Here is a 144,179-nt window from a genome sequence, read left to right on the forward strand (position 1 = left end):
TTTCAAATTTGTATTTTTTTCCAAGTACAGAACAAAGAAATGCAATAATTCTCATCAGGCGGCTGGCGTTACGTTCGTTCTCTTCGTCAGAGGCGCTGGATATGTGTTGAGCAGATGGTGTGCAGAAAGAATCGACAGATTACTTTCTCATTAAGTATCAATCAGTTCCATCTTTGTGAGGATAAAAATAATGAACACGAAAACTACAGAACAAAATACAAAAAAAAAAAAAAAGAAAAACAAAAAAAAAAACCATTAAAATTTTAAACATTCTTCAGAATTCACATTTTTCTTAATAATTAAAAAATACAGTAGTAAGGTGTTTTTTGTTGCAATTTTTTACAAAAAAACAGTAGGTAAGGAAGTGTTTTGTGTTTTCTTTTTTGCAATTTTTTACAAACAAAAAAAAATCTGCAAAAAAAATGTGGCATGCTACCATAATGTATTTTAACTTTTACAAAAATGCAAATAAATAATAATAATAATAATGATAATAACAGTACTAACATAGGCTTAGTTTTTTCCCATTTTGTCACTTGCACAAAGTAAATTGTAATTATTGTGATTTTTTTTAAAATTACAAATTAAATTTTAATTATTTTGAACATTGTAAATATTGAAATTTATATTAAAATTATTTTTAAAATTGCAATTGCATTTTTTTTTTTTTTTTTTTGTTTTTTTTTTTTACATTTTGAGTGAATTAAGCACATCCAAATTTACACATTCTGAATACAAAGCTTTTTCATGAATACATTTCCAGTTACATTTTTAAATCCACTATGCTTGGTTGTCATGAAAAAATACAATAATTTCTACCTTAATGTTATTTTTCCTATAAATGCTTGGTTGTCATGAAAATGTTACAATGCAAAAAATAATAATAATATTAATAATAATTATTATAACAGTACTAAAATATACTTTTTTTTAAATGAAGAATATAAAAATTAACCTTTAACTAAATTATAAAATCAAAAAATAAAATACACTACAAGAAACATGTTCATGAAAGATTTCATTAGATTTTAAATGAGCCTTTAACAACTTTAAAAAGTCAACAAATCAAAACCACAACATTATACATCAATCCACAAAGATCCACAAGCATCAGCGGAAGGATTCAGAAACACAGACCGGCCCCACATGGACTCTGGAAGCAGTCTGAATGAATAGCAGGGGACTGGAACACATTTTCCCATCATCCTGGTTTCTTTCTCTCTCTTCGGTGTCTGTGATCTGTTCGGATGTGTTGAATGAAACAGCTTGCTGTTTGATTCCCTCTGTTCAGAGCCTATGCAAAAAACGAAAGCCGTGTAGCTCTATATTTCCTCTTTGTGTGTGTGATTATGTATGTGTGTGTTTCTGTGCACATTTTTGCGTGTTTTAACGCAGTCAGCAGACTTTGGGAGATCATCACTGGATTTAAACCATTTAAACCTTGAACTCAAGACTGTGGATGTAGATGCAGAGATACATGTTCATATGAGGGTGAATCGCATGAAACCGCTAAAGAAAAGGTCATATTTCACCTCAAAATCAAAAGGAAAAGTAAGATATATTTTTCATAAAGAAAATGAAGATTGAGATTTTTCTTTTCCATGATGACATTGATTTCTTAACAATTTAAGATCATTCTCCTCCAAAAGAATTCTGGGAAAAATGGCACTCAATTAAATTTAAAATCTCATTTATTTTCATTAATCTAATGTGAAAACAAAGATTTAAACATTATGTAAATTGCTAAATGTTTATGCATCATGGTAGTATTTGTCATACATTCTCTAATTTGATGATTTTAATTGTAAAGAATTAGTATTACAGTATTTGTAACCATAATACCGTAAAAAAAAAAAAGTTGATATACAAACAAACTCATGAAATATGATCCACACATGATTTCATGAGAAACTGCATACTGCCACATATATTATATATATATATATATATTATTTATATATATATAATATATAATGCTGTTTTAAATATGAATATTTATTCATGCTGTATGTTAGTAGAGTGATCCACACATGATTTCATGAGAAACTGCATACTGCCACATTTACAAAAAAACATGCTGTTTTAAATATGAATATTTATTCATGCTGTATGTTAGTAGAGGACGTATACTGTGCAAATGCTCAGTGCCGTGGAGCAGAATGAAGTATACGGCGGTCAGAATCAGAGTATGGTCAGCTTTGTTGTTGTTTTGCCTGGTTTGCCCCTCCGTCTGAAATCTGACGCAGGACCACATCTCACTCAAACAACATCAGAAACAAAAAACCCTTTCTACCTCATCTATGAGGAATAAAAGGGTCTCTGTTAATGAGCTGCTCATTGGACCCACATTTTATTCTTTCTACATCAGTGTCTACAAACCACTTCCATACACCTCTTTACTAATCATGTCTTGATTTCCTTTTTTGTGCATCAGGTTACGAAGTATTGACTATTAACTAATAAATCTGCCAAGTCCCTGTGAGGGAGAATCTCACCAAACCTAACTAAATAATATCTGCTCAGAGTCCCCCCTGTGTGAGGGAGAAATCTCACCACAAACCTGTCCAGAAACATTATTTGATGTTTTAGAATTGTAATTTCACCTCAAATACAATGAAACATTAGTATGGTTTGGTTTTGGTTTGTATGGTTTTGTTTTGTTGATTTTTTGCATTTTTTTTTTCACGTACACTGCACCTCGAATTATGATAATTATACATTTTATATAAATCCTACATTTTATAAATATCATGCATATGCATAAAGATTGATCCATCTATCCATCTATCTATCTGATAGATCAGTCTATCTTTATTTACATGCAAATACACATATGAAGGCTTATTTTTTAACATGCATATGAATAATAAATTATATATACATTACATATACAAAAGACATTGAAGAACCGAACAAAGAAATTGGAAACAAATATATTATATATTTATATAGAATATCCTAAATAAAATAAAATGTTATATAATCTATATATATATATATTTATATATAATTGGCTTCTTAATAATTTATTTACTTTAAAACATTCAAAAAGCATATCATAAAAAGCCTTCATACATATATATATTATATAATATAATATAGATAATTTATATAGTATATATAGATCTGTTAAAAAACTCGTATATGATTTATATTGATATGATTGGGACAGGTCTTTGTGAGATTTCACCCATGAAGCAAGATGAAATCTGGGAATTGTTGGAAAATATTGACCCCAATTGTAACATCTTTAAAGTTAATTTATCATGAGTGTACAGTATGTGAAATTGCAATTCCTGAAGTTAATTGTTTTTGTAAACTGCCATTTTTTATCTGCACTGCCACGTGAACAGCCGCTCGCCATCCCACGATGCACTGCTTATTCATTCTCAGTTTCCATAGATGGATATTCCTGTGAAACTAAACTCAGAGGTGGAAACGTTTCTGTAAGAGCTCATTGCCAACTGTGAAGAGTAGAAAGACGAGGCCTGTGTGCAGATGTTTGTGAATGAACCTGAGACTACATGAGCGACGTCTCCACATCATTATTATCTTACTACCCCCCTCTCGTCGTCCTCCACACACTCTAGAACATGTAGACACCACAGAAAAATATAAATAAATAAATCTGATTTCTGTTCTGATGACTTTCTGCCAAGCCGATCTGCCACCTCAGTATGAGTTTGTCCCTGTCTGCGCAAACCCCTCGTTTTTGTACGCTAACCTCTGTTAATAAAATGTTTATAAAATTTATTTTCGCCAAAGATATGCACCGCCCAATCACTTCAGTAGTCAGAGGCCACCATATGGTATTATTGAATAAAAGATGTTGGTTTACTTAAGATGGTTTTGTCCAGATGTGTATCTGAAACTTGATTTTGAGTAACATTTTAAAACTTTATCATCACTTCAGTAGTGAGAGGCCACCTGAAGATTAAGTGTGTCTATATATATATATATATATATATATATAATATTATATAATATATATACTGTATTATATATATACAAAATTTTGTAAACCACACATTTCACAAAGAAAGCAGTTTTATATGTAAATATAATTTATTCAAAATCTCCATAATAATTTTATCGCAAAAATAATATATAAATCTAAAATAAATATATGTTATAAAATTTACATTTAATATATTTTAATTATTGTATTATTTATATAATTTGAGAAAAGGGGGTTCTAAAGTTAGAAATAAATCCAATAATAAAATTATAAAAAATAGTCTCTAAAAAATAAAAATAAATCAAAAAAATCAATACTCAAGTAATCCAATTTGTTCAAAATAGTCTTGCCCAAATTAATAGTATTTAAATTATTTATTTTGTAACCTATGTATGTGATTTACTTTGTATACCTATTCTAATTGATTTATTATTTTATCTTAATATAGGTAAAGTTTAATCATTCTTCATAAAGACATTATATGACTAATAATATATCACGCGCTGGCAGCAAGTATACTCTCTAATTAGAATGTCGTGTAACTAGGGTTAATTTATTTCAGTAATTCAACTCAAATGTGTGAAACTTCGTGTATTAAACGTAAATTCAGTGCACAACAGACTGAAGTAGTTTAGTCTTTGGTTCTTTAAATCGTCTGTGATGATTTTGGCTCACTTTAACAAAACCCACCAATTCAACTATCAGAATCACACAAAATAGAAATACTTCATAAGACCAAACAAAAAAAAAAAAAACATTTTAGTTGAATTGTTGACCTTCAGAAAAGTATGTTCATTTACTGTACATGTACTCATATACTTGGTAGGGGGCTCCTTTTGCGTTGCGTGTATTCGGACTGACTGTTGAATTCGGCTTTGCTTCAGTCCCCCCGGCGTGGCACTGGCAGGGTGATCAGTTTGTTCAAGGCACTGCTGAGGTGGTGTGAAGCCCAGGTTTCCTTGACAGTGGCCTTCAGCTCATCGGGGGGGCTGCATTGTTGGTCTCAGTTGTTTCCATTTTTTCCTCTTGACTATACCTCATAGATTCTCTCTGGGCTTCAAGGTCCTGGTGAGTTTTGCTGGCCAGTCACAAGCACACCAACACCATCGTCATTTAACCAAACTTTTTTGGTGCTTTTTGGCAGTGTGGGCAGGTGCCAAATCCTGCTGGAAAATGAAATCAGCATCTTCAAAAAGGCTGGTCAGCAGAAGGAAGCATGAAGTGCTCCAAATCTTGGTAAACTGTGCAGTGAATTTGGTTTTCAAAAAACACAATGGACCAACACCAGCAGATGCCATTGAACCCCAAAATCATCACACACAGACTGTAGAAACTTAACACTGGACTTCAAGCAGCTTGGGCTATGAGCTTCTCCACCGCTTCCTCCAGACTCTAGGACTTTTGGTTTCCAAATGAAATACAAAACTTGCTCTCATCTGAAAAGAGGACTTTTGGATCACTGGGCAACAGTCCAGTTCTTCTTCTCCCACAGCCCAGGTAAGACGCCTCAGGATTGGCTTAACAAGAGGAATATGACAACTGTAGCCAAATTCCTCGACACGTCTGTGTGTGGTGGCTCTTGATGCCTTGACCCCAGCCTCAGTCCATTCCTTGTGAAGTTCACTCAAATTCTTGAAATCGATTTCGCTTGACAATCATCATAAGGCTAGCGGTTTCTCTCGGTTGGTGTGTGTATCTTTTTCTTCTTTCACACTTTTTCCTTCCTCTCAACTCTCTGTTAACATGCTTGGATACAGCACACTGTGAACAGCCAGCTTCTTTGGCAGTGATGTCTGTGTCTCCCCTACCTCCTTGTGAAGGGTGTCCAGTGAGCGTCTTCTGGACAACTGTCAGATCAGCAGTCTTCCCCATGATTGTGTAGCCTAGTGAACCAAACTGAGAGACCCATTTTGAAGGCTCAGGAAACCTTTGCAGGTGTTTTGAGTTGATTAGCTGATCGGCACATCACCACATTCTATTTTGTTGAGATTGTGAATTGGTGGGTTTTTGTTAAATGTGAGCCAAAATCATCACAATTAAAAGAACCAAAGACTTAAACTTCTTCATTCTGTGTGCACTGAATTTATTTAATACACCAGTTTCACAATTTGAGTTGAATTACTGAAATAAATGAACTTTTCCACGACATTCTAATTTAGATGCACCTGTAATACAAAGTAAATATTTTTCAGATAGTGACAGTTTATTTTGCTTTTAGCACATTGACAGATAAATTCCAGCAATTAATTTTGTTGTCTTTTTACTGTATACAGACATTTTACAAATAAATATTACAGATAAATGCCTGAATCCAAAACTACATCGAGAATTTAATAATAATAATCAGTACAAACTTCCCAAACTTCACTTTACTAAATAAACACACTCTTACAGAATTTATTTAGTAAATAAAACTAATCAAGCTTTCATTACTGGTGATTATAAAAACACTCTCTTACAGACTGTATTTAGTGTGTAAATCTAATGAAGCTTGTGTTCATTACTGGTGCTTAGTAAATCTGGCGAGTGTCGTTTGGTTTTGTGAATCCTGAGTCTCAGAATAGCCTCCATTGATAATAAACACAGTGTCTCATTCACTTCAACTCAACCAGAAATTACAGCCTCCCAACCCGCTTCCCTAGCAACCGCACTACGCCAACAGTTGCCTAGCAACCAGACAGAACTGAAGCCTCCAGGCATGAACTATTGTGTGAGAAATACAGAAATGTTTGAGATGATGATGAGAAACCGGTTTAGTTCATCACCTTTATGTCTTTCCATCTACAAAATGGGAAATATTTTAGTTTTGCCTTCACATCAGAATGTGATAACAAACAAATACATTTACAAAATAAAACCAAAAGCTTATTCTGATTGAACGAATTGTTCAATGGAAATCTGTAGGAAAAAAATGACTAGTGAAGAGAAGAATATACCAAATATATGATATGATTGTCATAATTGTAATATTTACGTATATTGCCTACTACCACTGTTTTACCACATTTCTATAGTGATATTTGTAGAAAAATGACTAGTGTACAGAAATATTTTATTTTAATCTAATGTGTATATATATATAATATATATGAAATTAAAAAATAATTAAAAATATTTCCCCAGTATGTTTGTATGATTATATCTTTAAATTTTCTTTTAAGGGATTTTCCTGTGATACTTTTTTCTATTATTTTCTATTTAGAATTTTCTTTTAAGGGATTTTCCTGTGATACATTTAGAAGCAAAAAAAAAAAAAAAAAAAAAAAAAAAAATATATATATATATATATATATATAATATGACTATCTAAATATGAGTTTTTTTTATTATTATTATTTCTGTTTATATATATATATATATATATATCTATAATATATATATATATATATATATATATTCAGCAGCAAATGAGAGAAAAGGAAAATATCACTAACATTTACAGCCCTCGTGTCTATAATGGACAAACTTTCAGAGAGAAAACCTTTGGGAGTAACCGAGGAAAACCCCTGAAGTGATAACAGACAGTGAACAGACAGACATTCTCAGAAGCTTTTCATCATATTCTCAACCAACCATCTCCAGTTCAGCATCTCCATCATCATCATCATCACTCTGTTCTTCTCTCACACCTTTATCTGCATCATAGCATATCATCATCATCATCATCATCATCATCATCATCATCATCATCATCATCATCACTCTGTTCTTCTCTCACACCTTTATCTGCATCATAGCATAAATTTCTTCTCCTCCATTCATCTCATGTTCCTGCTGTAATGTTCTCGAGCTCCTGTTCCTCAGCAGAGCCACTAGATGGCGCAGTTTGCTTGATTCTTCCATGAGCCTGTCCATGAGTTCCAGTTTTCCTGTTTGAAACTAGACATAACACTGGAAGTCTTCCTTTTCTTGGCAAACAAACTTATGTCTTATCATCCTTAAAATGGAAAACATTTTAGTTTCCTTCACATTAAAACTCAAATGAATGAATGAATGAATAAATGAAACGTATCTATAAACAATTAATGATAATAATAATTTTACATTTATAATAAAAATAAGAATTTTGTTTTGTCATTTGATCCCATCTTTGTTGGAAACATTAATGATCATCATCAATAACTTCTATGTCATGTGAACTTTTCTTATTATCTTTTATTATCTATTCTTTTAATCAGTCACTCATTTCTTTTGTTCGTTCTTTTTTATTTATTCGTCCATTTTTTAATTTTTATTTATTATTTTATATTCAATCAATCAATTCTTTCATCCATTCTTTCTTGTATTCTGTTCATTCATTCACTGATCAAAAGTGATTTGTTTCAAATAAATGCTGTTCTTTTGAACTTTCTATTCACCAAAGTATCCTGAATGTTACAAAATATGATGATTTCTTTAAAAAACAAAAAATATAATGAATTCATAAAAAAAACAATAATTATTAATATAAGAAAAAATAAAACTATAATTATTTACATAAATACATAACTTTATAATTAAATAATTAAAATGTATATAAATATGTAACTATGTAAACTTTAAGCACAGCTAACTACTTGCAGCTTAAAAATTATATATGTAATTTTTAAGGAATAACCTACATGCCTTATATTTATATAATTTATAATGATTTAATATATTTTGTCAAATGTGATTACTATGAACCTTCAGTTGAAGGTTCATGACATAACATATTTATATATATTTGAGATTTCATTTATTAATTTATTTTTAAGCTGTCTTTTTATTGGAAACATGGCAGCTGAGAACATGTTGAGTTTGTATGAGAGTCATCTGTCTGTATTTGACCACACAGAATTCCACATCTGACCCAGTGTGCCCCGTACACACACACACACACACACACACACACACACTCAGAGGTCACGAGAGCACAGACAGTTGTCCTCTTGTTCACCACACCCAAATTCCACAACAACCAAATTATACAACAACTCAAGAAGAGAAAAAAATCCATAAATATCATAAGCCCTACAGTCTAAACTTCCTACGGTTTAAACTTCAATCAGACTTTACTCTGTTTAACTTTATGTTCTTCTGCTGTTTTGTGTTCATCTGCTGCTCCCATTTACTCTTTTTACATTGACTATCACTATATAGACTAATATAATCAGATAAAAAAATCACAAATAAAAAATACAATACAAAATGATAAACATAAAATTAACATCAACTTCATTGATATAAGATGACTGGATGATTTCAGCTGATTTCTATTGAACTGTCAGCAACTGAACTGCAGTGCTCAGACTATTTCAAATATAGTCAATTAAGCTACAAACTAGATCATAATGCTCAATTCAGCATCTAACATGTATTTTGAGCTGCAGTTAATTTTTGGTTAATGCGGTTTATTGCATTTAACCATTTATTTATTTATTAATTTATTTATTCTTTCATCTTAAGAGGACACACAGGATGAATACAGAGATGCAGTTTTCACTGCTTTAGGATTAACAGAATTTTGGATAGTTTCCATATATTTATCTGTTAGTGAATCGGACTTCACCGGCTGCGTCATATGTTTTGATTCACTTAAAAGAACCGGCTCATAAGAGTCATGCGTTCTGGAATCGGACTTCATTGGTTGCGCTATGTGTTGTTGATTCACTAAAGAGAACCGACTCTTAAGAGTCATGCGCTCGGGGATCAGTATCACTTTGTTTCTCGTTCAAAGTCTCTGATTTTTTTTTATTAATTGATTAACAGTTAATTATTTCATTGATGTTTGGGCATGTGCTTTCAGTGAGTGAGTAGCCCTACACTAAACTGCTAAACTGCTTAAGTAATTATAATATGTCAGACATTGAAGTGAGTTGCTGTTTTTGTCTCTTCTGATGAAGATTCACTCATGTTTTGTACCCACACAGAATTTTTTTTTCCTTTTTTTTTTTTTAATGTTCATCCGATCTCATTTTGTAAGTGACTTTTCTTTTTGTTTGAAATATGTTTTCTTTGGATTGTTTGACTACTCGAAAGAGAATATAGGAAAATATAACTTACTTAATTTATGTATCCTGCTAAAATCCTCTAAATCGCTCTTTTCTTTATTCAAAGTTGATGACTCGTATGAACAGGTTCTTTTTAATGAATCAACAACATAGATAGCGCTACAGATGAAGTCCGATTCCCGAACGCATGACTCTTACGAATCGGTTCTTTTTAGAGAATCAAAAACATATAGCGCAACCAATGAAGTCCGATTCCTGCTGTTAGATAAATTTCATATTCATAAACAAAAGTTTACTGGCTCTAAACTTCTCTTTTCTTTAAAGTGGACTTAGATAAGGATGTGGAAACTATTAATTTGAAAGCTATGAAAACTGTATTTTTATATTCATCATTTGTGTCTTCTTATGATTTAATTGTATTACTTTTTTTTGGCAACAAGTCTGTGTGAAAAATCTTGTATTTTTTCTATTTTATTTTGTCTTGTTTATAATTGTAATTGCACTGCTTTAATGTTTTAATATTTGTACTGTTTAATAAAAAAATGTAAAATAAAAACCCGCATGACTCTTATTTCTACAGTATCTTATTTCTTTTTAGTGAATCCAAATGTATGACTCAGCCGATGAAGTCCGATTCCCGAACGTATGACTCATAAGAGCCGGTTCTTTTTAGTGAATCAAAACATAGCTGAAATCACTGAAAGCACCTGTGCAGTGAACTAATTGAACTTTGACCCTAAAAAGAGGACTAGGATAATCCAGCATAGGACTGCAGAGGCAAGTTAACCCAAGTTCACATCATATTAACCCAAGTTCACATTGCAAATCAATCATTTACATTGTCAAAAATGCAATAACATTATTAAAATATTCAATAGTTTATTCATTTAGTGTATTTGTGATATGCTTCCCCAATGCTTTACACAGACTAGAGCTGTATTGCCTTGCATTCAGACTACTGTTGTCAGCACTTACATCTTTCAGAGTTACATTTCTGAGACTAAAATGTTGCATTTGCTGAATAGAAGTGATCTAGAGTGTGCAGACATGCAATATTTGATTCTACAGACCAAATGGTAAACAGTAAATAAGATAATACTGCATTTATTGACTCTAACCGGTCAACCAGTTGCAGGCCTTCCATCATTTTTGTCATCTTAGCTTCAAATTAAGCTGCACATGATCATTTACATTTACATTTACATTTAATCATTTAGCAGACGCTTTTATCCAAAGCGACTTACAAATGAGAACAGTAGAAACAATCAGATCAACGAGAACAACAACAAGGTAATACAAAGTGCTAGGACAAGGTTCTCAGTTAGTCTAGTACAGAACACCCTAGCCAGAGTTTTTTTTTTTTTTTTTTTTTTTTAGAGAGAGCTGGTTGAACACAGCTCGTTCGAGTGTCTTTGCAATTAATCCAATAAAGGAAAACGGTCTGTAGTTTTCTAGAAGTGCTGGATTAGAGATTGGTTTCTTTTCAGCAGTGGGCTTACCCGAGCCTGCTTAAAATGTGAGGGAAATGTTTTCCAGAGTGAAGAGAGGAGTTGATAATGTGAGTAAGTGGAAGGTATGACTGAAGAAGAAATCGCTTGAAGGAGGTGAGTCGGGGATCGGATCCCCTCTTTTGTGGGCAAGTAGTAGGATGACTGGACAGGATAAGTTTGGAAACGTCCGTCTCTGAGAGTGACGAGAAGGAGGAGAACGAGTGAGCATTAGTCGTTTGTGAAGTTATCCTCAGTCTGCGGTGTGGAGAATGGTCACTTGATGGTTCTTGTCTTATTTGTGAAGAAAACTGCAAAGTCATCAGCTGTAAGAGTCGATTGAGGAGGAGGTGGAGGCGGATTAAGAAGAGAAGAGAAGGTTTTGAAGAGTGTCCGAGCCGTCACAAACAGTGTTAATCTTGGGTCGTGGTAATATGATGTTTCAGCAGTGAAGACGTTTGCAGAGAAGGAGGAGAGGAGAGACTGATACCACACTGAGGTCGGTAGAGTTTCTTGATTTAAGCCATTTCCTCTCTGCAGCCCTGAGTTTTAGAGAGATGTTCACGGAGTACATCGGACAGCCAGGGGGCAGATGGGGTGGTGCGTGCTGGTCTAGACGACAGTGGGCAAAAGTTGTCCAAGCAAGAGGTCAGAGTGGAACAAAAAGTGATCCGTAGCACTGTTCGTGTCCAGAGCTGAAAAGTGCGAGAGTGAAGGAAGTGAGGGATGCAACCACAGAGGATAGGCGAGATGGAGAGCGTGAGCGTAGGTTCCGGCGAAAGGTGACCCAACGTTGGAGCGTGTGCAGCTTCAGGAGTAAGTGCTAGATTAGCAGTAATGAGGAAGTGGTCTGAGGTGTGCAGTGGAGAACTAAAGTGTTGTCCACTGAGCAGCAGCATGTGTAGATGAGGTCCAGTGGTTGCCGATTTGTGAGTCGCTGCAGTAGAGACCTCGCTTGAGATCAAATGAGGCGAGCAGAGTGTTGAAGTCAGCAGCCTGGGGTTTATCTAGGTGGATGTTGAAGTCACCAAGCAGTACCAGAGGAGTACCATCTTCAGGATAGTTTGATAGCAGCCCGTCCAACTCCTCCAAGAAGTTTCCCAATGGACCTGGGGGACGATAAATGACCACAAAGTGATTTTAAAAGGGTGGGTTACAGTAACAGCATGTGATTCAAATGAAACGTTACCTGTAGGTGGTGGTAGAAGATCAAATTTCCAATCTTTCGATATAAGGAGACCAGTACCTCCACCCCTCCCCAGTCGTACGAGGGGTGTGGGAACAAGTGAAATGAGTGGAGAGGGCCATGCGGGAGTGGGCAGTGTCCTCGGGTTTGATCCAGGTCTCAGTCAGTGCCATGAGGCTGAGACCAGAATGAGTAGCAATAGAAGAAATGAAGTCTGCTTTGTTAACAGCGGACTAACAGTTCCAGAGACCAAGTGGAATAGAGAGCTTTAGATAAGATTTCAAACGGACAGGCCTTAGATTTGTCAGGCAGGCCTTCCTTCGACGTACATAGCGTGCTCTACGAGTGTTAGTAGTGATAGTAGAGATCTGAAAGCACATAGTGAACTACAAGTGACCAAATAAGTATTTGAGGACGAGCTGTACAAAAATTGAAGGGAGAAAAGCAATACTCAAGGGCCCTGTCGGTGTCCTTGCTCGGTGGTGTCGCGCAGGTAGAGTCGATGGTCTTTACACTCGTCGGTCTTCACACAAGGAGGCTTCACACGAGGGCTGCCGCGACCGCTGCCGCGGTGTCAACTACCACTTATATATTTGCCTGATTACCTGTGATTGAAGTCAGCTTGTTAGCTCTTATGATCAGAATCAGAATAGATGTTTCTGTGAATTTCCACACCCTAAATAACATACAATCCAATGAACAATGACGACAACGCAGCTGGGCTGCCATTGCACTGTTGTAATGTTGTTTTCAGGACTTCAAGGAGAATTGCACTTCCAGAATAAAAGTGTCCTGATCATTTTCTCACCCCCATGTCATCCACGATGTGCATGTCTTTCTGTCTTCAGTCGAAAAGAAATGAAGAGTTTTTGAGGAAAACATTGCAGGATCTTTCTCCATATAATGGACTTCGATGGGGACCAATGGGCTGAAGATGCAAATCTCATTTTCAATGCAGCTTCAAAGAGCTCTACACGATCCCAGCCGAGGAATAAGAGTCTTATCTAGAGAAACCATTGCTCATTTTCTTAAAAAAAACCCAAAAAACAAGTCACTGTGTGGGTCATTTTAATGATAGTAATGCTTAATGGCTTATGACATGAGTTAAGAGGAAGATATTTTTCATTCAGTGTTGGTGAAAGAGAAAGCTTAAAGACCCGTACAACACCGAGACTAATTTGATCATTATGAAAACAAGTAGGACATGATTTAATATATTAATCTAACTTTCCTTAACAAGCTTCGGTCAGACAGAGAAAGACAGAATGATTATGTCATGACGCATGATCTAATTTCAGGGCTAGATGACTGGATCATACATTTTCCCCTAATTTAAGGGTAATTAAATGAACAGTGCTCCTATTCTGCACACAGTAATTCAAAAGGGACGTTGTGGCGACTCCTAATCAAATGAATGACTGCCTTTTTCTGACAAGTTACCATTGAATTCTTTCACTTCTTTAAAGTAGATGCAGTAAAAAGTTCTGCTTTGAAGACACTTCATTTATTTGATTTTAAGTTTTATACATAAAGAGGTTAATCCTAAGGTATATTAATGTATAATACTAATACAATATTTTGCTTAGTGTTTGTTCCAGTGTTATTTTAGTATTATTTAAATAACATTATCTTTTATTAATATTTTGAATTAATTTTTAATTTTAAGTCATTTGTATGTGCTTTTGTCATTTTTATATATTTCTTAAATATTAGTTAATATAGTTTGTAATTATTATTCAGGTTTATTTCAGTTTTTATTGATTTTTATTTAGTAAATTTAGTGCTTCAACAGAAATTTATTTTAGCTTGTTGCCAAGGCAGAATTCTCATTTTTAATTTTTTTAAAATGAAATATGAAGTATTGATTTTATTTCAGCTTTAAACCCCACGATAAAAATATTTCAACAATTCAAACCTTAGTTAATGAAAATAACCCTGGTTGATTTACCATTTCTGCCTCTGTCATGTTAATATATTTGCATACTGTTGGGCGTCTGCATTTCTGTTCAGTTTTCTGCTTGATTTTAAAGACATTTTACTACTTTTGTGCAGTAGATAGATACTGTGTTGCTACATGATCTCCAATATAAAATCTGTGTCCTGAAGCAAAACCAGCTGAAAACTAATTATAAATTGGTTTTCAATTTTCTAAATAGTATAAGGTTTATATATATATATATATATATTATATATATATATATATATATATATAATATATATATATATATATATATATATATTTGGGTCAAATGTCCACGTCAAAGGAAATTTACAAAAGTGATTTTATGTGCATAGAAAGCCCATTAAATATAAGTAAAGTGTCTAATTTTAATGTTTCAAATAAGTTTTTGGAGGATAAAATGTCAAAATTTGGTTTAAATAATGTTTCATTGTCATTCAGTCATTTATGTAAAAATTCAAACATGCTTATTATTGACTTGTACATTAAAATATATATATAAAAAATATAGGAGCATATTACATTTTATTGTGTTTTAAATGAGTAAAATGAGTAAAAGGCAAAACCTAGGATAGTGGCAAATTTAAAAAAAAAATTACAATTAATTAATATTTGGGGTGAAAGTAATTAGTCTTTTTAATGTGTCATAAATTGATTTTTGTTGTAAATATGATTGACAAGATTGTTACACTGAATAACTTTTTGGTGGGTCTCTTCTGTAAATCAGGGAAAAAATGTATGATATTAATTTTGCTTGGAAAAACAAAAACAAACATGCAATTAAATTAAACAAAACTTTTTTTTTTTTTTTGGAAAAAACAACAACAATTTAAAGCAGTATTACCCTTGTTGTTTTTATGCTTAAACACTTTTTCATCTTTGACCCATTTGTATTTATTTTACATTTATTTCATTTAAGTTTATGTAACATTTTATAAATAGTATGAAGTCTTAAACTATAGAGCCATGAGCCGTGTGCAGATGAATGTGGGATTTAAACAGCTGATTCGAGCGTCTGCACACTGACTTCAGCAGGACGGCAAATGCTGAGACGTGTGTTCTTCAGCTGTCTCCTGTCTCAAGGCTCACAAACATTTGTCCATTACTGTATGAAGAAACACATTCGCTTTCTCAACATGTAGGATCTCGTCCACCAGTGACTTTCATACACACTGAAAATTAAAATTCTTTACTGGCATCTCTTGTTACATGAAGAATCTTTAACATCCATTCCACAAAAGGTTCTTCAGATTATTAAAATGTTCCTCATGCTAAGGCAAAAATGGTTCAATGAAAGGTTCTTTGAGGAACCAAAACAGTGTCTATGAAATTTTCCCACATATTTTATTGTGCCCCAATTTGTAAATATATCATAAATTGTAAGAATTATTAATTAATTATTAATGCTCATGGTTAGTGATTTGTTTGGGGTTCTTGCTTTAAATGTTTTGTAATTCTATCTTATTTGCAGATGCAACATAGGTATGCTGCAACAAGAATACCTTAGCAACATGCTACAAACCCACAGAACACCTCATTTATTTTATTTTTATTTTTTTTGTCTTTTTTTATTTTATTTTAAAGCAACCATATAGCAAAGCCGTAGCAAATAGTAGCATCAATGTGGTTGCAACATATAATTCAATTTTTTTATTTTGCTTTATTTTTGGTGAGTATTTAATTTAATTTAATTTAATTTTTACTTTGTTTAAAGCAACCATATATTTAATTTAATTTAATTTAATTTTTACTTTGTTTTATTTCTTTTATATTATTTTTATTTTTTTAAAGCAACCATAATGGCCTGGCCAGTAGCAGCATCACCATAATGGCAACTTATAATTCCAATAATTTTTTTGCATTAATTTTTACTGGGTAATTAATATTTTATTTATTTATTTATTTTAAGCAACCATATAGCAATGTCATGGCAAGTAGCAACATCAACATGGTGGCAGCATATAAAAATTATTATTTTTTTTTTTACATTTATGTTTGGTGGGTAATATTTTTTATTCTATTTATCTGTTGGTGTATGCTGTATTGTTGTGCATTTGCTTAACAAACTTCAAGTTCCATCTGATCCAACACACACTTTTCAACACTGTAATCTTTTTATTGCCCTAGATGATGTTTCGGAGCTTCAGATGATGCCTGGAAGAGAACAACAAAAACATCTTCCATCTGAGAGAGGATGAACACAAATGCAAGTAAAATTCATTCATATTTTTTTCACGTCACACATTGCTTCTAAGCAGCTTTAAAGAACATTTTGATGTTAATGTTTATAATATCTTCATGCCTAGTTGAATTTAGCAGATAATATGGTTTACTTTTTGCAGTTAAGAAATTCTTGATTTTTGTCTCTTATCGAACACCTATAAAACCATACAGACATAGACTGATAGGATTGCATACTACGCCAATCTCCATCAGTATCTAAATAAATAGAAAAAAGCAAGAAGTCCCTCATTGCATCAGCAGATGATCTGGTGCGTCTGGCTCTCTGATTATAACTTACAGGCTGTAAACATTTCCTGCGATTAAACGTCATACCTGTTGGGTGAGAAATGTGAAAAAAGACTCAGAGTTTGCACTTCCACAGCTGCCTCCTTGTGTTTAACCAAACCTCTTGAAGTTTCTCATAAACCTCCTGCGTTATGAAGGCTGCAGCCACCTGACCGTCGGCGATGACATCGTGGGTTAAAGGTTAAACCAGTAATTGAAGGAGGTAAATTGTCCAGAGTACAGTAAGTGGGAAACTGGGCTCCAGCATTACAGAGATCACTGCAGAACGTGACTGAATGTTGAATGACCTCATGCCGGTCCATTTCCGTCTCGCTTGATTGCCACCCGAGGCGGACTTTATATTGAGATGAATGTAGAGACTCCCAGAGGTTTGTAACACATAGTATGATGACTGGTAAAGTCTCTAGATGGTCTAGTTAGGGTTATTATTGTTAACTAAAACTACAAATGCTAAAAACACACAGCAAAACTACTGAAACTTTCAAATTAAAATGGAAAAATAAAAACGAATTTAAAATATTAATAAAAACTATAAGAAAACTTTTTTATTTCAGCTAGTTGCCAAGGCAACATTTGTCATTTTTAATGTAGTGTAAATATATGTACTAAAATAACTAAAAATGTACTAAAAAAAAAAAACAGAAATTAAATTGCTAAAAACTAAAGAAAAATAAAATAAAAACGAATTCAACACAAAAAAAAAAAAATAAAAAAAAATTAAAAAAATGAATAAAAATAAAAATAAAAAAAAAATCAAAAATTAAAACCACAAAAAAAAAAAAAATACTAAAATTAAAAATCACACACACACACAAGTGTAACTTGATTTACTAAAATAAAAAAAAAAACTTTAACTTTTTTAATTCAGGTAGTTGCCAAGGCAACATTTCACATTTTAATTTAGTGTAACTTGATTTACTAAAATAAGCAAAAATGTACTAAAATAATAAAACTGAAACAAAAAATAATAACTACTAAAAATTATAAAAACAAGAAAATTGCTAAAACCTGGAAAAAAACTCATTCAAAATAAAATACAAATTATAATGAAAATTATAATAGTATCTCAAAGAAAACTGCTAAAACCACAAAGAAATTGTTACTTGAAATAAAAAATAATAATAATAAAAATAAAATAAAATAAAATAAAACCTTTTTTATTTCAGTTAGTTGCCAAGGCAACATTTCTCATTTTAATTTGGTGTAACTTGATGTACTAAAAGTGAAATAAAAATAAATCAAAACTATGTAGACGTACTTAAAAAAAAAATACTCAAAATGATAAAAACACAACAAAAGTAACTTTTTATGAAAATGAAACTTTAAAATTAAAATGAAATCGTAAAAATAAAAAATAATTCAAAATATTATTAAAGTCTATAAGAGTATCTCAATGTATCAAGTTCCTTGAAATGAAAAATAATCTTTAACTGAAATAAAGTATAAAAACTTAAACCTTTCATTTCAGCTAGTTGCCAAGTCAACTCATTTAAATTTAATTTAACTTGATGTACTAAAATAACTGAAACTAAAAGTTAAATAAAATTAACAAAAGCTATATGGTTTAAAAAAAATTACAAAACTATGAAAACTTTAAAATGAAAATAAAAAATAAAGCAGCTCTACAGAAGACAGTTAATAAAAACTATAATAGTCTGTCACTAAAACAACACTGTTTCTAGTTGCTCGATACGGCTTGGGTCCCTGCTTCAATTAAGTCTGTGAGTCCCAGTGTCACGGATTGACTTCTGACTGAGACAAATCTAGTGTTAATTCAGCGAAGCAGCACAAAAGCAGGGTCCTTGCGCTACAGAGATGTATTGACTGGACTTGCACAGACTTGAGCGCTGCATTGTTTCAGCCTGCTGTCTGCGTTCTTCCCCTCTGGTGCTGCTGAATGTAAATGGACACATTGTTCTGGTTTTAAATTTGGATCTGAGTGAACGATCTTGAGAAATGTCTACGCGTCTGACCACAAATCAGAAGTAGAGCATTTCGTCATTTGGCAAGACTGAGACTCACAGATGTTTCATTTCAGTCGTTTAAGATGGTTATCAGCGTAGCCGGACACATTTGGAACATTTTCTAATTTAATATCATTACCATTATTAGTAGTAGTATAACCATCATCAAGGAGTGGTACCAACAACACCATCATGGGAATATAAAAATCTATTTTATTTTATTTTATTTTATTTTATTTTATTTTATTTTATTTTATTTTATTTTATTTTATTTTATTTTATTTTAAATCAGGCTTGAACTATGGAAAGGTACTAAATAAATTGAAATTATTATTATTATTATTATTATTATTATTATTATTATTATTATTATTATTATTATTATTATTATTATTAGTGGTGCGTAAATGACACACTTAATTTTTAAGTTGTGGTATGGAGGCAACATAAAAATCTAATTATTTTTCCAGTTAGTTTTGGTGGGTATATTTAATTAAAAGTTGTATTTTATTTTATTTTATTTTATTTTATTTTATTTTATTTTATTTTATTTTATTTTATTTTAAGCTTGTGCTGTGGAAAGGTGCTATAAAATAATAATAATAATAATTGTGGTGCATAAATGACACTTTATTTTTAAGTTTTTGTATGCATGTAACATAAAAATCTAATCATTTTGCAGTTGTTGTTTTAATTGATTAATAGTAATAATATATTGATATAATTTAATATAATCTAATAACAACTCTATTCTTTACTTTTGATAAAGGACAAATCTGAATTTTTATATTATATTTGGAAAGCATTTTTGGTGGTCAAGTACGAAGTTGCATGTAGTACAAATAAGCTGGCCTTCTGAGGACCATTCTTAATAATTATTAGTCCAGAAAAATATTTTAAGCATGCAAACCCATACATGGATGTTTGACCAGTGCATTGCACGCACAATCTAACTAAATGAACTGAGAATGTAATGCCTTGCATGCAAATTGCTTTACGAATTGCACTTTGTCACATAATTCAACGAATTCAGCATTACTAGAAGTGTTTGCATTCACATACTCGAGTATGTTGGCCTTAAATGTTCTCAATATGATGCAGTTCTTCTGGAAGGACCTTTTCTGACTGCAAAAAGAGAGAAAGAGTAGCTTTTGTAAGTGCACGTTAATTCTTCAAACATATTGCTATATTGATATTTTTATATTTTACAACAATCAAACATCTTGCAAAATGAGTGAAAGCATCTCACCTCCAAAGTGCTCCAAAGATCTGAGCCCAGATTAAGCCTTATTTGAGATGTGACATAATCAGCAGAAGTGTTACTGAGACTTATGATATTGTGGAACAATATTTTTGTAAGTATGTTAGGTGGTTAAATTTTAATACTTTATAAAAAAAAATTTTTTTAGATTTTATTTGTAATTTTATTTTATGAAGCAGCTGTGAAGCAATGGAAAGATGCTATAAATGGGACTATTATTATATTATTATTGGTGCGTACTTGACACTTCATTTTTAAGTTGTGTTATGGTTGCAACATAAAAATGTAAATATTTTTGCAATTATGATTGGTGATTAAATTTGAATATTTTATTGTTGCTGTTGTCGGGGTTCAGTGAAACATGACTAAGGCCACACGGCTCCAGGTGTATGCAGACGTCAGCCGTGAGGCATGCACTCCTCTCAGATTGTGCGTGTATGTAACTCACTACATATCTCTGGCACATTTCTGAGCATATTAAATCAATGATAAAGGGATGAAGTCATAGCTGTTGGGTGCCAGAAGGCCCGGTCTGACGGTTAATGTTCCTTAAAACCCGAGACGGAGCACTGAACAATTCATCCTGTTGTGTTTCGCCTTTAAATATGCATGCTTGAGGCGTAAAACAAATGAATGTGCATTATTTACTTTTGCGGGGACAGAATAAAGCAATTTAGAGATTCCAGTGAAGGTCAAGTGTCTGGGCGCCCCACGACAAAAACACGAGAGGTTTAGCTCACGACTCTGGAATTCAAGACAAACAAGATACTCGCACCGCAAATTTATGACTTCACCGGTACTTTGCCAGCGTTTTCGTCTGCCTCTTGCTTGACTTTCGTCTTTGTTTTCACAAACTTCTCATTCAGCAGCTTGACGAGTCAAACCAGCCGTCCTTCCTGTGATGTTGTCATTTTCTTCAGCTGTCAGTCCCTTCATGTTTAACAGTAAAATGAGTGGGTGATCCTGACCATAGCTGGTTGTTTGTGTTGCTGTATTACAGTATTGTAGGAGAACAGGCAAAACCAAACACACTTAGTTCCTACACACATAGACATTTTCGCTTTGTATGGGAATTGTGTCATGATCAGATTTCAGTCAACACCTCTGCACGGTAAATAAAGTGTACATTTTTTTTATTAAAATACAATTTTACACTTTCTACTAAAATAAAGCCTAACTTGTTTGGCATTTTCTACCAAAATAATTTTTAAATGATGTACCGCCACAGTGTTGGAATTATTTGGTTGCCATGGTGTTGCTAGGGTTTTTCTAAGGGTGTTTTATTGCATTGCTATGATGTTATAGGTGGTTGCCAGGGTGTTGCTAAGGTGTTCTGAGTGTTTGTATTGCATTTCTATGTTGTTATGGGTAGTTTCCAGGCTGTTGCTAAGGTGTTCTGAGTGTTTTATTGCATTACTATGATGATATTGGTGGTTGCCAGGGTGTTGCTAAGGTGTTCTGAGTGTTTGTATTGCATTGCTATGATATTATGGGTTTTTGCCAGGGTGTTGCTAAGGTGTTCTGAGTGTTTGTATTGCATTTCTATGTTGTTATGGGTGGTTTCCAGGGTGTTGCTATGCTGTTGCTAAGGTTTTCTGAGTGTTTTATTGCATTGCTGTGATGTTGCTAAGGTTTTCTTATTTTTTTTATTGCATTGCTATGTTAAGGGTGGTTGCTGGTGTGTCTATATTCATATTCTAAGTTTCCATGAGTGTTTCTATTCCATAGCTAAGATTTCATGAGTGTTTTATTGCATTGCTTGCTGGTGATGTATATGTTATGGTTGCCAGGGTGTTGCTAAGGTGTTCTGAGTGTTTGTATTGCATTTCTATGTTGTTATGGGTGGTTTCCAGGGTGTTGCTATGCTGTTGCTAAGGTTTTATGAGTGTTTTATTGCATTGCTGTGATGTTATAGGTGGTTTCCATGCTATGCTAAGGTGTTCTGAGTGTTTGTATTGCATTTCTATGTTGTTATGGGAGGTTTCCAGGATGTTGCTATGCTGTTGCTAAGGTATTCTGAGTGTTTTATTGCATTGCTATGATGTTATTGGTGGTTGCCAGGGTGTTGCTAAGATGTTCTGAGTGTTTGTATTGCATTTCTATGTTGTTATGGGTGGTTTCCAGGGTGTTGCTATGCTGTTGCTAAGGTATTCTGAGTGTTTTATTGCATTACTATGATGATATTGGTGGTTGCCAGGGTGTTGCTAAGGTGTTCTGAGTGTTTGTATTGGATTTATATGTTTGCCAGATTGCATCGCCAACTTGCCAGGGTATTGCTAAGGTGTTCTAAATGTGTGTATTACATTTCTATTATGCTATAGGTGGTTGCCAGGGTGTTGCTAAGGTGTTTATTAATAATTAAATCTAATATATAATATATTATTGCCATTTGCCATGCTTTTTTACTGTCTTATTACTTCCAATTTTCATATTTTTTATATATTTAAAATAGATTAAAAAAATAATTAATATATAAATAAAAATTCTTTGAATAAAAACATAAAAATTGGCACAATATATATTTTTTAAGTCTGCGTATAGAAGTATTTAAGTCTGCGTATAGAATGCTTTAACAATATATCTGTTCAAATAATGGGTAATGTTTCTATTTTCCATTTTATAAATTTAAACCATATTGAAACATTTGAGGAAATATCTAGAATACTTGTCTGTTTAAAATTAATTTTAAGAATTAAAATAGAATTATAATTACCTCATTCCATTTATTTCATAAATATGAAATAAATATGGTAAATATGTGAATGCATGTTTGCTATTACTCAAAGGCAGTTCTTTCATAGCTTTTAAGACTTAATAGATTTTTTTGTGTGTGTGTTTCAACTTTTAAAAAACAGCCCCAAATGTGTCTATTATTGTCAGTCATGAAGAGTATCGAGAGGTTAATGTGGCGGCTCATTCATTTGGGGCCATTTTTATTTTTCAATCATTTGGTTTTGGAAGTATTTAATGACAAATGTGTGAGCTCATGTTGAGATCTATGACTTTTGATAGCAGACACAGTAGTTTGAGACATTGTTCAGATCTCTTCTAAAATGCTAGAGGAGACGCGTGAGGCCTTTTTCTCAGAAAGAAGATCTAAAGTCTCCATTTGCTTCCATTAAATGTCTGTTGGAGAAACGATTGAGATGAGAGGGAGATGTCATGTATGTATCTCACAGGGTTGAGGATTTGAACAAAACCCCAAATCTAAGCATTAAAGTTCAGCGCTTAACTTGTGCAGACATGAATGATGCCTTGTTGAGGAGAAGCGCGGTTATTTTATTCTAAGCGAATGAATTTTGGGCTTTGGCATTGACAAACAGCAAGTTTTCTTCCGAAAATGTAAAGCTGTAGTTTGTGATTTTTCTTCCCTGTGAAGAATCTTTGAAGTCATTCGGTATAAATGAGCAGCAGTTGACCCGCGTGCTTTTCCAGTGATCAAACACATCAAAAGGTTCTTCTTTCTTTGCGGTCATAACGTCTGAGCATCTTGAGCTTCTCCATTTATTCAGAGCATCCGAGTAAGAGATCAAACTGATATGATACTTGCGTTCTGTCAAGTCCTGTAAATGCACCCATTGTCTCCATGCAGAGCTGTAATTTTCTCTAATGAGGCCCTTGATATATGCTGCGTGTGTGGCACGGATGTGGCTAGACATATTTATCATGCGTGGCACATGTGGTTTGTGCTCGTTTGTGTAAATAAAAGACACTCTGATGATTTATTCAAACAAATGCACATCCACCCACTTTTTCAGCTTTACTGTGCCTGCAAAACTAGTTTCCCCACAGAAAGATTGTGAATACTACTAAAACTAACTTTCTGATAGATTGCAAATGCATGATCATTAAATAATTAATAGTTATTAATAATAATATTACTTTGGAAAAACCCATACTGAATTTTCAGAAAGTGGAAAAAACTGTATGACTGACTGTTAAGCATATTTTATTGGAATGTCCTGCTTTAATTAAACCAATAAGAGCATATAAGACAACAAAAAAAATAATAAAAACAATATGTTTTATAATAATAAAAAATATTTGTATATTACATTAATGTTTTTTTTTTAATGTTTCACCTGGGAAAATATTAAAATTGTAATTACTTATATTATTATTATTATTATTATTATTATTGATTATTGTTTTGTTTGCAAAGGTGATGTTATTTTATACAATTCATTGAAGTATCGTTATGATTAAGTTTTATTACTCTTGAGTTTGCCATGATTATTGCCTTTGATAGATAAAATGATAGATAAATAAAAAGTAAATAAATATTATTTTGAAAATCTAATGAAAGATGTAATGTAAATTATTAATAATAAAAATAATAATTATATATAATTTTATTTTATTTTTATATATTTATTTTAATATTAGTTTGTTACTTTTTAACAATTTCATTGAGAGAATTAAGCATATTTAGGCTATTTTATTAATAGGTTTTACATTATGACAATTAAGTTAATTAAATGCGTCAAATTCTATTTATTTAAGTTTTATTTTGAGCTGTATTTTATTATTCTCACTGTTGTAATACAGTAAAATCTACACAATATTTCTTAAGTCATCACATGTTAAATACAAAAACATTAAAAATAACAACTGTAAAATCAAAATATACATAAAAATAATTAGAATTACATCTAATGAAATGAGATCGTAAATACTAATTACATAAATGTTAATGACAAATGTGAGCAACAAGCAAGCAAAAAGTTAATTTTCTTTAATCATAAAGTCTCGTACCCCCAAACCAAAGCCTGGTGATGAAGTCGAGTAATCAAAGAGCAGAGAAAAGAGCATCCGACCACACATTTTCACGCCATGACATCAGCGCTCATCTCAGAGATTGTCGCCTTTATTGACTGCAGTAAAGCTCATGCCAGCATGTCTTTTATCATCATCTTGGGAGGGCATGATATCATCATGTTCAGAGACGAGCAAAATATTTATTCAAACAAGAACCATACACACACCTCGCTTATTTGACATGCTAGAGATGCAATCTCACTGTCCGCGGTTTTGCTTTATTTTCTCTAGTCTGCTTTATACAAATATTTCCCTTTTTAGTTTCTAAATAGCATTAAGACTAAGCCTAGTTTGAAACTTCAAAAGAGAAAATTAAGCCTAATTTTTATTTTATTTTATTTTTTTATTAAAAAATATATATATAATTCTTTAAAGTGATTGCCTGGGTGTTGCTATACTGTTGTTTGTGTGTTTTGGGTGGTTGCTTGGCTGTAACTTGTATTATATATATATATATTTTTTTTATGTTAATTTATATAAATAATTAAGACTACTACAACAATATTAACAACACTTCTATTAATTATCATCACAACAAATAATAAACAATTGCTCAAAAAATTAATAATATTTTTTCATCAAAAATTAGATAAATAAATACTTTTTTTGTATGAGTTAAAACCATTTTTTTCCAATGTTGTAATACTGTAAAAATTGCACAGCATTTTGTAATTTAAGTCAGCATATGTTTAATAATTAACTCATGATGTATAAAAACTTTACAATTTAAAAAATTCCAAACAGTTCTTTTTCATTGAAATCCTTTAACAACACAACTGATAAAAACACAAGTGAGTAAAAAAGTTATTAAAAAAATTTTTATTTTGCTTTTTACATCGATTTAAACCATGCATCTGAGGTCAAATCTGTCCAACTTCTCTGTGTAAAATTAATTTAAAGAATTGTATTTTAACAGCCTCATTCCACCGTTCCTTGAACAAGTAATTTATTGTCCATGCGAATGCTGATAAATATGTTTTGGCATGTTGCAGTACAGTTTTTAACAATCTTACCTGAGAACTGTAATATGTGCCCAGCTTTTGAGCTGCAACATCATGTGAAATGAAGATCCAGCATTTTCTAAACTCCACCCGTTTCGCTCGTGGCCCCTCCTCATGTATAGAATTATCTCTGATCTTCAAGCTGCAACACATTAAAGGCTGTGTGTGGATGACTTCATAGTGAAACCAGAGCCTTTTACGACAGTCATTAACCATGTCATAACCAGGACCAATGCAAGCATATGACCCGCTGCCGATGATAAACTAATCCTGAAACATTGGTGAAATGCTAAACTGTTTATGTTAAAATATAATTTCTAGGTATTTGATGAGGCTTAAAAGAACCTGTATGAAAATTTGATTGCCCTAAGAAAAAAAGAAAGCTCTGGAGCTTCGATTGTTTCATTGAAACATCAGCTGAAAATGCAAAGAGAAATATAAAAATGAAATTGTTCAAACATTTCAGGTGTGTAAAGTAATGAGGGTTCAAGTCACTTTTTGACTTATTGAGATCTATTCTGAAACTATGGGACATTTTATCTCACAATTCTGACTTTTCTTTCAGATTTGCATGATATAATCTTGCAATTGCGAGAAATTAAATTTGCAATTCTGACTTTTATTCGCAGAATTGTGAGACATAACCTCACAATTGAGAGTTAAAAAATAGAAATTGTGGGAAATAAACTCGCAATTCTGGCTTCTTGTATCTCGCAATTTACTTTTTCTCGCAATTCCATGATATAAATTCGCAGTTCTGACTTCTTTTCTCAGAATTTTGAGATATAAACTCGCAGCTGCAAGTTGCCAATTTTGAGGGGAAAATGACTACTTTCTTAAAATTGTGAGTTTATAAAAGAAGTCAGAATTGTGAGTTTATATCATGCAATTATGAGAAAGTCAGTATCATTATATAAAAAGTCACAATTACCTTGTTAGTTGTTTTATTCGACGTCTGAAATAAACTTCTATTTGAAACTCTTACGGAAACTTTGAAAGTCTCTTTTTGATCTCCATTCTGTCTCATTGTCTCGGAGGAACAGCCATTAAAGAAAACATACTTTTGCTTAGATGTTTTGTGATTTGTGCCCATAATGATTTTCTGCTTCTCCGTTGTGACATTAATATTGCTTTCTCGCATTTCAGAACGCTTCATCATGGTGTCTTCACTTTTACTGTGAGCGAGTGAGAGATTTATAGCATTTGTTACGACTCCTCGTAAAAACTGACATCATGTGGTACGGCCGGTTCAAATGGCAGAGCTAACAAGATTTTTATATTTTCTAAAGATTTTCTGAAGATTCACTTATGCAAAACTCACTTCCGTGATGCTCTGGGTAAAGTTAGGTTGCTGTTGCTACGGTGTTCTAAGTGGTGGCAAAGCTGTTGCTAGGGTATAGCTATGCTGAAATGTTCTAAATGTTTTTTCTATGGCATTACTAGGGTGTTCTAAGTGGTTACTTGGCTGTTGCTATATGATTTCTGGGGTGATGGGAATGATTTTAGGGCGTTGTGAGGGTTTTCTAAATGGTTTCTACTAGCTAGGTCATTCTTGGGCTGTTGCTAGAGTGTTCTGGCTGGATTCTAGGATTTTTTTTTTTATGGGGGGGGTATTCTAGGTAAGGTCATTGCTATGTTGTTTCTAGGGTGTTATACTGTAGATTAATTTAGGGCATTGGTGTGCTATGTGGTTGTTGGGTGTTGCTATGCAGTTGCAAGGGTGTTCTGGGTAATTTTAGGGCATTACTGGGGTATTCTAAATGGTTGCTAGGCTCTTGCTAGGGTGTTCTGGGTGATTTTTATGGCATTACGGGGGTGTTCTAAATGGTTGCTAGGCTCTTGCTAGGGTATCTGGACGATTTTAGGGCATTACCTGGGGTGTTCTAAATGGTTGCTAGGCTCTTGCTAGGGTGTTCTGGGTGATTTTAGGGCATTTCTGGGGTGTTCTAAATGGTTGCTAGGCTCTTGCTAGGGTGTTCTGGGTGATTTTAGGGCATTACTGGGGTGTGTTCTAAATGGGTTGCTATGCAGTTGATAGGGTGTTTTTCTGGGTGATTTTGGGGGGCATCTGGGGTGTTCTAAATGGTTGCTATGCAGTTGCAAGGGTGTTCTGGGTAATTTTAGGGCATTACTGGGGTATTCTAAATGGTTGCTATGCAGTTGCTAAGGTGTTCTGGGTGATTTTAGGGCATTACTGGTGTGTTCTAAAGGGTTGCTAGGCTCTTGCTAGGGTGTTCTGGGTGATGTTTGTAGGGCATTACTGGTGTGCTTCTAATGGTTGCTATTGCAGTTGCTAGGGTGTTCTGGTGATTTGTAAGGCATTACTGGGGTGTTCTAATGGTTGCTAGGCTCTTGCTAGGGTGTTTCTGGGTGTTTTTATGGCATTACTGGGGTGTTCTAAATGGTTGCTATGCAGTTGCTAGGGTGTTTCTGGGTGATTTGGGGGCATTTCTGGGGTGTTCTAAAATGGTTGCTATGCAGTTTGCTAGGGGTGTTTCTGGGTGATTTTAGGGCATTACTGGGGTGTTCTAAATGGTTGCTATGCAGTTGCTAGGGTGTTCTGGGTGATTTTAAGGCATTACTGGGGTGTTCTAAATGGTTGCTAGGCTATTGCTAGGGTGTTCTGGCTGGATTCTGTGGAATTGTGGGAGTATTCCAGATGGTTGTAAGGCCATTGCTATGTGGTTTCCACGGTGTTCTAGGTGACTTTAGGACATTGCTACAGTATGATGCTCTAAGTGGTTGCTTGGGTGTTACTATGCAGTTGTGTGGGTGTTATGGATGATTTTAGAACTTTGATGCTATAGTGTTCTAGGTTACTGGGGTAACTAGCTAGGGTGTTCTGAATAATTATTTTAGGGCATTGCTAGGGTGTTATAGGTAGTTACCAGGGAGTTGCTATGTGGTTGCTATGGTATTCTGAATAATTTCAGGGCATTTCTAGGAGGTTGCCAGGTGGTTGATCGCATTCTTTCTCATTTTTAGTACATTGCTAGAGTGTTCTAAGTGGTTGCCGGGGTGTTGCTGTGCAACTACAATTGAAAGTGTTTTGAGTAGTTCCTAAGGCATTTTAAGAGTGTTCTTGGTGGTTGCCAGGCAATTTCTATGTAGTTGCTGAGGTCTTCCTAGTGGTTTTTAATAATTTCTATGTTGCTAACAGTGGCTTTTAATATGTTGCTATGAGGTTGCTAGGGTGTTGCGGGTCCATAGCAAGTCTGTGCTGGATGAGTTACACTCCAAAGTTTAATATTAGTATGAGGGGTAGAAAATATTCTGAAACAACTTTCTTCTCTTACAGACTTTCATTCCGTCACATCTTCTTTCTCACTCCATCACATTGTTTTTGCTGTTCAGACCCGCTGTGTAAATGTGACCAGTCAGATCCACACTTTGTCAAGAGGTCAAAGGTCAGTACTGAAGGCATCATTTGTTCAGAACACATGGCATTCCTCTGCTTAAATTAGCTTGTGCACTTACGAAACCTGTCGAAACAACTGTTCCCGAGGCCCAGAACAAAGACGTGAGGAGAAAATCTGAAGCGGTTCATTTGAGAGCGGACAGCGACGCGGACACCAGATCTCTCAATGTGCCTCAGAAGCTGCTGAAAGCATAAACGCTTCAGAGGTTTTTGCATTCAGTTCAACCATCTTAGTTTTTGGAATGTTTCGCTTGAAGGGAAGATTCCCGAACATGCCGATCTGCTAGTTTTAAATATTTACTCTATATTCAAAAGGTAAGCGCTTCTGTTTTGCTGTGTTGCATTGGATCGCTCTGACCGAAAGGGTCACCCAGGGCTCTCCTGCCGTCTCCTCTGTTCTCAGTCTGAGAGGAAGTTTTGACAGTCAGACTTTACAACCTCCTCTCCCTCTGCCTGCGCTTTGCACATGCTCTGACAGAAACTCTGGTCCGGTGACTTCATCCCTCATTCACGAAAGCTTCCCCTCCTCCTCCTTCCCTCTCTCTCTCTCTCTCTCTCTCTCTCCGGCAGCATGCCAGCCGTTTTCCTCTTGCTGCGCTCTCTGGTTGTCAGTCTCCTCAGTAGCAGATTAGCAGCCTCTGCCGCGCAGCTCCTTCGCAGAAGCCTGACGGCGGCTGCTGGGCACCTCGGCACCATTCTGCGCCACATCTGGGAGCGGATCAGTTCCCAGGAGTCCAAGGAGGCCATCCTGGGCTGCGTCCTGTGCATTCTCAACATGCACAAGAAGGTGGACAACTAAATTCAGGAGGAACGAGTACAGTTTGGACTTTTTATTTGTGATTTAGAAGTGCCGAACAAACCATGTCGGAGAGCATTGTGAGGAAAATCCAGCCGTTCACCATCGGGACCAAACTCTCTGCGCCAGCCGTGCCAAAGTGCTCAGACTTTCCCGATGGTTTTCTTCCAAACCGGACGTTTTCGGATAACTGCACACTGAGGCACCTGAACGAACAGGTGTCTCTTTACCTCGGCCGCGACAGACACTGCGGACCCACGCCGAAGCATCGACGCGAAGAGATGTCCGACGACCGCCTGAACCAAAACACAATCTCCCCCTCGAACACTGCATCCAGATCCATCCGTAAGATCACCATCTCCAGCCGAATGGAGGCCGCGAAAGACAGACTGACTCCAGGGATGGAGCTGAAGAAAATAAGAGCAAATTCTGAGAATATTAATAACAATAACAACATCACAACCTCCAACACACAGCTGCCTAAAATAGTGGGTGTCAGCTGTGAGAATAAACCCAGCTCACAGTTTAAGGTAAGACACACTTATTTTAATTCATTTGTAAAAAATTGAACTTTTGAACAAAAAAGTATCAGAATTGAAGTAAATGAAAATATGCAAATGAAAAATTCGTATTTATTCATCAAATGATCATAATCAGAATGATTTTATAAGCTTGAGGGAAAAGATTTTTCATTTTTGTCGTTTTATGTGATGCCATCATTGCATTTTAACAAAAAAGTATTAAGGTTATCAAAAAAAAAACCCTATAATTATTACTTAATTTATAACTAAAAAAGAAATAAAAAAAAATTAACTGTTGCTATCCTGAAAACCTGAAAGGTTGTTCTTGTTATACCTATTATTATTATTAATGATGAAATGAGCATTCATTTTATTTATAAAGAGCATAAAATGCTTCATAAATAAGCTCCACAAAAAACATCATAAATAAACAAAAAAAATAATAAAAAAAATAATAAATTAAAATATATTTTTTACTGTGCTTATTAGGTTTAATTTAATATTAAGACAAAAAAATGCATAAACAAAAATCTTAATATAGATTTTAAAATTGCTTTTAAATTGCTTTTATAGACAATAAATGAATGAACAAATGAATAAATGAAAATAATGTTTTTGATATTTTTGCACAAACAAAAATCTTAATTAATATTAAGACAAAAAATGCACAAACAAAAATCTTAATATCTTAAATTGATATGTGGCAAAATGTGTATGCATCTATACTATTCATAAATACTTATTACAAAGAATACCAAAAAATAACTAAATAAAACATTACAAAAAAATAAAGTAAAAATAAAAAAACAAAAAAAGCCTGTTAAATGTCATGCAAGTGCAGTAAACTTTTAAACAGTGAAATATGGAGTTAAACATGCTTACGTAAACTACTCAGGCCAATAACATTGTGTTACTGAAATAAAATGGCATGGTATTCAGAAATCTAATTTTTGCTGTTGTTTAGCAAAAGCTTCTTCCGTAATCAAAACATAACGAGATGCCATGGAAACGGCGATACACAAATATACTACTGAAGCACATTTCATCCAGTCCCATGATGTCATCACTCTCTAAGCTTTAATATTAGTTCATCCGAGTCCACATGAGCTGATAGGCATGTCTTACACAAGCTGGAAAAGGCAGGAGATGAGTGCGGTCGTGTGCTCAGGATCTGTGTGGCTCAGATGATGTGTTTATTATGTAACGCTGCTCTTCCTGGAATCACTGCTCAAGTTCAAATGATGTCAGAGCTTCGGCTGAAAGGCTCCATTCTGTTAAAATCCACCTTCAGGATTCAGTGTGTGTTCACTCGGGTTTTGTTTCATGTCAATGGGTCAGCTATTTATACTATACAATATATAGCTATACAGTGGGCTCTAAAAGTCTGATACCACTAGTCAAGATGCTTCTTTTTCTCATTTTTATTTCATTACAAATCATGTGATCGGTATCATTTTGAGTGAAAAGATTCAGGATTTCTTAGGGTTTTTTTTTTTTGTTCTTAATATAACAGAAAATGTAAAATGTATATTGATATAAAATATTTATATGATTAATAGAATTACTGTAAATTAATAAATAAATTAATATAAAAATATACTTAATGCATGCTATGTTTTTATTGTATGCAAGTGTGTTAAAAGTACAGATAATCGGTTTCAGTCTTGAAAACAAAACCACAGTATTGTCTGTCTCAGATAATGGATATGAATCACGACAGCTCAGTGTTTATGTCATTGTTTAGGTGTTGCTGTGTAAAGATGGTGAGAAACAGTGCGGTGGTGACCGAGACAAATTCACTCCTTCTCCACAGGTAACTTTGTGATTTACTAGATTGACCGTTATGACAATATTCTGAAATGACTGAGAGCACAAGATATGACATTTTCATCATTCAGATTCAGATTCACAATTGGTCTTTAATTTTACACGTATGCCTTTAGCGGACACTTTATCCAAAGCTATGAAAAACAAGCAAACCTTTTTAGCGGGCTAATCTATATATAATGTATTATTTCTTCTTCTTCTTCATCATCATCATCTTCTCATTCTTCTGTTTCTTTTTAACCATATATATAAATTTAATGTATAAACTATTATTATTATTCTTATTTTTACTATTGTTATTATACATAGAAAATATAATATACTATAGTATATATAAATACCTACTGTATATACTATAATATAAATAAGTGGCCTATTTTCCTATTAATTTTTAAGCTCTTTATAGTGGCCTATATTATATATAATTTTTTTTATAGGGATAATATATATAGATAAACTTAATTAAAGCCGTGAACCAAACAAACTAAACATAAAAATATTTCATTTGATGCCAGAAATTTTGAAAATTTAAATTATTTTATGGGTAAATTATTATTTTTATAAAACTACTCACTTTATTTTATTATAATAATAAAAAAACAATTTATTTACATTTTTTGGAAAATATTCTAATATGTACAAAAATTAATTTGATTAATTTGATAATTTGAACCAGTGTTATTTTAGAATAAATGAGGTACTATTTTACTTTTTTTTGTTGTTTTTATTTTTGTATTCCATTTTCTTTTTAATTTGTTTTTTTATTAATTTTGTTGTGTTTTAGTCATTTTTATTATTTTTTTTAAAAATAGGTCTAAAATTTTTAAATTCAATTTTATTTCATTTTTTAGTATATATCTAATTTTATTTCAGTTAACGTTTATTTTATTTCAAGTAATGAACTTCTTATGGGTTCAGTCAACTATAATAACCCTGATGCGCAATGCATCGTGGGAGTGAGTTTTTTCTGATTCCATGGTAACAGCGCCTCCTTTCATCTGTGAATTATGCACATTGCGGATCATAACTAGGTATTTGGGTATTAAACAATCCCAGAGCTCAAACATTTATATGCTATTGTTAAAAATCAATTTCTCTAAAGACAAAATGAATATGTTTTTCATTTTCTCTATGCAGACTTTCACACAGTAAGCCAGTGGTGTTGTAACTGCATCATCTCTCTGTCGGTGTATCGGTTTGCAGATCTTGAACTTCTTGTTCCTCGACTGCTGTAAAAATGTCTCGAGCACACGACTGACCCCAGACCTGTGTGCTGCAGAATTTACTTTTGACCGTCAATTCCCTCTTGAGTGGTTTGTGTTCAGCCATAGCCAGATGTATATAAGATAATGGGCTCTTGGAATTTAGGAAGTGATGTCAGTGGCGCAGCAGGCCAAGCCTAAACGACTTATTATTTTAAGTGTTCAGTTGGGTTTTGCAGAGGAAAAAGCAGCGGTGAAACTTTTACAGCCGTTTTGGGGTAATGTGAGTCTAGGCCCTTAAAAAGCAGACCGCCCTTTGATGAGACGGCGGCTGCGGTCGGGGCCACCTGTGCACAGCGCTGCTGTTTGCGAGGCATGATGCCTGCGAAATAAATGTTTACTCGCAACATTAAGGGAAATCTGCATTCAAAACAAACTGGTCTTAGCCTGAGCGCCTGCAGGCCAAGCCTTGAGTCATCTGCGGATCGGGAATCTTTCCTCAATGCTGTCGTGTGGAAAACATGAGGACACACAGGAATCAATGACAACATGAATCACACAAAACAAATCCAAAACACCGAACACAAACTATAGATCAACACACTTAAAAAAACACACGGCAAAAACCAATTGCTTTATCAGTGTTTTTGTCTCTTTTTTTTTCAGTAAAAATATCTAATTGTGCATAAAATAACTTAAGAAGCAAAATTTCTTATGATAATCAGTTTCTTGTTTGTACAATCAGGTGTATGTTCCTTAAAACATTGGCAGATTGGGTGTTCTTATAAATGTGGAGTATATAAACCATTTTTTTGGTTTGCTTAAAACAAGAAATAATTATTATGCCAACAATATGTCATCAATTTTGCATATTGGATTTGTGGCCTTTTTTAAACATTAATTTAAAATAATAATAATAATAAATTATATAAATAAAAAACTTTGTTCAATAGCTATTTTATAATTTAATACAAGTTATTTTTTATTTACATTCTATACTTTCAAAAATACAAAAATAATATATACAGATAATATGCTATATAAAAATAAAACCTCTTATTTTTAAAAAATGTTTACATTTATTTATAATTATATATGAATATAACGAATACAATATAATGTACTCTTATTCTTTAGATGTGTGTTATTTTGTATTGTTTAGATACTATTTAATTATTTTTTGCATTTTTGTCTTTTCATTTTTTTTATATTTGAATTTTCAGTTTTTATTAATTTAAATTTTGGTGTGTTTTCATCATTTTTATTATAATTTTAACGTTTCTTTATAGGTAATATTCAGCTGTAGTTTTATTTATTTTAAGACACCAAGATACTAAATGAAAATAAGAAATATTGCTTTAAGTTTTTTATTTATTTTTTTTACTTCAGTTAACATTTAAGTAACATTTTTAATTGTTAAATTTTTTATATAAACCTTAAATATATAATTATTATAATAAGGATAAACAAACGGTTGATTGGTTGCATTAACATCTAAATTAAATATATCTTTTTTTAAAGAATGTTTAATAACGGAAAACAAGACAAAGAAACAGATGATGATTTTTTTAGAAATATAATATCTTTGCAACACAAACATGTGATCTCATCTTTTATTTATGATTGTGATGATGTGTTGATGTAATTGGCCGCCCTTTCCCAACATTGGCACAGATGTTTCCTGACTTTATTCAGTTGGTCAAATTTTTTGAGCGCTTTAAATGTGTCCTCACCGCCATTATCGTCACCGGTTGTGCTGACTGTGGCTTTTGGTTATATAAGACTGTCTGACACGAGTTTACAATGGCTTTCTGTTTTGTAAACTGTGTTGTTTTCTGTCTTGGACAGTTTTATACTGCCACTAGCATCTCGCAGGGGCTTTTTTTGCTCCCTTATCTTGAACTTGTGGGGCATTTGTCTTCATTTAATGGCATTTTCCCCCCACAAGCTGGATTACAGACATGTGATATTCTGATTTGAACAAGTAGTACTTTAGTTTACCAGTGTGTTTTCTCATTCCTTTCTTATACAATGTGTTGTTGAGGTTGATTGGTCACATATTTAAGCATGAATGTTGCCGATGAGCTGCTCTTCCTCGCTGCTAGTCATCAATGACATAATCACTGTGGGAATTTACTTTGTGGTTTTGTGTTCCCGCGTTCCAGTGATCTGAAATGACCTTCTTTCTTGCCCGGACTTGTTTCGCAGCTCTTCCATTCTGTAAGCGTCTTACTCTCAATATAAACTCACAATGACGTCACGCAAGCTTCTCAGGCCCACCAGCACAGTGTTCAGATGTTTTAGCTTGTATATATGACCAGTTTTCCCCATGAATAAGTGATAATTTCATATTTCTTTCCACACAGACCCAGATACTCAAAACCCAAGCGAGAAAGGACGTGGTGGACAGTCCCTCCTGCGAGCACAAAGACGTGTGCGTGCCTTCAAAAGTCTCATTGGTGCAAAGTGACCAGAGTTTTACCCATCAAAACACCATCTTCAATAAGGAGATCACTCAGGTATGATCACTATACTCTGTCAATGAAAAGCAAGACAGATTGCTTTGAAAGAATAGTTCACCGAATAAAAATGAAACAATTAATTTTATATGTTATTCATTTAGATTTTATGCATTATTACATGAAATGCATGCAAGGCATTTGTTTAAAACAAGAAATAATCAATGTGCCAACAGTGTTACAAATTTTGCTCATTGGAATTGAGACATGAATTAATAAATAAATAAATAAATGAAAATATTTTGTTTATTTATTTAGAGCATATACATGTATACAAATGTATTTATTATATACAAAGTTCCATTTAAATTGTATTTAATATGTTAAATCATGTTAGTATAATTTGTAGGAAAGCATATGATGTGTATTATATTTAAATAAAATATTATATATATATATATATATATATATATATATATATATTAGAGCATTTTATGTTTTTTTTTTATTAGAATTTTATGCATTTGGCAGAATATTTTATTTAAAAAAAACATACATTATATACTTTCCTGCAAATTATACTAACATGAGTTAACATATTAAATACAATTCAAACTGAACTTTGTATATAATAAATAAATTTGAATAATATGTATTTTATTTGAAAATAAAATACAATTTAGATGATATGTAATTTTTGTAGCATTTTACGGATATGAAAATAGGATGGAAATTATATGAAATATTGTACTTCTGCGTAAAGAAAAGCCCATTAATATTTTTACATTCTGACAGTTAACACTGACACTGCAATATTTGTTTTTTTCAAATCAGCATAAATTTGTAATGAAGTAGTGCAAATTATACTAACAATTGAAATATAGTTTTTAATAATATAAAAACATTTTATTATATAAAATATGTATTTTATATTATATAAAAATAAATCATTACTATCATATCAATATAAAACAAAATCAAAATGGAAAATGAAAAATGAAAAAAGGGGGTGGTGGGGGGAAGCTTGCTTCATTTTCTTTGTGTAGAATTTCTAATTGAATTCTTCTTGATTTGGGATGAAATCAATCCTGTACGTTCATTCATTCACCATTCGTTTTGCTTCACCTTCTCGGCTGAAATGTAGTCTTTGTTTTAATATTTCTAGCATCGCTAGAATGACATTGTCTTTGTGTCTCTTGGATAGGTAGCTAAACTGAATCCGTTGAATGGTTGCATCACTAATGTGGAAAATTACACTTTGAGGTTACAGACAAAAACAAAAAATGCATTGGAGATAACAGAGCGTCCTGGCCCTTCTGACCCCGTTCAAGCCCCTCTGTTTCTTTTCTTTCGCTCTTTTTCTCAAAATTTAGAGAGCGCAGCACAGGAGAACAGGGGAGTGGGAGGGAAGGGAACAACCACAAGAGAAGCAATTATTTTGGGATGAGATCATTGTTTGGCCCTGTCTATTCACGCCTTCTGAGACTAAACTGAGCCGCTCGAGCGCTCGCGTTATCTCATCGCCACGCTCGCGCTGACATACAAGGAAATTTTTCGAGGATATTTGCTTCAGGACGCAGCTGCTGCTCTCAGAAGCCCGTGTAACCTGTGAGATTTACTGAGCTGAAGTGAAGTGGGCAGCACAGTGTTTTAGACGACAGACGAGCATCAGGACTCGTAACACGTTAATAGGATGTAGAAAAGCTGCCATTTGTTTAGGAAATGGCCTTTGGATGAATATTCGTGTTGGGCAAAGCCTCCATCTCTTATGGGCGATTCGGTTGACTGATCGCACTGTTGAATCTGTGTTAGCATAGAATTATAGAGTCAAGGATGTGGAAATTGGCCTGCGTTTAAGAAAGGTGAATTAAAGTCAAAAAGTCGATTTAATTGCCCATTAAAACCCTTTAGGGATTCACATAAAAATGGGTTAATTTTATCATTTCTATAATTAAAAGAAACTAGATATGGTTGTTGTTGTTGTTGTTTTAAGGAAATGTGTTTGCCTGTTTAAAAGTTGCACAATGCTTCTGTGTTCTGCAGTTGCCAAGGGTGTTGCTATGGAGTCGCTGAGGTGTTCTCTTGTTGCTAGGATGTTGCTAGGTGGTTGTTATGGTAGCACCCCATCATATTTTTGTGATATTCTGGTTTCTAGATATGGCTTACGTCTTTCCTTAAATATACAGTACAATACAATTTAGAACTTTTTAGAATTTTTTACATTATACATTTATTCGGCAAGATGCATTAAATTGATCAAAAGTGACAGTAGAGACGTTTATAATGTTACAAATAAATTAAAAGTTATTTTGAACTTTCTATACATCAAAAAATCATGTAAAAATGGTTTGATCATTAATAAAAAATCAGAAATGTTTCTTGAGCAGCAAATCAGCATATTACAATGATTTCTGAAGGATAATGTGACACTGAATACTGGAGTAATGATGCTGAAAATTCAACTTTGATCACAGGAATAAATTACATTTTACAACATATTCAAATAGAAGCATTTATTTTAAATTGTAAAAATGTTTCACAATTTTTCTTTTTTACTGTAGAGTTTATGAAATAAATGCAGCCTTGATGAGCAGAAGAGACTTCTTTCAAAAACATTAAAAAATCTTACTGACCCCAAACTTTTGAATGCTGGTGTCTCATCAACAAAACACATACTAACCACAGGTATGAGGAAGAGTTTTCACTTATCAGTCAATCATTTCCTAACTAAATAACCTGTTAGATATCAGTTTCACAGTGCAGGTTCTCCTTTTGCTAATTTACTCAAAGAAAAAATTTAAAAATACCATCACTACCCGCATCATCACACCAAAAAAACATTCATTATTAACTAAATATTTTTTTTTTTTAAACAGACTATTGTTTTAAAGGGAAGCGGAAGAAACAAAGTATGAAGTCATGGGTTTCTCGTCACGGTGGGGTAGAAATGAGACGATAGAGATTTTAAAAAAGCCCCAAAAAATTAAAATACCTTTGAGCCTGTGGGAAGCCATTAAAAATAATAGCTGATCTTTTATTAGAAGTGACATCATATTATTTTTATCTACACTGTGAGATCTTGCCAAGCATTGTGGCGGGTTTGTTTTTCTTGTCCACATGTGATGTGTATCTCCTGCGTGTTTTTGATGTGAGAAAGTTTTGGCTTTATACTGAACCTCTGAGACCACGATAAAAACGATATGATCAGTAAGTCATGGCAGAATATGTATTTTCATGATTTATCATATTTTGCCAATTTCAACTTGAAACTAAAACTTAACAAAAAAGGTTACTTGAAATAAACATTAACTGAAATAAAATAAAATATAACTTTTTTTATTTCATCTCTTTGCCAAGGCAAGATTACTAATTTTAAGTCAGTTTAACTTGATGTACTAAAATAACTCAAATTAAAAATGAAATTCATATAATACAGTATATATATATTTTTTTTTAAAAAAAGAGGACAAACTATTAAAATGAAGAACACAACGAAATGACTAAAACGTTTAACTACAATTAAAACTAAAAAGATAAAAATAAAAACTGATTCGAAATATTTTACATTAGTTTAACTTGATATACAAATATCGCTAAAACAGATAAAAATTAATAAAAAATACAAATATTAAAAATGACAACATTTTAATAAAATTAAATACAATTAAAATAAAATGGAAATTAAAATGCAAAATATGAAAATAACAAAATTATAGAAATAAAAACGGATTAGAAATATTTTCCATTAGTTTAACTTGATGTACTAAAATAACTAAAAGAGAAATAAAAATGAATGAAAACTTTATAGAAGTTTAAAAAAGCTATTAAAAACGACAAAATTACTAAAACTTTAAATAACTTAAAAATTTAAAATGGAATAAATAAATACACACACAAACACACACACACACACACACACACACACACACACACACACACACACACACATATTTATATATATATAAACTGATTCAAAATGTAAATAAAAAACTACAATAGTATCTCTAATACTAAACTAACACTGCATTATACGAGATTCAACCAGACGAGGTTTTTAAAAATAAGTTGACTTGTACAGCCAATTTGATTATACTTAAAAATGTTTTGAAGCTGAAGTTGAATGAAATAATTTATAGTGCACATGAATTAACTTGATTTTATATATTAAAAACATTGTCAAGTAAAAGTAATAACAGACGGTCTCCTCAGAAATTAATCATGTCTCTCTGTCTGGGATGAATTATTAGGCAAAGTTTAATATTTTAATATGTCCAATAGCAATATTGATGGTTTCTGTAGCCAGCAGCACTAATAATTATCCTAAGCTGTCTCCTTATATTTAGCCCGATATGTTGGTTTTATTGGCTTTGCATTTAGTCTTGCAGAAATGACAGCTTCATTTTACAATCCTTTGGTTTGTGCTGATGTGGGTGGGCTTCTTGAGGACTGCCAGTGGTCATACATTGTGTTCATACCAAATAAACATGTCTAGGACCTATCTGGACTCAGCCAGCTGGTTTCTATTCACGCAGTGCAAACATGGCCAGAAACTGTGCTTTCAAAAGCCTTATGCAACACACTGTGAGCTCCAGCCAAAAGAAACCTTCACTGCTCATAACGTGATATCTGAGAAACGGTGAGCAATCTCCCGATGATGTTTCTGTAAGTCGAGACATAAGTGATCGCTGTTTTCTTCAAAAACAAGAAGTCACAGAGGAACTTCACTTTCCTCGGCGTGAAATAATAGACAGCGACTGTAACTTCGCACATGTGCTGCTTTTAAAATCTATTTGCCTAATATTGTGTTTCCAGAGTGCTCTCAGAAAGCTAAGCGAGCGTAAAATGGGCCTTAAGTGTCTCGACATGTGTTCATGTTTCAAGCATTAACAATAAAATCCAAAGAAAAAAAAAAAACACAGAAAGGATGAAACTAACATCCCCTTTGATGTGATCCAGCCTGAATAGTTTAGAAATTGGTCATTTTGCATAGAACTGACATTTGTTTTGACCAGGTTTCTTTAGAGGTAGTAAAATTCTCTTCCAGTGACTTCAAATCTTTGTTCTGAAACAATTCAATATTTTATTTTATTTTATTTTATTTTATTTTATTTTATTTTATTTTATTTTATTGCATAGTATTTATAACAATTATTGATATTTACTCTTTTAGTTAAGGATATTATATTATATTATATTATATTATATTATATTATATTTATATTATATTATATTATTAAATATATTATATTATTTTCTGTCTCAACACGACTGTAACATATCTGCTGTACTCTAATAGTTACCAGCACTTCACTTTTAGAACAAAATGCACTTTTGTAGAGTGAACTGCTGTATGGTTTTGTTTTAATTTACTGTCTTAATAGACCTCACTGTAAAAAGTTTCCAACTGAGTTACATTTAGAAAAAGTACATTTATATGTAAATGAATTTATATTCTTTTAATATTATATTATATTATATTATATTATATTATATTATATGATATTATATTATATTATATTATATTATATTATATTATATTATATTATATTATATGTTGCAAAAATATTTTTTGTTTTCCATTACAAATATCTAAACATTCTTAACCCATAATAAGAAAAATAATTTTGTTTTACATTTGAATTAAGATTATTTTTCTTACCCCTTTGGTGGATGTTTTTTTTCTTATTTTAAGCAAAACCTATCAAAACAAAAACAAGACTTAATATCTCATTAACTTATCTTAATTATAATAATTAATATCACAATTATCTCAGTCATTTTGCTTCTCAATTAAATGTGTCTTGATTCAAGGATGTTTAGATAGTTGTGATAGAAAACAATACAAAAACACACAAAAATTTTTGTAGTGCATTATTCTATTCTATTTTATTCTATTCTATTAGAATTTTTACATAAAATATAAAATGTATATGCACTAGCATTAATAAATTTGTGGTTGGTAAGATTTTTTTGTGTGTTTTGATGTATCTTTTGTTCATCAAGTCTGCATTTATTTGATCAAAAACATAGTAAAAGAATTAGAATTTGATATAGCTGTTTTCTATTTTAATATCTTTCAAGATGTAATTTATTCCTGTGATCAAAGCTGTATTTTCAGCATCATTACATCAGTCTTTAGTGTCACATGATCCTTCTAATATGCTGATTTGATACATAATAAACTTTTCATAATATTGATGTTGTAAACCATTTTGCTGCTTAACATTTTTGTTCACACTGCAAAACAAAAAAAATGTATATATACTCAGTATTTTTGTCTTGTTTTGTCTTGCCATTAGAAATATCTCTAAATTCTTAAATCACGATATTTACTTGAAAAGGAAAATAACTTAAGATATTAAATCTTATTTTCTGAAAAATGTATCAACATTCAGTGAGTTTCTTGTTTAAAGTATAAACTCGCTTAATTTTGATACATTTTTCAGAAAACAAGACTTAATATCTTAAGTCTTAACATTTTGCCTCTTAAGTGCATTTACAAAAATACTACATAAGAAAATCATTTTTGAATCATTTTTAGGAAGGTAAGATCTAGATTTTGAAGTAGGCTAAGTGTTTTATGCTCGTGTCCCGCAGGCTGAGACGTGGATCAGAGCGAAGCTGCGAGACCTGAAGGACACCAGTAACATCCACAGATGTCCTCTGACCGACTGGGAGGAACTTTGTCAAACCCTCCAGAGAGATTTGAAGGACTTCGAGAACACCGTCATTCAGCTCAACCAGGTGAGGACAAACCGTCTTCATTAGGAGAGTAAAAGATTGATGAATCACCGTCAGGTTTCAACAGGTCCCTCAGCCAAAATCAACAAAAGAAGTTCTCCCTTTTGCAAATAAACGGCAAAACATTTACAAATTGTTATGGTAACAATCATAATTTCTTTTTAATGTCGACTTGTCAAAACACAATTCTAACAGCTCAGCTTTGACGAGACCTGCAGAGCCTCAGAAAGCTTTTTATGAGACGACCAAAATCACATCAAATCTCAAGTCGTTCCATTCTTTTTTGTACCAGCACAGATGCTAAATTTGTCCTTTTCCCTTCATTTTGAAATATGATGTCGCAAATGATTAACCACTGCTGACACACGTCCCTGGTGGGTTGCAAAGCAGGATCTCCTGTTAGTCAGAGAACGAGGACGCGCTGATGTGATTAAGCTGTTGTTGTAGCGGACCATAGGTCTTTTGTTGCTCATGTAGCGCTGCTGAATGTTTGTGCAGATGGGAGAGCAATTAATGTGCAAGCTTAACCCGACGTCTGACCTGGTGAAGAAACAGCTGGCTCAGATCCGCGACCAATGGAACGCGCTCAAACAGACGGCAGCCAATCACATCAAGGCGATGGGCGGGGCTAAAACTCTCCAGGAGTTTAATAAGAAGGTGGACCGTCTGGAGGCGTGGATCAGAGAGAAGGTTAAACACACCACTAAACCTAGTTATAGTAATTAACTATAGTTTTTGGGTTTTGTCCTAAATCAATAATGTTTTAAATAACAGAGAACATGGAGACATGTTGGTGATTCTGTGTTAGGATGAACCTCACGAAACCTGTCACTTTAAATTCGTAGTAAAAATAATAATAATAATAATAATAATTTATATTTTAAAGAAAAATATAAGTAAAATAAGGATATTTTTAGGCACTATACTTTTTTTTGCATTGACATCTTCATGACATATTTTCCTGAAAACAGATTTTGAATAAAATTCTGATTTATTGTACATACTTTAATGCGTCCAGATGCTTCACTTTTGATCTTTTTTGTAATTTCTTTTATTTTTAAATGATTTTAATTAATGTAATTAATGTAATACATTAAAAACATTTTGTAATACAATTTATTACAATTTTAAAATTTGTTCATTTAAATTTGCAATTACAATGAAAAAAATTCAAATTAGTTTTATTTTAAGGCAGTACAACAACCATGATGTGTATTGTATGTATGTTTGATTTTGTCAGTAAAATGTATAAATTAATTATATACATTTTTAAAATGTTATTGACAGGTTACATGAGATTTACCTGCTAACTATTAATGTGTGTGTGTGTGTGTGTGTGTGTGTGTGTGTGTGTGTGTGTGTGTGTGTGTGTGTGTGTGTGTGTGTGTGTGTGTGTGTGTAAAATAAAAATTGGGTTAAAAATTGAATTCTACATTTATCAGTATTTTATTATTAATCTACCATAAGTTTCAGAGCTTACTGATCGTGTAAATGATAAAATACATGATAAATACAAATAAATGATAAAAATGACAGAAACTTTATAATATTTAATATTTTTCATGATAAATGCCACTTTTAGTTGAATATAACACCAAAGACATCAGAATTTGTTTCTGCATTATACACAGATTTAACAAACATTAATTGTCGTCAAATTGTTGTTGTCATCAAACTTTGGTATATATACATGTGTGTGTATATGTGTATGTGTGTGTGTATATATATATATATATATATATATAGAGTATATATATATATGTATATACACATATTAATATAAATACATATATATAAGAATTTACAGTATGTTTTGAAATGCACTTAATTTATAAAATGTTTGGTTTGCAATAAAACATAGAATGACCCATGTACATTTTCACATTAGAATATTTGTTTCCTAATGGGACACATTAGAATATTTGTTTCCTAATGGGATTTTGGTCATATTATTCTTTCTTACTGTTTCCCTTCACTGATTAATCTTTGGCCTGCTTCGCATCTGCATCCAAGAAGCAGAGGTGTTTCTTATCAAGTCTGTTTGACGTCTCACCATGGTAGCCAGGTTCATTTAAAACAACAGTAGCTGCATTAAAAAAAAAACAATCGCTGGGCTACAACAATTCAGGTCTGTAAAGCTTTTATATGTGTCAGCAGGAGCAGGAACAATCGCTGGCCAGCATCCTTGGGGAAAACGCTGACAAGATGCAGCTTACCAGGAAGATACTGGATTTGAAACAGGTGGGTGATTCTAGACAGCAAACACTGAAATTGCTGCTAAATTCTCAGCAGGCCTCACTTATCACTTCTGGGGAAAAAATTGGCTTTTTTGAGAGTGTCTGTTTTATCGTCCAGTTGTTTACCTGTATGTTAGCGAGTGCTTCTGATTTGCAGTGCAAAGTCCAAAAGGCTGAGACCTTCCTCTTACACACATACAGACCGTCATTCATTGTACTTTCTCACAGATGTCACTGCTTCACTAGCATCCATAAAGCCAATTGAAACAGGCAGTTGTACTTTTAGGGTTGGGGATATTAGCCAAAAATGCAATCCAAGCACCTGGAAGAAATGAGGCTTGGTTAAATGTAAGATCATTAGCGCTCAGGAAACCTTGTGTGTCTGACTTTCTTTCAGGATGAGCAGCTATATCATAATCTTCACGAGGAGATCAATCATATGGCCCTCAGACTGGAAAAACAGGGGAAGACTGAAGGAAAGACCATCTCAACCCGCAGGAAACATATCAACAAAATGTTAGTGCACGTGATAACAATACAGTGGAGATCAAAATTAGAGGACAACCTACAATTTCCTAAATGTCAAGGTCACTGCTTAGTCCTATTGGAAGTTAGCATATTTCATAAATTAATTGTATTCTGAAGCACAGTATAAAAAACTTAAATTAGATATTTGAAAAAGAACTGATCAAAATACCTCCTTTCAGATACCTCCAAGTTATTGGTGTTAATCTGGTACCTGATGCTAATTCCTTAATTATCTGACAGACCCTATTTAACAGCAGCATTCCTCCAATTTTTATTACTGCATGAGAAGTTTGTCATTCAAAATCTGTGATTTCTCAAGTATTGCAGCTTTTCGAGCTTTACAACGAGCTGGGTAACGAAAAAAAACAAAAAATAATACATACATCAATCAATCTAGATGAAAGAGAGGACAGGATACTGAGACTCTCAATGAGGAATCGGTTCAGCACTGCAGCTGGAATTGCTCATCAGTTCAGCTCTGAACAGGGTCTGGATCTGTCTCGGTTGTTTAAGAGAAGTCAGACTGAAAGTGTTCTCTGCAGTGATCAAGCCTCTCATCAGCAGAAAGAAAGCAAGTTTATTTTATTTGGGTCTGATGGGAAACATTAAGTTCAGCGTCAAACGAACTGGTCCAAACTTCATTTTAGTGATGAGAGCAAGTTTATTTTATTTGGGTCTGATGGGAAACATTAAGTTCAGCGTCAAACTCTACAAAAAACTGAAGCTGAGTGTGTAAAGAATCAGTGAAAGCTGGAGGAGGAGGTGTGATGGTTTGGGGATGTTTTCTGCAGCAGGAGTTTGGTCTCTTATACAGATACATGGCAGGTGAATGCAAATGTTTATCAGAACCTCCTTCAGCAACATGCAGTTCCTTCCCTGCAAGCATCTCCCAATCAGCCAAAGACAAATGGGTAAAGCAGTTCCTTGAAGCTGAAAACACTTAAATAATGAAAAGTCCTGACCTAAACCTGACTGAAGACCTCTGGATAATATTTGGCAACAAAGTTCTGGCTTAGAAACCAGAAAAAAATCAAGTATTTATAGATTGTTTTCTAATTTTGATCTCCACTGTGTGTGTGTGTGTGTGTATATACTGTACGTATATATATATATATAATTTTTATAATACATGCATAATACAAATAAATGCACAAATATTCAAATAATATTCAAAGCTAATAATAATCATCATTATATGAATAATTAAATAATACATATACAAATAATAATAATTATGCAAATATTATAATTTAACAATTTTATATATTATTATTAAGTTTTGTTATTTATTATTTATTTTTATTTATTAACTACATAGGTGGCTGAAGGCCCAGTTGCACTTGAAAGAATATCAGGAGAATCTCCAGCTCGCCCTCGAAGTCTCGTCCTTCTACCAGCAGGCCGATAACATTGTCTGTTCCATCAACAACATGGTAGTGATTTTGCTTCGTTGTGCTATTTCTGTTCAAACCCCACAGGAAAGCCAGAATCTGTGGCGCTTCGCTTCGACGTGTCCTTTGATACAAATATAACAGAGTTTGTTTACACTCTGATGTAATCTAAGAATGTTATTTACGGTTTGCTCTCCTTTTTTAACTTCTCATCCAGAGAAAAAGCCTCTCTGCGAGCAACGGAGTGGAAATCGCCAGAGACGGGGAAATTCGGGACGTTGCCAGTCAAATCATGGTGCGCGATCCAAAATTCACATCCCATTATAGTCACACGCTTGACCCTAAACGTGTTAGTTCATGGTCCAGCTCGGTGTCAAACACCATCCTGACGGCCGTTTGTTTTCCTGTCGTTCTGTGTGGTTTCAGATGCTGGATGTGAGCGTTTCCCAGCTCTCCAACCTGCACCCGGCGCTGGCGGCCCGCGTCACACAGAAGCAGAGCGAGGTGAAAGACTGCTGGGACGTCCTCCAGAAGACTCTCAGGTAACTCTCAGTCCAGCAGAGTTATAAACCACACAAGCCCTACGGTGTCCTCTCAGGGACAAGAGCCATTTCCCTACATAATGGGGTTTCCACAGAGCCGAAGGCGCTTTCCACAATCCTGTTTTTGTTGCATTTGTATTCCCCAGCAGCAACCGCATGGGACACGGCCAGGAAACCACTTCCAAATCATAATTAGATGCATATAAAAGTTATGTGCTTATTTTCATAATGCTACCAATTACTGATCTGAATTTTTCCTTCTGTTTAGTGTAACATTTTGAAACACTAAACACTAAAACAATATTGAATTTTGTTGGAAACAACGCATAAACTCTCTTTGTTTGTTTTTTTTGCAGTTTGCTCAATGAATCCAAGTTTGAGCTTGTTTTGTGTTTTATTGCTCCATCATCTAAAGCGTCCGCATTGATTTCATCAATGTTGGAGGTTTAAAAGTCTCCCCAGCCCAGTTAATCATATAAATTATGTAATTAGAGAAATTTATTCCTTATATTCAATGCATAAGAGTTGAATTTGGCAATACAGATGTTTAATCAAGATGCATAAGTTGCTAATGGTAAAATAATACTTTTTTTTTTTTACTTCTTTTTATTAGTAAATTATAAGTATTATTTAAATAATTATTACATTACACATGTATAAATATTCATGTAATTATTAAAATAATTATCAAATAGCTAATAAGAATACTAATGATAATATTATTATATTTTTAAATATTTAAAATACAAATATTTTAATGATTATATTTTATAGTATTTATAATTGTTAATGTTATATAAATAATAATTACTTTATTTAAATAGTCATTTAATTATTAAATTTTAAATAAATACATATATAAATATTTCATCTAATTATTATATTATATCAAATATATTATATTTGCTGTCGTACTTATTTATTTTATATATGTCATTACTATAAAATCTAACTTAAACACACACAAATATATATATTTGTATACATTATTTTATATTATTATGCTTTATTTTTAATAAATTATAATTGTTATAAGTACTGTCATTAAATAGTTGAATACACAATAACAAACAATAATATAATGGTGAAATAATATAATGTAAAATACATATAAAGCTAATAATTAATTATATTGAAAAATTAAAATAAATGCATATATTAAACAAACAATAATTATGCAAATAAATATTGAATTTAACCAATAAATAATTATAATTGCTATATAGATATATATATATATATATATTATATATATAATATATATATATGAGATATATATATATAATACAGTAATTATAAGTAATAATGATATTAAAACAAAACATCTGGTTAGTTGTAATTATAATTAGTAATTATTAAACACACCAATTACCATTTTTTCCTCCTGATTAGCATAACATTTTAAAACACTAAACACCAAAACAAAACATCTGGTATCAAATTTGGTTGGAAAATACTCTTAAACTCTCATTTGTTTGTTTGTTTGTTGCAGTTTGGCCACCAAGTCCAAGTTTGAGCTTGTTTTGTATTTTATTAAGGCGTCTGTATTGATTTCATCATCGTTTGAGGTTTAAAAGTCTGCGATTCCTGCTCTTGAGCCCAGTTAGTCATAATAAATAGTGTGCTTTCTGCGGAAAGACTGGCATCTCCTCCTTATGCCTTCGGTTGAGGATGAAGTATGTTTATCCCTGTAATTACTTGAATTAATTCCTTATATTAAATGCAAAAGTTTATTTGTGCAATGCAGATGTATTCAGGGCAATAGTTTACTAGACTCGTTTCTGTTCTGTGAACGTAGTAAAAGTTCACAGCCCCAGTGAGACGTTTCTGAGGGAAATTAATAAGAGTTACTCTGTATGGAAATCATAATATAAAAAGATTATGTTAATATGTGGGTTGTTAAAAACCATTTCTGACCGTCCCTGGTGTTATACAGTGGTTCTGTATTGTATATTGTGTATGTCTTGAATTTGGAGCAGTTAACGTTAATTTATGGATTATGTATGACTGAATTTATGAATGGGATAAAGTCAGGCCGGATACTGTATGGTGTCGTTGTTCACATCCACTCGCTCTAGTCAGCACCATTAATCATTGTTACTTTTAGAAACGAAATGAACTCACAGGACAAAATGCAGGTTTTATGTTCCCTAAGAGTGATGTTTTTTAAAGGAAGTCTCAAGTCTCATTGCATGTGTCCCGAAACGTGAAAACGTAAGCCTGAACCTGGATTTGATTATTTACATTGCATGTTATGTGCATTACATATTTATTTATTGTTTTATCATATTTTAATATATAATAATGCTTTTCCTTATTCTGCATTACTTGTAATTGGCATTAGCGTCATTGTGGCAAACTTTGCAAAACCAAAAGCTATTCACATTTTCTTAAATCAGTGAAAATGTAAAATAGTGTGTACGTAATATAATCAGTTAGAATATAGAAATTAAATATATAATTTATATAGATTTATATTTATAAATAAAAATTCTATAATCATGAAAATATATTAATAAAAATGATAAAAATGTTATTTATTATGTATGTTATATTATGATATATAATTATAAATATTTAATTAAAAAATGTTATTAATATAAACAATAAATGTATTTATTTATTTCTAATTGTATATAATATAATATAATATAATATAATATAATATAATGCTCAGTAATATAATGCTATTAAAAATGTAGTATAATTAAAATAAATGAATTTTTTATTAATTATAATTATAAATTTTATTACTAATGTGTGTAGTGTGTGTAATATAATATTAATTATATTGTTATGATTTATATATAATTATAATTACAATTGTATTAATTATAAAATTAATTTAATTTGTATTAATTTAATTTTATTAAAATAAATTAATTATTTATAAATATAAATTTATTATTATAATGTTAATGTGTAAAAACACTTTATTATTATAATTTCTTTACACTTTACTTCATATAAATGTTAATGTGTAAAACACTTTACTTTGCTGCATGTGTAAAAAACTAGTGTTTATAATATAATATAATATAATATAATATAAATATAATATACTATAATATAATATAATAATATCATATAATATTATTTTTCTTTATTCCCATGTGCATATTTATTTCTAAGACATGATGTAGTGTGTTTTAGTCATGTGTCTAAGTAGCTTTGTTTCGAAAACATTGCTTAATATTTGGAAAAGTTCCTAATAACCAGATGTGTAATCTGCTATCACAGTCACTGTAATAAATCGCTATTGAGTGACAGCAAATGTGAATGCAGCGTGGACATGATTAACCCAGTGCTGAAGCTTCGGTGTTCTTGGCTTCGGCCTCCGGGCCTGCCCCCCTGGCAGCTTGATTTGATGGCTGAGTGTTTGTGTTTGTAGAAAGGAAAAAGCAGCTCAGCTCCCCTCCACACCCTCGTTAACCAGGGATGGCAGTGACCCTGAAACCCAGAGCAGCGTGGGAACAGACCCACACAGATTATGGGAAAGGAGGTTAAAGAGGAACCAAAATCGTCTGAAGGGGTTTACGGTATGCAGCTTTCATTCTGCTGTAATTCTACAATTATATTTGTGTGGTTTTTTTTTTTCTTCTTCTTTTTTTTGTTTGGTTTTCTTGCTGAGCGGAAATGATTAAACGACACCCAGAGGCCTTTTTCATATGTTTCCCAAAGCATTAAATTCTGGTGAATTGTGCATCAAGCTGATGTTATGCAAATTCATTGATTTCACTAGGATGTAGAAAAATCACACGAGCGTTGGCAAGGCGTCTGCTTCGTTGTTTTACTGCAATTGATTTCTTTACACAGTGTTCTTGTTTTACTGCAATTGATTTCTTTACACAGTGTTCAAGCCAAAAACCAAAAAGTGGGGGATTCGATTTCTGATAATAGTGGTAATAATGGTTTCTAAGCCCGTATTATACACACTTAAATACTCTGTGCAAATTAATAAATAGTAAATTGCACGTTTCACTGTTGCTGCTTGTTTTAAAAGGTGTTTTTAGCAGTGTTATTTTAGTATTAATGTAAAATTATTTATTTATTATTATATATTTTTTAACATATAATAATGTTTTCCTATTTATTCCTTATCAGTGGTAGCGTCATGTTGGCAAGCTGAGAGGTGTTTTAGCAGTAAGTTATTATTTATATTATTTATTTGGTATTTTATTAATATTTTAAAGTTAGCTATTATAATTAGTTTTTGCATTTAATTTTTTTAGCAGATTACTGTTTTATTATGTTAGTTTGTTTCATGTGCTTCTTAGATCCAGGTTTTTAGTAATGTACTTTTAATTCTATCTTTTATTATGTGTGTGTATATATATATATATATAAATATATATATATAATATATTATATATATAGATATATATATATTATATATATATATATATATATATATATATAAATATTATTTTTTTTATGTTTACACATATCTTAAATTTATTATATTTAGCTTTAATTTTTTTATTTCAATTAGTTGCCAAACAGCACCATTTGTAATTTTTGTCTTAGTTTATCTAATGTTAATATTTTTTATTTTATTTCAGCATTACTTCGATAAACAAAACAATTTATTTCCCTTCCTTGAGTCATGTGAAAGGACCTGAAAGCGTTTTCTGCTGCTTAATGCTGAAAAGACCAATCAGAGCGCTTGCCGTAATTGCGTAACAAATACGTAAATGACCTCTGGCTCCTCTTTCAGCCACACCAGTGAAATACAGTTGCTGTTCTTCATGGATGATGGTGCAGTTTGCTGCTTTATTTAGGAGGGCAGTATGTGAGGCTCCTCTTTCTTCTCTCGTGTTGGTTTTGGATGGGATGTGGATTACATCCTCTCTATCTGACAAAGCACAGTGGTCTGTGAGACAGCAGCTTCATGGAATAGCCTTTTGGGAGGAGTTATGTGACACTGGCAGGACAGATCTAGAGGTTTTCCATGAGGTATTACGCTCTTCGATTGTGTGCTGCGAGGGCAAAAACAGGGCCGCCAGGACAAACAGCATTCTCTCTCAAAACTCCCAAATCTAGATTGTTTTCATATCTGCTGACATTATGGCTGAAAGAACATCTTTTTGGACGTATATCTGCAAAAATAGAGTAAAACCTCATTCGATTAATAAAAAAGCAACATAAACCATTTGTTATATTACAAGGCATTAGCGCTGAAGAAGAGCTCCATTGTGTGTAATATGATTATCTTGGATGTATCTCTGGATATTATTATGCTGGTTCTCTTATTTAAATTATTTATTTTTTTAAAGGAAAGTAATACTTTTATTCAGCAAGGACGTATTAAATGTATCAAAAGTGATTTATTGTCACAAAAGGTTTCTATTTTCAAATGAATGCTTTAACTGTATCCATCGTGGTTCTGCAAAAATAATGAAACGCATGCACAGGACTTAATAATGTAAACGTATTAATGTATTGTTCATGGGGGATGCGATATATAATAGAGACAGTAGATTATTTGTTATTTCATTATCCAAAAACATTTTATAATATTTGGCTATTTGTATAATATTATAGTTATAAACATATATATATAAAAATGTGTTTATTTCCTTATATTTTGGTTAAAGCAAATTAAATTAAAAATATATATTACTTTAGGTCTGATTTTTAATTATAATTAAGCTAATTCTGAAAAAAAAAATATCATGGGTTTCCACAAAAATATGTACTCGTTCCTTTTTTTTAACATTGATAAAAATCAGACCTGTTTCTTAATCAGATTTAGAAATGATTTGTTTGAAGATCATGTGAGAATGAAGACGGGAGGTTAATTGTTGCACTGAAAATTCATACTTTTGATCACAGAAAAATAAAAATTAAATTTTTAATATATTCAAATTATTATATTTAGCTTTAATTGGCTTTTATTTCAATTTAGTTGCTTAAAAGCACCATTTGCTAATTTTTTGTTCCTTTAGCTTATCTAATGTTAATATTTTTATTTTATATCATATGGTTTCTGCAGTAAACAAAACAATTTATTTCCTGACGTGAGTCATGTGAAAGGACCTGAAGCGTTTCTGCCTTTCTTTTACTGTCTATGGTTTCTGCTGCTTAATGCTGAAAAGACCAATCAGTGCTTGCCAAAATTGTGTAACCCCGGATGCTGCAAAATGACCTCTGGCCTCCTCCTCTTCCCCTTCTCGAGTGAAATACAGTTGCTGTTCTTCATGGATGATGGTGCAGTTTGCTGCTTTATTTAGGAGGGCAGTATGTGAGGCTCCTCTTTCTCTGCGTGTTGGTTTGGATGGGATGTGGATTACATCCTCTCTATCCTAACTAAGCAGCACAGTGGTCTCATGAGACACAGCTTCAGGAAGCCTTAGCCTTTGGAGGAGTTATTGACACTGGCAGGACAGATCTAGAGGTTTCCATGAGGTATGACGCGCTTCGATTGTGCTGCGAGGGCAAAAACAGGCCGCCAGGACAAACAGCATTCTCTCAAAAGAAAACTCCCAAATCTAGACGTTTTTTCATTATCCGCTGACATTATGGCTTTGAAATAACATCTTTTGGACGTATATCTTAGAGGAAAACACTCATAACAATCAATAAAAAAACAAAAAAAAAAAATAAACAAATTACAAGGATATAACAACGCATTAGCGCTGAAGAAGAGCTCCATTGTGTGTAATATGATTATCTTGGATGTATCTCTGGATATTATTATGCTGGTTCTCTTATTTAAATTATTTATTTTTTTAAAGGAAAGTAATACTTTTTTATTCAGCTTAGGACGTGACAAATGTATCAAAAAGTGATTTATGTCACAAAAGGTTTTCTATTTCCAAATGAATGCTGTTCTTTTTCTAATTTTTATATTCATTAAATAATCATGAAAAAGAAAATGTATCATCTGGTTTTTGACAGCACACTTATTTAATATTAATTATTAATTATTGATATTAAATATTACTTATTAAATGATGATATTCGTTTTTTAAATTTATCAGTATCATTCTAAATTTTAAAAGATGCCTTATATTTAAAGTATGATATATAAATAATATACTAATTTATGTATCAATAAGTGGGCCACCAATGATTTATCAACCATGAAACATACTTTAATTCTGATTTTTACTGCAAGTAATTGTAAGCGATACTTCTAAAAACGATTATTCATGGTACAAAAATCCATGTAAGACAGCACCATCCTATATTTTGGAACATTGATAATTCAGAACCTGGTTGTTAAACAGCCTTATTAGAATGATCAGGAAGATCTGTCAGGACTGGAAAGTTTGAGTAATGATGATGGAAAATTACTCGTTGATCACCTCATGAACGTAAATAAACTAAATTTTAATAATATATAAATCGAAAATCAGCTATTTGCAATTGTAATAAAATTCCACAATTTTACCAGTTATTTGCTTGTATTTGTAATAATCACACATAAAAGACAGCTAGTCGAGCCAATTGTTCATTTCACTATATTTTTGTATATATATATATATATATATATATATATATATATATATATATATATATATATATGCTTTCCACAAAAATATAATAACAAACAAAAATAAAAAAATAAACATAACTAAAAAAAAAATAAATAATTAATCACAACAAAAAAATGAAGAAATACATATCATACTTTCCACAAAAATAATAATAATCAGAGCCAGCATTATTAATAATGAAATGTTTCTTGAGCAGCAAATCCAGCATGATGATTTCTGAAGATCATGTGACACTGAGGCTGGAGTAATGATGCTGAAAATTCATCTTTGATCACCCAGAAATAAATTACATTTTTTTTTAAAATATGTGCTGGTGAAAGAAAGGCAGCTATTTGAGTGTAATGATATGTTCTGAATTTTGCTGTTTTTTGCTTTTGTATTTTTAATACAAATAAAGAAAAGCGGCCTTGGTGTGAGCATGCTAAAAAGCCTCTACACTCTATGCTTTTTTTGTAAAGTGTCAAGAAGTTTTATCTGATTACTATTTACCTAAGAGTAGATGTACTTCTGGACATGCTTTCTCAGTATTTCATAGTGCATAAACTGATGCTACAAAAAGTTTCCACAAGAGTAATTTCCAGTAAAACATGGACCGTCTCGTCCAGTATTTTTGACTGGTTTTAATTGTTAGATCCCAACATAAGCTTTGCATCAGATGGTCTTCTGGCTTGGTTTTGATTGGACAGGTGTGTAACAATGGCTGCTGCTGAAACAGGTGTGTAACAATGGCTGCTTGTGTCAGTGCTGCTAGCAGAGGTCACCTGTGTATCGTGCAGTATAAGAGCCTACTCATTATGCTTTTATGGAGACATTTACTGGGGATACACAATTCTCCAGTCTAAGCAATGTGTAAAATAGTTTCATGTACAAAAATTACAAGTTGAATAATAGCATTAGTTTTCATTTGTATAATTAAATATAGATGTAATCAAAAAGTGATTTTGTTTGATAACATTGACACATTTGGAGCAGAAAGTAATGCCACGGATCTAATATAATGATTCCACATCCGATTTCTTTCCCCCACTGTTTTAGTATTTTCAATAGCAAAATCTGATTAATCCTGTCAGAGCTTTTTTTGTGTGTGTCCGTTCAAGCTCAAGACACCGTAAAGAGGAATCAATTCTGTTTCGGACCAAATCGTGCGTTTCGCCTCTTAAATTGCTGCTGAATATGGTTTAAAAAAGCAGGTTTTTTATTGGCAATCTGACCTAATTCCAAATATCAACAAAAACTGCGTTCTAAAATTTTTTTTTTTTTTCTCATAAGGCATTAAGCCATTCTAGAATTTTTGTTCTCAGTTCTGAGGCATTTTGTTTTTTTAATTGTGTGATATAAACTGCGAGTTAAAATATCATAATTGTGAGATATAAACTTGCAATTCTGAGAACATATCTGTCCCCTAAAAATTGAACTTTTAACTTGCAATTGCTAGTTAATATATAATAGATAATATCTTTATATAATAGAATATATATAGATAATATCTCACAATTCTGTGACAAAAAAAGTCAGAATTATGAGATAAAAAGTCGCAATAACCTTTTTTTTATTGTATTCAGTGGTGAGCTTATGCTTCCATAGGTCAAGGCTGGTGTTTAGCTGGTCAAATAAAGTGCCCAAAACAACAGCGACCAACTACCCTGGATTAGTTGAAGATGGTTTCAGCTCAAAAAGGTCTAAAACCTGTGTATTTTTACACATTATGAGCGTCCATATCCATCCGTTGGTGAGTGTGTCTGTGTGTGTGTCTGTGTCTGTGTGTGTGTGTGTGTGTCTCTGTGTGTGTGTGTCTGTGAGTGTGTGTCTGTGTGAGTGTGTGTGTCTGTGAAATTGTGTGTGTGTGTGTGTGTGTGTGTGTGTGTGTGTGTGTGTGTGTGTGTGTGTGTGTGTGTGTGTGTGTGTGTGTGTGTGTGTGTGTGTGTGTGTGTGTGAAGAAACCAAGACTTCTTGTTTAGTGATGATTAAACATGACGAAGAGGCCCTGTATTTCTGCCTAATGGCTCCCCGATGCAGCCGCCACAAGCTTCATATGTGCTACGATGAGCGTTTTGGCTGACATCACTCCAGGCAGAAGGCTGATGAAATACAGAGCTGGGTAATCCATTCGAGAGCCCTTCGGTGACATAATTCATTGTCCCTTCAGTTGTCATCGAGTGCAGGAGAAGGAGCCGGGAGTTTTGGATAAAAGCTCTGGACTGATCTGAAGCAGGCATGTGGAGGAGATGATGTCGGAGCGTGATGCGGAATGTAATTGTTATTCAAGGCTTGATGTCAGGAATAGCCCTGATAACGTGCCGTTGTTGTCGCGATTAAACTGGAGGCTTTGCACTCTTTGGCGTGGCGTGCTGTTTTATACATGCGCTTAGGGGCCCCCCTTTAAATTTGCTGTGCTCTCCTAAGTGGCCACTTTCTCAGATGACTGTTTCTTTCTTTCCTCTCCGGAAGCATGCGTTTCTCTCTCCTGCAAACTCTGACTCATTCATCCCGAGCTCATAATCAGAGAATGCCCAGATCAGATTCATATGCCGCCATAAAAGCAGAAATGAGCCGATTGGGTGCCGTGCAGAAAAAAACGGTTTTGGTCCGTGTGAAAAGAAAGCGTTGTCGAAGTTTTTGCTTGATTTTGCAGTTATTATTTTCACTTTCCATGTCCTGGTCAATAACATTTTTTTCTCTCTTCTCTTGAAAGCATTCATAGAATCGTTTTATATTTGCACTATAAAGTGGGATTGGCATATTTAATGGCAGATATTTAATTGGATTTAATAATCACATTATTAATTTGACCTACTCTGTATAGTCAAGCCATATGATAAGTTTGTTTTTAAAGGAAAAAGGTTGAAATTTAAATCATTATCCACTGAAAGTATTTCTTTTCAGATCTCATTTGCAGCTTCATTTGAAGATGCATAACCACGGTCAGTTAAATCAAACTTTTTCTGTCCTCAGAATTAACATTTGTAGGTGAACATTTGTTTTAAGTATAGTACCATTCCAAAAATACAGTAAAAACAGTAATAATGTAAAAATTATTATAATTTATATAGCTGTTTTCTAATGTAAATGTATATTAAAATTTTAAATTTATGTGATCAAAGCTGATTTTCACCATCATTACTCAGTCTTCGATGTTTCTTAAGTCTTCAGTGATCTGTAGAAGCATTGTCTCGAATATTATCATGTTGCAGAAACCGTTATGTGCTTCATATTTGTGAAACCGTAATACTTTATACTTTAATATAAACAGTTCTAATATTATAAAATAATAATAATAACACTGTTATTAGAAATTATTCAATTTTTTAATGGATACCCGATAATCCTGAATTTTTATTTAATTTAAATTCATTATATTATTGCCAAAATCTGAATGTTATAATGAAAAATAGCAAATTATAAAATTCACATATATAAAATAAATCAATGATATTTTGTAATAAACCGACATACTAAATTTGGTTGTCTTATATTATTATAACTTATTTATATTACATTTAGGTTGATTAAAAATATAATATTCATAATGTGTAATGTGTCAGTATATAATAAATAACATGATCTTACATGATAATTTTATCAATTTAGAATAAATGACAATGCTTAAAGGAAATAATTTATTTTAATATTAATGAGTTAACTACACAGTATAAATGCTGTCATATAATAATAATAATAATAATAATAATAATATGTGTGTAGGAGAATAGAATACATTTTAGAATTTAATTGATTAACCTTAGCAGAAGAAGCAAATAATTTCTTTAAAAATATTAATCATAATAAGAATAATAAAAGAATAATAGTAATCTAATATAGAAGTATTTAAGTCTAGAATAAATGTTAAGAATTAATTGTAATAACTTGGAAGCATCAATGTTTGAAAAATAATAAATTTATTTCCATTCAAACTTGCGAGTGCTAGTGTAGTGTTACATGATTAGAGTATCATGTTGTTCACAGTGATGTACCTGTTTCATGAAATACGCAGAGACCTTCTACTCGAGACATGACGGCGATATACAGAATAATTATTTTCCCCAGTAGCCTCCTCATGTGACGTTGGAGCCTGTTGAACAGCGCTGCTCACTGTAACTTTCCCAAATTAAAAATAAAAAATGACTGACTTTATCTGGGATTACATCCAACACTGTCACTTACCTCCAACGCTTGCTTATTCAACCCGGTTTACCAGCCAACCACGCAGGTATCAGGGCGGTCGTGTGACGCGCCATGTATCATGTGGACCACCGTACACAAGGGTCCATTTTTAAAGAAGGGTCCATTGTAGGCGCTTAAACACATCAGTGTCTGCTGGATGAACACGCACCTTGTGTTTTCCATCCGCAGGCCGGGAGGAGACGCCGAAGCACTGCGGGAAGCCCTCAGACAGCCGGGATGCAGGAGAGATGCACGCGTGCCTGTGCCGAGTGATGTCACAGCCACTGAAAGGTGACATTTTCACTTCGGAGGTCTAGTTTGCATGCATGCAGAGTAAAAGATCATATATGTCCCCTGTGTGAGGTGCTTTACAGCGTTTAACGTGCCGAGGCCCCGAGTCCAGCAGCCACACATCGCTTTCATACGCATCCAAAGTTCACCGTCTCTGCAACGGGTAAATTATAACTCCACCATTACACAAGAACTTAGCCATCAGCTTTGCTGTGAAAACTCTTCCCTGCTTCTGGTGCGGTTCATACTGAGAGTTTGTAATGCCCAGAATAATCCTTAATTAAAAAATAGGGGTCTTTGCTAATAATGAGGATCAGCTTGTGTGTGTGGTAAATCTTCCAGAATGTTCTGGCTCTAACACCTGAGGGCGGCCCTTCTGCAGTGTTAGAAAAGTTCACTAAAAACACATGACTTTGTTCACAGAGTTCAATTCACAAGGGATTTTAAACACAGAACAGTTCCAGTTTGAAGTCTAAACTTCAAAATTTCTTGAACTAAGTTCTACAGTTACCATCACACTAGTTCCATAGTTAATGATTACATCGGTGTCTTGCCGAGCTATTATTTTTTGCAAAGTATTTGGCCAAGTCAGCCCGTTAGAATCAGATTTTAATAACTTACATCAATTATTTTATCAGTTTTACACAATAAAGCTATGCGCTCATTGGTTTCATCTTCATATCAATTTTGAATCCTTGTCTATGCAGAACCAGGGCTTTACATTAGCATTATACAGAATAGCATTTCCCCAATGACTGCCTTAATGCTTCTGTCTGGGAACAGTACATCCACACTAGTCCTGCATTATGGTCCAACCGTCGCATGCTGATCATTCAACCCCGGTTACCAGCCAACCACGCAGTTTCAATTTTCATGGCGGTGTGTGACGCAGGACAGTATCATGTGGACAACCGTTTTTGAAACCAGCACCCAAGGTTCCATTGTAGGCATGCTTTAAACACATCATGTGCAGTGTCCTGGATGAACACGCACTTTTTGTTTTACCTCCGCAAAAGTTTGCCGGAAGAGACGCCGAGCATTCCTACGGGAAAGCCCTGTCAAACAGCCGGGATGCAGGAGAGATAAATGCATCATATGCCTTCTTGCCAGTGATGTCACAGCCACTGAAAGGTTTGACATTTTCACTTTTCGGAAATTTGTTGCATGCATGCAAATTAAAGATGCACTGGTGCTAAATAGAGGTCCTGTGTGGTGCTTTACAGTACAGGGAACGTGCGGAGGCCCGAGCCGGCAGCCACCTGGATCGCTCCATAACGCGAACTCCAGAACCCTATCACCGTTTCTCTAACAGACAAGGTGCCTATTTAGAACTCCAAACCATTCCACGAGTTGACTTAACGTTCAATCCGGCAGTAACAGTGATAAGCGTCTTCGCCATAGCAAAGTTTTCTTTTTAAGTTCTCTGATAATAATAAATCTGCAACAGATAGAATTAGAAAAAGAATAGAGCAAGCTGGTGTAAGTCCTTTTTGCTAATTGTTAAGGCGAACAGCACTTGTGTAAATGACTAAGTCTAAAAGTGTTTCTTTTTTTTTTAAGAATAGAAAGAGAGGCGTGAGAACCCAGGTCAAAGCCGCAGATGAAAGAGATTGGAGATTAGCCAATTCTTCAAGATTGGCTAAGGAACCGAAATTGATTTCTGTAGCAATTTCTTTGGTATCTGCATTTTGCAATTAGCAATCCTGGAAATTTTCCAGAACGCAAGCTTCTAGCTTCTAAAACCTCTCGAATGATGAAAATATATATAATGGCCAATGAAGCATTCTAGGCTTGGTGCTTTAAAATAATGATAGCTTCTTAGGGAATGTTCAGTAGTTTTTGCACATATGTTCTTTTGTGTTTTAGAAAAAAAAAAAACTTTCGGGATAAATTAAGCGAGGGTTAGTTAAATTAAAAAAAATAAAATGTTTTTAAAAATATCTTCGCAAATTTTTCCCGGTTTTCCTCCCACTACCGCATAACGTAATACTTATACTAAATAGAAATCATATTGGTATTTAAATATAGATCAGGTAAACTAATAAAATAACATTATGACTGTTGTTCGTGTTGCCGTCAATATAGTTTAAAATTATATCCAGTGTTGTTTATTATATAACTATATCTTATTGATTGTAAAAACAAGGGCAAATTTTATATTATAACGGTGTAACGATTAAAAAGTGACTATCATTATCCAAATTAATAACTTAGTTCATATTTGTCATTTACCATACTGACTATTGGACGTATAAATTATGCTTAATTAATATTATTAAGCTTTAAGTAGACGATCAGACTTCTAAATATGAATATTATTTAATTAATAAGGATATTAAAAATGTAGCATCATTTTTGTATTTTATAATAAAGTTATATGTATAGAAACCTCACATATTTACAGAGATAGGATATAGTATAATAGCAATATTATAAAGAAGTGACTATCGTTACACTGATGTACTATCATATTAAATAAATTTTGTTGAACTACTTCATTAATAGTCGCATTAATCAAGAAAAGAATTACTATTTTTGAAAAGTTATACTTTGTTTAGTATTCCAATTGCTTACTGGTAATAAGTTATTACTATATAGCTGAAACTTAGAATAATATCATTAGAGTTCATGTCAATAAACTTGACTGTAAATATAGTTACAAAGCACATAGTTCTAGTGTAAATATAGGTTATTTCTATATTTCATATTTGTGTTTTTTTAGAGTGTTACATGATGAGAGTGTTGTGTGTGTTAGCTGAGAAAGTCATGCTAAGTGTTAAACTATAGGAATGAGTCACAGGTGCATCTCTTGAGCAGTTTAATGTGGATTAGAACCCTGTCTGTGTGTTCCATGTTCTCTTGGTAATTCTCCACAGACTACTCTCCCTTGGCTCAAAGACAGCAGCGTTGCCGTATGGGCCACATCAGCATCTGCAGTTTGGCCGGCGCCCGAACGGTTTTCGAAGCAGCCAAGAGCGTTCCAGGCCGCACTGGAACAGGATATCCTGGCCAACAGAGCCAGGACCCCCCTAGAGTTGGTTCAAGAGAGGGTCGCGAGGGGTTACACGTGCTATTGAACGCTAACACAGCTGTTGAATTAGATAACCTCCATCTAAATGCTAAAACGAATGTTATGTCTCATGGGTACTGCAGGTAATTCTGGAAATTAAACATGACCCTTAGATATTTTTTGTGTATAAAACTTATAGTTTAGAAGCAGCTACTTTGTTTTTTGTCCGAATAAGTATAAATGTTGTGCAACGCTCCGGAAATACTGCACACTTACATTTTGAGAATAAATCCTCAAACTTCTGTTTTAGATTTTTTTTTTGTTTTTATACTTTCTCGTATTTTACATCATAAATTACACTTACAGCAATGAAATTGATGTCTATTTTTATGAGTGTTTGATCATAGTTCTGCTGTAATCAGTGAAAATAATTGTTGTAATGTTTAGATAACAATTATAGCAACTTAATGTGTTTGGAATTGGTGAATTCATTTCAGTGGAGCGTATATTCAAAAAATTAGTGATTCCATATGTTGTAATGTTTTGATTTAATTACATAAATTCGGTGGGTTTTTTAGTTTTATTTGTGGTGGTTTGTTTTAGCATTGTTTTTTTAGTTGTATTTTGTCCAAATGTATGTCTTCAGTGATTGATGCTGGTTGCCTTAACTGGAAACGTTTTCTTTATAGTATATTAATCCTGCTAGTGATAAATGTGTATTGAAATGAATATAATTACTCAAAATTTTATAAAATCATTATTAATGCTCATTAATAACAAAATAAACTTATTCAAATCATACTTTGATTAAATATCGGACATTAGACTAATAATACTAATATATTTTTAATTGCATTCAATTACTATTAATTTGATTTATATCAATTATATTTATATTAAAACTCTACTGATATAGTACACATAAGCACATGCAAAAATATGTTAATTTATTTGGAAAATACTGTAGCCAATGATATAAAATGTATATTATAAATGATAAATATTATAAAAAAGAATGTAATATAAAAAAAAATAATAATATTAGTTCTGTAAACCATAATGAAAATGACATATTATTAAAACTATACTTAGTCATATTAATTTAGAAATAAAAATAAAATAATTATTATAAACATTATATATTCATATTATATAAAATAAGTATGAATATATATATTTAACAAATATGTATGATGGAGTTAAAATTTGAAACCTTGTAACTCCAGACTCTTTTTTTGTCACATCCAAAGGAGGGTTACAGTCTGGTGAGGGCATCAGCATCCGGGCAGCATCAATCCAGGAGTTTCTGGAGTCAGCTGGAGGGTTACTGTGGGACGAGCTGAAGAGAAGACATGAGAGGAACGGACTGGTCCTGAAGGTCTCAGAGGAGCTCAACTACAGGGGTACATATATCTGGTTATTTCCTTGGAATGAATGTTTGGAATGGTATATTGCTTCTCTTGTTGAAAGAAAGTATTGTGCAGTATATATACTGAGGCAAAATATGCCATTTTTTATGCCTAGAAATGCTCACTACACGCTGGAGCACTCTGTGGAGTACTGTATCCCCGACAATTTGCAGACTACTTTTATCCAGTGTCAAGCAGACTCACTTGTTCTGGGTACATGTACAGGACACATTAAAGCGATTCTTTTTCCTTAAAGCAACACAACAGGGGGGACACATGAAACGATTCTACCTTAAAGAGGCCAGACACAGAAAGTGCTTGTAAGAGCATATTGTTCAAATAAGTACAAGCTAGAAAGAGAAGGAATAAATAAAGAGAAAGAAAATTTTTTTTTTTTTTTTTTAGATTTTTTTTTTTTTTTGGTGATGATGAAGTCAAGTAGCTTCGAAAGAGATGAGTTTCAGCTGTGCTTGAAAAATGTCAGGTGGGATTCAGCATTCCGGATAGGGGGGGGAAGATCATTCCACCAGCCAGGAATGGTGAATGAAACATGTTCTGGAAAAAGTGATTTTTGTGACTCTCTGTGATGGTACCACGAGGCCGTTGCTCCAATTGCGGATCTTCTAGAGGGTATGTAGATTCATAAGAGTAAGTGGAAGTAGGCGGGTGCTGAGCCTGTGGACTGTTTATATATGCAAGTCATCAAGGTGTCTTGAACTTGAAGCTAAGCCTCAACCGGTAGCCAGTGCAAGGAGATAAAGAGAGGTGTAACATGGGCTCTTTTGGGCTCGATTGATGAAGACCCTCAGGATCGCAAGCCGCTGCATTCTGAAGTCCTTTGTAGAGGTTTGATTGTGCTTGATGGAAGTCCAGCCACAAGAGCTAATTGCAGTAGTCCAGCCTAGAAATGACAAGGGCCTGGGACAAGAAGTTGTGCAGCATGCTCTGTTAGAAAGGGCCTGATCTTGCTGATGTTGTGCAATGCAAACCTGCGAGATTGGAGCAGTGCGTGGTGCAAATTTTGTCTTTGAAGGTCAGCTGGACATCAAAGGTTACACCAAAGATTTCAGATAGAAACCAAGTTGATGGAGTAGTTGTAGAAGAACCTAGCTGGATGGAGGAAATTCAGTACTGTAGAGATTGGAGTGGCAGTGAAGTGCAAACGCTCAGTTCAGTTTGCCAGATGGTTGACTGTAAGATAGCTAATCATTTTCGATCACAGTGCCGCGATTGTACGCGACAAGTAAGCCTGATGATCCATGCAGCTGGACCATGGCGGATCATCTGGTTGAATGAAATGAAAGATAGAGCTATGTGTCATCAGCATCGCAATGGTACGAGTAAGCATGTCCCTCTAGTTATGATGGGACCCCAGTGATGAATGTTGTGGTACTGTGGAGAAAGCGGAGGGTCCCGAACTTGATCCCTGGGGACACCCAGTCGTCAAGGTGATGTGCGTTTTGGATACCGTCGCTCCCCAATGCCCCCCTGCAAGACCCCCATAGGAGATTTGATTCCAAACGCCAGCGAGTTGAATTCCCTAAGTAGATGCCAGGTGATGCACAAGGGCAGAACGGCAGCATCTGATGATTGACATTGGTCAAAAGCCAGCAGATAGATCTAGCAGAATAAGACTGATGATGTTGTGAAATGCAGCTTTTGGCCAATCCGGCCGGCTTTCCGTGACTGACGGTAGCGCAGTGCTAATTTGGAATGTCCACTCCTGAAACGCTGCACTGGGTGTCGCATCCGTTTGGTAGTTCTGTGAAAAGCAACAATGATATCTGGTTGTGAAACAACTCTTCGATAGGGTTTGCGCTATGAATGGAAGGACGAGAGACATGGTCTGTAGCTATCTGTACGAGTGAAGTGTGTTTAATTGTACAGTAGGGAGTGTCTCGGGAGCAGTGACGGTTAACCGAGGCTGCATTGCAATGCAGTGGGGTCTAGTGCCTGTGAGGATAGACGTGTTGATAAATTTTTGTGTGATGTGCTGGTAAAAGTGTAGGAGAGATTGGCTTTGGAGGAGGTGGGTTGTGAGGGGAATGGTTTCTAAAAGAGGGCATGTTTGTAGGATATGGCTGGCGAGGAGAAGTTTCGATAACATCTGTCCTCAGTAAGAAGGGGACACCAGAAGTAAGAAATGGGAAGTTTTAGCGGTGGTTGTGTGTCGTTTCTGACGGTCTCTGTGTGTGTTGGGCTAGAGAATTGAACTACGGTTTTTCGTCGGTTTTTGTACTGTGGAATAAATGTGGTGACATCATCGTCAATCAGTTATCGACAGTGGTGGGGATCGGTGGTGGAAATTTAAAATTTATGGCAAAACGTATTAATTGGTTTAACAATAATGGATTGAAACATGGAAACGTATCAGGCAAGAGGTTTGATGGTATACCAGGTTGCAGTGGAAGAAAATTGTCACTAAGTATGGCAATATATATAGTATATATATACACACACACACACACACATATATATTATTATAATATAAATATCTATATAATATACTATATATATGTGTGTGTTAATGTTGTGTGTGTGTGTGTGTGTGTGTTGTGTTGTGACATACATATTTCTTTATGCTGATTCATATTATCCAATATAAATAAAAACCATATAAATTGCAATTTTTGTTGTTTTAGCGATGTTATATTTAACTTTATTACAGTTTTTGAAAATGTAATGGGGAATGCATAAAAATTAAAATAAAATGTGTCGCTGCAATTACGGTTGATTTTTGATGGAAATAGCGCTTAATTATCTTGAAAAATAACTGTCAGCAATGCAAAAGTATGTACGTTAAATTCATATAAATACAAATAGTGCACTGTCAGTCAAACACAAACGAAACGCCAACATGAAAAAGATAAGCAAAAATAACATAATTATATATTCACTAAAAGTTTGATTTCAAAATCCAGAGTAAACTCATTTTTTGCTCTTAACTGATCATTGTGAGATTTGTCCTGGCTGTGAATTGGCAGTGGTGCGGATGCGGCAGTCCTCTGGCCCGTCTGGAGGCGGTTGGTTGGAGGCGGGTGAGCTGCGCACCATCAGGCAGGCGTCTCTGGCTGGATACCCTGAGGTCTGTGAGCGTGGCGGAGCAATGAGAGCTGCCAGCTGGAGCAGGAGCGTAAGAGGCCAGACGTCTGGAGCTGCAGACCCCTCAGACAGGAAGTAGATCATCTGAGCAGTCCAAAGACATCTTCAGGGGCACTCAGCTGTCTTCCTGCACGCCTGAAGGACGTGGAGCAAAGAAGTATGTGCCCCACCGCCGGTTCATCATGGATAGATTGTTGTTTGCACTGGCAGTGTTCGGGATGTATAAGCGTGGGTGTTCTTTCAGGTTGCAGGAGCAGTGTGCAGTATGGCACTGACCCAGCAGAGCTCAGAGCTGAAGGACACGCGAATGCTCACAAGAGTTCCTGGAGAAGGTGGAGCTACGAGGAAAGTCCACTACAGCTACCCTGGTACAGGTTAGCTTATACGTTTTTTCTCCAGTTCGTTTACGTTTCATGGCATTTGACAGCATTTGACAGATGCATTTATGCAAAGTGACTTGCATTGTCAGCGCAGGTTTCATGCATCTTTGCTTGGAATCAAACACATGCATTTGAACGCTCATTTCTAGCATTGATATTAGCAGCATGATGGTGTGGTTTAGTGATAACCAGAAAGGTTGCGTGGTTCCAAACCGCAGAATAAGACCAATAATCCATGAGCTGCACTGTAAAAAATGACTGAATTATTGTCAGCATCATCTCTAGGGTTCCATCCATTTAGGTTTCCCCAATCAATATATACTTAAAGGAAGATTATCTCTTGGATCACATTTATTTGCATTACATATTATAAATAATAAAATATAAACGTATATGATAATCTATATATATAAATAAATACTAAATATATATAATAGTATTAATAAGTTAAAGTTGTAACTAACAGAATGATTATTATACATGTATATTTATAAAACCTTTAGAACTGATATAATGTTATATATATACTATATATATAAGTATTGAACATCAACCAATGTGTTGGAAAAAACTATATACAGTCCAAGTATATATATATATCAGAATAGTATGATATATAATAATATGATTTAATGTTAATTATAATTTTAAAGAAAATTACGGCAGAATATTATTAACCATGTATATTTATGCGCACTTTAGAACTAGGATTATAATGTTATTATATAGATAGGTATGATATAGATAAGTATTGAGACATTAAACCAGCACAGCTGTGTTTGAAAAAACTGTTCATTATACAGTCAAGTGTCATTATACACAAATATTTGATCAGAATGGCAGGATCGACCAATCAGAATCAAGTATTCCAGAGAGGGTGTGTCATATGCATACTCAGAGTAGTCGGGTCTCGTTGGGTTTTCATTTCTTGGTTTATTCATTGTTGAACTGGTTCTTCGCATGCCGCTGTGCAGTGAGCTTGATCTCTGGATCGTCTCTTCTGGGCTTGCCGAGTGACGCGGACATGAGAGCCCCTGATGGAAACTCCATTGGGACCCATAGGTGAGGAGTCTCAGAGAAGCTGTAATGAGATGCCTCATGACAGCGGCGAGGGAGAGGGGCCGCGCTCGCAGGTCACATGACGCAGAGGGCATCACAGGAGCTGAATCACCGGTGTGAGTAGGAGTCGGAGGGAAACGGATCATCATCACAATTAGCAAACTTTGGTTTGCTGGTTGAGGGCAGACCGTGAGCAAGAAAAACATGCTTTGGTGAATAAAGCATTTCACTATTCTCTGTCTATTCGTCTCCTACTACGTTTTCCCAGGCATTGCCATGGTGTCAGTCAGCGGCGCATGGAGCATTGGGTGTCTGCAGCAGCGCTGTGTCCGAACTCAGCCAGCTTAGATGTGCTAGAGAGATGGAGAGTGAGATGGCTTGTGAGATGTGAGCCCGGATCGCTGGCGGTCTGGTATGACCTGCAGGAGTACACAGGGGACTCACGCTGGAGGTACGGCGTACTGCCCCCCACCCCCCCACCCCCCCCCCCCCCCCCCTTTTACCCCCCCCCCCCCCCGGACTGCTAGAGAAACCGTAGGCTCATTACACGGACCATGTAAAATTATTAGGCAATTGCTGCTGTAATGCAAAAAATAAAATAGTTACACATTTTCTCCTAACAATCTTGCTGCTGTAATGCAAAAAATAAAATAGTTAATTAAATTAAAAAATATTTAGAAATAATGGTAGTGTTGTTGTTCTGCCCTTAATTTATCTTTTTTTATTTAATAATTTTTTACAGCAATTTTTATTTTAATTGTCATGAAAATAATCACATCACAATAATTACAAATATAAATGTATGATATTATTATATTAAGATTGTGTATTAGTATTGTTGTGAGGTAATTCTTTTTAAATTTATAATTAATAAAATTAAGAAATGATAATTATTGTTTTTTAATGTTTTTATTATTAATAATTAATTATTATTATTATTGTGCATTATGTGATATATAATAATAACAATTAAATAACAAAAAAAAAAAAATAAAAATAAACATTTATTAATCCTTCACCTTCTTCTTCTTCTTATTATTATTACTGCGATTTATTTCCAATGACAATTAAGTTATAAATATAAGAATTAATTACAAGAAAAAGTATTATTATTTTATTATTAATAATAATAATAATAATTATTATTATTATTATTAATTAGTAGTAGTATAAGTAGTAGTAGTATTGCAAAAAATAAAAAATAAAATTCATGGTCCTAAAAACAGAGCTGATTTTATTCATGCAGATTTTTGTTGTGAAATGTTACCTGGACATGCTTTCATGTGATTCACCCTTTTGTGGGGTTGTTTTTTTTTTTATTTTTTAAAAGAAAGACTGCAACTGAGTGTTTTTGCAACACAATAACACTCTGAGAACAGGAAGCATCTTGTTTGCCGGGACTCTGTGACCTCCCGGTGTTGATCTAATGGAAACGTCTTTCTCCCACCTTTTGTGATGAATTTGTTTTAGCACATTGTTTCTAGAATCTGTTTCCTGTTGTGGTTGAAGCTGGACATCCACTGAGGCTCAGCCAGACCCTTGTTTTGTTCGATAATGAAGTGAGCCCACACATGCCTTTATTATCCACACAGGACTCCATTGTGTGCAGGTTTTTGGCGTTTATGATGTGTATTTGTATGTGTCGGTTGATTCATTTGAGACCGCAGCATTGTGTGGGTGCATTACAATGCAATAATAACTTGATGGCGTGCAAAACGCAAACACATCTTTCTGGAAACTCTAAAATGCAAGAAATGACCTAATGGCTCATACTAAAATAGTTTGATGCTCATGCATAAAGCATCTGAAAATCTCTGTTTTGCAGCCGCAGATCTGAAACACTGAGCGGCTTGATGCTTATTAATGCTTTTAATTACCTTCAGAAACTCTGTCAGCGATGCCAGCAATACATATGTAAAGCATGTGGTTAACAGATTTTGCACAGTTTGTAAAGGGTTTACAGTATGCTGCAAAAATAGCACTAGTTGGATGGTAGTGTGCAATTGTGAACTTAAACCCAGACGTCTTTTCTTCCTCCAGGCTGAATACGGGGTCTTGAAGGAGGAGGTGGAGGCCATGGCGAGTCTGGCGAGCCGTTTGTCAGACGTGTGTCCCGAGAGGATGAACACTGTAGGGACTGAGATTCAGACCAGCCTGAACGCCTGGGACGAGCTCGGCAAAAGTGTGGCTGAAAACAAGAAGAGACTCCTGCAGTTTGGACACCTGCGTCATTTCTTTAGGAACTATCTGGCAATGATGTAAGTCAGTGATAAAAGGATTAAATGAGACCTAATTTTATTTCTTATTTTGTTAAAGATTGACATCACAAGAACACATACAGATCATAATTCACCCCCCCCCCCCCAAAAAAAAATATAATATATATTTTCATGACATATACTGGGACAGTTCTCCCTAAATGTTGAATATTTGTGTTAATACACATTAATAATAAATAGAAAGTAGTAGATAATTAAAAAAAAAAAAACAACTAAATTTACTGTATGTAATACAAATAGCTAATTAATATATATACATACATACATACATACATACCATATATAAAATAGTAATTTTTAATTCCTTTGTCATTTTTATGATATATTGTAATTTATAAATATATATTTTTTAATTATTTTCATGACAATTAAACAAGTTTCTGAAGAAATTTCTTTTACTGTAATGTGCCCAGACATTGCAATAGTGCAAATGTTTAAATTAAAAAAATTCAATTAAATATTTTTCATTTAAATCAGCATAAATTAAAACTAGAACAAATACTACCATAAATAGTAAATGCCTATATATACTTTTTTTTTTTCTCGTTACATTCTCAACAATTATTTTTTTTTTAATTTATTTTATAATAATTTTGTATACACATATAGAAATTATAATAAAAATATTTATTTGATTTTTTTTTAAATTAGAAAATACTGTTTTAATAGCACTAATTTACACTGTACTAATTTAATAGCAATCAAACATGATTTGAAAAAATAGAAAAAAACTAAAAATACCAAATAATGAAATGTATATAAATATTAGTTTTATATATATATATATATATATATATATATATATATATATATATAAAATAATTATATATAAATATTAGTTTTTTTTCCCCCAATAAAAATACTAAACAAAAATAAATGTAAATATCTGGACACATTACAGTAATGCACATTTGGGGGAAACTTGCTTAATTGTCATGAAAATAATGGCATAAATCAAAAAATCATGAAGGTCCTTCTTTCTTTTGATTTTGGGGTGAAATGTGACCTGGACATGTTTTGGTGTGATTCACCAGGAATGTTCTATGAATATAATTTGCAGAGCTAATGTTTGATTTATTGATGGGAGATGTCTGTTCACATTGTGTTCTCTTGATGTGTTTGGAAAAACGTCTGGAAAGCATCATCTTGAGCTTGTGTATGGGCCTGAAGCGCTTGTCTTCACCTCTCTGCTGTTCATCTTCTCTCCCACAGCTCTTGGACAGAAGACACCCGCTCCTGCATTTTCTCTGAAAGTGCTCTGCGTCAAAGCCGAGAGAACCAGGAGCCTCTGGTTGAGGTTCTGGATCGCCAGATAGAGCAGAAGTTTGAGGAGTTTGATCAGCTCACTGTGGCTGGAAAAAAACTCTTTGACGACGAGCATCACCTCAACAAGATGGTAGAGAAACACAAATAAGCTTTCTTTACCCAAAAATGAAAATTTCCCCATGATTTACTCACCCTCAAGGCATGACTTTCAGATGAATACAATCAGAGTTATATTAAAACATCTCCTGGCTCTTCCATGCTTTATAATGGGTGTTGATATTCAATAGTCCAAAAGAAGTCCAATAAAGCGCAGCCATCCATCATAAAAAGTGTCCCACTTGGCTCCAGAGGGTTAATAAAGACTCCTGAAGTGAATCCATGTGTTTTTGTAAGAAAAAAAAAATTAAAACTTAATCTCTAGCTATTATTATTAATTACTATTATTAATTTATAACCCATAAATCCCAATTGTAAGTCACTTTGGATAAAAGCTTCTGCAAAATAACTAAATGTAAATGTAAATAACTTTTAATTAAAATTACCCATCCCTACCCGGAGCCGTGTGGAGCATTTTTTTATTATGTACAGTATGGATGCGCTTTACTGGGCTTCTAATACACTATTGAAAAATAACACCCATTCACTGCCATAATAAAGCTTGTAAGAGTCAGGACATTTTTTAATATAACGTCTAAAAATCATATACACCTAGGATGCCTTGAGGGTGAGTAAATCATGGGGTAATTTTCATTTTTGGGTGAACTATCCCTTTAATATCTGCTTCAGTTGCTTCTGGGATGACAGAACGTTAAAATGGTTTGTTTATTATGACTTGTGCAGATCAGAGAGAGGATGGAGGAGCTGAGGAGCATGCTGGGATGGATCCTGGTCCACTGGAGGGCTCAGAAGGATCAGCTGTTGAGCAGACAGAGGGCTGAAGAAGCTCAGACAGACGCTATTTACACCGAGGCCACGGTCTGCAGCCCGCAAACACAGGTAGAACCCATTCATTCGTGAATTTCCCCTCTTTGGATCAATCAAGTTTATCAATCAATCAGTCAGCCATGATGCACAAATCAAAAACTGATTGAACTGAATAATTCACTTCATCACTCCTGTGTGTACATACAATTGTAAGGAAACATATCGAGGTTACATTTCACTCCAAATTGAAAATATAAATAATATTAATATTATAAATTAACTAATCCTTGCAATGATTCAAAAAAAACATAAATAATACAAACAAAATTATGAAATGATTAAAAAAAAATACTAAAAACCAAAAACAAAAAAAATTTCTCACAATCTTTTGATGTTTTTATTAATATAGTTTTATTTTTTCAAACATTACAGAAATGTGAATTTGACGATGGGAATTTTGCTTATTTGTCTTAAGTAATATCTGTATCAATCAATAAATGTCTTACAGTAAATAGATACTGTAAAGCAGTGATTTTTCAATTTACATCAACATATAGCAAATGTAAAAGTAGAAATACTTTTGCAACAGTATATATTAAATGCAGCAAATGCTACTAAATGTATAAATGCTTCAGTATTTAATGTAGAACTTTTGCATTAAAATGTCATAGTGCAAACAATCCTAACGATCCTGCAATCCTTTACCGTATTCATGAGATCAACCCAAAATAACAAAATAATATACAAAAATAAACCAAACATATTATTTTCATACAGAAATAAAACCTAATTTTTAAGATTTGTATAATTCTGCTTATTCTCAGTGATGATTTGTATTTTACAGTATTTAGATTTAGTTTTACAGTAAAAATTACTGTAATGTAGTGATTTTTAAATTTAAATCAGCATGTATTAAAAGAATGCTACTAAATGTAAAAAACAATCACAATGCAAACAAGCTTTACTATTTTTTAATATGGAATAAATTATAGCGTATAATATAGTTTTTTGTTGTTGTTGTTGCTTTAATGGGAAATTGACAGGATATTGATGTGCTTAAATGTCAAATAATGCCACAATGCAAGTCCTAAAATACAATATGTTTTTGTCTTTATGCAAAATATAATTTTTCTTTCTTTCTTTTGTTTGTGAAATGTGACCTGGAAATCCTTGACAGTTTTCGTAAGATCGACCCACAGATGCAGTCTCCTCATAAAATCATATTAATTCTGCCATTTTTCAGGCGGAAACCTCATCCAAGGCTTCTCAGAAGAGAACAGAAAGCCTCACAAGTGCTCCCCCTGGTGACATGGAGGACAGTTTGCAGCACAATTATGGATACGAGGTGATGAAGAGTGTCAGTCCTAAAGGAAGCGATGATAGCGGTCATTTAGAGAGGCCGGACTCGCCGTACCTGGTGCTGAAGGAACCCAGTCCTTCAGCTTTGGGAGGCACTGTCAATCTCATCCTCAGCTTCAGTAACTCTGGAGACACACAAATCCAGGTACAAGAGCCTGGCAGGGAAGGTGGCGTGCCGGTGCTCGAACCTGTGCACAGGGTGAGAATGATTAAAAATCACAGTCACACAAAGTCAAACCCTTTTGCACTTATACGCTACTCTGTGGTTGATATCCCTCTCAGCCTCCTTACATTTTGCTTCTCTTTCCTCAAAAACACCCTTCTCTGATTTGTTTTGTTCTACATTTCCCTTCAGCCTGCTGAGTCTCACTCTTCTGCCTGTAAATGTTTTTGGAAGCGCTGCCAGGGGCTTTTTGGTAGTTTAAAGCAAAAGAAAAAGATTTATGGACACAGTGCAGAAGAGGTAAATATAGTTGGTTAGTGGCCCTGCACGAGTAAACAGAAACATTTCAAAAAATTAAATACCTGTATAGAAACTATATAAAATTAATCTGGATTACATAATCAGATTCCAAAAATTAAGTACTTGTATTTACATTATATTACATTTTAAAATACTCGTAATCAGACTACAGTTACTTTTTATTGATTACATAGTAATCACACACTAGCAATAAATTATTCATCAATTTTTCCATCGTTTAAATTTTCCTTTCTAAAATAGCCTAAAAAGTTTTCCAGTTTTGTGGACATTTACACAAACACCAGTCATTAGTCAGCTGGCTATAATTGCACAGAAAACTGAGAGGCCACACATTTGAACACTGGATTTACAAAAAAATTGTGTTTTCTCAGCATCCCAACATTGTATCAACTACTGATTAAACTAATTATAATTTTTTTAAACATCACTGATTTATTTAACCATGTATTACTATGTCTTTGGAAGACTTTTGTCTTTCAAACGCCATTGTTTTAAAATTATTTATTTTAATTGTACGTTTTTATGATGTAATTAATTATTAGCAGTTCTTTCACAAACCCCAGTCTGAGAAACTTTGACGTAATGTAATGTAATGTAAACAAATGAAATATATTTTCTTTCTCTTCATATTTTTATATCAATATGTTACAAGATTATTCTATTTAAATCATTGTGATAAACAAGTAATGTCAAAAGTATGGAAGGCCGTTTCCGCCACTGAGTTTACATCTCGCTACTCTGACTTTTTTCTCAGAATTAGATATAAACTCACAATTGCGAGAAATGAAGTCAGAATTGCATTTGTATATCGCAGTTCTTACTTTTTTCATATGATTGCATGATATAAACTCGCAATTGCAAGTTATAAAGTCAGAATTGCGTGATATAAACTCACAATTGTGAGAAATTATTTTTTCTCCTAATTGCGTGATATAAATGCGCAATTGCGAGTCAGAATAAAGTCAGAATTGGGTTTTTCTCACAATTGCAAGTTTATATCACTCAATTCTGAGAAAGAAAAAGTCAGAATTGCGAGTTTATATCTCACTATTGCAAGATAAAATGAATGAATTGTAATATAAAAAGTCACAATTACCTTTTCTTTTCTTTTTTATTTAGTGGCAGAAACAGGCTTCCATACAAAAGTGATCTAAAAGTAATCAAAAAGTAGTCTGATTATATTACCTAAAATGTGTAATGTAATGAATTACATTACTAACTACGATTTTTGTCATGTAATTTGGAATCAGTAACTACAATTTATAAGTAATCTTCCCAGCACTGCTTGTGTGTGTGTGCATGAGGACTGTAGTGTGATGAACTGACTAACATCATGATCTCGAAACATCTCATTGTATTTTTTTGGTCACTAAAGCATTGCAGTAAATCTCAGAATCATAGGCTAGTAATATGCTATTCTGAAAAATCGCCATTGGCCTGATAATTTATTTGGGCCGTGGTTGGAAAGAGACTTTGATGGAAGAGGGGTCACTGTGGTTTAGAGGAGATTGCAAACAGGTATGGGCAGGTAATGAAAAGATGTCAGAGGAAATAGCCACTTCCAATGATCTCATTTTGAGGTGCCAGTATATGGGAAGTATTAGAAACCAGGATGAGAAACTCTTCAAAAGCCTCATTTCAGACATTCGTGTTGTTTACAAAACTGTCTTTGGGAATGTTTTGAAAGTAATTGCAGCAGAAATAAAAAGTGTGTTTCTTGGAACGGTTACAGGGGTTTAAAAATATAGTAGCATTTAGTAGCCTAAAGTGGTTTTGCAATATCCTTGGGTCTTTTATTATGCCATCAGCAGCTCTCATGTAATCCAGTAGATTTTTTGGAAAACATCAGGGAGATTAGGGCTTGTGGGAAAGTGTCTAGCTGCTGTCAAATTGTATAATTTCAAATGCATTATGATATCTGTCAGCAGGATTTTTTATTTTGTGCCCTTGCAGCTTTCAGCACATATAGAGTCACCGCTTAAAAATGAGACCCTAGAGATCAGAATGAATAATTACACAAAGTCAGAAATGATCATCGAAACATGTATGCATTCTTCTGTATGCATACAATAGCTTTGCATGAGGAACAGAGCAAACTTCTAGACTTTTTACTAGCGTTGCCCCCTAATAGTCAAGAAGAGGCTTAGTCAACTAAAAGGTTTTTAGTCGGTTAGTCACAGAAAAAACTGTCCTCCATGAACAGATTGTTAACTGCTGGTTCTTGAGGTACAGTAACTCCAGGAAGAAAATCCAAACATTCATCTATCATTCATCAACCTCAAAAATGGCTTTCCTTTTGAAAGTGAGACATGCAGGTAGTAGCACGTAAACTTAGATAAATGTGCGCTTTTAGGCGCATATCGAAGTGTTTGTGTGGAGTGTGGAAGCTATTAGCACACTTACTGCATTTCTCCTGAAAACAGCGAAAAACATCTTAAAAATTGCTGTCATTTTTACTCATGCAGATAAGAGTAATACATCATTCGAAACTGTAAAGGGTCTACTTTTATTTGTGTACACTCACAGTATTAACAAAATGTTGTGCTTTTGTAAAATAAAGAAAACAATCAAGATGCTTTTTTGTTTGTTTGTTTTGTTTGTTTTTTTGCCATCTCCATGAACTGGAGCGCAATCAGCGCATCACAAAAGTGAACTGAAACTCAGCGTATAGGCTACTGCCTCACAAACATGAGAAATATATCTATAGAAAGATTGAAACATCTACTTTTGAATGAACCGATTCAAAACAAATACTCTCTGATTATGTAATCCTTATTAAAGGTGCTTTTTCTCTCAGGGCTCTAGACTAACTTTTTGCACTGGTTGCACTGGTGGGCCTAACTTTTTCTTAGGTGCACCAGCACAAAAGTTAGGTGCACCCAAATTTTTGACTCTATAACATTTAACACCGCAGTTTTACAAGTTCACTTTTCTTGTAAATGATTAACTAACAATCTGGTCAACATAAAGTTCTTTATTTGAAGCACAATTCTACAAGAAAGGTAACTTACTGAAAAAGTGTTGGTGCATAAAGTGCTTCACTGAGCTGAAATTTAAACTTAAAACATCTCAAGATAAATGAAATAAAAAGAACATCTAAATTAAGTGTTTTAAGGGCTTCAAACTGAACATCTCATGGCTCAGTGTCTTATGGACTATCCTCCATTGCATTCACATGCCCCCTCGGATGGCCAACTCCTGTAGTTTGGCCTTCTTGATCTTTGGCCTTGGCTAAACCAGCTGGCCAAACTCTCTCTAGCATCAAAATCTTCCAGACTTGGCCCCTCTACACTGATTCTTATCCGATCTTCCACGGTGTCTGAATGAAGGGATGCTCTAGTGTCTGATTTAAACAGCTAAACACTCCCTAAACAGCTTATACTACTGTCTCAGCTATTAAAATAGTTCAGTTTTGTATGTAATAGCAAAGTGATTATATTGTTTTTCGTTTTTTTATTAAGTTAATTTAGAAAAACGTTTGGAGCATTTTTTGTTTGTTAAATATAAGTTTTAGTTTTTTAAAAATAAACGACCAAGCGGCCAGCGTTAGACAGTGAGCCAATGTTTAATCAATTTAGCCTTCTCAAATCACCACGACTCGCCTAAAATAAAATCTATAGATATAAAACAGTTCAAGTATATAACAATGTTTAAAGGTTAGACCCAGATAAATGTGTGCTACATCCAATAGTTTGTGCGGAGACGCTTCAGGACATGGAGACGCCAGCATGATCACTTGCATTTTTTTTCAGTAGATATGCCGTCATTTTTGCACATAAAGGTAAGAGTAATACATCATTCGTACCTGCAAAGGGTCTTTAATTTGTGTGCACTCACAATATCAACAAAATTTTGTGCTTTTATAAAATAAAGAAAACAAACATGATGCGCTTTCTGTGTCTCGTCTTTAACAGGTGTACAAAAATTAACCGAACCTCAGTGAAAACATGCCTCACAGACATGATAAATATATCTATAGAAAGCTTTAAATGATTACTTAACGAAATAAAACAAATCGAAAACTAAAACACTTTTTTATTATAATTATAATCCGTAAAGTTGCACTTCTCTCTAAAGGCGTGTCTAATGACATGGCGAGTCAGGATCGGCAACTTCATCCTTGCGACACAGACTCAGAACACACTAGTTCATTAGTAAATAATTCAAATATCTCCTTACTATTTCCCCCGTCACATTCATGGTAATTACTTTTACCAGTGCTTTGCGGCAAGCTTAAGCTTGCGTGTATTTGAACGGAGAACTGTTCAGCTTCGCTGCTGCTGGGGGACACTAAACACCGTCCAGCCACTCTTGACAGTCGCGGTAGCACGGTCTCGTGTTTTGTTGTTTCCACCAGCGTGGCAATTTTTTTTTTCCACACTAATTGATGGATGTCTAAAATATAAATTTAAGGAGAAGTCTAAACCAGGCGAGAGGCCCGGCCCGCGTCTGAACTATAACGTCAAAATTATCCTGAAGCCCGCCTCGAGGGGTGTAAAAAAGTTGGGGCCCGTCGGGCTCAGGCTGAAATGCAGGGCTCTAGTGTCTGTTGTTGAACCACAGGGAGACTTTCAGAGTCGCTGAGACTTTTTTTTTCCCTCGAACGGCTGGTCGCACCGGAGCGACCTCTGATTTTTTTTAAGTCGCACCAAATTGGTCGCACTCTAGAGTCCTGTCTCTCTAAAGGCACATCATTGTACTGTGGAGATGGCGATTATTTGACTGATGGCTTAAATGAATTACTACAAGTCAAATCTTTAGTTAAGGGCAACTCTATGTTTTACTCTTTAAACTCTTGCTCCATCATGACAAATGAGTCAGAAACCAGCAGAGGCCAGGGGTCTTTATTAGATCTGAAAATTTTCTGCAAATCAGTTGTTTTAACCAGATATGCATGGACGGAGGAAGACAATGACAAAGGAAGTAGATGATAAGAGAGGTGATAAGATGCATGCAGTGGGGTTTTTCACTCTTACGTAAGCTCTCATTCATGACAGCCGTGCGGTGCTGAGATGTGACCTCACCCTTTGCTTCCCATGATCGCTGAGTTCTGAAATCGCTCCCAGCAGGGGGGTGGTGGTGCTGGAGAATTTGTTGTGAACTTTCTAGAAGGCCCTTCTGACTGCTCTGTGTGATTTATGGTCTGGGGCTGCCAGAGCAACACAAGATTAGTCACAGGGTGAAAGGTCAAGCCATTACAGCTGTGTATGACGACATGTTTAAGAGCAGATGATTCTTATTAAGCCCAAAGTATAAAAAAAAATGAAAGTGTGCTTGTGTAGTCTTGCTTGTGTTCTTTTGTTAGTGTTGTTCTCATGTAAATCTAATATTTTTGCTTTATTAGTGGTGTTTGCTAAGGTTTGGTGTGGCTTTTTGATGTAAGCAACCACTCAGAATCACATAGCAACACCCTAGCAACCATCTAGAACATTAATCACATAGCAACTCCTTAGCAACCACCTGGAACACCTTCGTGATCACATAGCAGCACACTAAAAACCACTCAGAACACCTTAGCAGTTGCATAGTAACGCCCTGCCAACTATTCAAAACATGTTAGTAACAGTATAGTAACTCTGTAGCAGCCATCTAGAACACCTTTGCAATTACAAAGCAACACACTAAAAACAATTCAGAATAGCTTGACAACTGCACAGTAGTATCCTGACAACTGTCCAGAATACTTTAGCAATAGCATAGCAATGCCCTAGCAATCAAATAGAACATCTTAGCAGTAGCATAGCAACACCCTAAAAGCCAATTAAAACACAACCATGTTGTATGGCCTGGCAACTACCCAGAATCCCATAGCAACACCCTGGCTACCACCTGGAACAGCTTAGAGATCTCGTAGCCCTGACAAGTATCCAGAACACCTTAGTAAAAGCATAGCAACACCCTAGCAAACACCTCGAGCAACTTATTAATAATATAGGAACACACTGAAACACTCTGAACACCTTACCAGCTGCTTAGTGACATCCTGGCAACTAGCCAAAACACCTGGGCAACAACATAGCAATGCCCTAGCAACCACTTAGAACATCTTACCCACAGCATAGCAACACACAAAAACACTTAGAACACCTTAGCAACTGCATAGTTATGCCATGGCAATGACCCAGAACACACATAGCAACACAATAGACATCACTTACAACACATTGGTAACCACATAGTATGTAGCGACAACATAGCAACACCCTGGCAAACATCCACAACATCCTGGCAGTGTAGTGGCAAGTTTTGCATAATTTTTCTTCACAGAATGCAAGAAATGTTTATTTCTTCCCATAACACAAGTGAATTCCAGCTACTTAACGTAAGCAGTGAAGGAAAAGATGTTTCAGCATTTTAAATGTTTTTATCATTGCAGAGCAATGTCATCATTAATAAGTAACAAATGTGAAGCAACATGTTTCTATGTTTCTGCTTAGGAATGCTTTGCTTGAGCCAGAGACTCACAGAAGTGCTATGCTCAGATACTAAAACACTTATTTTCATTAATGGATATACAAATAATCATTTTTCAGTGTTTGAATTGTGGATTACACTGGCCATAAAAAGTATTTGGACACTTAATCTACACTTAAATATGAATGTCATTGCATAAGATAACAAAATACCAAACCAAGCCACATTTATTATCAAGATTACACAAGCACACTTGCAAGATCCAAAATGAAGACACTTTGTGGTTGTGAAATGGTTGATAGTTAATGTGATAAACTACACCTGTGTGTATTTGAGGAGAACTGACTTCATGCATGCATTAATTAAATTCAGTTCAATTCAAGTTTATTTGTATAGCGCTTTTCACGATGCAAATCGTTGCAAAGCAACTTTACAGAAAATTAAGTTTCTACAATATATTTAGTAGTAGCTTATCAGTGGTGACTGTCAGTTAATGTACACATGGCAGAAATTTATGGAAAAATTCATTAAAGACGTAATCCAACAGACGATGAACACTATTCATTAAAAATTACAGCAACGGTTGTTTGCAGATGCCACTTAATTTTATATTTTATTTTGCAATGCAATGACATTCATTCATTTTTATGTGCGACCTAAATGCCCAAATGATTTTTAGGAACATTGTTCATCAGATAATTAGCATGATGAATCTTTGAAGGGTGAACTTTGTATTGAAGTGTGATACTTATGCATGCTACCCGCTTTATGCATGGAAGAAAAACGGTGATAACACTCTAAAACTGTTTTAGGTAAGTACCTACTTGCATGTTACAGAAAACAACACAGCAGTGTATGAGAGTATGACGCTTCCCCAAGACAAATCCCAGAGGCCCTCTTCCTCCTCTCCCAGGACATCCCTGTATGCTTTCTCCTCCCCTTGCACCTCCCCATACTCCTTGTCCTCCATTGAAGACACAATTCAGCGGACCAACAACCTCCTGCCTAAGAACAGCAACATCTCAATCTTTAGCAGCCTGAAGAGGAAGAGCAAGAAGGCGAAGAAGAAGAAAGATGACTGTAGACACACCATTCAGAAGATCATGGGAGAGGAGCTGTCAGAGGAGACTGGGTTGCCACCTGTATGTGAACCGGTGACATATGATACACATACTTGGCCCCTGAAGGAAAGGAAGAAGCGGAAAAATGCAAGGAAACCAAACAGCGATGGGACTCAGGTCTTGGACTACATAAAGAACCCTTTAGTGAAAAACATAGATGCAGAATGTCCTGGAGAGGTTGGATCTCCAGTTCACCATACCTTAGAGGTGGCCACCCAAGGACATGTGAAGAACCACTGTAGATTTCTGTCCTTGGGCTCTGTGTTAAGCTTTGACCTGCCCAAGGATATGAGCCTCATCCCTAGCATTCAAGATGTCATCACAATTGGCCCTCCTGAACAAAAAAAGACTGACTCTTATCACCAGGACTCTCAGATTGATCATCCAACAGCTCTGAGCACCTTTAAAACAGCCCGCTCACCTCCACCGCAAAAAGAAGAGCTCAAACAAATTTCCCCAGGTGAAGTAACCCTCAAGACTGATTGTAAAGACTCTAAAAAGTTCACCATTGACAATGTTTCATTTACTAAAGAGGAATTTCCTCCTCCACCTTGTCCAGTTGTTGAAGACATCTCATTTGAGGAGAATCGTCCCTCATCACTCAGTGATCTGACCAATATCCAACAGAAACACCTGTCTGGGATCAGTATAGTGCCCAAAGAAGAGGTGGTTAGTTGGGGCGCTAATGAAACTCAACTTGACAGCAAAGAGAACTACTATGTAAGCCCACCAGAAGATGCAAGCCAAGAGATAGCCAACCACAGCTCAACTATGACAGAGATTCATGTATGTCCTAGTGTCCATACCATGGTTCACAATCTTAATGGACACATGTACCATAGACAAGGGAAATCCTCCAGCACTCAACAGTTAAGTCCCAATCATGCATCTCATGTGGTGTTGAACTTCAGAGCCAATGGAAGAGAGGACTCTGTGGACTCTGGTCATTCCAGCTCTGGAAGCTTCAAGTTATGCGCTGAGGGTCCGTACATAGAGTCCTCAGATTGTCCAGTGCCTCAGAGGACCATAGGGAAGATACCATCCCTGGATGCAGGAGTCTCCAACAAGAACTCAGAGTTCTCAAAGGCCAAGAGCATTACCTTATCTATTGATGTTGATGATCCAGTTCATCCTGACCATCAACAGTTTGAGCAGGAAGAGGAGGAGCTGGAGGACATCTGGAACCACACCAACAGCTACCGAGAGAGTCTAAACTCTGACATCATGTATAATGGCTACCAGGCCACCTCTTCTCCAGACCAGCACAGGGAACCCTCACCCAAAGAAAAAGCAGTGTTTTTCAGGAAGTTGGTCACGTCCTCCGCACCCAACCTTCTTGTGGCAGAGTTCAGACTGCCACCATCCATCCAGACTATGGTGGGTTCTGGGAAGCAGCAGAACCCAAGGGAAGAGAGGCAAATTCTGGATAAAGGGGACAGGAGGTCTTGGGCTGCATTCACACAACAGGAACAGGTTTACAAACAGGTGGCTATTAATGAAACTGCTTCAGATATGGTGAAACTACCCGAAATAGAGGACCAGCAAAAGTATATCTACCATTATAAAGAGGAGGAAGAGGTGGAGGAGGAGGAGGAGGAGAAGGAAACACATTTAGCAAATGAAACAGAAACCGATAAAAAAATCCAAATAAATAAAAACATTAAACAAAAAAAACTCTTTAAACGATGAACGATCCGAAAGTGATAAAAACATGCACCTAAATGAAGGCGGTAAAGACAGAAGGCTGTTTAAATGTTACGTGATCATTCCCAATCATTCTAATATGCAAATGTTTTCATAACAACATGAGCTGCTTAAAATGATTAAATTTATTAACGTTACTGATATTCAAAATGGTAAGCAAGCACTGCTTTGTTTACATTTCATATATCTGCGTTTATCTCGTATATCTTTGTTTCGGTTTCTCATTTTGAATGACGAATATATACTATTGATAAATGCTGATATAGACCGGTAATTCCTCTCACGCATGCACAGAATGCATGTGTTAGTTTGCCGTAGGCTGTAGTCTGTGCGGTGTGTTCGAGTGCAGCTTTTTGGTCTGACGCTGCCGACGTGAGGCAACAATACTGTCGGCTTTCATCGCCGCTAGTTCTTTGAAGTTGGCTTGGTGTGTCCCGGCCTTAAGTCAGGGGTGTCCAACCCTGCTCCTGGAGGGCCACTGTCCTCTAGAGTTTAGCTCCAACCCCAATTAAACACACCTGAACTAGCTAATCAAGGTCTTACTAGGCATACTAGAAACTTCCAGGCAGGTGTTTTGAGGCAAGTTGAAGCTAAACTCTGCAGGACAGTGGCGCTCCAGGACCAATTTGGACACTCCTGGTTTAAGTCCTGTTCCTGGAGGGCCAATGTCCTGTAGATTTTAGCTTCAATCAAACACACCTGAACCAAGGAACTTAAGGTCCCGACGACTACTAGAAACCTCCGGGGAGGTGTGTTAGGTCAAGTTGGAGGTAAACTCTGCAGGACCGTTGCCCTCCAGGATTGGACACCCCTGATTTAAGTAGCTGATTTATGCTGCCTTCAACACATGTCAGAATGATATTTATGAGATGAGTGCTCATGAGTGCCACCACAGTATTGTATTTAGTTGGAAGCTTAGGAAGCCCTTCTGAGTTAGAAAGCTTGTCAATTAAAGAATCATAGTGGATACCTTACATTTCCCATCGCTCTCTGTGGGAGCTGAAATGCTCTTCACTATGTTGCATTTGCATTAAATGGCTGAAGTAGGAACTTCCTAGGAGGATTGAGGGTTTTATTAGGAAATCTTTGCCTTCAAATTAAGTTGTGGCCAGCATACAGTATCTCATATAATTTTGCCCCATTGTTTTAGTTCTGATCAGTGCACATGCAATCTGTTTTTGTCATGGTAATCAACACATTGATATGTGTTCTCTCTCTGCAGGACCAGTCCATGAGCCTCCTGTCTGTTCATATGGGATTGGATGGGACCAATGACAATGATATTCAGGTACACAAAGTATAATTGCAGACCATACCAGAACAGAGAGTATATGCTTTAACGTTCTTTAGAATATTGAGTAATAAAAGACATTTTTGTATCTCATCATATCAAGGTTTTTGACCTTTCTTTTTCAGAGTGGAAGACAAGAACTGGAACTGCCGTCTATGGAAGGTACACTGGAGAGGAAACACAAACTACAACTGGGTGGAAAGAAGGTAAATATCACAATTACAGATATTTGCTTGATTCCAACCAAAACAAATGAGCAATTTGTGTCTCATGCCTCAGGCTACTGTGGTAGATGTCAGATTAGGTTGTTTTAGTGCATTTTCAGGTGGTCTTTATGTAACTAATAAGATAAATGTACTATTTCAGGCACCATGCAGGGCATGGAACTCCTATCATGCTGTGCTGTACAAACAAACAATATGTTTCTATCAGGACAGGAAAGATACATTCAAGGTAAGCTCGAAGACTTCATGTTCTGGCTTTGCAACCAAGCAGAAAACTTTGTGTTCCTTTATTGCAAACAGACATCATTAGTTACATTGCAAGGTTGAACTGTGATTAAATTGTGATTGAATTACGTTTAATGGCAGTTTTAAAGCATCTAAGGGTATGATTTCACCAAAATGACTCTGTATTTGTACCCCATAGAGCTGTGTGACCAGCCTTCCTCTGAACCTAATTGGAGCAGTGTGTGAACCGTCGCCAGAGTACACCAAAAAACCCAACTGCTTCTGCTTGAGGTAAATGGCCAACAACTAAAGGGCGTCTCATATTTGTTTTAGTTAGAGATGACGTTTTCACCTGCACAGGTTCAGTTGAAGGAGTTTGTTTAACCATTTTCTCCCAGATTGCGTGATGGATCTAAGTATCTCCTCAGTGCCTCATCCCGATTTATGATGAAGAAATGGATCCTCAGAATCCAAGCACACACTGGTAGTATACTATTAACTGTCTCCATTGTTAAAGGGATACTCCACCCCAAAATGAAAATTTTGTCATTAATCACTTACCCCCATGTCGTTCCAAACCCGTAAAAGCTCCGTTTGTCTTCGGAACACAATTTAAGATATTTTGGATGAAAACCTGGAGGCTTGAGACTGTCCCATAGACTGCCAAGTAAATAATAGTGTCAAGGTCCATAAAAGGTATGAAAGTCGTGGTCTGAATACTCCATCTGCCATCAGATGTGCAATCTGGGTTATATGAAGCGACTGGAACACTTTTTGTAAGCGAAGAAAACAAAAATAATGACTTTATTCAATAATTCCTTTGTCACTGGTCTCCTCTGTGTCATCCACGCCACAAGGATGCGCTGTTTTATTTCAAATCAAAGCTAAATACATGTAGAAACAGCGCATACTTGTGGCAAGGATGATACAGAAGAGCATACGCAGCATACAGTGATATGGAAAAACACAGAGGAGACCGTTGACAAAGGAATTATTGAATAAAGTCATTATTTTTGTTTTCTTTACTTACAAAAAGTGTTCTAGTCGCTTCATATAACCCAGATTGCACGTCTGATGGTAGATGGAGTATTCTGACGACGACTTTCATACCTTTTATGGACCTTGACACTGTTATTTATTTGGCAGTCTATGGGACAGCCTCAAGCCTCCAGGTTTTCATCCAAAAATATCTTAAATTGTTTTCCAAAGACAAACGGAGCTTTTACGGGTTTGGAATGACATGGGGGTAAGTGATTAATGACAAAATTTTCATTTTAGGGTGGAGTATCCCTTTAACAAGTTTTCCATGCTGCATTATATGACCACAGACATATTCACATGAAATCCTATCTCTACAGCATCTAGCGATTCTGTAGTGAGCAGATCAACATGTCATGGGTCTTCAGCTTCAGCGACGCTCCCTAGACATTCTCCTGCTATCACCGGCTGTCAGTGTGGAGATAAATGTCACTGCCCCATGAGAAATTATGTCACCACTACCGTTTTAGCACAGAGTCAGCCCACCTCAGGCCGAACCAAAGAGATCATAGTCCACACCAATGACGGACTGCAGATCCACCAAAGGCATCAGGATCTGTTACTCCCCTCGTTCTCAGATGCAGGTCATTGTGGTAAGAAACTGTGAGACTAATACAGTTCAATACAGTGATATCACTAATCACTAATACAGTGAACTAAGAAAAAATAAGGGTAGTTTTTCCTGTAACTAGTTACTTTTTACTAACAAGAAATGGGGGGTACATTGTATTTTTTTTATTTGATTTTTTTTTTTACTTTATTTTAGCTGTTTATTAATTTAATTCTTTTTAAATATTTGGTTTGGTTCTTATAAACGAACTGATTGGGGGAAAATATATTAAAGGCTTCTGAAATTAAGATTATTTAAATTGTATGAATATTATTTCACAAATAATTTATTACTGTTTGATCCAAAAAAGTGTAGTTTCATATATATACCTAGTTACCTAGTTAAATTACTTTAAATTGCACTACAAAAAATAAGTAAATAAATAAAATAAAAATAATTTTCTTAATCAGTATTTTGCCTTGCTGTCCAGAAAAGAAATCTATAAATATATAATTTATCTTAAGTATGCTATTATAATAAATTTAAAAGCATACTTGAGATAAATTAAGCTCAAAGTAGATTCCACAACACTGTCAACTAATGCAAGTAATAAATAAATAATATGCAAGACAAATGTTTGAAAATCCAAAAGGGGGCAGTAGTGGACTCTGGTACTGAGCAGAGCTTCATACAGACATTATGAGGCATGGTCACATCTGTTTGCTGTCAGCGGCTTTCTATTTCTGGAGAAGCACTTCTATTCAGCTCTCTGGATTTTGTCATTTCCACCTTGGTCACATAATTTCTCACCTCCAGTACTTTGTTACTCACTTGTACTGTCTGCCCTTGTACTGTAGAGGTTGAATGATTCATTTTCTGTTTTTTTTTTCTTCTTTCCTCTCTGTAGAGGATGAATTCGACTCTCACGGCGAGTCTCGGAGACAGAAACCGTCATCTGTGTCCACCATTCAGGGCTGGACCAGCGAAAAGAGACGCTCACACTCCTTTACCTCAGGTACAATAACATCCAGTAAGGACCCTATTAAAGCCATTTTATTTTTTACAGTACAGTACATGTTTTAGATGTTCTAAACTTTTATTTTTTGTATAATTTTTTCTGGACTTTGTTTTAATAATTACATTAAATTTGAGTAATCAAACAGCATATAATTGAACAACAAGTTTAAGAAAAATAAATTTTTAGGGCCATATGGAGTGTTTTATCCCCCCCCCCCCCCCCCAATTCAACTTAATTTTTTTCCCCCAAATTCCTTTTTTTTTTTTTCTCTAGATTTTTTTTTTTTTTTTTTTTTTGTATTCCATTAAATTTTACTAATCAAAAAGCATGTAAATAATTGAAATCATGAAATTTATACAATTCTACAATTTATTGGAAGGTTAAAAAAAAAAAAAAAAAAATTATGGCCCTATGAAATACATTTTATTATTGGGTTTTATTTTTCTTAAATTCTGTTTTAAGTTTTAATGTTTCTGGATTCAATTTTTCTGGATTATTCAAGTTTTAATAATCAAAAAGCATGACTAATCAGTTGAATTCATAAAACTTATCAACTTGTGGTTAACTTTATAGTTTCAAAACATATACATACATTATAAAAAATTAACAATATAATTAAAATGTAATCAGATGCAAATTAAACAATTTCTTTTGTTTCACAATATATTTACAGTTGAAAAAAAAAAACATAAAAAAACATTTTATAATACCCCTAAAAAAATTTATAATATTTTTATAATAATAACAATATTATAATAATAATAATAATTAATAATAATAATAATGCATTATTATTATTATTATTATTATTGCTGTTGCAATTCGATTAAGTGTAGTCCTACTTTTTATTTATGCATCAAAAATGTTCTGCACATTCTGCATTATGCAGTAAATTCCATTTTTATGACTGGATTCTGCAATTCTGTCTGCGTTTGCTGTATTGCAGCAATCATAAGGACCTACAAATAGACGTTTAATCAATATATATGACCTTTGAATGCTGATATCTGTTTCTACAGCCACATATCAGAGGATCAAGCCTGTAGCGCCCCCTTCAGGCAAAGGTCAGGACAGCAGCTCCAGCTACTCTGTGACTTTATTCATCAGAGATGGTGAGATGCCGTCAGTCTGTAAAAGCACAGCGAGGGCCCCGATAAATGGCGTCTGGCAGGAGTCCGTCTCCGATCTGACCAATAAGAGCTACATGAGCCTCCCGCGACCTGCAAACAAATCCGTCTTCAGGAAGTTCTTTGGGAAAAAGGAGTGACGGACACTTTGTGACACTGCTGGTCAAAGACCCTGACTGACATGTGCAGGACACAAGTTCAAAACATTTTTCTTACATTTATTTATGGATATGATGGCAAGAGCCATTTTTGTATACTTTTAAATGAGATCTTCTGTGATTGTGTTGCTGCAAGGTGTTTAAAATTCAACTTCTCACTTTATCAGCCGTTTTGATATCGGCCTCAAATGGATGGTTTAGTCAAAAATGAAAATCATGTAGTTTGCTCACCCTTATGTTGTTCCAAACCCATATGTGACCCTAGAGCACAAAAACAGTGTTAAGTCTCTGGGGTATATTTTTACCAATAGCCAAAAATACATTGTATGGGTCAAATAATCATTAGTATATTGAGTAAGTATAAGTAAAGATCATGTTACATGAAGATATTTTGCTAATTGCTACTGTAAATATATCAAAACTTAATTTTTGATTGGTAATATGCATTGCGAAGAACTTCATTGAACAACTTTAAAGATGATTTTATAAATTTTTTTTGCACCCTCAGATTCCAGATTTTCAAATAGTTGTATCTCGACCAAATATTGTCCGATCCTAACAAACCATACATCAATGGAAAGCGTTCAGATTATGTATAAATCACAATTTTGAAAAATTGACACTTAGGACACTTGGTTTTGTGGTCCAGGGACACATATGACTATCTTTGATGAAACATTATGCATTTAGCAGCACTTTTATCCAAAGCAAATTACAAAGAGAACAAAAGCAATTTTATCACAGAGCCAACAATATTCGCAATATGCAGTGCCATTAGACAACTAGATTAGGAAGCATGCTAGAGAAGAGGAGAAATGCAGAGAAGAAAAAAGCTGAAATAGTTAAAGAACAATGAAGTCTGTCAAGCTCCAAAAAACACACAACAAATGTATCATAACAATGATGCATATGACTTGTTATGCTATATTTCAATTGCTTTAAAGTCATAAAACAGCTTAGTGTGAGAAATGGACCCAAACTTATTTCATTACTCTCTAACCAAACATTTTAATCAAACCTGATTGACAGCTGTGGGCCAAAAGTAAATGCATTATTTCCAACTATATTATATTGGTATATTAAATTTTATTATATAATATATTATTCTATTAAATCCAAATATATTATATTAAAATGCATTAGATAAAAAAGTAAAATAATTTAAATGTATTTTTTATTAAAAAATTTAAATATCACTTTAATTTTTCACGAAAAATTCACTTGTATCGTTTTTTACTTTTCAATGCAAAAAAAGCAAAACAATGTTTAAAAAATTCTAAAACAAAAATATTTACTAGAAATAGCTTGTTTTTTCAAATTTTTTATGTTTTTTTTTTCCTCTTCCTCTTGTGATATGGATTGGTGGGCCAAATTAAAGGTCATCACGGTCCAAATTTGGGCATTTCTTCTCTCTGTAAACCTTTCCTTGTTCCTTTTTTTGTTATTTTGGAGCTCAGCTGACCCAGTCCCCTTTCGTTATATAACAGGGGTGTCCAGTTCTTCTGGAGGACGAGGTTCCTCCAGAATTTAGCTCCATCACACCTGCCTAGATATTTTAATTTAATTAGCTCGTTCAGGTGTATCTAATTAAGCTTGCATCAAAAAACTGATGCAAAGTTGTCCTCATGAGAAGGATTGGGCAGAATATAATTCAAAAAGTGAAGAACACAAGAAAATAGGAACATCATGAGGGTGAGTAATGACCTATTCACACTAAAAATGATTACTATATTATTTCAAAACTTTTTTTAGTTATAGCCATCATCATTGGTGTGAACTTTCATTTATGGATGAACTCTTCCTTCAACCTCGACATTTTCCCATGCTGAGATTTCAGAATTTGCCAGATTTCTTCATGTGTATAAATGAGTGCAGTTTGCTGTGGATGTGATGACAGCCGTAAAATATTACCATACTGAATCTACTGATATGAGACTAAAGAAAACAAATACATTCAGTGTTCCCACCACATTCCTCTTGAGGTTGTCTGGTGTGTTTTCAGTTCATATATGTTCTGTTTTTGGCATGGATTGCAATTTCTGTTGATGCTTATCTTTTAGTTTCAGTATGTCCACCCATTGTTTAGCTTCTCTGAGGTTTTGGCACATATTATTTGTCAGCTTGTCATGTTTTTTTGCGTCAGCTGGTTTGAGTTCTGTGTGGTCTTACAGGTTTCGTTCAACCAAAAATTAAATCTCTTTTATTATTTATATACACTAGAGTGAGAAAAAATTTATATATAAATTAAAATTTTTGGCCAACTGTCCCTTTAACGTGTGTGTTTCCAGACTAAAGATTTGTTTCACTTACTCTAGCGTTGCTTTCTGTATTTAAACTAATGCAGTGTGTCAGGACATTTTTATAGGAAGAAAGTTGTTTTTTTTTTTTGTTGTTTTTTTTTTAACTGTCTGGTCATGCATGATGTTTTGAGATTGGTGACATGAATGTTCATGACCATTTTTACACCATTTAAACAGGAGCCATGTGTAATGTCTGGCAAAAAAAATCAAGTCATACTCCACATTCCATACCAGATGGGGGCAATATGCCTCAATAAAGTGAATTGGTCTACTACTAGAGTAACAAACGAGAAACGGCATAGTCTCTATGCTCCGCCCCTACCTTCACAACAACCCTAGAGCCATAGCCGAAGCCTAAGAGGACGTTTTGCCTCAGAGGAGCGTTGGGTGATGTCAAGTGATTTGAAACATGACATCTTCAAGCTACTCCCCTTCACCTTTACCAGTGAATATGTTCATATTCGTTTTTTTTCATATTACATTTTGAGTTGTATATACACATTATTTGAATTAAATTAATTTGACAGACAGCATTCTGTCAACATCATTGGTCAACATCAGACAGCTGAGATGCTGACCAAGCTAGCGCCAACCAAACGTAACCAGAGCTGCCAACTCTCAAGCATTCACCGTGAGACACACGCAATTGACTCTTTTCACACGCTTTCAAAAACTTGACCGCTCTGAATATAGTGAGTGGTGAGTTCGCTCTCTCTCTCTCTCTCTCTCTCTCTCTCTCTCTCTCTCTCTCTCTCTCTCTCTCTCTCTCGGGTTCATTATCATCGAAGACATTTCAAGCTTCTTAGGTAGTTACATTTTAGCATCAGCTTGGTAGAGACGGGCTTTGGTAGATAACAGGTGAAAACCGGATCGGATCTGTGGGTAAGTTACAGCTAGCTAACTATCAAACGCAGCTACGGTTAGCCATCGAACAGCCTTCGATACATTTCTATGTTATAACTTCCCGAAAAAAATACGCAAACATATAAAACAAACTTCTAGCGAAATACTAACAGCATCTTACTTACCAATCCAAAAGAAATGTTGCAAGTTCGGAGTCGAAGCTCATCTCTTTCAAGTCCATCAGTTGTCTCCAGCAATGGAAAGCAGTGCCGATGTTTACTCTGTTTCGGCTCCTTTTCTTATCCGATTTGATTTGTGATTCCGAGCGCGGTTGCTTGACATCAGGTTCAAGTACGCCCACAAGCCGTGCGAGTTATTCGTGTATTGCAGGTTGGCTGGTGGGTATATTGCCCGCATACCGCCTCCCATGGCCGAAACTGGTATTACGACACCTGTCGGGCCGTGGCTAGTAATGCTAATGCTAATTAAGGTTGATATCTCTGCAGCACTATAACTTGACATTTTTTTTTATGACATCATCGCCCTTATTTCTTCTCATTCTTTTGATGCGTGTAGGTCATTTTTTTGGATATTTTTACCTCAATTTTTACACATGGCACCTTTAAACATGTAATGCATTATTTTAGGGAAATATGTTCAGATTGAAAATAATGTCTTTATAAGCATTGTAAGAGAATAAGGTCATTACAGCACAATGAGTATTTGCATTATGGCATTTTTGAGAGAGGTGGTAAAGCAGAAATGCTGCACTGGTTATGGCATCATTTTATTGAGTGATATACATCCATAAATTACCATGCAATTATGAGTGTCCAAAAATAATAAACTGGATTAATAAATACTGAAGAGTAAATATAGCTGAAATTTGTACACAGCATCATATTGCATTTCTATGCAGCAAACCCAAAATGTTCTTTTAACATTCCCAGTTGGTTACTTTTGGTCTTTGTCTCTAGATATGGTTATTTGTACTTTTTCAAATTACTTTTAATGTTTTTTTTTATGCTTTATGTAACCTATTTTGCATTTGCAACAACTGTATCAAAAGCAATAGCTTTTAATGGGACTGCTACATAATGGGACTGTCCCCCCCCCCACCATACTTGACTAAAATTTTCCCCCATACTTGACTAAAATATTAAATATTTTATTGCATACGGGGGCTATGCTAGAGACCAGAATATCGCAGAGACTTTGGTCAGTATGCAAACACCTAGTAACTGCATTTTAAGTCAATTCAGGTTTATTTGTATAGCACTTTTCACGATACACATTATTGCAAAGCAGCTTCACAGAAAATGAAACATTCTACATTACAGTTAGTTTATCAGTGATGACAAGGTGATGTACAAATGGCAGAAATGTGTTCAGTTCTAGGACCGTAGAAATATAGACCATATATTACCGGGGGCAGCATATATATTGAAAATTGCAGAGGGCCTAAGACAGATCCTTGTGGCACTCCATACTTTACTGGTGTTAAATGAGCTGATTCCTCATTTAAATAAAGTGGTAATGGTCTGACAGGTTGGATCTATCTTAAAGCCTGTCCCTGAACACCCATATAGTTTTGTAATCGATCTATGAGTATGTTATGATTTAGTGTCGAATGCAGCACTAAGATCAAGTAAAAGTAGTACTGAGATGCAGTCTGATGCAAGAAGCATGTCATTTGTAATTTTAACAAGCGCGGTTTCTGTGCTATGATGGGACCTGAAACCTGACTGAAATTCTTAATAGATATCATTTTGCATTTGAGTGGCAACTCCAACGTTCCTGTTTATGGGAACCAAATAAGAATGTTCTGGGAACATTCTCTGTCAGTTCTTTTTTGTATCCAAAAACTAACCTTCCCAGAATGTTCTACGAACCAAAAATTGTTTGCTGAGCATATCTAATTTTAGAAATGTATTTTAGAAATAAATGGAGAATTACAGTATGAACTGAAATTGGTCGTGTTTAACTTGCATCAGGTTTTGTGGTTTGTGTAGTGATGTCCAATGGTCAGATCTCACTGACTGAAAGTAAATTGTGCGTTTTTTTTTTTTTTAATACTATGCTTTGTAAAAAGAGCAAATAGGCAAGGAAAGCCTTCGGTCCTGGGATAAATCAATGACCGCAGCTTCTCTCATAGTGAAGAAATTAGCTGTTTGTTTGTTTGATGCCTGTATTAACGATCCACTGGGCACAATTCAACACACCCTCGTCTTTAGCTCTCAGATGGGGATTTCAAAAGTGCTGATATGGAAACTACAGATAAGCATTGTAAGAAAGCCTCCACAATAATCATTAAAACACCGCGGAGGAGATCTGAGCCTTCCGGCTTGAGTCCAAATCCTCAGAGGTCGATGCTGTGCTCGTGCGTTTGCATATGAAAAGCTGTTATGACTGGAAGCTGGATGTGAAAGAAAAGAGGATTCGCGTTAAATCCGAGCGTCCCTTAGCCGCTAGAACAGCGGGGGGTGAAAGTGCTCAAACAATGGCTTTCAGCACATGGTCAATGTCGGATTAGAATGCATTAAGTACTCAAAATGTGCTAAGTGCAAAGGGACGGAGCTTTTTTAATGGGCCGTAACAGTGTGGTGTGTAAAATTCTGTAGCATCATCCAGTATCGGCCCTGTGTATGAAATATGATATTCAAAGTTCTAGTCAAGTATGGAAAACAAACCCCAGTCAGATATGTACCTATTGCTTCTGATACAGCAAACAAATGCAAATCTTTAATATACAACACATAAAGCATTACAAGTCATTAAAAAGTACCTAGATAGCACATGAACATATGCAAGATGTCTGTTAAAGGTCGCTTCATCTGGAAAGCATCTGCTGTGTTCAAACATCTGATAGACCTCTTTAAGATGTCAGTTTTACATACATTCTAAATCATAAACATCTTAAAGACATCTTCTAAACATCTATTTGACATCTGATAGGAAACATCCTATAGACGTATTGCAGATGAGCAAAAACTAAAAAAATATGTCTTGCAGATGTAAACACAGACGTCAAATAGACATCTCAGTGATGTATGTATGCTATCAGGATACAAACTATAAAAGGCTAAATCGACCAGCATAACACCGAGACTAAGCAACTGAGCAATTTGTATATTTGTTTAAATTTTTAGCATCTTACTATGCGGTTGCCCATTGGCCTATAGTCTCTGCCATATTCTGATTTGCTTTAAAATTTGTGCTTTTTAAAATAGCATTTAATGCTTTTTTTTTTAATGCTTTGTGTGACTTGTATTAAGGCGTGTACATTTGTTGGAATGTGACTGGATTTTTCCCCCCCGTACTTGACTAGAATATTAAATATGGTATTGTGTATACACGAGACAAGAAAATTGCAGAAACAATATTAAAATAGTCATGCTGCTTAATGTTTGTGGAATTTTGATGAATACAAAGTTCAAGAAACATGTATTCACTGTCACTTTTGATCAGTTTATTTTGTCCTGCTGAATAAAAATATTAATTACATAAATTCACCCCAAACTTTTGTGTGTGTGTGTGTGTGTGTGTGTGGTCACACCTGGTTTTCATTAAATGTGTGTATATGGCTGTATGCCTGAAATCAGTGAGACAGGAGATTAATTTAATCTACTCCTCTGTCAATGACTCATTATTTCAATGAGTCAGTAATTTACATGAGTGAAGTTCAGCATCGCTGCTATTCTGAAAACTCTCAAGGACTTTCACAAAAGACATTTATCTGTGGTAAGTAAAAGCCTCCCACAGGAAACCAAATCACAAATGAGATCTCCTTAAAGATTAAATACAGAAAATAAGGATAATTTAGCTTTATCTGATGTGCTATACTACTCGTAGCTCTCTATTGATTTTCATTAAGTTGATATTCAAATTACATATAGTGGGGTCCAAAAGTCTGGGATCACTAGCGAAAACGTCTCTTTCTGATGTTCTGCTGTCACTTTTACTCTATGATATTGATAAATGAGCAGAGTGTGTTTAAAAAGACCATTGAATGGTGGTCATGAGTCAATTACGCAGATGAAAGCCAACAATCGAGCTCTTTCTCTGGCGGTCATCAGAAGGACTGAATTGGAGAGCGTCCTGTCAATGGCCGGGCAGAGGGGCGCGTGTCACCTCACTGCATGTGTCACAGAGGTCGTGACCTGCTCCTGTAGCACGCTCTGCTGTAAACATTCGATCACTCCAAATTTTAAAAAACACTTAACAAAGAATTTTTTTTTTTTGAAAGAAGCTTCTTATCACCAAGGCTAAATATAAACAATAAAAATAACTTTTTTGTTTTTTAATATATTTTAAAATTTATTCCCAACTATTTTATACTATAAAATAAACTGTAAAACATTTAAAAATTAATAACATTTAAAATAACTTTTTTGTTTTTTTTATATATTTTAAAATGTAATTTATTCCTGAGATCAAAGCTGAATGTTCAGCATCATTACTCCAGTTTTCAGTGTCACATGATCCTTCAGAGATCATTCTAATATGCTGATTTGCTGCTCAAGAAACGCTTCTTATTATATATGCATTTTTGTGGGAAAAAAAAAACACTACCATTCAAAAGATACACATACAAAAGATTTCTATTTTTAATAAATAGTGTTCTTTTGAACCTTCTATTCATCAAAAAAAAAAAAAAAAAAAAAAATCATAATTATCAGAAATGAAAAAATAGTATATCCATAATGCATTCCTAGTGGATTTCGCAAAGCATCTCGGTGTTGAGTAAAATCTAGTTATGCATGGGCAAAAATGTAAGGGAAGGCTTGCTAACCTTCAACAGATTCCTCATGTAATTTAAATGTTCTTTTCTCTGAGCTCGAGCTGAAGGGTTTGACCTGGTGTCATGGGAAACTCTCTTTCCAAATGTGTCCCTGAGGGCCGTTTCTGACCATCTCTCTTGTTATTGTCACTACTAGCCAGTTCCTCAGAGGTCACGACCTCTCAGTACCCACTGATTCATATCAGGAGGCTGGAATCCTATATGGTGTCCCAGGGCAATAAGGACGTGTTTGTCAGACGTAAAAGACTGAGAGCACTGAATGCTGAAAAACAAAAGCTCTTCACTGAAGCAAACGCTTCATAATACCACAAAGAAATAAAGAAGTAGATAAAAAGTAAAAGTTGCTCTGTTAAGCATTTGTCTCAATTTCATATTCATGAATTTAGCAGATATTTTTAAAGACATCACATTCAAGATGTATATTTTTTTCAGCTCATGCATTTCCTGGGATTTGAAGCCATGACTTTCATCATGTTCTGTTTTCTATAGGAAATCACTTTCTTGGCTCTTGGTTTGTAAAAACCCATAAATGGTGTTTACAGTAATGCACTTATAATAGAAGTCTTTATGAGTTGGATTTACAGCAGAAATGTGAAGCTTGAATTTTGCATTTCAAATGATTTTTGCATACAGTAAATGCTCAGTGATCAATTTAAGATTTTTAGTAACTAACTGCAAATAATTCAATATGCAAACAATATAAAAAAAAAAAAAAAGATGCCTCCAAATGAAGATCATTCTAAAGCATTGCATTATTGTTGCAGAGGAATAAATAATTAAAATGACAAAAATGGCTTTAGATGTCAAAATATTGTTTGTTTTTTTGTATATAATTATTTTATTTGCATTATCATTAACATTGATTAAAAAACACAAGTTTTGTTTACAGTAATGCAGTGGACATTGGTTTCTTCATATCAAATAAAGAACTTTCCAATGTGTGTGTTTCCAAGAACACCAACAAACAAACCAAATAAACCTAACATAACAATAACTGGAGATTCATAACGTCCCTTTCTGCTCTGCAGTCTAGCTTTCCTTAATCACACTCATTTATTCACAAAGCTTGTTTTTGAATAGATGTGAGAGTGTTTGGCTCATGAACAGGTGTCTGGTATCGTGTGTTCAGTCTCCAGTGATCTGTGCTTTTATATCTCTTTACTGTGTTCTTCCTCAGCCTCTTTGATCTGTGTGGCTTCAAAGGTGAAACCCTACACGCGTGTTTTGAAGGGATGTGATATATGCATGTCCTCGAGTCATCTTAGCTCACAGTGCTTTTGAAGGAAATTACTATTTTTGTGATTGGTCCTGTACTTTTGTTTTGCTATTTCATACAAGTCACAACAGACAGTATTTTAGGAAAGGGTTAAATGTGTAAATGTGATGTAAATATCATGTAAATATAACAAAATCTGATAAACAGTTTTTTTTCTGTATTTGAGCTGTCAAATAATTAAAAACCGTGACAAAATGAGCTGTAATTTGATTAGGCTAATTGCAAATAAGTCAGAATGCAAACAAAGGATTAAATGTGTAAATCTGATAGAAATATAAATCTGATAAGCAGTTTTTTTCTGCATTTGAGCTATCAATCAATTAAAATATTAACTGAATTATAATTTTAAATAACTAACTGCAGATAATTCAATATGCAAACAAAGGGTTAAATGTGCAAATCTGATACAAATATAAATCTAATAAGCAGTTTTGTCTTTCTGAGCAACCAAACAATTAAAAAATGTAACTGAATTATTTGTAATTTGATTGATTGCAAATAATTATGCAAAGGGTTAAAAGAATAAATCTGATATAAATCTGATAAACAGTTTTGTCTGTATCTGAGCTGTCAATCGATTAAAAATAACTAAATTATAATTTGATTAACTAATTGCAAATAATTCATATAAAGGGTTAAATGTGTAAATCTGAAATAAATATTAATCTGATAAGCAGCTTTGTATTTGAGCGATCAAATAATTCAAAAGATTAACTGAGTTGTATTTAGATAATTGCAAATAATTAAATATGCAAACAAAGGGTTAAATGTGTAAAACTGATATAAATATAAATCTGTTAAGTATTTTTAAGCATTAAATTTTTGTGGCAGATAAATAAATCACTAAAATTACAGGCTTTTATTGTTTTTGTTTGCATATCATTATTTTATATGCATTATAATTAACATTGTAAATAAAAACAACATTTAAACAAGATAAAAACAGTTTAGCTTTAAAAAAAAAAACAAGACCTGAATTCTGTTGCATCCTTGTCACCAAAATATTGTGCTCTTTCACTTCCAAAGTCTATCTTTTATGCATTTAATAATTTAATATCTAAGACTAATACATGCTGCCATCTCTCTCTTTATTCTCCAAATGCTGCTTTTGTCCAGTGTGCATCTCTCATTTGTTGAATTCAGAGCTGTCGGTTAATTGGTAGCACGCGTGTCTGTTGTGATCCATCTCAATGCGTGAGTGTGAGGATGCTTGATGTACACTATAATATATTAAAAATGTGCTCACAAAAGATCCCTCACTCTTCACTATATGCCCCAGACTGTAAAACCCCCCGGGCCTCATTCAGACGTTTGCAGGGAGGGGTTAGACATTTAGCGTCTGCCCTTCATGAATGCATGTCAGCGATATGGAAATGAAAGCTGATTCAAAGGCATCCAAACATGCTTATTCAGTAAGGCTTTGTGTTGATGGCTCTGTCTATGAGTGAAGAAATACACGCGTACACACACACCATCTGTATGTGTTGGCACCGGATGGAGGAGCTCTTATGTGCAGACGCTCGTGGTTATGACCAAGACTCTTCTGCAAGCTCAGATAAAGTAGACTTATGGAAATTGCTTCTGTCCATTTTCAGTGAGGCTAAACTCATGTTTAGTGTGCACAAGCGAAGCCAGTTGAAAGCCATTTTAGAGGAAAATTAATAAAAAACAGGATACAAAATGGTTAGGTGTAATGATGCTCTGGTGTTAAATGCTATTAATGCATATAAAAGAGAATGAGTCAACATTTATGCAGAATCGTTATAGGCTATTATTTCAATATTTACGTCAAATATAATTCAATTACTATTCTATGCAATCACCTACCAGATCATTACACAGGAGTAAACTCTTCCTTATTGAAGGAGGGAACTGTTTTAAAGACAAGAACCACTGTATAGCAACACCTTGGCAACCACCCAAAACATCTTGGTAATCACATAGCAACATAATAACAGCCCCTCAGAATGCTTCAGAATCTGCATAGCAACATTCCAGCATTCCAGCAAAGAAACCACTCCAAATGCTCTAGCAACTGCATAGCAACACCCTAGCAACCACCCTAAAACAGCCTAGTAATCACATAGCAACACAATAACATCCCCTCAGAAACTGCACAGCAACAATCTATCAATGCAACCACTCAGAACAACCTAACAACTGCAAAGCAACACACTGGCAACCACCCAAAAATCATGGCAAACTAATAGCCCACCAGAATGCCTTTAGCAACTGAATAGCAACACTCTAGCAATGTAAACAACCAGAATACCCTAGCTTCTGCATAGCAACACCCCGGCAACCACCCAAAACACCTTAGGAATCACTTAGCAACACACTAAATGCCCCTCAGAATGCCTTAGCAATTGCATAGCAACATTCCAGCAAAAAAAAAACAACAAAAAAAAACCCACTCTGAATAGTTTAGCAACTGTATAGCAACACCCTGGAAACCACCTACAACGCCCAAGAAATTACATAGCAACACACTAACAGACCCTCAGAATGGCTTAGTAACATTCTAGCAATGAAACCACCCACAATACCTTAGAATCTACATAGTAACACCCTGGAAACCACGCAAAACATTTTAGCAATCACATACTGCAGCAGCATCCTAGCAATACGCAGTGGTGGACAGTAACGGAGTAGCTTTACTTCGTTACTGTACTTAAGTACATTTTTCAAGTATCTGTACTTTACTGGAGTAGTTTTATTTTTAGTAACTTTTACTTTTACTTTACTACATTCCAAAGCATAAGATCGTACTTTTTTTACTTAACTACATTTCATAAAACATATCGTTACTCCTTATAATATATCACGTGCTCTGACATGCAGAAGCGGGGCTGATTCAAGAACGAACTGATACTTTTCAATGAAGCTTTTAAATCGGTTCGCAAATCGCACCAAAAGATTCATTCACGAATTAGAATGATTCGATTGCAGCTGTTCTAGAGTCAACAACTCACTGATTCAAATGAACCGTTTAGTGCAAGTCTCTAGTGAACTCAATTCACAACCGGGAGATCTTGTGAACGCGCGCGACTGATGCTGCTAAAAGTAAGGTACTAATGTCGAATTTTAGGATTAATTATTGTAACTGAAAATCATATTTATGTCAAAACTGTCATTTATTTGGGAACTTAATCTGCTGTAAAGGGTGATCTATTTAAGCCCACTGAAATGCTTGAGTGCAAACACATCAGCATCAGTGCCTCTTACATCAAAAAACAAAACATTAAAATAACACAGATTAAATAAAATAATTAATGCACGTTCAAATTCCCTGCTGCCATAACATTAACAGTTCTATTAAAATGCTAGGCATTTAGCCCTATGTGACGTCTGTTTTTATATTGTTTATCAACAGTATACTGTAAATGTTTATATTGCTTGAATTAACTAGCCGAGTAGACAGATATGAATGTTTATTCATAACCATACTGAAAATAAGTAAATATTGGTAGCTGATGCTAACTGTCTAGCTAACAAGCTTGGTGCTAAGTTGAGGTAATTTTTAAAAATAAAGTCCAAATATTTTTATTCAGTCACCTAGATAGATTACAACTGAGGGAAAAGAAAGGATGTGATGTTCAGAACATGGTAACTACAGTAATTATCAAAGTGGGAAGTGATGTCCTCTGGGGGCATTTGGCCAGGTTTTTTTAATATATTTATATACCACAGACAAGGTTTGAGAAGAAAAAAATCATTATTATTTTTTATTTTTTTTATCATCAAATATTATTTTTTCCTTAAAATGTTCTTCCTAACTTCAGGCCTTATTCTCATGTCATATATAATGGTGCTGTTCTGCAAAACAACAAATTTTAAAACACTTTTTTTTTTCTTACTGGTGAAAATCTGATTGTCAAATGTGACCCTGGAGCACAAAACCGAGTCTTAAGTCTCTGGGGTATATTTGCAGCAAAAGCCAAAAATACATTGTATGGGTCAAAATGATAAATTTTTCTTTTATGGCAAAAAATTATTAGGATATTAAGTAAAGATTATGTTCCATGAAGATATTTTGTAAATTTTCTACCGTAAATATATCAAAACTTAATTTTTGATTAGTAATATGCATTGCTAAGAACTTCATTTAGACAAATTTAAAAGTGATTTTCTCAATGTTTAGATTTTTTTTTTGCTCCCTCAGATTCCAGATTTTCAAATAGTTGTATCTCAGCCAAATATCATCCTTTCCTAACAGCTTATTTATTCAGCTTTTGGATGATGCATTAATCTCAATTCGAAAAACTGACCCTTATGACTGGTTTTGTGGTCCAGGGTCACAGATCTGTTTTCTCTCAGGTACATCACAGTGTGTCTTCACAGTGAACATTACTACATCACTCTCATCAGCGTAGTCCATATCAACAACAAAAATATATCTTGACTCCATATATTGGTTATTTTGAGAAAATTCCAGGTATTTTGAGCAGTAGGATTATAAAAAAAAAATATGTGCTAATATAAAATTAAATTAAGTAGCCTATATAAAATTGCTAAATAAATCTATCTATAACTAACCCAAAAATTAAGTACATAAAAATCAAGTACTTTTGTACTTTCACTTGAGTTAAATTGAAAAAGGAGTACTTTTACTTTTACTGGAGTATTATTTTATTATGTGTATCTGTACTTTTACTCAAGTACTTAAACTAACAACTACTTAAAAAACTTACAATACAATAACTCAGAATACCCTAGTGATAGCATATAAATACACTAACATCTACTTAACAATTGTATAGCAGTGACCTAGCAACCACCCAGAGCACCCTAACTACATGCTACAGGCTACAAAGGCAAATAGGGTTGCAAAGAGGCAGAAAATTTCAAGTAAAATTCCGGAAAAATTCTGCCCCTTTGTGTAAATATGTAGTCTTTATTAGTGAATATCTAAATGTCCTTTCATGTGAAACAACATTTCTGAATTCATGGTTAAACTGATTTCCCAAGGAACATGTCATGCACTGGTTGGTTATGAAAGATGACGTGAGGTTAGTTAAAGGGATAAATCTTGGAAGACAAATGCATATAGGGTCGGTGATCTCTGCCGCAGTGGGTTGGCACGGCCCCCGTCAGTGCTATTATGTAATCCATCTGTGCTGCCACTGTGGGCGATTGGCACCGCCTTTAAGAAAACAGCAACAGGGTGACCCTCACCAGTCCCCTGATGGCCACAACCCTACCCACAATCCCCTTCTCAATCTGTCTGGCCCTCTGCAGCCCTTCACCTTCATATGACCTGGAACAAACACACACTCACTGTGATTCAGAAACATTATAAACCTGTTTTGATGTTCAGTGATATTTAAGGAGGAACACCGGACATGACGATGGCCGTGTTCTTTAAAAGCCATGTTTTAAAACTTTTTACATTGTCAGAATTTGTAAGCAAAATGGGGTGTGAATGTCATTTGACTTTTAATACGTGTTGTGAGATCCCATACATGCTATTTGAACTAGGAATATTATGTTTATTACATGCTAAAACACCCTAGCAACTGCTTAGCATCAACCTAGCAATCAATCAAAACACCCTAGCAAACTCCATAGCAACACCCTGGCAACCACCCAAAACATCCTAGCAATCATATAGCAACACAGTCATAGTAACAGCCCTTTAGAATGCCTTAGAAATTGAATAGCAATATTCTAGCAATGCACCCACCCAGAATACTCTAGCAACTGCATAGCAACACCCTGGAAACCACCCAAAATATCCTAGCAATCACACAGCAACACACTAACAGCCCCCCAGAATGCCTTAGAAACTGCATAGCAACATTCTAGCAACACAAACACCCAGAAAACCACAGCAACACCCTAGTTACCACCAATAATACTCTAGCAACTGCATAGCAACGACCTAGCAACCACCCAGAACACCCTAGCAACTGCATAGCAACACCCTAGCAAATGCATAGCAATGACCTAGCAACCACCCAGAACACCCTAGCAACTGCATAGCAACACCCTAGCAAATGCATAGCAACCTAGCAACCACCCAGAACACCCTAGCAACTGCATAGCAACACCCTGGAAACCGCCCAAAATATCCTAGCAATCACACAGCAACACACTAACAGCCCCCCAGAATGCCTTAGAAAATGCATAGCAACATTCTAGCAACAAAAAAAACCCGAAAACCACAGCAACACCCTAGTTACCACCAATAATACTCTAGCAAATGCATAGCAACGACCTAGCAACCACCCAGAACACCCTAGCAACTGCATAGCAACACCCTAGCAAATGCATAGCAACCTAGCAACCACCCAGAACACTCTAGCAAGTGCATAGCAACACCCTAGCAAATGCATAGCACCCTAGCAACCACCCAGAACACCCTAGCAACTGCATAGCAACACCCTAGCAAATGCATAGCAATGACCTAGCAACCACCCAGAACACCCTAGTAACTGCATAGCAACACCCTAGCAAAAGCATAGCAACAACCTAGCAACCACCCAGAACACTCTAGCAAGTGCATAGCAACAACCTAGCAACCACCCAGAACACCCTAGCAACAGCCTAGCAACCATCCAGGCCAGAACACCATAGCAACTGCATAGCAACGACCTAGCAACCACCCATAACACCATAGCAACTGCAACTTTTTAAGCAAAATGGGCTATGAAAGACATTTGAAACCTCATACATGCTAGTTTAAGACCATATGAGCAGTAACTAAGAATATGATGATTATAAACGCTAAAACAGAGTTCAGCAAATGATTCATCTGTCAGAGAGCTGCACTTGTTCCACTGCCTGATAGTGGACGTCAATGCAGAGATGGAACTGGCACACAATCGTCTGTGACGCACGTCTGGCCTGGCACTGGCCTTTTCTCCTTCCTTTGCATTTGGAAAGAGCGCTTTACCAGCTGACCCTGTTCATCTCTAGACCCCAGTCCTGCAGAAACTCCAACCACAATTCAGACAAAAGCACAATCCAGTTTCTCTGATGAGGTCTGATCGCAGCACATCTAAGAGGGAATCTTCACTAATTAATGCAAATGAAGAGAGATTAATTTTTAATTTGATTTCACAAAAGAGCATAATCATCATAGTGACTGTTTCTCAGTAACACTATAGCTTTAACTGGCTCTACATACACAATCCCCCCTTTTTTAAAAGGACTGCTTCAGATTTTAATGTGAGATGAAACATTTTAACGTGTAAACAGCTGTTGTGGTTAGATTACTAGCATTTAATTTTTTGCATTGTCTGATAGAATTGCATGCATTAATGTCAATATTTTTAAAGGAATGATCAAAAACAGACAATTCTGTTATCATTTACTCACCATATTGTTACAAACCTTGGTGCCTAAGTCCCTTTTGAAAAAAAAAAAGTTATTAGTTATTAGTAAAAATGATTACATTGGGATCAAACAATATAAAGTGTAAACACAGTTGTTGTGGAGAGATTAATAGCATTGCACTGGCCATTGGGCACTTTTTTCTACTAATATTGCATGCATTTATTTAAGGAATGATTTATGTTCATGAAAAACAAAAAATAACTCACCATATTGTTCCAAACATGTCCAATTTTCAAACAGTTGCTGGTAGCTCTTGACTTCCATAGTACATTAAAAATACTATAGACGACAATGGCTTCCAGCAACTGTTTGGTCACCGACATTCTTCAAAATATCTTCTTTTGTGTTCAACAGAAGATAGAAACTCATACAGGTTTGGAACAACTTGAGTGGGAATAAATGATGATAGAATTATATTTTTCAGGTGAATTATACCTTTAAAGTTGATTTCCAGAATTGCTGGTTGAAAATAGGGACCAGGGACCAAATTTAAGTTAAAATACAAGTTGCTATTCTTTCAAAAGCTGTAGCTCAAATCTAATTTGAGTAGATTTAGTTTTCAGTGAATAATATAAAATAACATATCATACAACGGTTAAACAGTACATTCTTTTTTTGCACATTCATGCACACGTTTCCATATTTATGGTAAAAAAGAAATAAAACATCTGGAAGCCTGACAGTGTTGTCCTCTCAAATATGAATTTATTTTCCTGTTTAATGGGAAACGTACATGCAGGAAGCTCTCGAGGAAAGGTTGCGGCCTCTCTGTCCCGCTGAAAACATTTAAGGGCTGACGAGTGTTGGCAGGGCATCACCCCTGTTCATCTCAGTCGCTCCTCCAGGACATCTTCATCCACAGTCTCTCACGCTCGCTCCCAATCAATAATGCAGAGCTCCATCCGTTACGAGAGAGAGGTTTAATCACACGCATACATTACACACGTCTGACACGCTGCACTATACTGAACGAATGGAGCTCCCGGAGGGCTGCTTGGCAAACAAAAATGAAAATTAATTACAAAAATATATTATCAGAAAACATACGCTCCTCCTCGTTTACTTCAGGCACTCTTGTACAGCAGACACAATGTCATCAAAGATCACGTCTCTGGTTTCCTTTGTGATCTGTGGAAGGACAAGATAAGACTTTAAAACGTCATTTTATATAGTTTGAACTCACAAAGAGCAAGTTCTAGTGGACCAATAACTAGAAAAATATAATGGCAATTAAAAAAGGACAATTTTGAAAAAAGAAAAAAAAATGTAATATGAGTAATAATTTTTTTTTTTTTTAAAAAGACATTAGAAATTTTAACGATTGTTTCAAAAATTAATTAAATAAGCATGCATGCATACAATTTAAAAACTCTCCAGGTTTTCCATGACTGTAGAAACTATACTGACATGAAGCTAAACTTGAAACATGACAACAAAGTTGAATGATGATGGAATTCAAACCGTCGTTTTGAGAATATAATCATGGAACAGGGGATCTCCTAATTGTTTGTAAGTTTGATACACTGATAGTCTGTGGAATCTGTAGATCTAACTGAGCTTCGGACAGCATTATAAACTAGTATTGTTTTTTACATTTTTGAAGTACCTTTTTCCCCTCAAAACCTTTGCAGTTATGAACACTGATGTTGGTGCTGGAATGCATAGAATTTAGTGAATATCACGAGTTTGAATTCTGTGGAGCTTCTGTTGATGTGGGTGCAGATTCCACACAGACCAAACAATGAGGGAATTCTGTTTCCAGGGGAAATTATCATCCATCATATCAGCACACAAACACATGTAAACCACACACTCGAATGTTTCCACACGTCTGGGATTCATCAACCTGCTGGTCTAGACAACATGTCCTGGTTGACTCACGGATGAACCCTCAAATGTAGCCACACTTCCACTTTCCTCTGTGTGTAGAAGACGCAGCATGCAAATCGTGTATATATTTTAAGGAATTGTGGGGATGAAAATTAGCCTTGATTTACAAAATATTTGTAGCCCTAAAATTTAAGATTTATGTATTTGGATTGCATATAAAATTCCCATACATTGTGAATTACGCGCAGTTTTTAGCATTAAACTAATAAACGTAATTTGATGCATATTTGTCAAGTCATGCAATAAATGATAACGCATCACATTTTCTGAAACAAACTAAAACCACAATGCCAACAAAAAAAGTTTATTATTAACTATCTGCATTGTGCTCATTCTATTCAAAATGTGTTCATTTAAACTTGCTTCGAAGAAAGCGACAATCAGTGTAATCTGTTGAATTGTTAATAATATGTTAATGTTAATAAATATATTAATGTGTGTTGTGAAATATATCATAAATCTATAAACAATATAAATATAGGTGTATTACACGATTGTAATTCTATAATAAATATGTATAATAATATTCTATAATGATCTTTATAATAATTAATAATAAAAAATAATAAACAATAACTTTGTGCATTAGACTACAAAATACTCAAACCAAGTGTCCATTATTAAATATGTGCATCTACTTGATTTTATTTGTAAAATCATCTTTCAGAACTGCATTTATTCAAATTGCTTAGAATAAAAAAAAAAAACCTGTTATTTGTTAAAATAATGGATGTATTCAGTAAAAATAAACAAAAAGTTAAAAGATACTACAATATTTAAAAGTATAGCTGATAGAAACCTGGTTATAGAATTGTGTATTTAAATATGACATGGTTAGTTTTATAGTACATCACATTTAGTTATCTGTATGTACAGTTTCTTTTGCAAGGCCTGGCGATATAAAAATGACAACAACAAAATAAATAAAAAAGAAAAAAAAAAAGTTACTTTTTTCAATTAAAAATGTAAAAAATTCCGGATAGTTCCAGGTTGTTCCTTCCTTTATTGAACTATAGTTAGGAAATAACTATTATAAAACCTGAAGCATTTACAGTTTTACAGTTTAAGGATTAACATGGTTTAATAATGGCTTTGGAGCATGCAATATTCAGTCAGTTTAAAATGCATGAGACTGACACGTTCAAACCACAACATGAAAAATACTTCAGGTTATAGTACTGTTACAGAAATCTGGCCAGTTTTCATTTCTCTATGGTATGGGATGACCAATCTTGCATCACATTGAGGATTAAGTATAATCCAAATTAAGAGAAAGATGTTATATGCAATTCAAATACGTAAATCTTACATTTAGGCCTAAATATCTGTTAAATGCATCATAGGGTCATATAAATTCTTTGAAATAGGAAAATGACAAGAACGAAGTATTTCTTTAGCATCTAGTGATCTGCAGCATCTCTCTGCCACATGTTGTGAGTGGGTTTTCATGATAATTTAACGAGCGATAAGGAAGTTTGTTTGCGAAAAACGTGAGTGACGTAAAACCAGTAAATAGCTTGACGTCCTGTCCGGCCGCGCACGTTCCTCCACCACGCGAGAGCGTTTTCCTTTAGGAACATTGGAATGGTGCCCAGGATGGAGTCAGCTGGAGGGACGTCCAGCGTCTGTGCTGCACCACACGGCTGAACAGCTCCATCTTTCGATCTCAGTTGATGACAAACCGCCTCCTGCAATCCCGCCCGCCCTGCTCCATAAGGACAGCAAGACAGTGAAACTCAATCTCAGCAAGAAACAAGATGTGGAACACGTCTTCAAGTAAATATTCGTCTTAATAGCCCGTCCCACTATTGTTTCCCACACACCCCACCCCGTATAAATTTCTTTCTTCATTGAACATACGACCGTGACCCGTGGCTGATAAGATGCTAAAAGTGACCAAAAACATTTAATAATCTAAATCTTAATCTAATAATTTCTTCACAGCTCTCAAATCCGCTTCACCAACATCTACATATTAATAATACATCTGCCAGACTTGAAACTGAGTGTTTGTCATCAACTGACGTGCCAGAACCTTCTGCGTTAGTCCGTATAGTTTCTTGGTGTTGATAACGTCTCTTCATTATTGGCGTTACGTGCATCAGGGTTATCATCGTTAACTAAAACCTAAAAACAACCCAAAACAATCTCCGTTCCTTAAAATAAAAGTTAACTGAAATACAAAAAATTACTAAAATATAAAAAATAAATGTAAACCCTTTGTGGTTCTGGTATGTTATTGTTGTTAATGAGCATCAATAAAAAAAAAAAAAAGCAAGCCCTAACAAAACAAAAACTGAAATAAAGATTAATAATGATTATATTAGATTATATATATATACCTGTATACCTATAGTATATCGATATATATATGATACACATATATAATATATGATATAATATTATATATATTGGTATATTTTGTTTTTTAATAATGAAAAATCAATACTATTTCAAAAAAATACTATTATTAAAAATATATATAAATAAATAATTAAATCAGGTTCTGGTATATTTTGTTTTTTAATAATGAAAAATCAATACTATTTCTATTTCAGCTATTTCATGGGAACATTTCTCATTTTTCTAATTTTGACTTGACTGTACTAAACATAACTACAAGCCAAAACAAAATGAAAATTTTAACGCCTCAAACAACTTATAACCATGTGTTCTCTGGGTGTGTTTTGAAGTAAAAAATATTTTTTTTTTTTTCCAACAAATTATTTCAGCTAGTTGGCTAGGTAACATTGCAATTTTCATATTGTTTTTTAAATTTGACATTCTAAACCAACAAACAAAAAATACAATAAAAATAAAATAATATCTCTGTTATTTAAATAAGGCTAAAAGTTTTATTTGAAGATTAACTAAAAATATACCAGAACTAACCCCAGGATATAATATTTTATATGAGGTTTTTTGTTTGTTAGTACTGTGAAAAAAAAAAATCCTATTAAAACAATAATAATAAAAAAATCAGTTATCTGCCAGGGTATAAATTTTGTCTATTAACATTTAGTTTTACAAATTTATAACATAACTTAAAGGAAAAATTCAAATAAAAATGCCATAACAAAATTAAAAAGAGAAAGACCATTCAAAAAACCCTAAAACTAATAAAAAATACAAAACAAAATTACTAAAATTGTAACTGAACCTTAAAATGAAAACTATGAAAAATATAAAACCGAAATTCAAAATACGTAATAAACCTAATATATTAACAATTTCAATATTCTCAATTGATAGTTTTACTACACATTAAGTATGCATCTCAAAGGTCTAAGGTATTCAGTTACAATCAAACTCATAATCTATCACAGATGGATTAAATGATGAAAAACTCCGCCGTTTTTTTGTCCTCATGTCAGCAATGTCATGACTGTGGGGTCAAAGTAGAGTACATATCGTGGTGGTGCTTATGAAAGTTCCTTTAAAAACTGAAATAAGACTCCTGACTCATAAACTGGCGAGTTAATTATGACAAATGTTTGTTCCTGTGTAATGAGAACTGAAATTTCTCACATAAAGGCCATTTGTGGTGGTTTGCACAACACTTTGTATAAAACAAGAAGCCAACAGAACTACTTAAATTTGCTTAAAAACATTAAAAAAATAAAAATTGAATTATAATAAATAATACATTTAATTAAAAAATAAATTAAAATTTAATTACTAATAGATTGTAAAAAAAAAAAACTTTATAAAAAATTTTTTAAAAAATAGGCCACATAACAAAATTTAAGTAAATGATTAAAAAAATAAATGATGTACTAAACAAAAAAAAACAAACAACATTACATAAATAAATAACAAAAACAAACTAAATTAAGGTCAATATAATTACATATCATAAAAAACTTGACTTTTTATTATTAAAACCAAAAATTATTAATCATAAAAAAAAAAAACTAAAAAAAAACTTATAAATACAAAATAAATAACAAATTAAAAAAAAAAAATAAATTTTGAATATACAAATATACTAACAAAAAAAAAATGTAAACCTTTAACAACTAAACAGTTAACAAAAATGAAAAAAAATATAAAAATTACATATTACTTTATAATAAAGTCTAAAAAAATTAACAAAACATATTAAATAACTGTATTAAATAAAAAAATTACAAAACAAAAAAAAATAATATTAAAATAACAAATTTTTACGAAATTAAAACTTAAAATAAACTTATAAACTAATAAAAAAATTTCAAAATAATTACATAAAAAATTTACTTTTTAAACTTAATAAACTAAAAGCACTTAAAAACTTATAACCAAAAAAAAAAAACAAAATTAAAACAGAAAACTTACAACATACTGACAACAATTAAAAAAAAATACACAATTGATAGACTTTATAAAAAATAAAACAACATTAAAAAAAAAAAAAAAGAAAAAACAAAGCAATAAATTACCCAAAAAATTTATAACCTTTATAAAAAAAAAAAATTAAAATTTAAATTAGTTAAAAAAATTAAAATAATTAACTAAAAAAAAAAATTATATTACAAATTTATATAAAAATAAAAAATAAAAAACAATTAATAATTTAAACTAAAATCACATAACAATAGTAAAAAAACACATTTAAAAAAAAAACCAATTAAAAAATATATAAAATTTAAAAAAATTAATTTACAAAAAAAAAACACAATCATTTAAAAAAACAAAAAAATAAATTAAAATATATTTATTACTTAAGTTAAAAGTATTAACATTTAATGTAAAAATATAATAAAATTAAAAATATAAACAATAAAAAACCACTGGAGATGGACCAATGCATCGTCCGAAAGCCTAGCAATACGTAACTGAACGAAGTAGTCCTGTCGGCTGCGCACTTCCTCCACCAAGCGCGAGAGGTTTCACTGCAGGAACAGGGATGGTGCCCAGGATGGAGCAGCTGGAGGAGCGTCCAGCGTCTGTCTCACCACACGGCTGAACAGCTCCATCTTTCTGATCTCATCGATGACAAACAGCCTCCTGCATCCCTCCCGCATCTGCTCCATAAGGACAGCAGATAATGAAACTCAAATCTCAGCAAGAAACATGATGTGGAACACGTCTTCAAGGAAATATTCGTTTAATAGCCCTCGTGTTGTTTCAAACCTGTATAATTTTCTTTCTTTCATTGACCGTGACCCGTGGCTGCTAAATTCTAAAAGTGACCAAAAACATTTAATCTAATCTTAATCTAATAATCTTCACAGCTCTCAAATCCCATTCACACATCTGCATATTAATATACATCATGCCAGACTTGAACTAAAATTTATCCAAATTTTAACACATTATAAAAAAAAAAAACCACAACTTTATTTTACAATATACACTTAAAATTTATTTTAAAAATACAAAACACACAAAACATATCCGTTACTTAAAAATAAAGTTAACTGACATTACATTAAATTACTTAATATAAAACAATAAACAAACCCTTTGTGGTTCTGGTATGTTATGCTGTGTTAATGAAAAGCATCATAAAAAAAATAAAATAAAAACCGCCCAACAAAACAAAAACTGAAATAAAGATTATAAAATATATATATTTAGACCTGTTACTTTAACTTAACTGACAAAAATACTATTATTAAAAATATATATAAATAAACATAATTAATAGGCTTCTGGTATATGTTGTTTGTTAATAATTAAAAAATCATTCTATTGCTATTTCCTAGTTTGGAACATTTCCTCATTGTTCTAAGTCTGACTTCTAGTACCTCACATAAACGCAAAAGCAAACAAAAATGAAAAATTTTTAAACGCTTAAAAAACTTATACCAGTGTTTGCTCTGGTGTGTTTTAAGTAAAAAATATTTTTTGTTTTTTAAAAATAGTTTCAGCTAGGTGCTAGGTACCATTTCCAATTTCATTTTGTTTTTTAACTGACATTCTAACACAAAACAAACAATAAAATAAACTAAATATAATACTCTCTGTTACTTTAAATAAGCTCAAAGGTTATTGAAATTAATAAAAATACCAGAAGACACACTACACAGGATATAATATTTATATCTGTTTTTTAGGTTTTGTTAGTAAGTAAAAATCTATTAAACAAATAATAATAAAAAAAGCAGAGTTAGCGCAGGGTAAAATTTTTCATTTAAATAAATTTAGTTTAACAATTTACTAACATAACTAAAAGGAAAATTAAAATAAAAATGAATAAAAAAATGTAAAAAGATAAAGACATTTAAAAACCCTAAAAATAATAAAAATTACAAAACAAAATTACCTTAAAATTTTAACTGAACTTAAAATGAAAAATATGAAAATAAAACGTAATTCAAAATACAAATAAATATATGATCATATCTCAATGAAGTGTTTAATAAAAGTGAAGTGCACTCATAAGGGCTCGTATTCAGTAAATCCGACTCTAACTATCCCAGATTTATGCAGATGAAGACTCTCCGTGTTCTCACTTCAGCAAATGAATGACTGTGGGTCACAGAGAGATCATATGTGTCTGCTTATGAAAGTGCAGAACTGAAAAAGAACCGACTCATAAACTGGAGATTGATACATTTTCCTGTGAATGATAACTGAAATTTCCTCACAATAAAGCAATTGTGTGGGTTCACAACATTTGTATGCATCATAAGGCACCCAACGGACTACTTTCATCATGCTTTGTTTGTTATTTCTGGAGCTGAAAGACACAAAACACTTTTTTTTGTATAGTTTTTGAGGCTTTCAAAGATTCATTGTAAAGATCCTGCTAAAATCTTTTGTGTTTTTCAAAGTCGGGCCAGAGACTTTCCCTGTAGTTATTAGTTTTTTTAAGTTGTAAACAACAAAACAATTATTTGAGTATGTTTACCAAGAAAACACTATTTCAGTCTTTGTACTTTAAATTTTAATGTCTAATTTCTGTCCTTACTTGTCGTTTTAGTCATTCTGAGTAAAAACTGTTCAAAAACTAGTTTATTCATTTTTTATTAATATTTGAAAAAAACATTGCCTTTTATTATTATATTTCTGTTTGTAGTATGTTTCTGTCATTTTAGAAGTTTAAAATGTCTATACAGTTTTAGTTATTTTATTAAATCAAGTTAAACTAAATTAAAATAAACTAAAATAGTTTGAAATCAGTTTTTTTTTATTCCAGTTAATGTTAAATTTATTTCAAGTAACAAAAATATTTACGGTTTTAGTTTAAATTGTAATGTTATTAACATAACTTACAAAAATATAAATGAATAAAAAAAAAATATTAAAAATAAACTTATAAAAATGACCCAAACATCTCCTGTTACTTAAAATAAACGTTAACTAAATAAAATATATAAAAAAATATTAAATCAGGTTTGGTTATTAAATAAAGCTAAAAATAAAAAAAAGTTTGGTTGAAATAAATTTTTCATTTTTTTTTATTCAGTTAACGTTTATCTTGCTATTTCAAGTAACAACAAAAACGTTTTAGTTTTAATATAATTTGATTTCCTATCATAGTTAAACATAGTTCCCTCCTGTTTTAAAGTAAATCCTAAACCAATTTTATTTTAGTGTATATCATACATCAGTTTAGATTCACTTCACTAAATGATGAACCCAATAGCATGCATTTTTGTTGTAAACATCATCCATACATTCATTTAGTTTTAACTGATTGCACTAACATAAACAAAATTTAAATAAAAATATATAGTTCATAAAGAAAACAAATGAAAATGGCGAAAACATTAAAATAAAATACCAAGTTAACTGAAATGAAATAAAATACATAAAAAATCCATTCATTCATCATTACTACAGCACGAGACTCTCAAAATGACTGGAGATGGACCACGTACTGTCCGAGCCTGCTTTCACGTCCCCCGGCGGCGGATTGAGCTCTGGATCAAACACAGAGGAGTGTGTTAATGGAGACAACAGCAGCACAAACACAAGAGCAGTGGCTGACTGATGGAGAGGCGATACCTGAGCCTGGACAGCCATCCTCTGTCCCCTATGAGCCTGACCACATCAAAGCCCAGTCTCCTGCCTCGCTCTCAGACCTCCTCCGTGTAGAAACCACAGACAGAGGGGGCAACCGGGCCGAGCACCCGGCATCACACACTTCTTCACCATAGTAGTCTGACCCACACCTAGCAGAGGTGGACACTGCGTTTTACAGTCATTTGCCATCTTAAGTCACCATACATGGGTTTATTTTGTGATAATGAATGCTTAACTGATAAATTAATAAATGCACAGGAACTATTTAATTTTAAATATAGACATTGTTATGTTTCATCTTGCAATTCTGTTCTTTTTAGATCACAGAATAAATTCAGAATTTTTATCTTGCAATGCAGACCATTTATTTGATACAGGTTCTGAGTTTACACCTCACCTCAGTTGTTGTTTTCTTTTGCCACCATGTAATAAATTGCAACTTTTTATCTAACAATTCTGATTTTTTTTTCCTCGCAATTCTGAGTTTATATCTTGCTACTCTCACTTTTTTATCTCAGAGTTCTAAGTTTACATCTTTTTTTTTTTTCACTTTTTTTTTTCTGAAATTAAGAGTTTACATCTCCCAATTCTGAGTTTTTATCTCTCAATTCTGACTTTGTATCTCAGTCTCCAAATTGTGAGATATAAACTTAGAAATGTAAAAAAAAAAAAATAATAAATAACATGAATAGTTAGATAAATTAAGTTTAATTATCGCAATTACCTTTATTTATTTCCCCTGTTTTTGTTTTATTTGCATTTCAATGGTACCTTGCTATTACCATCTGATATATTCACTGTACCTATGGTCACTAAAGTTTTTGGTTTAAAAGCAAAGCTGAGAGGGGCTGTTTAATTTATTAGGGCTATTTTAAAAATTAAGATTTATTATTTATTTTATTTCTTAGTATATTATTAATTTCAAAAACATGCACAATCTCTAAAGAATGTCCTCTAATACTGTCTGAAAGTAGTACCAGTTTACTTCCAGTGGTGTAGGTTTGATTTGGGCATTGGTGGGGACATAACAGCAGACAACAGACATTTAAAATTGTTTGATCAAAATTTTGCTAGGGACAATTTAGTAGGAACATGTCATAGCATCTCTACAAAACGCTACACCCTTGAAAATCTATAAAACTTAAATATGAAGAGCTCAAGCAACAGATTAACGAGTGAATCCAAATTTCATGAATAGCTTATGGACGTAATTATAATATAAGTCAGACATGAAGTGAGTTGCTGTTTTTGTCTCATCTGAGGAAGATTCATTCACTTGTTTTGTACCCACACAGAGAAACATTGGTTAATGTTCATCTGAATTATGGCAATATGGCAAAACCACAAATTAACCATGGATTTGCTACACCAACCTTGGTATTTGTAGTAAAACTGTGGTTTTCAAAACAAAAAACAAGTCTCTTAACTGATTTGGATCGTGTGTGTTTATTGCTGTAACAAATGCTTTGGTTATTTGCCGTTTCCACAAATTATGAACTATGAATTAAACAATACCATTTCATAAATACATATCAAAAAAGCTGCATCGTTTTAAACAGAATGACCACACAAAAGACTGCTTGCCAATGAATGCAGTTCTATGCCACCAGTCCAGTAAATAAAAACGTATTCATATTGACTAATAAATCAGATGTTCGCTATGTTTCAATATTAGATTAAACATTGTTTAATCACAGCGTATATCCTGGGAGTTTGTTGATCACCAGTTCTGAAATGTGACCCGGTAGTTCTTGTCCAGTCCCAGAGAGCCCAGTTTCATCCCGGTCCTCATCAATGCTCTGAAGATGAAATGGACTCTTAGCACAGGGTTATTCAATGGCTAAATCCGACAGCCTCTGACACCCGGCTAAATGTCATGCCTTTTATCACCATGCGTCACTGTCAAAGTCTCCGATTTTCCAAATGTCCTAGCGCACAGATGGGAGTCTTTTGTCCACTGCTCTGCGATCCAAGCCCCCCGTGACCTCCAGACCCAAACTCCCCCATCCTCATCTGAAAGACAAGACTCAGAGCGGAGGCTGAAGACGCGGTCGAATGACGTGCGTGCTTTTGAGAGCGCGTTGTGGAGAGTTCTCTGCTTTGGCAGGAACAGGCAGACCTTTGCTTGGATGAGAGTGCTTGAAGAGCTCGAACCCGCTTTGTGTCTTTTACGTGCTGCTCGGTTTGGACCTGCTGACGGGGCTCGGAGTGAGTATCCCTCGGTTGGGTTTAGGCTGGTGAAGTCATCTCTGATACTCTTCTTGTCCGTAGGAGCCTCTACGCAAGCTTGTCCCTGCTCTACTCTCTTCCTCTGCGGAGCTAAGCTTTGAATCATGAATAATGAAGCTGAATCCTGGTCACGTGCTCTGAATACCTGACCGTTGGAACATTAACTTGAACTTTTTGTATTTCTCAGTCCAATGACTTTCTCAGTTGGATTGTTTTTTTCGAATTCTTGATCTTGTTTTAGTTCTTTGTGTCGGTTGCATATCAAAACTGCTTAATTAGTGTTTCAACAGTTTCATCCAAACAAACACCTCTTCTAGCTGCCCTACGAACTCGTTTATGGTCAGATGATGAAGGCTGGTTCTGTTTTTGCATACCTGGTATCCGATGCATTCATGCCTTTTGGTACCTGGTTGAGCAGTTTGGAGTCGAGAACGAAAAGTGTTTGTCAAGCCGTATTTAAGCGGCTTCTTAGGTTGCGATTTTTCTTTGCCTCTCTTTACAGCTTTCACCTTGCATTGATCAAGTCTCCGTTTAGGGTTTGTTTTCTGATTCTCAGCTCCTGATGGTTCCTGTGCTGATGTGTACAACCACGCTAGGTTAGGATGAACCGATAAGACCTGCTGCTGCTGCGCCGTCTGGACGTTCAGCTGTGAGAGCTCAACTAATAAAGCGTTCAGCAGCGGTAACTGTCTGATAACATCCCCAAATGAAGCTGAGGCCGTCTCTTTACGCTGCTGTGGCTTTGGAGTTGAAGTTAACTTGCTCGATCCAAATTTGATCTCTGCAAATTCACGCACGTCAGATGATTCTACTTCATTATTTCCATCTTCTGGATCCTCTATATTAAGGTTCTCCATTGCAGCAAATAACCCGTGTAAAGCCTGAAATAGGAAACAGTAGTTATATTTTGAAACGGAACAGTTTGCATATGTTTTTTTTGTTGAACAGACAGTCATATATACTGCATAGTGAGAATATGGAGGAAAAAACAGCTTGATTTTCTTCAGAGGCCCAACAAAATATATGCAATTGGTGCAGATGCTGATCTTTATGACTAAAAAGATGAAATTCTGATGCATTTCATATAAAATCACAGTCGTCACTATATCTCTCAATAATATATCTGAGTAAGATATTTAAATGCTTAGTTTTATGATCAAAGCTCTGTGCTTGCAAGACATTTAATGCAATGCAATGCAATGCAATGATGACTGAGATGAACGAATAAACACTTCTCAAAAGCCTGATGGACGAATCTGAAACTTGCATTTATCATTATTTTTCTAAAAATAGAAAACCAATGTCTGGATAATCAAGTAAACCAGGACAAGTAAAACCTAATTTTTATGATTCAGTCAACAAGTGTTATAAAAATATATAAAAATAAAATTTCACAGTAAAAAGACACATGAGCCAACCTGAAGGTTTACGTATGTACAGTCAAAAGACCCTTACGTGCTAATAAAGTCTACACTATCAATCAGATGACGGAAGGCATGCAGTAGATTGTGTGCGACGGGGTTTTTTGGATCATCAAAACTTTAACATCCTACTTTTACTCTCCTTGTGGGTTCTTCATGCTGGAGGTGTAAAACAGAGGAGGAGGACAGAAATGTGGTGTGTTTCCTGTGCATCTTCAGACCACGAGACCCGCTGCTGTGCCTGTTCAGTCTGAGTGTAAAAGCTGGAAAGCCTGGCTGCTTTGCCTCTGAGGTCATTATATCGGCAGATTGTCCGGCAGGGTTAATTTTTTGTAAAAGGACATCCCCAGGATGGTTCTCAGGTTACTTTCGGAGGCATTTCATCTTTTTCATTACATCTTGCACGCACCGATGAGTGTTTTTCCCTCTTTTCCAAGGGCCCCACCAACTTCAAAAACACTCTGTTTTTCTGGGATATGAGGAATTAAATGAGCTCCCAGACTTACAATTTTTCTTATACGCCCAGAGAAATATCACCAATGCTGTTGCCCATTAGATTGCATAACAGGGGGTGCTCAGTCTCTCTGCATAAGCGGATGGGTTGCCAATACCTGTGTTTTTCAACATCTAGTTTGATTTTCTCCAACACTTTAGCGAGGGATATCAAAGAGCTTCCTATAAGTCTGGGAATGTCATCTTTTACATCCAACACCATTGCGTAGAGAGGGGTGTTCAGGAGATGAGCGTGCAAACGCGTGCAGACTGATTTTAAAAAAGACACGATTTGGGCCTTTACGGAAGAAAAACTTGGAGATGTTCTCCATCATCTGCTTGCGAGATCTAGCCCGCAGGTGATCCCGATTTAGATGGAAGATGCTCTTGTTTTGATTGGTATATCAGCAGCGTGGGGAAATCTAAGAAGCGAACAGCCACCGCAGGATCCAAAACATTGCCACGTGACCGTCAAAGCGAACGTGATCGATCACCAGTTCCAGTGAGAATGAGCGTTTTCTTGCGTTGATGGACATGTTCCTTGGCGCGAGAGGGTAGCCTAATACAAAACGCTTTCACACATAAATAATCGTTTGTTGAGGAGAGATTGTTTATATATTAAACGTAACGGAGAGAAACAGAACTCGGAAGCGGTTACTGTGTGTGCGTGAGAGCGTCGCATCGCTTAGCAACAACATCGTCTCAGGATTATACGTCACGGACACCTTACTTTAAAATGAAATTTATTAAATTAATTCCTTTCAAAAATCAAAAAAAGACTTAAATCCTAATTGTATTTTGGGTTTTTTTAGAAGTAAAATGCTAATAAAGCGTATATATTATAATAAAAAAAATACAGATAAATAAAACTAACTACTTATACTCTTTAATGTACACTTGGTAACTTTTTTCAAATGAATTTAACATTTCTCTTTTTAATTGTAATCTAATACATTTTAAAATTATTATTTTAGGGTTTGCATAATTTCAGCCATGTACACTTGGTAACGTGTTGCAAATGAATGGAACATTTCTCTTTATTAAATAATAATAATAAAAAAAAAAAAAAACAAAAAAAAAAAAAAAACAAAAAAAAATAATAATGAAGATGAATAATGATGTTATTGATCCCCTTTTGGAGAAATTCCTACTTACAAAGCAGCACAATAGAAAAATCAGAAATAACATACAAGAAGAATTTTTTTTTCATGACTACCTAAATATCAGAGAAAATATTATAAATATAGTAGAAATAGTTAAGATTGAAATAGGTCAGTTAAATGTATATGTATTTGAGTAGTAATAATTAATATATATATATACACACACACACATACAGTGGGTATAGAAAATAATCACCTCCTTTAAAATAATCATATTTTATTGCTTTGCAGCCTGAAATGAAAACAGACACAGTTTTTGTTTTATTCAGCTGTGTTTGCTCAGTGAATCTGTGCGTATGCAAAAGTATTATAATTTAATGCATAGTTTCACATGAACCAGTGGCCAGTGTAATGTGTTTTTACAGGTCAGCTGCAGGGATTTTTAATTAAATGCATAATCATTTATTTGTTTATTTATTTTTTATTTTTTCATTTGAATATAAGATTATATATATACTAACTAACTATATATATATATATATAGATATATATCTATATATATATATAGATATATAATATATATATATATATATATATATATTATATATATAGTTAGTTAGTTAGTTAGTTAATAAACGTAATGCAAAAAATAATTCAAACATTAAACACTCAATTTGGTTTATTTCAAAATCCTAATTTGTATCAAAGATTAAAAATTATTTCCCTCAGTCTTCCAGTTGGGGCCACTATTCCTCCAGGTTCAGATCATAGTTAGTTTTTAAACTGATATCCAAGAATATTTCATCCTTTAATACACAAGCACCAAACAATCTCATTCTAAATGGCCTGATGTGAAAACTATGAACTTTTCAGAAATAACTTCTCTGAAAAATCAATTCACCGCTGTATATACACTACATTCCTGCCCTCCAAGTGCGTGGGCGGAGTTTGGCAACAGCTCGACCAATCATCGGCCGCGGTGGGCGGAGCTACAAGACCGGCTTTATGTGATCCGACCAAACGCCAGTATTTGGATTGAGTGAGTGGAGGCTGCACGGAGAACATCCGTGTCTCTGTATGGAATATAATAATTCCACTGCCTCTGTGTTTTAAAGGAATGAGGCTTGACGTTCATCTACAACATTATGGGAGTTTCTTTTACTCTGAATGCTGAAGGTAAGGTTAACTTTTTTGAATAGTAGCAACTATCAGGCAGAGTTGTTACTGTGTTGCGATTTTTGTAACAATAGCGTCCGTGAAAAAAACTGTAGCGACTTTCATTTAGTTTAGTACAGGTGTGTCAGGTTTGGTAATATAAACCCTTGGATTGTGATTTAAAGCCTAGTGAGCTGTCTACCTAGGCGTCACAGTCGTGTGCAGCAGGTTTGGGCGTTTGGGGCGCGTTCCTTGTTGTCAACGCAGATGATGCCCAAAAATGATGTCTGTTTGACAGTTCGCTAAGTTTGTGAAAATCATTACCTGAGTTCTCACTGTTGTTTAGTGTGTGTGTCCTCTGAAACAAATTCTAATAACTCAGGTGAAAATATCACGCAAGCACAGCCTCATATGCATGCACTTTGTCATTTTTGCATCTTTATTGTATGTATTTCAGGCTTGTCCTGTACATCTGGAGTTGTCGGGTTCAAACGTAGCTTAGAGAATGTGCTTTAAATAACATAAAGGCAGTCAAGATAAAGTTGATATTAAACACAGGCTGTCAGATATCCACCTAGAGGGCTCTTGAATGTTCTTATGGATCAGCAATCCGTGCTATTGTCAAATTTTTCTATTATAGTGATTATCCATACCACATGTTTCCAACACATTAGTCTTTGCAAGACAGAATTAAGAGTTTGGTGATCTGAAACTAAACACAGATTCATCTTACAGCAATATGCAGTTCATGTAGTAGACTTACCCAATGTTTACTGTTTGGTGGCAGAGTGACAAATATCAGATTCTATATTACTTGATATGTGCTGATACTTTTTTTAGGATGATATTTAATTGTCTCTCAAAGGATTTATTTGTCTCTCAAAGGACTTCAGTATGAGTGTCTTCTGAACAGCCAGCGCGTATCAGATTATGGTCAGGTAATTGCACGTTTGATTAGACAAGTCCTTGTGTCAAGGTTAATAAAGGCATTTTCTTCATAGCCGTGTCAGTAATACGTGAGGTGCCTGTCTCTGAGGATGAATCCACCTGGAAAGCCTTTATACTTTGTAGACTCGGAAATGCATTGTTCTTCAAGGCGAAGTGTGCTATTAAAATAGCTGAGTGAACTATACTGTATGTGAACTTTCAGTATGTTTATTTCCCCCAAAAAGTGATTTGTTTGCAAATGGTGGGAAAAATGCATTGTTAATGTTATGATGAAATGGAAGTAGCGACAGATATTTTCTTCCGCATTGTGATGTACACTGTGTGAAATGGATGTGGGCATTGCACTCTAAAAAAAGGACTGGGATTTGGTTCAATCCATCGATTATTGACTGAATTTTGAGATGTGGGCATTGCACTCTAAAAAAGTAAAATATTTGCTTATGCGAAGAATAATTCTTAATAATAATATCAACATGCATTTAGAAAATAAATAGGATGCATTTTGATTTAATGCGACATTAAATGCAAATAACTAACAGCAACTAACCATCTAGTCATGCATGCTTGTATAAATCATAGTATTAAATCCCAGATCTGTTGTTGTTGTTGACATCAAAGGCCTTACATCCAAATCAAACTCTACAGCGCCTCTTGATCTGTCTTTTAGTAGAAGCCAAGCAAACTGTATAGACGCTGTATGTAGGCTATAAGTGAGATGTATAGTATAGTCAGTGTGCTAGTCTTATAACAGACTGTTAAACTAAGTCGTGAGAGAGTTGTAGTAGACAACAATAATTGTTGAACTTTGCAACATTGTCATTGAATCAGCACTGAATCTGAATAATGACTTCTGTAGAGCTGCTTTATAGCTGAAATTAAAAGCGCTTTAAAATTGATGCAACATGATTGATGCAGTTTTGTGACATTAACATTGTGTTCCTGTTTATTACTTTGAAGCTTCTTTTGAAACAATCTGTATTGTGTAAAGCGCTATATATAAAGGTGACTTGACTTGACTTCACTAGATTAAGGAAATTGTGCATTTTCATTGTAATTGGCATGTTTAAGTTTCCTTGTTGCTTCCTTACGTTCCCTTGAGAGAAACGAGAAGTTTTTCTTCCCATCGCTGGGTTTAGATGGCAGAGTGGCTGCAGACGGATGTTTATCTTGCGTTGTACTCCTGAATGCGTCCATAACATAATGACAGGAAATTAAAGCTCGTTTTGGAGTCGTCTCTTGAACTCAGGACAGGTGGACAGCTGCTCGCTACCCTCACGTCGAGCAGGAACGTTTTGTTTAATGCGAACCAAGTTAATGCCATTTAGTATGCGTTTTGATGGGTTATTTGCATTGTTTTAGTGTGTCGGAAATGGAAGTGCGTTTCAATCTACTGTTGTACCAGTCTGATTGAATATGACAGGGTTGTGAGTCAACAAACATATGAATCTTAGCTTTGCATCTAATCCATCAGACAGGAATAGAATATCTTGAGACGTTGCAACGAGGACCAAAGGATGCCAAGACAACTGTTTATCGCTGTTATTGCCCTCATACTACAAGGATATTTCATGTTTAACCAGAAGAGAGAAGATGGACTCCAAATGAAATGGATAGTAAAGGCCATCTGCTCTGCATGTTTACTGGCAACTCATTCAACAACTAATGACCTTTCATAAGGCAATAGTCACTATTATTAATGCTTGTAGTGATTTATACAAAACATTGATGCTGAGTATGAAACTTCAGTATGTGATTCATCCAAGATGTTTTTGTGCTTCAAACATGAATGATTCCTTAAATCATGTGTCTTGTTGTTGAGATATGATCGATTTTTGTTGATTGGTGGACAATAAAATGCACAATCCACAGACTCGAATCGTATCTACAGACCAGAATATCACAGAAACTTTTGCTTTGGGTGCATTGGATAAGAGATTTTTATTTTATTTTGTTTGATATTATTTTTATTGCATATCATGGATGTTTAGCCATGCACATTTGTGCTTGGTTTGTAGTCAGTCACCCGTCTGGTTCATTCTCTCTCGTACTTGTTAATGACCAGCAGTTGTGATTGGCATCATCAGAGCAGATCTCTGCCAGCTGCTGGTTGATGCCACACAGGGCCTGTTTGTTTCGTCAAAAAACCGTATTTGGGTAACTGTTGTCGTTTGGCGGAGATGCGAGTATCATGACAATGAATGTTTTTTTTGGTTTTGGAATCTTTTTGTCGGCTCATGGGAACTGAAATTATTTGGAATCTTTTTTTTAAATTTGGATTTTTTTTTTTTTTTTTTTTTTTTAAATTTGGATTTTTTTTTTTTTTTTTTTTTTTTTTTTCTGAAGAGAGTCAAAATATTAAATCTAAAAAATATATAAAAATCGCATTGTGGCCCTGTGAGCAAATGGTTAAATTGTACACATTTTCAGTGGTCGAAAACCAAATGTTGGTCACTTTACAAAGAGCTAATACTTTTTTATTTAAAGAGGAGTATGTGAAGAACAAATAACGTTGAAACTAGAAATATACCGTGTTTCACTCTATCAAAACAATTGCATAGAACATACCTGTCTGAGTGCCATAATTATTATTTTTCCAAAATTTACAAGCCTGCAACTCAAGAAGTGTTTAAGATATCTTAATATCCTTTTAGGCTCTGGTTCTTAACAAACCTTTCTTTTGGTACATTAATTTTTAAGGCCTTCTATGGTTCAGTTCCAGAGATATGGGCATCTCAATGCGACCCCATTTGAAAATTGTTTAAATTTTGCATATTGCATTCAGCTAATCCTTTTTTTTTTTTTCCTTTAAAGAGGAATGTCTAAAGAACAAATAATGTTGAAGCTAGAAATATGTCTTGTTTTCCTTTATCAAATTTATTTTAGAAGTCCTGTTGGTTACCAGTAGTCCACTGCTGCCTTTACATTGGAAATTGAATAAGGTTAAACACGTTTGAATGCCACAATTATGTTTACAAGTCACTCTTGTTGTTTGTCTTTATCTCATTTAGATGTGTTTGACTCATGACTTGTATGATAGGACTCTGTGGGAGACATTAATTTTATTTGCAAGGCAGGTGTGTAACCACTCTTTTTAACCTCTGGCTGTATCGTATCAGGATCTTTGGCTTGAACACTTAACATTGTTCTTAGCTATGAGGGGACATGAATATACATATGAAATCTGAGCAGGTATATCTCCATCATTCATTCGTCAGTGTGCACGTGTCCACACCGACACCATCTCATATTGCAGCTGGGTGAAAGAGGGACGCCCTGATTGAGTTTCTTAGAGATGTTCTTGTTGCACGCTGTCGTGCGTTTCTGAGCAGGAGATGATTTACTGGCCCAGGGAATATCTGCTGCTGCTAATTTTGGCTTTGTCGTTGACGTTGTTTTTCCCTTTTGTCTGTTGTTGTGTATGGATTCAGTCCTACAATGCATCTTGTCATTAAGATTGAGAAATGAATACTTTTATTAATCAAGGATGCATAACTTTGACAGTAATGACATTTTTTAAAAGATGTCAAATTTCAAATAAATGCTGTTCTTTTGAACTTTCTATTCATCAAAGTATCCTGAAAGAATATGCATCCCAGTTTTCATAAAAATATTAAGCAGCACAGCTGTTTTCAACATTCATAATAAGAAATGCAGCAAAGCAGTATATTAGAATGATTTCTGAAGATCATGTGACACTGAAGACTGAAGTAATGATGCTGAAAATACAGAATTACATCACATGAATAAATTACATTTTACAATATATTATAATAGAAAAACAATAGCATTTTGATCAAATAAAACACAGCCTAGATGAGCAAAAGAGAGACTTCTTTCAAAAAACATTTAAAAATCGTACAGACACCAAACTTTTGAACAGTGATGTGGTGAATATAACAGTGCTATAGAGCTAATAGTTTATCAGAATGCTGTTCTTCACAATTTCACTGTATTTTTTAACTGTATTATCAAAGCCTAAGTGTCTTCTAACTTACTTGAAACATCTCTTTAAAGTTAAATATGCAGCAGAAAGTCGGTGGATCTGCGTGCTGCGAAGATATTTTTTAAGCATAACCAGAGGTGTGTGTGTGTGTGTGTGTGTGTGTGTGTGTGTGTGTGTGTGTGTGTGTGTGTGTTTTCAAGCCACGCATAATCATGTTACAGGCCCAATGTAAGCATGTTATGTTTTGCAGATGAAATATAAGTTGCTTATCTCCTTGGTCTGTCACTCATCCCATTCTGTTTGTGCCAACATGGCTTTACTGAAACATTTATATGAGAGCTTGGCAGTAAATGAAGCTGAAGTGGGTAGTTTTTGCACTATAAGCACCCAATTAAATTGCACAAACAAATGTTTTCCCCCTTTCGTTGTTCAACATACTGAACTCATTTCATTGGTGTCATAAATTGCCATGTCAGGCCACTCAGACAAACAGAGCAAAACATCACAGTCAGTGTTTCATTATACGAGGAAGTATTTCAACACTGAACAAATCACAAATCCATTGTTGTCAGAGATGCTGGCGTTTCTCAGCCACACAAGTGACGTCTTGCAGTATTCATGCATCAGGGACCGAAGTGGAAGTAACAGCTCATTTGTCATGTGCTGTACTGCTTTTTTTCAATCACTTTTTGTAGGCTCGATGGGATTTGTGTCATATAGCCTGTTTCTTTTCCTCATGTATGTTTATGTGCCTGCATGCATCAGGGATGTGCATTTGTGGACGATTTAACTGCTGTAATCCAATCGCCATCCATATGCCACATGTGATCTGACGTTGGTTGATGGTTTGAGGCTTTCTGATGGTGGAAGCCCATTATCAACACATTTCCTCCAGAGAGTGTGCTTTGTGTTAATGGATGCAATTCTCCTGGATTGTTCTCTAATACCAAACTAGTCAAGACTAGGAAGAACCTGTTGTTAATGGGTTTTGAGCACAACATGGACAGAATGTAGAATTTAACTGATGTGCATCTGACTGATCTTAGAGAATTTAGGTTTGGTACTGTATGATTTAGAATATTATTATTATTATTATTATTATTTTTGTTGTTTTCAATGGGAAGCTGTTTCTGCACTGATGCCAGACTTATAAATGAAAACATCTGGTTTTTCTCTGGTTTTGATGTCAAAACATAAACTGACATGCACAAAGCAGCAAGAACCACGGTAATCGTATTTACATGCAGAGAGAAATTGTGCTAAAGGTCAAAACATTACGTTTTTCTTAACCTGTTTATCACCTTTTCCTCATTAAAGTATGTGATTTTAAAGTGTTTACATGATTTTCAGGTAATTAAAAACAATAAAGGTAAAATGTTGTTTTATTTTATATACTATTTTAGTATTTATTTTGAATTAGCTTTTACTTTTATATTTTAATTTTAGTTTTAGCAATTTTGTGTACTTCTACCATTTTTATTTTATTTTTTAAAATAACATTTAAAAAAATAGTTTTAAAATCTCAGCTTAAATTTGTTTTATTTCTATTCTATCTATAATTTTTATTTAACTTTTTAATTATTTATCATCTAACATTTAACATTTTATTTCAGCTTAATTTCAATTGACAAAAATATTTTTAGTAGTTTTTCTTTTAGTTAACAATAACAATGCTAAACTAAATATGCATGTTGTATGCATTAAGTTAGAAATAAAAAAATAATAATTTTTGTATAGTATTAAATTCACAGATAACCAATAAATGGACATTAGCTTATGACTATATTTTTTATATAAACCCAATTTCTGGCTAAAAACATCTTTATAAGGACACCATATCTGTTGTTATGTGAATTTGGTCATACTGTACATTATACTGCAGCATTCTGTGGAGAACATTGAGACCGAAGTGAGAGTGAAGGTCTGAATGGAGAACTGGTGAAGCAGAACTAGCAGCATGTGTGTCAGGACTGCTGACCCGTCTGCCCAGGGGTCGTGATGTATGGTGGCAGAGAGAGCTCTGAGATGTTATGACCCACTTATCATCTGAAGTATGAGCTGCACACACGGTTCAGTGAAATGTAGGCAAAGACCGACATATGACTTGCATGCATTTAATCCTGCACAGTTTATCCCAGAGTGCTGCTTGTGGAGGGGAAAATGGATTTTATCGCTTAGATGAGTCTGTAGCGTTTGACCCTTGTGCGGATAACAGTGCTTGTTCATAAACAGTTTGAGTCCAAATCATCACATCACACAAAACATGATGATGATACTGTAAATGCTCAGGTTGCTTTATTTATGGGATTTGAGATAAATGCTTTTTATCCCCCTATGGAATTAAATTTGCATTGAAGCTTAATATCGTTTAGAGTGGTTGAAAGCTTTGATTAAATATTCAAAAGCATAGACAAACTATTTTTGTATTGTAGTTTGTGTCATTTTGTGTTTGTGTGAAATTAGCCATATAAGTTTTCAATCTCAATCAAGCCACGTCAGTTCTCTAGGCTATTTTTTTTTTTTTTTTACAGTGAATTTACCACGGTAAACCTAGGATGAAATCACAGTAACTTGCAGTCTCTCATGTCTGATTGCTTTTATAAAATGGCAGCAATAGCTAAATGGAAACACACCGGTGTTCAGTAAATAATTTTAAATAAATAACTTTTTATTTTAATATTAATGTGATATCCACATCTCTACATGTTCCTTTCTTCATTTCAACACTTTAAGACTTTCTCACTTTCTAAAAATCGAAAAATCTACAAACTTAAACACTGAAGTTTAATACTTGCCTTAATGGAAAAAAAAGAACCTGAACCCTGTGTGTGAGCAATAGTTATAGTGAATGTTTAGGGATGAAACAATTAGTCAACATTATCGACAAGGTTGACAATAATTTTTTTTGTTGAACATTTGTTTTCTACAAACGCTACAGTGTGGGAAAACAGCAGTTAAGAAAGCATCTGATCATAGCGATGTGGATGTTTGCAGCAGCTCTGCAATCGACACTTCTGGAGTTTAATTATATAACACTTTCTGCAAAAGACTGGTTTAAAGCAAGCAGCTTTACCGTATTAAACATGAAAAACTGTCAGTGTCGCTTTCAGTTAGAATTACACTTGATTTTCTGCTATAAAGCAGCTCTGTTGGTATATGAATATGTGTAGAATATGTATAACTCAATATTTTAGAGGATTGCAAAAACCGAATAATTCATTAAAGCCTAAATATTAATGTGTGAAATAATAATCAAATACCGTTTGTTGCAGCCCCAGTGATGGTACTTTTGTTAATGAGTGAATTATGTGCTTATAGGGTTGGGTATCATTTGAATTTTATCAATTCTGAGTTTCGATTCCAGTGTGGTCTAAAAAAAAAGGAGTTCAAACATTTAGATATCAAGCATATTTATTCTTTCTATTTTTGAAAAACATTTAGTTGCAACTGAATACCATGAACAAAAATCAGGAGGCTACATGAAACCGGACTCAATTAAGAGCTCTGTGCATTCATAGATTTATGAATGAATGATTCAATGACTCACTTAAAATTGACTTGTTTCATTATTGGATGAATCAGTGTTTTTGAATGAATCTCTTGAATGAATGATTTATCAGCTCCTTTTCGCCACCTACTGGCTAAACAACGTAATCGATCAGTCTTTATTTGAAATGTCAAATTACTTTCAAAAGGTGATTTACTCTAAAGCTATAAACTTTTATCCCTGTACTTTTGTAACCAAACTATAAAAAATAATCCCTGTAAATCCGTCTTTAACATTATGTTTAATGTCATGTTACTGTATGGTTGAAAAGACTCTTTGTGAAGCCGTTTCATACAAATACATGACAGCTGAGTGAGAGTGATGATCACACCAATGTCTTTAAAATTACTATCAATTTAATGTACAAGTAATGTTAGCTTATCACAATTTCAGTCTTTATACTTCAAAAATGTCATGTTTAATTAAATGTGTTGTGAAAGTTACTAGCACTCTACTGTACAAGTAAATCCTACACCAAATTTACTATCTTACTTTATAATAATCTATAAAAAAAATTACTTTTTATTTAGCCTATTATTTACTAAAAAGTCTTCGACATCCAGATTCAATTTAATTCCCAGGGGTCGTTGTCCGTTTGAGCGAGACTTGAGAGTCATTGGTCTGGTCGGTGAGTGTCTGACTCACAGTAGAGACAGTGAAAGTGGATCAGTCATTAATCACGCTGCCGCTGGACTCAGGGGCCATGAGGGTTAAACCCGCTCGCTTTTCTCCAGTGGCTCCAGACAATTGGGACACTGACCCCGGCGCTCTGGAGCTCGGATCTGAGATGAGAGGGATTTCGAGCACATACCTCTGGCCTATTGTGAGAGAGGAGGCATGCGGCCGCTTGTGGACTCTGTTCTCTTCACTTTCTCTCGACTCAGCCTTTTTCCCGTTCCTATTTTCACAGCTGCTGAGCGAGATAGTCAAGTGCAGTTTGCTCAGTTGGTAAGGCTGCAGAACAGAGACATACGCCTGTTGTTGGTACAAAAGAGAGCAGGGGTTCTTGGTTAATATGTTCCTCTCCGTATGGCCTTAAGCGACTCAGCCATTCATTTTTGTTCTCTTGTTGTTTGTGAATTTAAGTTTGGCCTTAAATTCCCTTGTTGGTCTTTAAAATGGTCTGAATTTTTTTAGAAAACTTATGCAGTCAATTTTGTTTTGTTTTTTTTCTTGTAAATAAGCATATAAGGAATATATTTGAGTTTTCACAAGTATTCTAAGGTTTTCAGCATGTTGCTAGGGTGTTGCTAAGCAGTTGCTGAGTGGTTGCTAGGTAATTAATTACTGGCCCATGTCACTGTGATTGTTCTGAACTGCAAACGTGGCTCAGGTTGCTATGTGTTTAATAAGATAATCTGTTTAGTTTTCAGCATGTTGCTAAGGTGTTCTGGGTGGTTGCTAGGTGATTATTTTCTGGTCCAAGTCACTGTGATTATTCTAAACAATAAACATGGCTTAGGTTGCTATGCGGTTGCTAAGGTGATCTGAGTTGTTTTCAGCATGTTGCTAGGGTGTTCTGAGTGGTTGCTAGTGTGATTATTTTCTGGTCCAAGTCACTGTGATAAACTCTAAACATGGCTTAGGTTGCTATGCAGTTGCTAAGGCGATCTTTTCAGCATTTTCAGCATGTTGCTAAGGTGTTCTGGGTGTTTGCTAGGTGATTATTTTCTGGTCCAAGTCACTGTGATTATTCTAAACTCTAAACATGGCTTAGGTTGCTATGCGGTTGCTAAGGCGATCTGAGTTGTTTTCAGCATGTTGCTAGGGTGTTCTGAGTGGTTGCTAGGGGATTATTTTCTGGTCCAAGTCTCTGTGATCATTCTAAACTCTAAACATGGCTTAGGTTGCTATGCCGTTTGCTAAGGCGATCTGAGTTGTTTTCAGCATGTTGCTAGGGTGTTCTGAGTGTTGCTAGGGGATTATTTTCTGGTCCAAGCCACTGTGATTATTCTAAACACTAAACATGGCTTAGGTTGCTATGCGGTTGCTAAGGTGATCTGAGTTGTTTTCATCATGTTGCTAAGGTGTTCTGATAGGTTGCTAGGTGATTATTTTCTGGTCCAAGTCACTGTGATTAATTAAACTCTAAACATGGCTTAGGTTGCTATGCGGTTGCTAAGGTGATCTGAGTTGTTTTCAGCATGTTGCTAGGGTGTTCTGAGTGGTTGCTAGGGGATTATTTGTCTGGTCCAAGCCACTGTGATTTATTCTAAACTACTAAACATGGCTTAGGTTGCTATGCGGTTGCTAAGGCGATCTGAGTTGTTTTTCAGCATGTGCTAGGGTGTTCTGAGTGGGTTACTAGGTGATTATTTCTGGTCCAAGTCTCTGTGATCATTCTAAACTCTAAACATGGCTTAGGTTGCTATGCAGTTGCCAAGGTGATCTGAGTTGTTTTCATCATGTTGCTAAGGTGTTCTGATAGGTTGCTAGGTGATTATTTTCTGGTCCAAGTCACTGTGATTAAACTCTAAACATGGCTTAGGTTGCTATGCAGTTGCTAAGGCGATCTGAGTTGTTTTCAGCATGTTGCTAGGGTGTTCTGAGTGGTTGCTAGGTGATTATTTTCTGGTCCAAGTCACTGTGATTATTCTAAACTCTAAACATGGCTTAGGTTGCTATGCGGTTGCTAAGGCGATCTGAGTTGTTTTCAGCATGTTGCTAGGGTGTTCTGAGTGGTTGCTAGGTGATTATTTTCTGGTCCAATTCACTGTGATTATTCTAAACACTAAACATGGCTTAGGTTGCTATGCGGTTGCTAAGGCGATCTGAGTTGTTTTTCAGCATGTTGCTAGGGTGTTCTGAGTGGTTGCTAGGTGATTATTTTCTGGTCCAAGTCACTGTGATTATTCTAAAACTCTAAACATGGCTTAGGTTGCTATGCAGTGCTAAGGCGATCTGAGTTGTTTTCAGCATGTTGCTAAGGTGTTCTGGGTGGTTGCTAGGTGATTATTTTCTGGTCCAAGTCACTGTGATTATTCTAAACTCTAAACACTTGGCTTAGGTTGCTAAGGTGATCTGAGTTGTTTTTCAGCATGTTGCTAGGGTGTTCTGAGTGGTTGCTAGGTGATTATTTTCTGGTCCAAGTCACTGTGATTATTCTAAACTCTAAACATGGCTTAGGTTGCTATGCGGTTGCTAAGGCGATCTGAGTTGTTTTCAGCATGTTGCTAGGGTGTTCTGAGTGGTTGCTAGGTGATTATTTTCTGGTCCAAGTCACTGTGATTATTCTAAACACTAAACATGGCTTAGGTTGCTATGCGGTTGCTAAGGTGATCTGAGTTGTTTTCATCATGTTGCTAAGGTGTCTTCTGAGTGGTTGCTAGGTGATTATTTTCTGGTCCAAGTCACTGTGATTATTCTAAACTCTAAACATGGCTTAGGTTGCTATGCAGTTGCTAAGGCGATCTGAGTTGTTTTCAGCATGTTGCTTCTGGGTGTTCTGAGGGTGTTCTGAAGTGGTTGCTAGGTTGATTATTTTTTTTTTCATGTCTGAGTCACTGTGATTATTCACTAAACAATAAACATGGCTTAGGTTGCTATGCAGTTGCTAAGGCGATCTGAGTTTGTTTTCAGCATGTTGCTAAGGGTGTTCTGGGTGGTTGCTAGGTGATTATTTTCTGGTCCAAGTCACTGTGATTATTCTAAACTCTAAACATGGCTTAGGTTGCTAAGGTGATCTGAGTTGTTTTCAGCATGTTGCTAGGGTGTTCTGAGTGGTTGCTAGGGGATTATTTTCTGGTCCAAGTCTCTGTGATCATTCTAAACTCTAAACATGGCTTAGGTTGCTATGCAGTTGCCAAGGTGATCTGAGTTGATTTCAGAATGTTGCTAGGGTGTTTCTGTTCTGGGTGGTTGCTAGGTTACTTACTGGTCCAAGTCTGTAATAATCTGGATTCTAGATCTTGTTTATCAATTTAGTTTATAAAGTTTGGCCTTGTCAACTTTGTCTTCTTGGTCTTTAAAATTGTCTCAGTTACTTTTTATGGAAACTTTTTGCAGTCAGTTTGTAATAATGGAAATTTTTTTCACCTTGTAAATAAACTTCATCTAAGGAAAAAAATTGTGTTTTCAGAGCAAAATCACATCTAAACATTTAAATTTAAATATTTAATCGTTTTATTGTTAAATCTTTTTTAACATTGTATTTAAATGTATTTAATATTTAAATGTTTCATTTAATTTAATTATTTGTTTTGTTTTTTTTATCAGTTCATGCATTTCCTAGGAATTGAATCTATAATCTTGACATTGCAAGAAACAGAAACATTTTAAATAAACATATTTTTATCACTATTATGAATTTTATAGAATAAAGCATGAAGCCTAAAGTTTAATCAAAAAGTATTTTTGCCTGTCACATCCCAAGAGCCCTGATATGCATCAAGACCTCAAAAACAAGCTGACATCATTCTGTGTGTAATAATGAAAACTCATCAGCCGTTATGTTAGTTGGGGTAGATTTGTATTTATTAGACTGGGCTTTCTTATTATGAACTCCTTAAAATGCTGTTTTTATGGGTGAGGAGTTTCAATTATTATGTCAAATGGAGCGTAACCTTGACAGATGTGTGGTAATGTGGTCACGTTAATATGGTTTGTGTTAGTATGAGCCTCATGGGAGTTGATGCTGGATGGGTTGATGTTCTAACCTCCTTCATCTGACCTTCCTTGGGCAAAACAATATTAGAAATCAGATTCTTCCTTCATGCAATACACGTGGGCTAGATAACAATATTACAGCAGGTTTAATGCAATAATTGTCAAAATGAGCTTTGAAAACTGCTGTCAGTATAATGAATCATTAAAGACCAATTTTATTTAGAATGTTCAATGAAACACAGTTTAAATTGTAACATATTAAGCGTACACATAGCAGTTAAGTTCAGTTTTCTGTAAACAAGTTTTTGAATTTGATTTGATCAACATGTTAATCAAAGATGATTGATTGGAATTCGTGAAGCTTACTATATAGATTCTTCTTTCAAACGGGGTTGCTATATATAATTTTATCACTTCTGAATCTGATTTACAAAGCATGCATAATGGCCCTGTTATTGGACCTTTCCTTGATAATACTATGTTTTGTGTAGAAACCATGGTAATACTAAAAAATTATATTGCCCCATGGGATTATTGGAAATATCTTCTAAACACCATGGCGCATGTATATGAAAATCTTTCAATGTCAATGCATCTCTTTTGTAATCTGATACAAACGCTGTACCATGGTATTCCTGTAAGACTTTTTTCCAAGTGAAACAAAAGCTCAGTACATGCTTATGCAGGAACAATAGACCTGTAAAACAAAAATGCTGACATGACGTTCTGTGACTATTTTTGGGAATAAAGCAATTTATTCTAAGAATGGCTTAATTACTTTAACGTGCATCACAAAAGGACAAGCACAGCATCATGGGAATAGACATTCCCGGCTAAAGAAACATAATTTGATGTTGAACATTTCTATAGTCATAGTAAACCCAGTTAGGTTTTTCTTACTTTGCACATGTTTATGTGAAGGTGTCATGGACATTTAAGCCAGTTGTTCAGAGTGTGTTTAGCTTAAATTTTAGTATTATAGACTAAACTTAAAACTTTAGCATGCTACTTTTTTTGCAGTATGTAGTGTGCTTACTATGCACAAATTTCTGTATGCATGGAATACGTGGTTGATTTGATACATTCACACAATGTAGTGCATTCAATATTACCTTTCATTTGCATTGTTACATATAGTTTGAGCCGAAACTAATATCAGTTATCTCCAGGATGTCAATCAATTCTGATCAGGAACACAACAAATGTAACAAGGTGGAAAAACAATTCCCCCAAAAATACAAAAATTGTACCCTGTGTCAGCAAAGTCAGAAGGTTTTCGTCTAAACCAATAATATTGACTAGCATTTCTGGGAAAAAGAATATACTCAAATGTGCTGTGTTGCATTGCATCCTGTTTTACATGCTATTTTTAAAACAGTATATACTGTGTTGCATTCCCAAAATAGCCACTTAAAACCAGTAAATCTCCCAATGCTGTCAACTTCTTGAGGAGTCCTCATTTGAGTACTCAAGTGTTTAATATATTCGTTAATGGTCACATGGTCAGACAGCTCCACTTGTTGAGCTGTCAGTAAAATGTTTCCGTTCAGGGCCGTCGACGTCTCGCTCTAGTCCTGCATTCGCTCGATTTGTTTTCAGTGATGGGCTTGTCCTCAAAAGCGTTGTTTCCCTTTTCCTGTTTAACTAATGAAGGCCAATTAAGCTTAATTAGAGAGTCACTTATCAAGCAGTTCTGTATTTAACCTTCTCTGTCAGCGCAGCAGCCAGTCTGTGTCTCTGTCGCAGGTCAGAACTCATTTAGTGATGCGTGAAAGCTGAGATTTAACGAATTCGGTTGCATCGTGCAATGACATTTCAGAGCATTCAGTGCATTTCTCCTGCAATGTTAGTTCTGCTCTCTTCCAGGCTTATCTTATCGCTTCTCTTGCCCTAGAAACGTCCTGCAGCAGGATATAATTGCTGATGACCATTTCATGAATACAAGTTGTTTGATAAAGTCAGAGATTGTCTCATTACAGCGGCCGTGTGGTCTGACCTCATTTTTAGAATCAACCGGGTTTTCATTGTGTTGATTAGAATTGACTAAATCAGACCTGATTCATGTTTCTTTTACTAGCAGAGATCTTCACAAATGATTTATTTTGACACAAATGATGTGAATGTTGCAGTTCCCTGAGATTTAATATGACAGACTAAAGATTTCCTCCTCCTCCCAACCTTGACAATAAATACTATTTTAGTCAAGCATGATCTTACGAGTTCTTATACCTGTTTTAGTGCTGCATGACACATTGGTAGTTAAAGGGTAGTTAAAGGGTTACTCCATCCCAAAATAAAAATTTAGTCATTAATCACTTACCCCCATGTCGTTCCAAACCCGTGAAAGCTCTGTTCATTTTCGGAACACAATTTAAGATATTTTGGATGAAAACCGGGAGGCTTGTGACTGTCCCATAGACTGCCAAATAAATAACAGTGTCAAGGTCCAGGAAAGTTATGAAAAGCATCCTCAGAATAGTGCATCTGTCATCAGTGGTTCAGTGTGAATTTTATGAAGCGGCAAGAATAATTTTTGTATGTGAAGAAAACAAAAATAACGACTTTATTCAACAATTTGTGTCCTCTGTGTCTCTCCACATCAGCGTAGAGCCATTTTGGAGAATATGAGCTGAACGCAGGCGGCTTATTCTTTTCTGTGTCAGCTGTGCCACAAGGATGTTTTCTTTCAAATCAAAGCATAAATACATGTAAAAAAATGTATCCTTGTGCAGCACGTAAGCTGCCTGCATTCAGCTCCTATTCTCCAAAATTATACTGTATACTAAAGCATAATAAATGAAAGTAAAGTGTCTACTTTAATATTTCAAATAACGTTTGTGAAAATAAAATGTCAAAATATTGGTGAAATATTCCATGATCATTTAGCGTAACGTGTATATATGTAAAACTGAAATTACCTGTACTTACTAAAATATATAAACGAACATTTTGTGTCCGCATAAAGTTTTTTTTACAAAAGTGATTTTTCATATAAAATACATTAAAGTGTGTCTACTTTTAATATTTCAAATTTGTGAAATAAAATTCAAATCATATTGGCGAAATTCTGTTTTGATCGTTTTGAGTACCGCTGACAATATGGGTAAACTGAATTACCTTACTTACTAAAATAGTGGGTCATATATTTTATTTAAATTTTGAATTTTTGAAAATTACAATGAATGGTTAATATTTTGGGTCTGCACTGGATCTTTGGTAAAGATGTACAAATGAATTAATATTTTGGGTCTGCACTGGGATCTTTATTCTTTTCATCTTATTTAATGATTCTTGATGCCTGACTAGAGTTTCTGATATATGAACTTGATATATATTGTTGCACTAAATGACATATTAGTGTCTGTCTTCTTTAAGTCATGGAAAAATGTATGATAGTCATTATTTTTACTCTGGAATTAAACAAGACGCAATGTAATGTACAGAAAAACCCCGAAATTAAAGCTGTATTAAACCTTGACTGTTTTCATGCTTGAAAACCCCTTTTCGTCTTTGAGGCATATTGTTTTCTGAATAATGTATGACACTTGTTGAGAGTTACGATGAGTGGAAACGTGTGCTGTCAAGCTTCAAAAAAGATGCAGAAACCCCAGATCAGTCCATTTTGCAAACAAATCTTTCAGGCCAGTTTTGTGAAATGGATCAAATGATTCATTGAGAAGATCCAACTCAAAAGAATGATTCGGGTTTAGAGCGACATGACGGTGAGAAAATGATGACAGAATTTTATTTTTGGCAGTTACTGTCTCACAACATGGCTCATTCAATCCGAATTTGTAATTTTACAATTTAATTGGTAGAAATACAAAATTATTACACAATGTTTTCACTGAACATAGTGCCATCTCCTTCATGACATCACTGCACTCTTGTTTACAGGATATAAGTGATTTTGACAGGAAAGAGTTGTCACTCTCAGAAAGAGCCTTTTATCAAGTGTGTGAAGGAAATTGGCCTTTATTTCCTGTTGTGTTCTGCCATGCTGGTCACTCTATTGTTCTCTCATAACAATTGCTTAGAGGACACGGGCACTTTTATTGTCACTCAAACTGCATTGGAAACCAACTGATGCGTTTTACATTTGATTACCTGACAGTGTTTGGTAGCATTATCTTGTAGCACTTCCAGATTCTTGGTCCTTTGGCCACTGTTATTGAGAGGAGATTGCAAAGAGGATGTGAACTTGTGTTATGTGCATTAAGTAAGGGATAATGTACTATCTATCTATCTATCTATTTCTGGATTTTCCTTTTTTTTTTCCATCCATCCATCCATCCATCCATCCAATTTTTTTTAAGTTTATTCATTCTACTGTTAGAGTAAAATAGCATTCAGATTAGGGGTGTAACGATACGCGTACCGTGTACCGAACGGTTCCCGGGCAAATTCCAAATGGAAGTGATCATCCCTGTCCCCTTGGAGTGGGGACTTTGGAGTGAGCAGGGCACGTTCATGCCATTATGTAGTCATTTGGAATGCACTTGGCAAAAGGAGCGATGTCATTTCCCTCATTATCTTCAGCTGGGATGTTCCTGTGACAACGCTGCACGGTGTCCGTCAGCAGATGACGCTGTTTTAATGTCATAAAATGACTTTTTATTGTTGTTAGCATAACTGTTTGCAAATAAACATTTTTTTTTTATTTTTAAAAAAGTTTTTCAAATATGCTATATAATATATAAAAAATAATATATATATAATTATTATTTTTTTTTTATGCTGGTGTCCATCAGCGAATCTGCTGACGCACGCGGTGCAGCGCGTTGTCACAGGAACATCCCAGCTGAAGATAATGAGGAAATGACATCGCTCCTTTTGCCAAGTGCATTCCAAACGACTACATAATGGCATGCACGTGGCCTGCTCACTCCAAAGTCCCCACACTCCAAGGGGACAGGGATGATCACTTCCATTTGGAATTTGCCCGGGAAACGTTCGGTACACGGTACGCGTATCGTTACACCCTTAATTCAGATGAGCTCAAAGCTCAGAAAGTACTATCTGCTGATACCCGATCACCGATACCGGTCTTTTTTTAAAGCATTTATAAATATTTATAGTGATACTCCAATCAGGATTTGTTGACATTTATTCAGGGCCTGAATGTCATTATTGAAAATGGGGGGATTTCCCCTCTTAAGTGTCTCTTGTGTCTACCACACACAAAACATTTATCTATTATCACAAACAAAAAACCAAACAATTATACTGAAATCAAGTTTACCACAAACACAACATTTATCTATTATTTTGATTTCAAATCCAAACATTGTCACTGAAATTGTTTTTTACACAGTACACTTATACAATCTTTCACAGACATGTTTAAACACAATAAATGTAAGCAACACATTATTCAGTGCTTTTTACTTTTGCATTTAATTCTAGATTTATATATTAAGTTGCTCAAGCAATTGGCAAAACATTTAAGCTACTTTTCTTACGTTATCAAACTGACAGAAATACTCAGCTCTTCTGCCTTTTCATGCATTTAAATCTTTAATACAAGCAATCCTGCGGTTCCTAAAGAACTTTGTTTTTCTACCTCAACAAGTGCCATCTTTATCTCAAAGTGCTCTTCCCTTTAAACCTAGCCAAAAGACATATCTATTCACTTTGAAATACAGCAGACTTTAATAATATGCATTTATGGTGTAATTACTACATTTTTGTGTCAATCCATGTTCATATTTACTGCAAACAATGCGCTGTTACTTTAATTCAACGCTTGCAGCGCAGCAATAGACTCGGTGCGGAAACGATCTGCAGACGCACCGCTCCTGAACACACTGCCCCATCCTGCCACCATGTTCAGTGAAAGCTTTAAACCATTAACATGAGTGCGGAAAGAATACTGCAACTGAAGTAATGTGAACCTGTCGTTATGTGTGTGCGCTGCGAGTGTGCATGAGCGTATGGACAATTCCTCAACTAACTAACAAGCTCACACAAGAACACTGGTAAGAATTAAAAAGAAATGCATTTATAAACTTTAGTGACGATGTGACACTGCCTCGACTGTACAAGGGACAATTCCTGTGTCAGCTGTGCAGCTTGCTTATAGACAGACGCGATGTGTGGTGATTTGAAGTCATTTGAGAGAGAGAGAAAGAGAGAGTGCACGGTGGTTCACTCACGTTGTTTGTGAAATTACGCAACACACAAAAATTACTTTTTGTTATTTAATGAAGAAATATGAAGGCCAGTGGTGATTGAGATCAGTTTTATGAAATACGGACATAAACCGATACGGACACACTCCAAGACGGTGCTGCTGCATGTCGTGCCAAACCTGTCACGCCAGAGATCACATCCACTAAATATTGTTTTTTTGAGATCTGCCTTTTAGAGACACCTGATCAATCATCCCAATGTGATTATCGGCCGATAGTGATCGGTAGCTGATCAATCGGAGCGCCCCTAATTGTTATGCAACAGGGATGACCTTCGTTGCTTTGAAATATCTTTATTATTGCAGTTCTGCTACATGATGTCAGCATTCAAAATCCTCCACAGTGGGTTTCAGATGGGTAGTAAATGTTTTTTAAGAGGTGGTTTCTCTGAAATGGGGTTATAAACATCCACATCTTTGAAGCCCCAGACTCTCTTTGTCTGACTGGGACGCAGCCATATTTTCAGTGCAGTAATTGCAGCAAATGCCACATGACACAAACATGGTTTCCTTCCATAAAATATTGTTTTATTGTGAGTTTGTTTTAATCCTTTATAAGATTCAAGGTCATGGGTTCACTTACCAATGAAAACCAGAACTGATAAAATGTGTACCTTTAATGCAGTGTATAACACATTGCATAAAAAACCAAAATAAAAAACCCTTAAAGCTGCAACCCATAACAAACAAACAAAACTACACATTTCCATCACAATCTTCAAAAAAAAAAGTAAAGAAATGCAAATTTAAAATTTACATGAATATGAGTTATTTTTTTCAAATTAGTGATTCCAGTTATTTTGTTTTCTCATTGATTGACTGAAAGCTCCTCCTGTCCCCATGTTGAGAGACATCGGCAGAGGCGTTGTGTGCGCCATGTAAACATGATTGTTACTGTAGTTCTAGACTAAATCTCACCTGCCCAAAAACAGATTCAGTATTCCTCAAAATGAATAAAAACAGTGAGATGCAAACTCAGAATATGATGCAAACCTACAATAATTAAATGTTAAATAGAACAAATATGTATTTAATCCCATTTTATTAACCAGTGTCTTTGCTGCTGACCTTAGATGATCGAATTAAACCATACTAATAAGCAAAAATGACTTTAGATAAACATTACATTTGTGTCTTTATTGCTGGAGTGAACTTTCTTCTCCTGCGTCCTATTCTTAATGCAATTCAGTCCTCTTCTCTACAGATGTAATTTTGCATTACCTTCAGCCTGAGGCTTATACATTTCACTTTTGGTGTGAATGGGCTTTTACATTTACCAAAAACAGAACTTTTTTATATTAAAAACAAACAAGGAAGCCTTGCCCAGATTTAAAAAGTAATGCAACAAAAGTAACATAACGCATTACATTCCACAAAAAGTAACTAGCCTAACATAATTTGTTACTTTTTTTTAGGGAGTAACACAATATTGTAATGCATTATGGCTTTTTTCCCCATGCTGTGCATAAATCGAGTGATTGGTCAACTAGTCCATTAGGCAACCCATTGACTTGTTAAACTTGAAAACATAGTTTTGTACATCCTTACAAATGAGCAGGTAGAAAATCATGTTCCAAAACTACTTTGCTACTACCTTAATGTTGTTTATCTTGGTTTTACAGAAACTTACTGGTTATCTTTAACTGTTATTTCTTTGATTTTTAACCCACTCTGGTTATGTCCCTTATCAAGTCAGCTTGATAAGGGTTTGCAGTCTTGTGGCTTTGACTCAGCAGTAGGACTTGTTTCTGGCATTGAGCAGTAGGACGAGTTCCCATCACAGACCCAACAGCTCGTTTCAACCGGTTCAGTGTAGCATGTGATTTAAGGCCTGTAAGGATCAGCTTAAGAAAACCCATGTGAGAGTTCAGGAAGAGTCCTTTCCCAAGCTGTGGACCGTTATTATGCAAAAAACATCTTCAGTAAAATAATTAAAGTAAGTATTTTGTGAAAAAAATCTTAAATGAGTCCCTTTAGGGCTCAGCAAATCTCAAGTCTGCAGCTTTCTTCACCATAAATGTCGTATTTATCTGTGGTGGCTTTTATTATATCTGCAGGGGAACTTTTTCTCTCTGGCTGTGAAATGAAGTTGTGAAGGACAACATCCTAACCGAGCAACCAACCAAACCGTTGAAAACATCTCAACACCACAACCACAAACCATAAACCCACATTAATAAGATAAAGGAAATAGGAATAGGAACGACGGGTTTATTTGGGTCTGTGTGGTTCGCTCCAGCATTGCTGC

At 34.4% G+C, this 144,179-nt stretch overlaps 3 protein-coding genes and 1 pseudogene across 4 annotated transcripts; 3 read left to right on the plus strand and 1 right to left on the minus strand.

Moving 5' to 3' along the window:
- The first annotated feature begins 29,948 nt into the window (after positions 1 to 29,948).
- Positions 29,949 to 30,353, plus strand: LOC122147291 (protein myomixer-like). The gene has a single exon (XM_042769526.1). The coding sequence runs from the start codon at positions 30,126 to 30,128 to the stop codon at positions 30,351 to 30,353; it is 228 nt and encodes a 75-aa protein (XP_042625460.1). The 5' UTR covers positions 29,949 to 30,125.
- Positions 30,354 to 30,415: 62 nt separating this feature from the next.
- LOC109065285 lies at positions 30,416 to 70,267 on the plus strand. Its single transcript, XM_042769615.1, has 22 exons — positions 30,416 to 30,880; positions 32,616 to 32,684; positions 36,267 to 36,419; positions 42,957 to 43,103; positions 43,599 to 43,790; positions 45,258 to 45,341; positions 45,735 to 45,853; positions 47,184 to 47,298; positions 47,474 to 47,551; positions 47,683 to 47,798; positions 51,190 to 51,337; positions 54,139 to 54,206; positions 59,651 to 59,752; positions 60,726 to 60,861; positions 60,976 to 61,069; positions 62,629 to 62,790; positions 64,013 to 64,165; positions 67,156 to 67,304; positions 67,518 to 67,647; positions 68,628 to 68,715; positions 68,981 to 69,163; positions 70,222 to 70,267. Exons 1-22 carry the CDS (start codon positions 30,416 to 30,418, stop codon positions 70,265 to 70,267), a joined length of 2,997 nt encoding a protein of 998 aa, XP_042625549.1.
- On the plus strand, positions 69,972 to 90,217 carry LOC109101287. Of its 2 annotated transcripts, XM_042769527.1 has the most exons (14): positions 69,972 to 70,970; positions 72,204 to 72,387; positions 73,098 to 73,253; positions 74,425 to 74,739; positions 74,896 to 75,003; positions 82,251 to 84,172; positions 85,479 to 85,551; positions 85,680 to 85,760; positions 85,921 to 86,007; positions 86,203 to 86,294; positions 86,402 to 86,487; positions 87,362 to 87,634; positions 88,499 to 88,606; positions 89,629 to 90,217. In XM_042769527.1, the coding sequence occupies exons 1-14, from the start codon at positions 70,576 to 70,578 to the stop codon at positions 89,874 to 89,876; spliced, it is 4,128 nt and encodes a 1,375-aa protein (XP_042625461.1). In that variant the 5' UTR covers positions 69,972 to 70,575; the 3' UTR covers positions 89,877 to 90,217. The 2 variants fall into 2 exon arrangements, with proteins under 2 accessions (XP_042625461.1, XP_042625463.1); XM_042769529.1 differs by lacking the exon at positions 74,896 to 75,003 and having other exon boundaries at positions 69,978 to 70,970.
- A 14,042-nt stretch (positions 90,218 to 104,259) lies between these two features.
- On the minus strand, positions 104,260 to 116,487 carry LOC122147314 (annotated as a pseudogene).
- Positions 116,488 to 144,179: the final 27,692 nt, after the last annotated feature.

This window comes from Cyprinus carpio, chromosome A13 (genome assembly GCF_018340385.1).
Source record: "Cyprinus carpio isolate SPL01 chromosome A13, ASM1834038v1, whole genome shotgun sequence".
Lineage (NCBI taxonomy): Eukaryota > Metazoa > Chordata > Actinopteri > Cypriniformes > Cyprinidae > Cyprinus > Cyprinus carpio.

Bases quoted from the DNA above. Each gene is read 5' to 3' on its own strand.
- LOC109101287 (XM_042769527.1), top strand. From the start codon at position 70,576: ATGCTTTTAATTACCTTCAGAAACTCTGTCAGCGATGCCAGCAATACA. The intron at 75,004-82,250 runs GTAAATATAGTT...AAACTGTTTTAG, and splicing joins ATGGACACAGTGCAGAAGAG to GTAAGTACCTACTTGCATGT. The intron at 86,295-86,401 runs GTAAATGGCCAA...ATTTTCTCCCAG, and splicing joins CCCAACTGCTTCTGCTTGAG to ATTGCGTGATGGATCTAAGT.
- LOC109065285 (XM_042769615.1), top strand. From the start codon at position 30,416: ATGTCGGAGAGCATTGTGAGGAAAATCCAGCCGTTCACCATCGGGACC. The intron at 32,685-36,266 runs GTAACTTTGTGA...CTTTCCACACAG, and splicing joins AATTCACTCCTTCTCCACAG to ACCCAGATACTCAAAACCCA. The intron at 47,299-47,473 runs GTAGTGATTTTG...CTTCTCATCCAG, and splicing joins TCTGTTCCATCAACAACATG to AGAAAAAGCCTCTCTGCGAG.
- LOC122147291 (XM_042769526.1), top strand. From the start codon at position 30,126: ATGCCAGCCGTTTTCCTCTTGCTGCGCTCTCTGGTTGTCAGTCTCCTC.